General features: G+C 40.7%; 1 protein-coding gene across 1 annotated transcript; it reads right to left on the bottom strand.

Annotated features, from left to right (window-relative positions):
• Positions 1-35008: 35008 nt before the first annotated feature.
• LOC126204102 (odorant receptor Or2-like) lies at positions 35009-118094 on the bottom strand. Its single transcript, XM_049938519.1, has 5 exons — positions 117274-118094; positions 70422-70521; positions 62661-62762; positions 39769-39924; positions 35009-35122 (listed from the first exon to the last, which is right to left on the bottom strand). Exons 1-5 carry the CDS (start codon positions 118092-118094, stop codon positions 35066-35068), a joined length of 1236 nt encoding a protein of 411 aa, XP_049794476.1. The 3' UTR covers positions 35009-35065.
• Between the last annotated feature and the right edge of the window lie 26085 nt (positions 118095-144179).

Below are 144179 nucleotides of genomic sequence, written 5' to 3'. Positions count from 1 at the left end.
ATTCCACAGGTCTACGTCAGTTTGTCAGGAAGCCATTACATTTCTCACGATTCCTCAACAATACGTGTGAAAAATTTTTGATGCTTTTCTAAGGAATTAAATCCATATCTGCTCATAATATCCAATTTTTACACAAAATAGGCTTTTATGTATACTGTACAAGATGAACTAAACTGTCATCCATGAGTATGTGTGAGTTAAATAACTATATTCCAGATACAAAAGTAAAACTTGTTTGAAAGTCCCTTACAAAGGTCTATGAGTGACAGATCACATCGTGGGGGCAGCTTTCTATAGAGGCAAACTGATAGCTTATGTTTGCAGCGACACTAGGAGTCTTTTAGGGTTCGCCAGCCTTGGAAGAAGAGATGTCAGAGAACTAGTAGAGTCTTTTCTTCTTCTTTCTTCTAGATTAAATTAGATTCTGTTTTCATTCCATAAACCCAAAAATGAGATGATCATCGTGTGTGTGGAACAAGTTAGAAAGTATAACATAAAGAAACATAAAACATTTGAATATGATACTCGCTACCCTGATCTTTTGTTAGGAGATTGTCAAAATAGTTCATTACTTTACAGTAAACTGGGACTGCTAATATTTACACAATTAATACTGTCAGAATGAAAGGTGGTTATGCATCTTCAACTTTTATAGTTCTGTCTTCCTCAGTTGCGTGTAATATTACGGTATATTAATAATTTTTACTTATGGACCGTCTGACAGCAACTGAATAAAATACAATTTTAGTGCCATACACGTTTCGCCTTTATTTTCTGCAAGGCATCATCAGTGGCAGGTTGCGTGGACAATTTCCTACATATTACGCTCCTGTTGCATTTTTGGTGTTGTTCTTCTTCTTATGAACGCCAATTTGCGGTTTTTTCCCCATTCCACAACACTATGCACTGAACGCTTGTTTTAAAGCAATGTTTTGGTTTCTGTTGCTGACTGTCAAATGTTTTTGCCCAATATATTACGGTATATTAATAATTTGCACTTTTAATGAATTTATCATACACAAAATACCCTATCTTGACTGTTGTGGCCAAGCGCTGTCAAAACTGAAATCTAACTGATATTTTTACTTAATCTGGTCCAACAGTCCTTGTTAAGATATTCATCTATAGAGCAGAAGGAGCTATCAAAAAGTCTTTCAAACTCTGTTTAAACTGTGTTTTGTCTGAAAGCAAATTTTTAATGGGTGATGGTAATTTATTGAAAACGTGTGTCCCTGAATATTGGACCCCTTTTTGGACCATGGTAGATGATCTTAGGTCTTACTGTACATCGTTCTTATTCCTTGTATTGGTACTATGTATTGAGCTGCATGCTACCTACACCAACTGATAGAGTGCTTTCAACAACCAAACATAAGAATGGCTCTAAGTGTATAAACATGTTTTAGAAGCGAATGAGGATGTTTCATTTTTCTTGACCTACTGCCTTTACACTGAGCAGATAGCAGGATTATAGGCTACACACACGGTATGCGAACGCCGAAGAATGCCCACGCCCTGCAAATCTCACGGTCATAATTAGTCTTAAGTCATCACCGTCACCGGGAGGCATCAGAGGACATTTTGTCTCTAATGTAAGTTGTTCTCCATGAAATTATCTATCACCTCTTCGCGTTTATCGCAAAAGCTTTGAAACTACCCGTATATTTGTATTTTGAATGTAGTTACTTATTTCACATATAATCTCGGAAGACTGTTAGGTATCTTGCATAGTCTACTTCATTCTTTCCTCTGTTGTTAGCACAGTGAAAATATTACATCCATTGCCCTAACGAAAATATTTTTAGTTTTAACAATGGGTGTAACATTTTCACTCTGCTATCTCCAAAAGAACGATGTGCACATAATGTCCTCCTACTTCCTCCTGTGGGGCAGCGGGAAAAATTATTCGTTTAATTAGTTTATGTAAATTGGCATGTCTGATAACCTTGAACGATTTTTCGATACCACAGCCTTTAAAACGACTTGAAAATGATTTTTACGAAAAGCCAGGAGTTGATGGAGACTGTACTGTTTACCGGTATAGTCTTAAGTGCATTACTCCACAATTCAGCTTAGCGGAAATGAAATGAAATGTTCTAACCCTCTATAAATAATGCAAAGGAGTCACTAATTATGGCCATAAACTAAACAGTATATTATGATCAGGGTTCCCAGGCATAAGAATAATTAATTTTTGTAAATCACTAAAGCTTGTTCTATCAGCTCTCAACACAGTTCAGAGATGATTCCTACACCTTTTCTCCCAACTATGTTGGTTTAGTTGCTGGCCTTAAATGTGGAGTATAATTTAAGCCTCTTACCACATGGTTTGCTTTAATACAGGAGGAGGTATATGAAACATAACATCGAAAACGTGACATAGGCCTTTCAGTTAAATTACTAAAGCCATGAAAGTTCACTTTTACATATTTGCTGTAGATTAGCACGACGTCTCATTAGACCGAAAAACAGTCATGTCAGTCTTTATTAACGCCTTCTGAGGCTTAAGCGGACACAGTCACAGAAACATTCACAGCACATTATGTAGCATGGCGAGACACAGGACATACGACTCATGGAGGTAGAACTTCACAGGTGCGAACACCTCGTTCTATGTATGCATACATGCTCCGTGCGGATGGCGAACGATGCAGTCGCTCCAAAATCGCTTCCAGCTTTGGCAGTAGTGTCCTGTCAGCACCGCTTATGACTACAACATTATTTACATCGTAGTTAGTTGAAGACTAACAACGATTTCAATTTTTCTCTAAATGAATGTGTATTTTTTTTCATGTTCTATAAATTCCTTAGCCCGATAACTCGAAAATTTTGACACCAAAATATTTCAAATGGAACCGAGAGTAGATGGTGGCCTCTGAACTGTCTCTGTTTTACTTTATGTATCTTTCTATGATCACAATAGTATCCCAAAAAATCGTACAGCTTCATAATTACAAATAAAAAATACAGTGCTGTCACCTTGGATTTCGTAGCTTAATAGCCAACGTTACTTGATCTTTATCACTTAACAAATTTGAGTTACAAAAGTTGGTTTCTTCTTAAAAATTAAAACGTACACGATGCAGCATCGGGAAAAGCTCCACCTTGCGCTTTTATGATAACGTGAAGCTAATTCCAGAAGTAGAACTTTATAACTTTAATATTACTTGCTTGTTAAATTTTGGAAAAGTGGAGTAATTCAAAAAGTAAAAGAGTTAACTTCATGGAAACTCCTACCATCTGTCCTTACAATAAACTGCATCTAATTCCATAATAGGACTTCCTAATTTCAATACTATAAGCCTCTTAAAATTCTACAAATGGCTGACTTTTGTAGTAATCAATTATCGAATCACGTTGGTATTCAGAACATTTAATCTTTTCACACTCTTGCATTATTTGTCCAGATTTCGAAACAATATGTAAACATGTAATTTTACATAAGTATTTTGGCAAATCTCTTTGCTAGCGGCTCATGGCGTGCTTCGCTCTGTTGGACCTTGGCTGAGCCACTGGGAAATATCAGTACTTTCCTCACTACGCTAGCGCCTGGTTGATTTCCTATATTTTGTGACAAGATTTTTTGGAACAAAATCAACTATTTGGAAGCAAGAGCTTAGTCAAAATCTCATATCTATATTCAAATCTGTAACTAGCAATTTTCTTGCTTAAGAATGGGCACACAAAAACAGTTGATATATTCTTCAAAACAGAATCAGTATATTATTACATACAAGACATAAGCTGTGAGAAAGTTTTAGATATTCTTACAGTTTAGTAATTATTTACATTCAGAAGATATTGGTTGGGAAAAAGTTTTACTTTAATATTTATATGCTCGAAAGGGAAAACCAATAAACACTAAACAAGCAAAACTTCTGTATTCACTCATCACTTAACAGATTGTAGTCACTTTGGCCGGTGTACTACGGATTAGTCACTTACTAGTCACTGTGGGTAGAAGGGAAGGGGGTAGTCGGGGTGGTGAGCTTTCTTCTCACCACACTATTTCACTTTGGTTGTTGTCCTTCTCGTCTCTCTCTCCACGCAGCTCACATTCTGCAATTACACAATGTCTCCATGTCACTGAGAAAGAGACAACACAGCGTCAGCTCCTGTTTTCTTATTGTGGCAAGGGAGGACAAAATATAATGTAAATCTACGTTCTTTTCCTTACTGACTTAAATAACTGTAATACAAGTTAACAGAAAGAACTTTTCTGTATAAAGTAAATATTTCCGTCATCAAGATTACTAACTGACAGTACTTCTCTCTCAAAATATGCAAAGCTGTTAATGACGTCATAATTTTTTATTGCAGGGCCTGATTTATTAACTCTGCTCCTTACAAAAGTTTACTTTTATTGCAATATGTCCATATCGATATTTACTTTGTCATATTTTGGCTAGATAGCATTATTTTATTCTTATGTTAGTTGTACTGTTATTCTGTAAACATGAGTAACCCCAGCGAGCTTGTATATATACATGGCTCAATTTGCATATGGATTTGCTTACTACGAAAGTTATTTCTTTGTTGACAGAAACTTTACTTTTTCGTTTCCTTCATTAAAAGCTGAGTCTATTATATTTATGTTTCTCAGTATTCTGCATCCCCTAACCATTTTGTTTTTGTTGTTGCTGTTGCGCTCTTCAGTCCAAATATTGGTTTGATGCAGCTCTCCATGCTACTGTCTTGTGCGAGCCTCTTCATCTCTGCAACCTACATCTTTCTAAATCTGCTTACTGTACTCATCTCGTGGTCTTACTCTACGATTTTTACCACCCACACTTCACTACAATACTAAATTGGTGAACCCTTGATATCTCAGAATGTGTCCTATCAACCGAACCCTCTTTTTCTTTTTGTCAAGTTATTCCACAAATTCTTTATGTCCCCAATTCTATACAGGAACTCGTCATTAGTTACTCGATCGACACATCTAATCTTCAGCACTCTTCTGTAGCACCACATTTCTAAAGCTTCTATTCTCTTATTATCGAAACTGTTTATCGTCCATGTTTCACTTCCATACATGGCTACACTCCTGACAAATATCTTCAGAAAATATTCCCTAACACTTAAATCTATATTCGATGTTAACAAACTTCTCTTCTTCAGAAATGCTTTTCTTGCTATTGCCAGTCCACATTTTGTATCATCTCTACTTCGGCCATCATCAGTTATTTTGCTGCACAAATAGAGAAACTCATCTGCCACTTTAAGTGTCTCGTTTCCTAATCTGACTTCCTTAACATCACCTGATTTAATTCGACTACATTCCATTACCCTTGTTTTGCTTTTATGTACCCACGTTATTGTCCACGTAGCATATGCATTTTTAAAATACTTCTTAAGAAATGTAAATAAATAATAGTCGTCTCCATTTCAATTGCTCCACTAATTACGTCAGCCTACTGACCCCATTATACCTCATTTCTCTACTGACCATATTTCCATTTTCTTTACGTGAGCCGGCCCACCTTTTTATACAAATTTCTGGGAAGAACATCATTTCCTCACACAACCTTCAAATAAAAGCAAAACGCTATTACATTTCTTTATAAGGCTTATTAAGTTCCCTCACCTATTGACAATATATCAGTCAATTTAAATATAACTTAATGACGATCCCATTTCTTGAATTTTAGAAACTTCAGCTTTTTACTTCTCTTTTCATGTAAAATATTTGTATATACTAATGTGCTAATCATTACTTTCATATATTACAGCCCATACAGACCCATACTACTGTCTTATCTGCTCTCATATGAAGTCACAGTATTTCAACGAAAATCTTAAATTCTTTAATGCAAAGTCTTCTCTCATGCCTGCTGTTTCACAGTTCTGGTACCGGTATGTCAAAATTGGTAATAATACTTAAACTAGGAAGATTCTTACTCATTAATGGATTATTTACAAATACAAAGGCACGTAATTCTTACTGAGTAGATCAGACAGAAGAAGGTGTAAAATCTGAATGGAAAAAAATTACGAATGAAATTTTCACTCTACAGCGGAGTATACACTGTATGAAACTTGCTGGAAGATTAAAACTGTGTATCGGACCGAGACTCGAAGTCGGGTCCTTAGCCTTTCGCGGATAAGTGCTCTACCAACTGAGGTACCCTAGCACGGTTCATGACACCTTCTCACAGCTTTAATTCCGTAGTACGTCGTCTTCTATCTTCCAGACTTCACAGATGCTCTCCTGAAGACATTGCAAAACTAGCACTCCTGGAAGGAAGGATATTGCAAGGAAGTTTTATGTCAGCGCACACTCCGCTGCAGAGTGACAATTTCACTCTGGAATCATCCTCCAGGCTGTGGCTAGTTCATGTCTCCGCAATATACTTTCTTCTAGGAGTGGTATTTCTGCAAGGTCTGCAGGAGAGCTTCTGTTAAGTTTGGAAGGTAGGAAACGAGGTACTCGCGGAATTGTAACTGTGAGGACGGTTCGAGACTCGTACTTCGGTAGCTCAGATGGTAGAGCACGTGCTCCCAAAACGCAAACATACCTAGTTCAAGTCTCGGTCTGGTACAATGTTCTGATCCGAAAGGAAGTTTCAGATAAGATTTCATTCAGGTGGCATTGCACACCTCTCCAGACTGTGCATAAACCAAGAAGTCGCAGATTCCGTACAGACACTAATTACCGCTACCTGCAAATTTCTTCAGATACACAATGTTTCTCAGACCAGTCACTTTCTTACTTTTAGAACTTGCATTTGGCTTAATTATTACTCCATTTGGTTTTTCGTACACATGCATAAACTTCTCACTTTTTTCATCAAACCACCTCCCACTTTCAGTTACTGTCATGAGTAGCTTCCCTTTTTCATTGCCATTCATAACATCTTTTCCAATTAAAGCCACAGTAACTACATCAGAGTTTGGAAAAGTTAAATCCACTTGGCTCTGAACGGAGTAAATCTTTTCTGGGTACTTTGATAATAAATCAGTGCCAGTTAACATATCCACTCTTAAATCAATTACAATTTAACAAAGATGATCTGCAGTTACTTCTCTTATGGGTATCAATGCATCTTGGTTTACCAGTCTAGCAATGTTTCTAGCACGACTTACTGTCCATAAACCATATTCTCTCATTACAGTTAAGTTATTGTTGTTAGGAATAGAATAAAAAAAAGTTTCGTCCAACGCACTTGCTTCACAGCCACTGTCCAGAAGACACTGCCCTATTATGCCTGAAATATTTAATTCTGTAACAGGGTTGCTTATTCTACTTTGTATAGGTGTCTCATGTAATTCTCCAAGCAAATATTATTCAGTCTACCGCCTGCTGAAACGAGCTCTTGCAGTTGGAATTACATTTACACTTAAAAGGGAACTTCATCAATTCGACCTCGTATCTTCTTGATGAAAAAACTCGTGAGCTAGATATCAACCCCAGCATCTATCTCACGCAAAGATTCGGGCCATTGCGCAATACTACGCTGATACGACCCTCTCTACCCACAGCTTTAAACATTCGCGTGGTCTGATTTTTTTTTTTTTTTTTTTTTTTTTTTTTTTTTTTTTAAATACGCTCTCCGCTTCACAGTGCAATGTCCGAACGCGAAGTACTGTGCGTGGAGTTTAGTAAGAGGTTTGTCTTCGTGATGTCTGTGAACCCACAAGTTGTCGTGCGACGCCTCCAGGAGCAGTACTGAATGACGGCTAAGCTGCAACGATTAAAAGTCAAAGAAATATAACTATTGGTAGTCTTGACGGATCAGTAAGTATCATTTTTTGCGGTTACTGGACGAACTTCTACACACGGTAAACGAAAACACATGATACTTTCTGCTTGCTTTTCCTCATACCTTTTAACTTCATTGTAGATATCATACACTGTTGTACGGGTGAAGACGTGCTAGGTGTAGAACAACATGGTGGGTTGACGTTCAGCTATGTAGAAGATGATAACGACGGCGATAATGAAGCTGCCATTTCATCACTGAGATGGCGGAGGCTGCTTTGACTATGTAAAATCGTCCGATACCACATTCCCCTTGTCCGTAACAGAGGAATGTATGCAACGGGCCGTTGCCTTTCGGAAAAGCGGAAAGAAGGGGAATCTCTTTGGAGACCGCAAAGAAGAGCTTTAAATCACAAAAAAAGAAAAGGGATTTTCTGGTTCGGAATGAATGCGTTGAAAACCATGATATGCAACGCCAAAAGCATGAAAAAGTAAATACAATCTCTTTAGATAAATTTAACAATGCATACTGCTGTAAGATCAGGATCCGCGATGTTAACGTACAACAGTGGGACGCTCAAGCCGCGGTGGAGATTGGCCTAAATAATCTCTGGGCATCTGATGGGTGGCTTTACCCCTTCAAGAAGAAGTATGGTAATGTGTCACGAAAGGTAAGCCATATTACAACCAAAAAAATGCTTTGGAACGAAACAGCCGTAATTACTGCCTGTGAAAAATTGATCACCGACACCAGAGCTGTTATGGATGCGGTAGGTAAACCGAGTGTTTACGATATGGATCAGAGTGGGATCAATTTAGAAATGAAGTCAGGTCGAACTCTTTGCGGAAAAAGGGACACTCGTGCAGTCCATTAATAATTCAACTCATAGTTACACAATATGCCAACGATATCTGCAATGACATTTCCAGTCACCTCTGTCTATTGTTTCAAAAGATTCGACCGGATCTTTTGGCCCGCGTGTCAAACAAAATTTGTTTCACGCTGACAATGTTGTAGTTGTCGCCTGATCTTCTGGGAAAGTGAACAAAGAACACTTAGAGAAGTGGCGAGAATAGATGTTTTATAGCATCACCCCTAGATGATAACAGACCAGTTTTAATAGTGGACTCGTTTTCTGATCAAAAAAGTTTGTCAATGCGTGAAGGACACGAAGTAGAAGATACCGCCGTTCCGTATTGACAATACCATCACATGGCACAAGATACTGCGAAGAGTTAGACGTATTTGGCCTCCACGTGTTCAAGGGGTTTCCCCGGAGATTTACCAACTCGATACGACTTCTGGGTGTCGATGTAAACGTCGATCAGCGGAAGACCAGCGTGCAAATGCAGTCGCTTCTTCACTGGCAATTATGAGCACCAGTGTCAGGTGATTCTTCCAGTATGCGTGGTATCGAATTGGCTACATCAGTGACTCGCCAGAATATTGTGATAATCCAGTGAAATATCGGTTTGACGCTGATGAAGTGCTACGTTCACTATCTCAAAGTGCGTGATTTCTAATGTAGGTATGGCAAAGATCGATATGGTTTGAACATTTTTACATTGCGGTTCAAAACTGCAATGGAAACGAATGAGACGTTCTTTCAACATGTAATATAGCGTAATTTTATTTTCAATATCTTCACTACACTTTATTTTCTTTGATATGTAAAGCTGACTCTATTAAAGTGGAGTACACTGCAAGAGTTACACTGTTTGGGTTGCATTTCATACTATTATTCCCTTCTCCACTTCCTTAGCTCTTCACATCTAATGTTTTGGGGACTCGCTGCTGTCACTTCATTGCACAGTACTTCGCACTCGAGCATTACGCAGCCGTAGTGAAGCGGGCCGCGTGACAAACAGGGCACTCGGAAGTTTAAAAGCTGTACTCTGAGAGGGCCATACCTGCGTCGTATCTGCATAATGGCCCGAATTTTAGTGTGAGATCGATTGCTGGGGTTTTTTCTAAAGTTCGAGTTGATTAAGTTCCCTTGTTAGATTGACGCGTTCGTCAATAATCACATTCTCATCTGCCTTTTCTAAACTGCCCAAAAATTTCATATTAAAGGATCTGACGACCTCTTCCACCTTTATTTGCCGCACGTAAGCTAAACTTCCTGAGCTACTGTGTTTCTTCGCATTACTACTGTATAAATTATCGTCTGCTTCTACTTTTTTTGACAAGTTATCGCCGCTCACATACAGGGTGTTAGAAAAAGGTATGGCCAAACTTTCAGGAAACATTCCTCACACACAAATAAAGAAAAGATGTTATGTGGACATGTGTCCGGAAACGCTTAGTTTCCATGTTAGAGCTCATTTTAGTTTCGTCAGTATGTACTGTAGAGATGGGCAAAACTGTTCTTTTCAGAGATCGGATCCGAACTGTTCACTCCCTGAAATGAACTAGGTCTTTTTCATGACTCACCACTCATTCACAATAGAAAATAAATGGAAGGCACATTGCCCTTTAAACTTGGTTTATTCCAGTACTATACCTGTATTTTGATCTTATTTGATCCTATTTTGAAGTAACACAGATAATGAGTAAGAATTTTGTATTGTTTATTGAAATTTCCACGATATGACAAAGTTTTTGATTATCGATTTATTTTGCACTATCGTGGTTTTTTTGGGTGATCGGAAAATGTTGTAACTTGAGATTTACATTAACAATGTATTTGGCTATAATGTATTAAAATTTCATTAACCTCGTACAAATACATCCCAAGCCATATATTTTTAAAGTGAACATTTCCTTCCGAAGACGCCCAAAATCGCAAAATCCGTACTACAATTAGAAACAAAATATAAATTTGACTGTAAGACCAAAGTGCTGCATATAGCCTTATGCAGAATAAAACAAGGAAAATATTGGTGTATCACATTTTGCAATACGTTTATTGGTTCGCTCGTAATTAAAGTGTAAATTCGAGTGTCCATAATAAAAAATCCTATAGTAAGAGGAGTCGTCAGGAACCTCATCTGATCAGTTTAAACAAATAAAAATAAAATAAAAACAAATGATGTATACATAACATAATTATGTAATATACATATCAGTATTAGTACGAAGAACAATATCCAGAATAGACGAACTCCGATGCAGAGGCGCTGAGTCAAGCTGGTCGAGCCGCGAGCTGTATTGCTGCGTGAGCTAAGACCGCAGAGACCAGAGTGACACCTGAGTTGCTTTGCTCAACGCTCTGGCTAGAGTCGAGAACGGTGGGGTGAGCATTGAGCGGGCGAGTTCCGAGGTTGGGGGGAGCGGTGAGCGGCCACCACTCACCCGCTCCGAGACAAATCGTCCGTTCTCTTGCGAGCAGGTTGTTGCAAGTAGTTCTTATGCTCTCCGCTAGGAGGCTCTCTGTCCTGTTGCTCGCATCAACTGCCCAGAGGGCAGGACGTGCGACTGAAACGATCGCTGATGGAGTGCGGTGCTAAGATGCACCAGACACTGCACGCGGCAGAGGAAACACAGAGACGGCACGGCATATGTGAAACAAAATCCAATGGGGCACTGCACAATGCAGGCAGCCAAGGCAGAAGCAGGGCAGCGGCCGGCGCCGGCTGTGTTGTGTGGCGTGCAGTGTGCTCTGACCAGCAGAGGCCCCGCTGATATGCTCCGTCTCTCTCTCTCTCTCTCTCTCTCTCTCTCTCTCTCTGCTGTGTGAAACGTTTGGAGCTACGGTTCTTTTTTTCTGAATCACTGATCGTTCACTCGTTTGAAAGATTCAACTCTATAAAACAGTTCAGGAGCGGATCCCCCATCTCTAATGTACTGTACTTCCTCGATTCACCGCCAGTTGGCCCAATTGAAGGAAGGTAATGTTGACTTCGGTGCTTGTGTTGACATGCGACTCATTGCTCTACAGTAGTAGCATTTAGCACATCAGTACGTAGCATCAACAGGTTAGTGTTCATCACGAACGTGGTTTTGCAGTCAGTGCAATGTTTACAAATGCGGAGTTGGCAGATGCCCATTTGATGTATGGATTAGCACGGGGCAATAACCGTGGCGCGGTACGTTTGTATCAAGACAGATTTCCAGAACGAAGGTGTCCCGACAGGAAGACGTTCGAAGCAATTGGTCTGCGTCTTAGGGAGCACGGAACATTCCAGCCTATGACTCGAGACTGGGGAACACCTAGAACGACGAGGACACCTGCAATGGACGAGGCAATTCTTCGTGCAGTTGACGATAACCCTAATGTCAGCGTCAGAGAAGTTGCTGCTGTACAAGGTAACGTCGACCACGTCACTGTATGGAGAGTGCTACGGGAGCACCAGTTGTTTCCATACCACGTACAGTGTGTGCAGGCACTATCAGCAGCTGATTGGCCTCCACGGGTACACTTCTGCGAATGGTTTATCCAACAATGTGTCAATCCTCATTTCAGTGCAAATGATCTCTTTACGGAAGAGGCTTCATTCCAACGTGATCAAATTGTAAATTTTCACAATCAGCTTGTGTGGGCTGACGAGAATCCGCACGCAATTGTGCAATCACGTCATCAACACAGATTTTCTGTGTACGTTTGGGCAGGCATTGTTGGTGATGTCTTGATTGGGCCCCATGTTCTTCCACCTACGCTCAATGGAGGACGTTATCATGATTTCATACGGGATACTCTACCTGTGCTGCTAGAACATGTGCCTTTACAAGTACGACACAACATGTAGTTCATGCACGATGGAGCTCCTGCACATTTCAGTTGAAGTGTTCGTACGCTTCTCAACAACAGATTCGGTGACCGATGGATTGGTAGAGGCGGACCAATTCCATGGCCTCTACGCTCTCCTGACCCAACCCTCTTGACTTTCATTTATGGGGGCATTTGAAAGCTCTTGTCTACGCAACCCCGGTACCAAATGTAGAGACTCTTCGTGCTCGTATTGTGGACGGCTGTGATACAATACGCCATACTCTAGGGCTGCATCAGCGCATCAGGGATTCCATGCGACGGAGGGTGGATGGATGTATCCTCGCTAACGGAGGACATTTTGAACATTTCCTGTAACAAAGTGTTTGAAGTCACGCTGGTACGTTCTGTTGCTGTGTGTTTCCATTCCATGGTTAACGTGATTTGAAGAGAAGTAATAAAATGAGCTCTAAAATGGAAAGTAAGGGTTTCCGGACACATGTCCACATAAAATATTTTCTTTCTTTGTGTGTGAGGAATGTTTCCTGAAAGTTGGGCCGTACCTTTTTGTAACACCCTGTATTCTTCAACCTTACTGTTGCTACCTCTTATATCTATCAACCCCTCCGCTTCAAAACTTTACAATACTGAATGCACAGGAATCTTAACCTGCTGACTGCCATCATTATCACAAATATAAGCAATTAGATTTTCTTCCTTACTACGTGTTACAAATAAATTACTTTGCTTTTCGCTATTGTTTGGATTGTTTTCTGTTCCGGAGTAACGACAAGCGCCGCCACAAAGATGAAGAACGCAAGAGCAGAGAAGACTGTGAGACGACATCAGCCAATAATACGCTGACTAGGGCCGCACCACGACAGGCGCAGCCTCTAGCCGAAGAGAATGTAAGCGCCGCTCCTGGCAGCCTCGGCCGGACAGTAGAAGACGCGCACTAGCAGAGACACTAGTAGACCCGGACTAGAAGTGAGCACTAGAAGAGGCTTCATCCTAATACTGAGAATTGTGCCTTATATTAATTTCTTGTGTGGACATCGTACATAGAGAAGGACATTGATTATTTGCATATCGCCCATCGCGACAACTTGTTGTAAATACAAAGTTAAGTATTATCAATTCAATTACTGGCACATAAATTCCATTAATGTGATTTGCTTGTATGTTGTCTAGCTACCGGGCACTCAGTTTCCTTTAGACATCCTATAAGAGACGAGTGGGCCGGACACCACATTTTCCTTTCAGGCTTATGCCACTTTTCTAGTGTGTCCAACAGAGTTTCAGTTACAGAATTAGTATGAACAAATGATCGGCGTTCGTAGCTGCCACTGCATCATCATCGCTGTCAACGGCTTGTGTGTGTTGGTTTACTCTGGTCTGTTTGTCAGTTAGTGGCTGTGTTTGTGTCTCCACCTGATGAGCGCCAGTTTCCTCATACTTGGGAATTGGTTTCCCTCACGCGGCCTGTTACTTTCATCAATCGGAACGCATTTTGTTTTCCGTTCTTTCTCAACGGTACATTCTCTACACGTCCGTTTTCGTCTTTATTCTGAAAACGAGGTGACTGTCTTCCTCCTCTTGCTCTACCGTGTCCACGACAGAGTTCTTATTTCGAGCTTACAAGCACCATACATTCATTCTCCACTTTGATCATTTCTGTTGTTTACATTTCTATCAGGGATCCTATTATTACTGTTCACTCTCTCTACCGTTTCTAGGTATTCAATAAATCTAGTAAAATTGTGTAGATGATTCCTTTCCGTCAAGATCAAGGCAGTTTACCCTTTAACCCCTTTATAATCATTTTCGGTTTCAACTTTTCTGTCAGATGTGACAGACGCGTAACTCACTTCGTGGAGAGTCCTCCAACAAATTTTCGCCAAGGGGTGTAGTTTGTACAGCTCTAAAAGTCTCTTAAAATATCATCTGGTTTATTGGGTGATCTATAGTCAGTCAGGAAAGCAGTCATCTACAGACGAATGACTTCTAACAAAAGACAGCTTGTAATTATAGATTGTAGCGATAAGTCGTCCTTTTTAAATTTTATTGTGCAGATCTAGATTTCGGCTAGAAGTTAGCCGTTCTCAATGCACTATTATTTTCGCTCACTGCATGTAATGACTGTTGGTCGGGCTTCATCCACGGTTCATTGAATACTCAATGAACTGCGGATGAAGGCCGAATGTATGCGCTATAAGGCGGCCGCTGGGGTCGAGCGGTTCTAGGCGCTTCAGTCTGGAACAGCACTGCTGCTACGGTCGCAGGTTCGAATCCTACCTCGGGCATGGATGTGTGTGATGTCCTTAGGCTAGTTAGGTTTAAGTAGTTCTAAGTCTACAAGACTGATGACCTCAGCAGTTATATCCCATAGTGCTTAGAGCCATTTGAACTATTTTTTATGCGCTATAGAAATCTTTTGCAATGCCTCCCAGGACAGCACAGGATGCATTGTTCATGCTTTCTGTAGATCTGTGTATGTGAATGTGTCACAGATGGCTCCCAGGACCTGGTCCTCCCGCTGGTGGACACAACTTCCAACATAGAACACATCCTCGGACATAACGCGTGGTTTGTCCACCTTTGAGCCCTATCCCAGATGTGGCGTGTGGTGGATCCGCCTCTGAACATTGCTCTAGATATAATGCACGACAGATCCACACTCTAACGCTAACTCGGATGTGGTATATTGTGGATCTGCATCGCAACATCGCTCCAGACATTGCGCGGCGGATCCACCTTCGAACCCTACCCCGGACATGGCGTATTGTGGATCTACGACACAACATCGCTCCTGACATAATGCACAGTGGATCCACACTAACTGGGGTCCTCTGCAGGTCTTTGGAGCCATCCAAGACACACGCACATACACATACATACAGAAAACCGATCAAAAGCACTGCAAATGTAGAATATGTGGGTGGAGACGATTTCATGCAATTGAGCACAGAACTGTACTATGCCGCCCGACCACAAGAATAGTGCATTTGTGCTAGGTGTTGGCAGCTGTACTACGTTTACAAGCAATTTTAGAACACGGAACGAGAAGTGATATCATTATTGCATGGGCGGAAGTGACATAAAACCGATAGAATTACGAAAAATTATGGAAAATACGTATTAATTGAAGGAAAATACACCGAAATGGGTGGAAATTGAGGAAGTACTTTGCGTGTCTTCTGGTTAGCGCAGAATATTCTTGTACATAGGGACAAGTATGAAACAGCAAGAGGAATCCGAGAATACGTTGACAAGTAAATACCAGGAACCTGGGAGACAGTCACTTTTTAACTCTCAACGCAGCATTCTACTCTATGTCTATTGAGGTAACAGTGATACACGCGAGTAGACTACAATATTTGATGCTTTCCTGGACAAGCAGAGAACTATCTGCCTCTAAAATTACATTCATGTGTGTTAAAGGATGACAGAGGGTGGATGGAGTGATCTGTTGAGATGGAGTTGTAGCAAAGTACGATTTAATGGTAGACTGACGATGCATTCTACAGCGAGAAGGAGATGTTGCTGCAGGTCATTTGACCATCTTTTTCCGACATTCTGTCAGGATGCAACAGTTGTGTGGCATAGCTTGCGTTCGACGACTATACAACCTCGAGTTCTGTGTGTGACTTAGAGCACTGTCTGGGATCATTAACAGCAAACCTCTCAGTCATCACAGGACTTCCATCTCGTGTGTGATGACCATCTTGTTTTGACACATTCCTCTAACCGAACGAAGATTTATGTGTGTGCTCCATTCCCCTGTCGCATCTTTGGAATAAAATCGAGACTCGAGTTTCATAACTAAGATGATTCTAAGTTAGTGACAGGTGTTTGTAAGGCACTACAATCCCCGTGTATACACCTGCTTGAAAGATGTCCTGTTTGCAGAGTTAGTGGTGGCATGTCGTTTAATTTCACATGCCAAACACCGGAGCTATGCGTTTATCTTTTTCCTTGTAAGAGGTATTCTTTGTTAGTAACGATAATAGGACTAATACGTGCATAGTATAATTTCGAACCGTGATCGGATGTTAACAGTGGGCGCTATACATCTCTGGAAAGCAATATATTGCATTTATCACACAGGATCGATGTTTTTTCATTTTACCGTTTGTCACCATAGTTTAACGTAGAGAAACCTGTAAGAAGAACGTATGTCATGCGCTGGAAATATATTTCTTACACTGGAATATTGTATAGCATTCCACACGACTAACACATCGGAAACTGAAGCGATCTAAGATTGTAGCCTGTTTCAAGTGCAGATCCATGTAGCCTTAGGAGTGCGTGTTTTAATGTTCTCTCTTACCAGTGCCCTCTTGGTTCTGATCCCAGGCACTGGAACAATACTTTAGAATTGACAGCGTAGCTGGTTTACGTAAAATGCTTCAAATTCCATCCATCTGGAGCTCCATCATGCATAAAAAACATCCGTTTCGTGTTCTTCTTAACTGCCTGCTATTACATCACAAGACTTTCAAATCCACTACTACACACCTATATGGGGTGCTAACCTCCTCGACATGCATGCTTCTGGAGAAATCTTGTGCACTTGGATGGGTGCGGACTCAGCAAGCTCCATTCATTCACGAGGTGCAGAATGTAGTGGTCTACACCTGGTCAGCAGATTATATGGGTAACGGTGCTGGAGGGTGGGTTGGTCAAAGTCAGTGTGAGGGCGTCTTTCAGTCTCTAATTTTATCCTAAGAATGCGAGAATGTCCTGTGACTCCCATAAGCATACAGACAGGCCATAAATTACACACTATACTCCAGGTCTTAGAAAAAATGTATGACTAATTAACACTAAAGACAACACACAGACCATTGCCTGAGGGAGGACTCGAACCTCTGATGAGGGGAGCTGCAAGGACTGTGACAAGACGCCTCAGACCATGCAGCTACCCCATGTGGCAAAAGATCCACAAACTGGCTGGCACACCAGACCTCAACACTAATCCACCAGACAGATTCGTGCCTGGGACCGGCACGCCTTCCTGCCTGGAAAAGAGTGCATTCAACCACACGGCTAATCAGATGGGCTGTAAGACAGTGTACCAAGCTTGTTCCAGCAGAAGAAAGACAATGTCTCAAACAACAATACATGGAGACTATCTTGCATCTCACAGTATAGTCTGTGGGATAAGGTCATCTTCCTCCTCCTACAGTACAGGTGTTGACACTTTACACTGGTCTGTGCAAGCAATATACTGTAGATCACTGGCTGCCAGCTTCAATTGATCAATACCTTCGTATTTAACAGGATCGCCGCATGTGCTTCCTATCGGCATGCACAAGGTATTTGTTTTCGATATAGGGGAAGAGAGAGATGCGTTAAAAATCTTGTTGAGTTCTCTATTGGATGAATAACTGAAGTTCATACTGTCTTTATACTACTTCGTGTTGCAGGAGCGAGCTTTGTTTGGCACTGACCTTACATATTGTACACTATTGGTGGAGCTATGACAACATGTTCCTATTTCCATTGAATGGTCAAAACACGACCCTGTCACACTAACTCAGCTTACACTGTTTCTAAACCAGCTGCAGAATGTGGTAGATATAATTCTCTCAGACTTCTGCTCAATTTCGACTTAAACTGGAATGGTCACATGTGCAAAGCTGCAGGGATGGCAGTTTAGGGTGTTAGAAGCGGTTGCAAATTGCATAGGTGTTACCCAAATCCGTGTTGGAATTTTACTGTAGCAGATGAGTTCGAGAAAAGGTGACTCGTTTCGAGGTATGAGGGTGCCAGAAATATGATTCAGTAGTGACTGTGATCATTAAAAGAGTTTTTTTGTAGGATCCAATGCAGGTATGTGGTTGAATGGAAAAACTTGATTCCAAATCACAGACAGTATTTCTATCAGAAAGCGTAGCACTAGAGACCTGAAAAACTAGTGAACATTTTTTATGACCTCAATCAGCACACCGTCAACTGTATGTGATCATTCTCAATCAATCATCATCTGTAACTTAGTGGATACATCGCAGAACCTCTGACGTGGCATCGAGACAAACTGTGTTACAAACTCTGAAGAAATATCTAGCAGCGGCGTGAGGGAGTTGCAAATACCCGGCTTCTTACCACATTCCTGAGCTGAATTACTTTCTAAATTCGGTGATTTTATTACGAGCTCAAACCCGTCAGCGACGTGTAACCGCACTTTCGTCTGCTAATACACCGTCCAGCGATCACTGCCTGTATTCAGTGTCGCGGTATTTGTGTGCAAAAACCACTTCATTTGGAGGTCATGCCATACCTCTGTTTATAAGGCTTCTATTCTTTTTAACATGGATATCCTTAGCGATACTTAGGAGCACCTGCAAAACCAAGTCCGCTTGTGTCAGCAACATAGTCGTTGTGATCGTGTTTTTAACATCTGGCGGCTTATAAGACTGTTACGTTTCTCTTTCTAAGACAATGTGGTACCACTCACAAGCAAAACTTATGAGATATGTCCATCCATTGCTGATTTTCGCTCAGTATTGTTTCGTATCGCCAGCAATCAGTTATTGAGGATGTTTTATACGTAGTAGTAGGAGGTGCGTGATAGGTTAGCCTTGAGCACCAGCTTTCAAAGTGTGTGTGTTTGGTGTATGTTTTCCATATGTGCAAAGAAAATGATTATGTCTGGTCATAAGGAAGGTATGGATTTGATGTGGAGTACTGCGATAGCTGCAAAGGGAATGAAAGATTGTTTTTTGCTTGGAAAAGTATGTCAAGTCATAAGGTACAGATTTTTCTATTTCCAGAGTCACTACCATCTGCAGGGTGTATTTCCGATACTTCGGTCATTGTGGAATGTCATCCAATTGAGACCGTGATAGTAAAATTTAATTTTAAGTACAGTGATAAAGTATATGTGGCCGGTTTCCTTGGACGATTCTGTCTGGGGCTGCATGACACGCGATGGTGGTGGCCTGTGGCGGTAATGACACACATTTCTGGCTAATGGCAGGAGTTGTCCGAATGGAAAGGCTTGTTGTGGTACAGGAATGTCGTCCTCTAAATGTCTGATTTTTTTTTTTTTTTTTTTTTTTTGGTCATCAGTCTACTGACTGGTTCGATGCGACCCGCCACGTATTCCTTTCCTGTGCTAACCTCTTCATCTCAGAGTAGCACTTGCAACCGACATCGTCAATTATTTACTTGACATATTCCAATCTCTGTCTTCCTCTACAGTTTTTGCCCTCTACAGCTCCCTCTAGTACCATGGAAGTCATTTCCTCATGTCTCAGCAGATGTCCTATCATCTTGTCCCTTCTCTTTATCATTGTTTTCCACATATTCCTTTCCTCTCCGATTCTGCATAGAACCTCCTCATTCCTTACCTTATCAATCCACCTAATTTTCAACATTCGTCTATAGCACCACATACACTGCCTTGAATCCCCAAAATTGTTTAAATAAACAATGTTACACACATTATCTAAATTGTTTAAACAATATTCCATACACTGCAATCGAATGCCCTCCAAATGACCTATCAAATGAGTCTTTTTCCCTACAATTTTCTGGAGGGGGGCTTTACCAGAGGAAGAGGGGTTAAGTAATTGATCAATTTAATTAAATGGTCAATCAAATGTATAAGAGTGATAGGGTCAATTCCAATAACTCAGACCTGAAATTGTACCTGTAGCAGTGAGAGAGAAGCGGTGGGTTGGATATTTCCAGAGGGGAGAGGGGAGAGGAAACAATAGGTTGAAGACCTGTCACTCAAATGGAAGGATCCTTTTATCAGATAAATCGGTTTAAGAACCTGTCAATCAAAAGGGAACAATAGGTTAATGAGCTGTCAATCAAAGGAGATCAATATTTTAACCCCTGAGTGGACTAACAAAATGGACCAGCTCTCTCTTTATCCCCCTTCAGATGTATTCCAATCTCTGTCTTCCACTACAGTTTTTCCCTTATACAGCTCCCTCTAGTACCACGGAAGTCATTTTTTGATGTCTTAACAGTTATCCTATAATCCTGTCCCTTCTTGTCAGTTTCTTACCCATATTCCTTTCTTCTCCTATCTGCGCAGAACCTCCTCATTCTGTACCTTATCATTCCACCTAATTTTCACTATTCGGCTGTAGCATCACATCTCAAATGCTTCGATTCTCTTCTGCTCTGGTTTTGTCACTGTCCATGTTTCACTACCACACAATGCTTTGCTACAAACGTACGTTCTCAAAAATTTCTTCCTCATCAACGCCTATGTTTGATACTAGTAGACTTCTCTTGTCCAGGAATGCCCTTTTTACCAGTGCTAGTCTGCTTTTGATATCCTCCTTGCTCCATCTGTCATTGGTTATTTTGCTGCATAGGAAGCACAGCTGCTTAACTTCATGTACTCCGTGACCATCAATCCTGACTTTCAGTTTCTTGCTGTTCTTATTTCTGCTACTTCTCATTAGTTTCCTTTTTTTCGGTTTACTCTCAATCTATACTCTGCACTCATTAGATTGTTCATTCCATTCAGCAGATCATGTAATTCTTCTTCTCTTTCACTCAAGATAGCAATGTCATCAGCGAATCGTAACATTGATATCCTTTCACCTTGAAATTTAATTCCACTCCTGAATCTTTCTTTTATTACCGTCATTGCTTCTTTGTTGTACAGGCTGAACAGTAGAGGGGAAAGACTATATCACAGTCTTAAACAATTTTTAATCCGAGCACCTCGTTCTTGGTCGTCCAGACTCATTAATCCTCTTGGCTCTTGTACATATTGTATATTACCCGTCTCTCCCTGTAACTTACCCCTACATTTCCCAGAATTTCGAACATCGACCACCATTCTACATTGTCGAACGCTTTTTCCAGATCGACAAATTCTATGAACGTGTCCTGATTTTTGTCTTGCTTCCATTATCAACTGCAACGTCAGAATTACCTATCTAGTGCCTTTACCTTTCCTAAAGCCAAATTGATCGTCAACCAATACATCTTCAATTTTCTTTTCCATTCTTCTGTATATTACTCTTGTCCTCAACTTTGGTGCAATGGCTGTTAAGCTGATTGTGCGATAATTCTCGCTATTTTCAGCTTTTGTAGTTTTCAGAATTTTGTGAATGATATTTTTCCGAAAGTCAGATGGTATGTCGCCAGACTCATACATTCTACTCACCAAGGTGAATAGTCGTTTTGTTGTCATTTTCCCCAAAGATTTTTACAAGTTTTATGGAAGGTTGTCCTCCCTTCTGACTTATTTCATCTTAAGTCCTCTAAAGCTCTGTTATATTCTGATTCCAAAACTAGACTCCTGTTTCTTCTTCTATCACATCAGACAAATCTTCCCCCCCCCCCCGCCCCCCACCCCCCCATAGAGGCCTTCAATGTACTCTTTCCACACATCCACTCCCTCCTCTGCATTTAACAGTGAAATTACCGTTGCACTCTTAATGTTATCACCCTTGCTGTTAATGTCACCGAAAGTTATTTTTACTTTCCTATATGCTGAGTCAATCCTTCCGACAACCATTTCTTTTTTCGATTCCTTTACATTTTCATGCAGCCATTTCGTCTTCCCCCATGAACCATGGACCTTGCCGTTGGTGGGGAGGCTTGCGTGCCTCAGCGATACAGATGGCCGTACCTAGGTGCAACCACAACGGAGGGGTATCTGTTGAGAGGCCAGACAAACATGTGGTTCCTGAAGAGGGGCAGCAGCCTTTTCAGTAGTAGCAGGGGCAACAGTCTGGATGATTGACTGATCTGGCCTTGTAACATTAACCAAAACGGCCTTGCTGTGCTCGTACTGCGAACGGCTGAAAGCAAGGGGAAACTACAGCCGTAATTTTTCCCGAGGACATGCAGCTTTACTGTATGATTAAATGATGAAGGCGTCCTCTTGGGTAAAATATTCCGGAGGTAAAATAGTCCCCCATTCGGATCTCCGGGCGGGGACTACTCAAGAGGACGTCGTTATCAGGAGAAAGAAAACTGGCATTCTACGGATCGGAGCGTGGAATGTCAGATCCCTTAATCGGGCAGGTAGGTTAGAAAATTTAAAAAGGGAAATGAATAGGTTAAAGATAGATATAGTGGTAATTAGTGAAGTTCGGTGGCAGAAGGAACAAGACTTTTGGTCAGGTGATTACAGATTTATAAATACAAAATCAAATAAGGGTAATGCAGGAGTAGGTTTCATAATGAATAAAAAAATAGGAGTGCGGGTTAGCTACTACAAACAGCATAGTGAACGCATTATTGTGGCCAAGATAGACACAAAGCCCATGCCTACTACAGTAGTACAAGTTTATATGCCAACTAGCTCTGCAGATGATGAAGAAATTGATGATATGTATGACGAGATAAAATAAATTATTCAGGTAGTGAAGGGAGACGAAAATTTAATAGTCATGGGTGACTGGAATTCGTCAGTAGGAAAAGGGAGAGAAGGAAATGTAGTAGGTGAATATGGATTGGGGGGAAGAAATGAAAGAGGAAGCCGCCTTGTAGAATTTTGCACAGAGCATAACTTAATCATAACTAACACTTGGTTCAAGAATCGTAAAAGAAGGTTGTATACCTGGAAGAATCCTCGAGATACTAAAAGGTATCAGATAGATTATATAATGGTAAGACAGAGATTTAGGAACCAGGTTTTAAATTGTAAGACATTTCCAGGGGCAGATGTGGATTCTGACCACAATCTATTGGTTATGAACTGCAGATTGAAACTGAAGAAACTGCAAAAAGGTCGGAATTTAAGGAGATGGGACCTGGATAAACTGAAAGAACCAGAGGTTGTAGAGAGTTTCAGGGAGAGCATAAGGGAACAATTGACAGGAATGGGAAAAAGAAATACAGTAAAAGAAGAATGGGTAGCTCTGAGGGATGAAGTAGTGAAGGCAGCAGAGGATCACGTAGGTAAAAAGACGAGGGCTAATAGAAATCCTTGGGTAACAGAAGAAATATTGAATTTAATTGATGAAAGGAGAAAATATAAAAATGTAGTAAATGAAGCAGGAAAAAAGGAATACAAACGTCTCAAAAATGAGATCGACAGCAAGTGCAAAATGGCTAAGCAGGGATGGCTAGAGGACAAATGTAAGGATGTAGAGGCTTATCTCACTAGGGGTAAGATAGATACTGCCTACAGGAAAATTAAAGAGACCTTTGGAGAGAAGAGAACCACTTGTATGAATATCAAGAGCTCAGATGGCAACCCAGTTCTAAGCAAATAAGGGAAGGCAGAAAGGTGGAAGGAGTATATAGAGGGTTTATACAAGGGGGATGTACTTGAGGACAGTATTATGGAAATGGAAGAGGATGTAGATGAAGATGAAATGGGAGATAAGATACTGCGTGAAGAGTTTGACAGAGCACTGAAAGACCTGAGTCGAAACAAGGCCCCGGGAGTAGACAACATTCCATTAGAACTACTGATGGCCTTGGGAGAGCCAGTCATGACAAAACTCTACCATCTGGTGAGCAAGATGTATGAGACAGGCGAAATACCCTCAGACTTCAAGAAGAATATAATAATTCCAATCCCAAAGAAAGCAGGTGTTGACAGATGTGAAAATTACCGAACTATCAGTTTAATAAGTCACAGCTGCAAAATACTAACGCGAATTCTTTACAGACGAATGGAAAAACTGGTAGAAGCGGACCTCGGGGAAGATCAGTTTGGATTCCGTAGAAATGTTGGAACACGTGAGGCAATACTAACCTTACGACTTATCTTAGAAGAAAGATTAAGAAAAGGCAAACCTACGTTTCTAGCATTTGTAGACTTAGAGAAAGCTTTTGACAACGTTAACTGGAATACTCTCTTTCAAATTCTGAAGGTGGCAGGGGTAAAATACAGGGAGCGAAAGGCTATTTACAATTTGTACAGAAACCAGATGGCAGTTATAAGAGTCGAGGGGCATGAAAGGGAAGCAGTGGTTGGGAAAGGAGTGAGACAGGGTTGTAGCCTCTCCCCGATGGTATTCAATCTGTATATTGAGCAAGCAGTAAAGGAAACAAAAGAAAAATTCAGATTAGGTATTAAAATTCATGGAGAAGAAGTAAAAACTTTGAGGTTCACCGATGACATTGTAATTCTGTCAGAGACAGCAAAGGACTTCGAAGGGCAGTTGAACGGAATGGACAGTGTCTTGAAAGGAGGATATAAGGTGAACGTCAACAAAAGCAAAACGAGGATAATGGAATGTAGTCAAATTTAATCGGGTGATGCTGAGGGGATTAGATTAGGAAATGAGACACTTAAAGTAGTAAAGGAGTTTTGCTATTTAGGGAGTAAAATAACTGATGATGGTCGAAGTAGAGAGGATATAAAATGTAGACTGGCAATGGCAAGGAAATCGTTTCTGAAGAAGAGAAATTTGTTAACATCGAGTATAGATTTAAGTGTCAGGAAGTCGTTTCTGAAAGTATTTGTATGGAGTGTAGCCATGTATGGAAGTGAAACGTGGCCGATAACCAGTTTGGACAAGAAGAGAATAGAAGCTTTCGAAATGTGGTGCTACAGAAGGATGCTGAAGATAAGGTAGGTAGATCACGTAACTAATGAGGAGGTATTGAATAGGATTGGGGAGAAGAGAAGTTTGTGGCACAACTTGACTAGAAGAAGGGATCGGTTGGTAGGACATGTTTTGAGGCATCAAGGGATCACAAATTTAGCATTGGAGGGCAGCGTGAAGGGTAAAAATCGTAGAGGGAGACCAAGAGATGAATACACTAAGCAGATTCAGAAGGATGTAGGTTGCAGTAGGTACTGGGAGATGAAGAAGCTTGCACAGGATAGAGTAGCATGGAGAGCTGCATCAAACCAGTCTCAGGACTGAAGACCACAACAACAACAACATTTCGTCGTAGCTTCCCTGCACTTCCTATTTATTTCATTCGTCAGTGACTTGTTTTTCTGTATTCCCGATTTTCCCTAATATTCTTCTACTTCCTTCTCACATCGATCAACTGATGTAATTCTTCTGTTACCCATAGTTTCTTGACAGTTACCTTCTTTTTACCAATGTTTCCTTTCCAGAGTCTATGATTGTCCTTTTTAGAGATGTCCATTGCTCTTCAACTGTAATGAGTCTTCATTCTAAGACGAATATTGATGGTGTAATAGGTAATCGGCTTTAATTTAGGAGGCCCAGAGATTTCTGGAATACCTGTTTTAACATTTTCGTGATAAATGTTCGTCAAGCTAACCAACCTGCTAAGATCGATTGTTTGCTAGTATGTAAATTTCCTTTTGGCGAGGACAGATGAGAAAAAACAGAAGTACCTCAATATAAAGACTGCCCCCCTTTCGCTGTCTGCTGACGTCAATGAATATTACTCAACCAGTGTCCAGTATGGATTTTTGAAAAAAACTGTATACTCTCAAAGTCTTGTTTTCTGGTTGGTCGTTGAAGGCAGATTTCAGTTGCGATACGATAATTCAGTGCCCTTGTTACTATCAATTACGATGTGAAATTCCTCCAAAATTATCATTTGTACTGTCTTGTCATTTAAATTGAAATATTTAGTTACCAAATGTCACCTCACATTTGTGTATGTGTGTGTGTGAGAGAGAGAGAGAGAGAGAGAGAGAGGGAGAGAGAGAGAGAGAGAGAGAGAACATCTTTCTATCACTGTCACTCATTAAATGCTATCTTACAATAACTTTTCGTGGAAAAGTGAAACACTTGAACCGTCGAGTTTTTTCGTCAGTGTTAGACATACATAAAGCTAATGTCGGTGCACGTCTTCAGTTGCCTCTGCAGAGCCAAGAGAGATGACCAGTCCAGCGGGAGGCAGAGATATGTCCTCATGTCTCAGTTATCCTTATAAGACCAGCCCAGATGACAGAAAGAGACACACTCTACATTGTGTGAAAGCAAACATAAAAAATACGCTACGTGCAAGTACCACTACCAAAAAGTTATTTTTTCATCACTATTGTTTTGTTCATGTACATTATTCTTATTTTTACAATATTCGTATTACAATTTTCAGGTATTTACATCTTTAATTTTTTTGCAATATAAGCCACTCAGGTGCTTACATAACACACAAACATAATTTAAAAGTGTTAAGATGATTCACATTTTTTATTCCTTACAATTAAAACCAATCAAGTATTTACAATTTATACAATCATCATTTTAATGTGATAATGGTCCAAGTCCACTGTATTCACTTTATTGGGAAGTGTATGACATCCCCTATCCTGTACAGATAAAGAGAGTTTAAGTTGTTTAATAGTCACTATAACATGCTTTTTCCACAGGATGACTTACTGCTCAGTGCTTTTCACATCTGAGTCCAGGATACACAGGTTGTAATCATCAATGATTAGCCTATTCGCTGATGACTGTCATAACCCTTTTGCTCTTTGCATAATGCGTCGAGACTCTGTGTCAAGATTATACATTTTTGAGCACAGGCGCAATAATTCTAAGGTAGATGCAACATTGAGTTCGGTCTTCATTAATCCAGATGCATTTATTCACTAGGGGAATATCGTATTTGTTATTAGCTTTGAATCTCGAAGTATCGAACATTATATGCACACAACTCCTGATATCTTCGTACGCATTTGGAGTTCTGATGTGGTAGACGAGACCGTCAGTGGATGTGCAGCATTCTCGAAGTCTCACATAGTTCGATGGGAATTTATTCAGTGTGCAGCCATAATCGAAATCGAAAAGTCGCCATTCAAACTGCGACTGGTTTATTGAAGAACATTTAGTCTACCCATTTCGATGGCGACTAGATCTTTTTTCAAAATAACGCTGCTTTGAAAATTAGGATTTGTAATCAATGCAGTTCTTCGAGTTTTTATTATCGTGGATGGTGCTATTTTTCTGGACATACGGGTAAATCTAAATGTAAATCCTGATTACTTTTGTGGTATTCACGGTCTGTCTCAAGTACTTATCCTGTATTGAAACTGTCTGGTGTGTCCTGCACCATAAAATGTTTCATGCTCTCAGAAGGAAACCACTCCAAATTAGATATTGGAGGAAGCTGCAACATCTCCCAGCTGTATAAGCTATTTGTGTGAATATATATGATGTAACGTTTGTCGCTTTCTTAGTCATAGTCGGATATGAATCGGTTTTTGGCAACTGCATGTCCGCTAGAACAATGAACAGTTCCGCCTCGTCCAACACACTGAAGACGTTGAATATTTTTAATAAGCCTGAACTCCTTCCTACTAATTGTCAGCAAAACATCGCATGCTAAAACTAATTTGCATGATCTAATTCATATGTTCTAATGGAAAGACTGACAAATGTCCTCAAACACGTTGGCAAGGTTAACCACATCAATTTTGAAATGCAAATCAGAATATTCTCCAAGTATTTTACTCTTTAATGCGTTCCATACACTGCCGGCTCTCTGGTATGCAGTCTCTGTTACTGTTTCGCCAGTTAAAGCAGGCGATCTTGTCGTAGAATAGATTCAGTGCTTACATATTCGTATGATGAAACGCCCTTCTGGTCAACTAAATTCAGCTCATAACCATCGAGAAAATATGTTCTCATTACCTTGAGTTCAGCGGATCTGAGGTAAGATACACACTTTTCAAGGGAATATGTCAAAAAAATTAACGACTCAGTAGATCTCAAATGTATACAGGGTGTTACAAAAAGGTACGGCCAAACTTTCAGGAAACATTCCTCACACACAAAGAAAGAAAATATGTTTTGTGGACATGTGTCTGGAAACTCTTACTTTCCATGTTAGAGCTCATTTTATTACTTCTCTTCAAATCACATTGATCATGGAATGGAAACACACAGCAACAGAACGTACCAGCGTGACTTCAAACACTTTGTTACAGGAAATGTTCAAAATGTCATCCGTTAGCGAGGATACATGCATCCACCCTCCGTCGCATGGAATCCCTGATGCGCTGATGCAGCCCTGGAGAATGGCGTATTGTATCACAGCCGTCCACAATACGAGCACGAAGAGTCTCTACATTTGGCACCGGGGTGGCGTAGACAAGAACTTTCAAATGCCCCCATGAATGAAAGTCAAGACGGTTGAGGTAAGGAGATCGTGGAGGCCATGGAATTGATCCGCCTCTACCAATGCATCGGTCACCGAATCTGTTGTTGAGAAGCGTACGAACACTTGGACTGAAATGTGCAGGAGCTCCATCGTGCATGAACTACATGTTGTGTCGTACTTGTAAAGGCACATGTTCTAGCAGAACAGGTAGAGTATCCCGTATGAAATCATGATAACGTGCTCCATTGAGCGTAGGTGGAAGAACGTAACTAAAATGAGCTCTAACATGGAAATTAAGCGTTTCCGGACACATGTCCACATAACATCTTTTCTTTATTTGTGTCTGAGGAATGTTTCCTGAAAGTCTGGCCGTACCTTTTTGTAACACCCTGTATAGCAGTGGTTTTCTTCGTGTATTTCTGGAATAGTCTTTGTGAATGATTTGTACTTTTCTATGCTTGAGGATAAACGTTACCTGGGCAGCATACAACTTCTTGATCGCCGTCTGTTGTCTTTTGGTGACGTATGTTCTTAATCAAGAACACTCTTCGCAGTTGCTCAGAGTGTAGGATACGAAGGACACAGCACAGCTGTTCCTATAGTACACATTGCCGTCGGGATGCTCCGCGCTTCTGTACGCACCTGTGACACGACAATGATCTCCTAATTTCACACAATCTTCCTCAGAGGGTTCCTTGCATGTCTTACAGACTTTTGCTAGGCAAAATGCAGTTTCTTCCTCAGGAATATCATCATATAATTTTGTACCAAATAGGCATTCACAACGTCAGAGATAGCATAAGCCTGTTGAGTAAACCAATCGATTCAATCGCTCCCTTTACACAACTTAAAATGATACAGTTGCCAACACTACAGTCAGCTGTAATTTCATTATCTTGTGTAAGCAATTTCTTCGCGTGTGGCTGATTAATACTAGAGCTGATGTGGATACCGGTTATTTTCACGTGGGCCTTTCAGACCGATGTCTCTGGAGAGAATTCAGCCACTATATATTTAGAGGGCCTGATGCTGACGAAGTGTGTCATCGAACTAGTTGCAAATAAACTGATAATGAAATTGCAGCTGACGGTAGTATTGAAAATTGTAATCCCTGTGGGCTGTTGACCTCTCTTCCCACTTATCAAGAATGGATATGTTATAATTTAAAATGGGAATAGTCCTGGTTGTAGCTGCAGTGTACGTAGTAAGTTATACTGAATGGTTTATGCACACGCACATGATCAGAATACGAACCTGAGGTAACTACTATAAGAACGTAGGCTTCCGCGGCCGGTATCACAGTGATTAAAATTCTTCTGGGTATTATGCCGCGTCACTATTAAATCTAACAACAATAATAAAATAGAACCGACGTTTCGGCCGAATTGCAACGGCCTTCCTCAGGACACGATTGGTTTTGCATGGGGATAGGTGCTTCTATTCAATACAGACTATCGATGTCTGACGTCACTGTTGTAAACTTTTAATTGGCCCTCTAATAGGATTGGCTAGTCATGACGTAAGGGAAGGTGGAAGGAAAGAGGATATTCGTGGATGTTCGTCAACGATTGGTAGCGGTCCGCCAATCAGCGTTCGGCTTCTGGTCGGCAAGTTTTCCCCCTGGTGTGCGCGGAAGTGGACTGACAGTTGCTCTACAGCTGTTTGTGCAGAAACGTCCGTGTCCCGTGTAGCTTCTGCCCCGCGACCGCTCGCGGCCCGTTGGACTGGGATGGCCGGTAGCCAGGACGCCGGGAGTTTGTAGCCATCTTTTCTGTTGATGTTGTCAGGCTGCTTAATAATTTCGATCGCCTCCGGTATTTTGCGCTCTCGCATCCACGATTCTTTCGCCAGTACTCGGGTTTCCTGGAACCTGATGGGTTGTCCACAGTCACGGTGGTGTTCCGCTATCGCCGATTTATTATGTTATGGGAGATAATGAGTCTAGCAAAAAAAATACACTTCCTTAATAGACATAAGTGACCTCTTGCTTGTTTAGTGTGGCTGCATCCATTGCATTCCACAACCCTGTATTCCACCATGTCTTTTTAAAAGTGCACAATTATGTAACACATATAGAATTCTTTCGTATGCAATTGCATGATAATTATTTCACAAAGCAAGTACGGAACAAACATCTGGACACAATGAAAACAAACAGAATCCAATAAACTTTTCTGTTTATTTTTGTTCTATTTTTTTTCGTCCACCTGTAGACGTTGTTATTTCACATGTGTCTTACCTAGAGCTTTAATGAACTTCCTGAGTTCTCTAATTCCATTACTACAGGCCCCCATTACTTTCCTCAGTCCGTATGTTCAAAATTTCTTCTTTCCCGACTGATCAGAGGTTCTTTTGAACATCTGTGAATTAGGATCTTCCTTCTTGTTTTTCTCTTTTTGACCAGAAAATGAGTAAAAATTTGCTTGGTTGGTCTGTTCTGGCACATTCTCATGTCGTGGCCTTTGGAATGAAATGAAATCGAATATCCTTGCCCCGATGCTATCTGTAAGTTTCATTGACACGCTAGTGCAGTATGTTGTTATGACGCCGTTTGTATTCATCTTGCTCGCCCAATGAGCATAATTTCTTTAAATATTTGTTTCTCCGTGATTTCTAACTTCTTGTTCTAACTCGTCATACTCATCGTGACAGATTTGCCTTCATACAAGTACTTTAGTTCATTGACTGTACGATAGTGTTCGTGCTTGGCGTTGAACGACACAGATCGTCTGTCGTAAGGGCTTGTAGTCAGCATCATCTTGTCAGGAATGTGTTTAAGTGCACTCTATTCGCGAACAGCACAGAGGAAACATGAGCATTTAAATCCTTCTCCGCGAGCTCTGATTTGTCTAATTTATTTGTGAGTTGGTGGCAGTACAAGCTCTTGGTACATGAACATAAAATTTGTCTAATTTTAGTGCAAATGATGTCGCCGTAATCGAAATGTCGGTGTTGTAATGTTCTGCTTTCTACCTCGCTTGTTAATTCGCACTATTGTTTTCCCCATTATGTCATAATACAAAACGAGACGCCCCTCTTTGAACTTTTTCTACATCATATATCAGTGTGACCTATTACGAATTCCATCCAGCACAGTAATACCGTACAAAAAAACATACAAATCTGCTCTAAGCAGTTCCCTTAGTAGATGTGTTTAACATTCTAAGCCTTTTCGAATATAACTTCGTCTTTGATTCTTCTTCTCTGTTACATATCGTACCAGATCATTCTAACTTCAGTTCAAAACTGCAGTCACCAAATACCACTAAATTTGTATCGTTTATTATCTGCAAGAAAGTGAATAAATTTGTCTTAATATCTATCTGGAAGACTTGAAACTTTTTGCTGAAAATCATTGTGATCGTCTGTTGATTACACTAGACGATGACCGACAGCATCATCCGAATGCCTCACAAATCTGATAGTGGCATGTGCGGAACACCAGTAATGACATAAATCTAACACAAAGAAAGGCGACGCATTGAATAGTTAACTTTTTCAAATGTTGCCTCTATACATTAATAAATATTCCATTGGACAAAAAAAGCTTCTAATTATGAGGATTATCAGTAAGTGTCAGTATTAGAAGAAACAAGTTGTTGTGAGGCCTATGAGGGCAGTCAATAATTGTCATTATTTTAAGAAACAAGTTGTTGCTGGGCCACGTCGATGTTGCCATCATGTGCTCTCATCTGTTGGGTTAAGAAATAAGATGTTGATTTATACATGTCTTTTGATCTGGTCACCATTTCTATAACGTGTACTATATGTTCTGCAAGTGACTTCAAACAATGAGTCCTGACACATTCATATTGTTCCAAATGTGTCATTTTTTATGAGTCTAGTGATAGCAATTAAGCTTACTTTACATTGTAATCACCAGTAACCGCCAACTGTTTCAACAAATTTAAATGCTCATTATACTATTCCTGCTACAAAGTTTGATACTTGCATTAATGTAAATATCCACTTGGCAGTTTTGATGGATAGTATTATGGTAGTTGTGAGTTTGTCCTCGTATCTAGAATATTTTTGTGTCTATTTACATTCTTGATGTCAGTTCATATTGTTGTACAGAACTGACTTTTATACAGGGCAGTTTCTGTAGAATACTAGAAATGCTGAATTTCTGTAGAACGTTTGCAGGAGACTACACGAAGTTTTCCTATTGTGACATTACGATTTCATAATCTGTGGACAGATTTCATACATGGCTAACCATTACAAGACGATGTAATGACTCTTGAGGTTAGCAAATTGGGAACAGCATTAAATAGAGCTATGAAAGACAAAGAAATATTTACATCTGCAGCCGATATGCAGCCAAGCACTGTGTGGGCATAAGCATTCAGCTTTTCCAGTGAATAGTACATAGTGTAGCATGAACAATAAACCACCCCCACTCCCTCACCTCACTACTGATCACTGAATGTACAGTGCATCGCTAATTCTGTCATTCAATACTACGATTTCCTAATTGTTGAAGGTATCACTTCAAACCAAAACATCTGTGTACCCGTTGCAGACAATAGACATTGATCCCTTTGAGAGCACACTCTTATGATTAATTTATTATGGCAGGATGACAATACCAAGAACTAGATTAAATTTCAATTGCAGAGTTATGCTGATCTCTCATATTAATAACATGCTTTGCCAGATGAAAATTTGTCAATTAAAGTGAGTTAGTAGCAGGATTACAACAATATTCATATCTAATGGTTTTCACATCCATAATATATAATGCTTCTACTAAGGAATGATGTTGAATTAACTGTTAGATGGCTGATCTCACCACACATAATTACAACGTTAAGAAATATCTTAGCTTTATACTGTAGCATAATGTACATTGTGCTCATTCTTTCCGAAAATATTGTAGTAACTTTATTGGTTTGATAGTGTTACTATTTAACTTTAAATGCTTATTGAACTAAGCATAATATACTGTCTCATTTGACTGTTCAATGCACTATGCTGTTACTATTTCTAAACTTAGTGATACACATTTTATAATTATATAAGTATAATTTTATGGCTCTTTTAGGCAGGCACAATTCATAATCATACCTACAATTATGTTTTGTTGCTCTTACATAATATGCATTTCATAGGAAATTAAACAAATCTTATACTAGAAAAATTTCTTGTGAGTATATTGTCGATTTTTGTAATAATGTGATTATTGAAGTCCAGTTCCTTGATGAAGCCTACTCATCTTACTTTGTTCAGCATATTAAATACCTTAAAATATATTTGTTATTAGAACCTTTTCAGAAATGCACCATATCTGAAGGTATTTGTAGAATCAATTTGTTATGTTGTGATGTTCCTTCCAATCTGTTTAGTGTATACTGATAAGCAGGAAATGCATGCAGTTCATTATATAAGTGCTTGTATTGTAATTCTATTACCAGAAACATAATAACTGGTTTAATTCAAGGGGTTAACCACAATGTTGTCAGTAAGTAAGTCCATTTTGAGAGTAAAGTAAATCAATTTTCATACTGTAAGAAATATATACCATTCATGCCAATACAGGATAGGCTTCTTTATTTGCCCAGTTTTTGACACGGTGTGATTATGACTAGAATAGAAACAATCAGTTTCCTACAGTACCTTTACTGGTGTATTACAATCTAGTATTGATACCTTCAGTTCAGAAAGATACTGATAATTAGATAAGTAGCCAAGAATGTGATTTAGATAACATGTTTTAGTTTCCTATATTTCCCTGTTGCAACAATATGCTCTAGTTTAAAATATAGACAAATGGTGTTGTGTCAAATAATTGATCAAAAGAACACATATTAGTCACAACTGAAATTAAAATGTATCAATAATTATAATTACATATTTCATCAACTATAATAATTCAGGCTTATAATGTATAGAGATAAAAATGAAAATAAATGAAATCCATAGCTTTTCCATAGTTTCAAATAATATTACTAATTTGAAGTCAGTAAAAATTAAATTTAAGTCCAATTACAGCAATAACAACTGAGCTATTGTCACAGGAAATTCGTGATCAAATGCTTTAGGACTTTAGGACTTTTAGTTAAATGTAGTTCAATGGTCAGAACACCAGCACAAAGACATAGGCTTTACAGTTTAATGTAACTTACATTTCTATAAACTCCTACACCTTTTTAAATTAGAATTGAAATGGTGAAATCCCAGTTGATTTGGAATAATCAGATGAACTAACTGTATTATATTATCTATCAACAAGAAGAAATTATAAGCGTAATTAAAAGTTCAATAAAAACATCTTAAATAATTGATTACATCTGCAAACATTTTCTCATATCAAATTCCTTATATTGTAACATTAACAATTTCTTTCAAGACAAAAATATTTGAAATTCATATTCAGATAGTAGAAACTTAGACACAAATATTGTTTGTTACTTCCCATTAAAGCAATTATTCTTTGTTTATTTTCAGTACATGAAGATACATCCCTCATTACCAAAAATTACTAAAACTTTGGCAAATAGTTTTACATAATTTTAAGTTACTTATATCCATTGAGAAATTTTAGTATAATGTCTTCATTTAGCTTGTATCTATTCAGTTCTTATATTCATATGTAATCATCTGAAATTTGAATCATTTTACTACATTAGGTAACGCCTTTAGTGAAAGAGGTTTTGAAATATATAGGTACATTTATTAAAATCCATATGTATCATAAACCAGTGGTGATCTGATTTCAAAATAGTGACCAAGTCTATCGTCTATTCATCTGACCCAACAATGCATAGAATGAATATGATGCATTCACCACCTGAAAAAAAGAAACCAACAGAAATATGAAAGTAAATGGGGTAGTCCTCATTGAAATATATCTGTAAATGGAGGTTGTTCCTAAACTTCTGTATTGTCGTGCAACAGATGACAGGTAAGTTTAAACAGTGCTCATAAAAAACAAAATTAAAGAATTTCATTAATAAATAAAATATGGTCTCTCTCTCTCTCTCTCTCTCTCTCTCTCTCTCTCTCTCTCTCAACAAAGTAAAAAACATACAGAAACATATATCTCAAGCCATTTGGCCTCAACACAAAGACATCTCCTGCTCACAATAGTAACATGCTTGTCATTGGATCATTCAAACCAATAATAGATGTTCAAAGTACTTAATAGTAGACCAATTTGTTTGCATACAAACTCAAGGAAATAGTCTTGTGACTAATGACAGTTCCTACTAATTTTAACAGTAAGATTTTTGCCAAGTGGTAGTTGACATCCATCGTTTAAGAAGTGTAAGACAATTCTGTTCATTTAGTTTGTATCTTTTCAATTTATATTTTTGTGTTTAAATTATGGAATTTTCATGCTTATAATTACAGCAGACAGGGAAATGAAGAAACATCATTTGTGAACGAGGCTTTGAAATGTACAATTGTGAAGGATTTCACCAAATAATGTCACCCTTTGCCCATTTGCGTCTTTTGAAGTGTAGAATGTTGTTCATGCATGGAATGTAGAAAGCATTTCTGCCCCAGATACCCTCTGTGAGTAATCACATTTCGCATCTGCGTCTGTGTGTACAAAATACGATCGCTTTTTTGTTTAGTCAAGTTCTGGCTTATGTTTCTCTTGAAATATGAAGAAGTGGTTCACTTAATTCTCACATGTTCATCCTTAACTCCTACAACATTGAGGATTAGATAGAAATTTCCATGTTTCAGATTTCCACATTCAATCAGTTTTTATGGAGTCCTTTGTTTAGCTGTCTCATTTCGACTTAAGACATTAGGGACACAGTATGTGGCACATGAATTCAGAGTAGCTACAGATAACGTTCTGTTCAAGCTGGACATACAGTAACTCTCCGGTTTCGTACTGTCGCTGCGATACTTCTGCAACACTGAGCTTTGAGATTTCAATAATGTTCCTGGATACAAATTGAAGTCCTATTGCAATGTAAACAACTATCAAACATTTCGCCAAAAATACACACCAGAAGTGCAAGAGGTGATCAACTAAACGTGAGAATTAGTGACAAGTTAAAAATTTAAACCGAGATGAGACCTGTAGACTGATACTTGCCTACTGAAAGGAGTTTACTACGAAATGCACTATTCAACATTTCAGTGTGGCATGTTCTACTCACAGAGACAGATAACTTGGTTTCAGTACCCTTCTGGCACACAGTTTTACCGAATCACAAATGTTCCTAGCAAAGCATAGTCCTATAAAGAGTAAAATATCTAATTCTCTCGAAAGACATTGAGTTAAACTATTCGTATTAAGAGAGTTTAGGAAACACATAAATGTACCAGCCTATATTAAAATTCCAAAAGATCCTCTTTCCGTTAGGTATCGTCAGACAAACTGGATCAAGTTTTTTAGTGGATCAGGTTTTTTACGTGAGGAGAGAGCAGCTATCAACAAGGTACTTTTATTTTGCCGTTACATAACATAATTAATCTTTGTGGATTCTTAGTGCTCCGCAGCTTGAATGAATGTCACGATGCTTCTAAAGCAGATGCGAGGCATTGTTTGTTGTTTCATAATTTTAGTTTTTCATGCCGAGTAAGCAGAACTGTCATATAGAAACCACAAGAATTTAGAGTTATTTATTATAAGAGGTAATTAAGAATATTTTCCTCCACAGTTACATCTTATGGAGCTGTCTAGTACATACGTTATCTGTGATATCGTTGTTGTGTGTGCAAAGTTGACACTGTATTTCATTTCAAAGTTTCAGACGTGATCTTGGAGTCTTTGCCACTAATAGGAAAGGGATTAATATAACAGTGTTGCAATTTAAGATACAGCTGACAGTAATAATCAATGCAAAACAAAACTCCCTGTATACAGTATTCAAAAAACCGTAGTTCTACGAATAGGGACACTTTTCAGTACTTATATTACGGGCTTAAAATCCATAAGCAGAAGGAAAGAGAAATGGCTGAGTGTGTTTGTTCTGGCCCTGGATGAGTTTTGTTTTCTTTACCAATATTTATTAATTTTAGTTACTTGAAAAAAAAAAACACAATTTTATTTTTAAATATAGTTGAAGCATGTTGACTTCTATTCACCTACAAATCTTTCGACAAATAATATCGAGGAAACCACCGGAAGTGATTGTCAGGTTCTCATAATGGGCTTGAGCACTCTGGCATGTGTGAGTATCTGTGATACAAAAAGGAAAATTACAGTGAATCTTGGGACATTACGCCAGGAGGATTTGGGGTGGGGGGAGGGAGGGGGGAGAGGACAGTAAGGGGAAGGTCACCAAAAGTTTCCATTTGTGCCAGTTTGAGTTAAAAAATTCAAGAAGCCGAGTAGGGAAATGCTCTTCCAGCAGAACCAGCCCAGCATTCGCCCTCAACGAACTACCGAAACATAGAAAAACTTGACCTGGATGATCAGATGGGCTTTGCCACTGCCATCTTCATGAATATGAGACCTGCATGTTAACCATTGCCCCAGCTGTCGCGCTATGTTGGTTCGTGGGAAGCTAAAATTTCAGGTTGTTACCTTATGTGGAATTCACGTGTCAGGTTCTTTTTTATTTTTTGCTGTTCTAAGACAATTGAGGATCTGTTGGGTGATTATTTTGGCTTTAGGAAAGACAAAGCGTGCCACTAAAGCAGTTCTTACGTTGCACTTGATAAAAGACTCAAAACAAGAAGAATTAAGACAAGGATTTTTCAACCTAGAAAAAGTTTGACAATTTAAAAAATAGTACAAAATATCTGAAACGCTACCAAAATAAGTGTAAGCTCTAGGGAAAGACGGGTAATATAAAATACGTACAAGAAGTAACAAGGGAAACTAAGAGTGGAATACCAAGAACGAAGTGCTCGGATTAGAACGAGTAGAAGACGGGAATGTAGGCTTCCGCCGCTACTGTTCAAGCTCTACGTTGGAACATTTGAGAAGCAATGATGGAAATAAAAGAAAGGTGGAGAATGGGATTAAAACTCTGGGTGAAAGGGTATCAGTGCTAAGATACGCTGATGACATTGCCATCCTCAATGTGACAGAGAGAGAATTTGAGGACCTGTCGAAAGGAACGAACAGTATTCTAAAGGCAGGCACTATGGATGACAATGAACCTACGAACGACGGAAGTTATCAGAAGTAGCAGAAAGGAGAACATCGGTAAACTTAACATCGAAAGGGGGGACCACTCGTCAGTTGAAGTGAAGGAATTTTGTAATTTGGAAGCAAAATCCCGAATGATGAACAAAACTAGAAGAACATTAGAAGCAGACTAGCACAGGCAAAGAGAGTAGTCATAGTCAAAACAAGTCTAATACTACCAAACATCGGCCTTAATTTGTGGAAATTGAGAATGTACATCGGGAGCACAGCGTTGTGTGTAAGTGAATCATAGTCTGTAACAGAGAATGGAAAGAACAGAAACAAACTGGCTGGAATGTGGTACCATAGAAGAATGTTAGAAATTAAATGAGCTGGTAGGATCAGAAAAGAGGAGGTTCTCAGCAGAACCAGTGAGGAGAGGAGCATGTGAAAAAGTTTTGACTATACGATGGGGCAGGGTGATGGGACACGAGTCAGAATTTCAAGGAACAACTCCCATGGTTCTTGAGGAAGCTGTACACGATGAAACCCGGAAGGGAAGACCGAAACTGTAATATAGATAGCAAATAATTCAGGATACAGGGTGTAAGTGTTACCTTCAATGAAAAGTTTGGCACAGTTGAGGAATTCGTGGTGGGCCGCATCAAATCAGTCAGGAGACTTTTGACCTATAATAGAACGTTGTGGAGAGTGTCCACAGCTTCCCAAATTCCGAGATAATATTACAAATGTCTGTAGTTTAAATGAGATCTGTAACCTTTTCGCTATTGTTTTTGTTTCAATATTGGGACTGGCTCAGCTTCATGTATCCTTTCCTTTCTGGCGCCCCTCCTGTCTGCATGGAAAGCTGGAGGTGATCTTGTTTAATCTCTGTGTAACTTAAATTAATTATATCTGATTCAAACTGTAACATCTACACCAACTATTATTATTATCACTTATCCTAACCTGGATATTAGATTATTTTACGAAGTTGAGAGCTTCTAATTATGGTGTTGCTACTGATTGGCAACCATTGCTGCAGCCTCGAATGCATATTGCATGTTTCATAAAGGAAACTGCATTTACTTTCGATTAATTTCTCGAAGTCCGATACCATCCGAAGTATCATTGCATTACAGGGCAAGTACTGGTATTGAAATGCAGTATTTCTTGTCACAGTCACTGTCAGTAAGGAACCAACAATTACTGAATTACGCTGATTCTCGTCTCTGCTCCTACCATTAAAATATTTCCTCTTTCTCACTTTGTTAGCTAATGAAAGAAAACTGAATTCAGTCCTTCACTGAAGACAAGAAGCAAATATAGAAATAACATAAATGTAATATATTTGGTTGATTTCCAATACATATGGTGATATTTTATGCACTGACCGAGACGAATGCTTCCCTGCTCATGGGGTAGAGGTGCGCAGCGGTGAGAACAAGCGGCTTCTGAGCGCGACACATGAGGATTCTCAGGGCGCGCTTGAAACGTGGGCTCGCCTGCAGCCATGAACAGCTGTACGCTGCCAGCGTCACCGCCTCCGCCTGTGGGTAAAAAGTACCAGCTGAAATGTCCTTCTTTCTGTAGGGCTGTAATTAACGTCATTAGCGTAGGCACAAAGAAAAATCATCCTTCCTTTGGCGAGCTGTGCGGAGCTTCTGGAAGGAAACTGAAGTTTTGTAGAATTATTGCTTAATTTTTTATTTAAATCTTTGTAAGACGCAGTTTATCACCGGTGACCCTGAAAGCCACAAACTGCTTTTCCTCGAACTATACTGAAGACTTAAGAGACGTGACTTAAGTAAAATGTCTTGAAAGTATTACACTTTTTACACGAAATTTTGGCCCAAGATGGATTATTAACATTATGTGACCACTGTTTAATTCAAATATTCCGAAGTAAGAAGTGTATTGAATGCACAATGGAAAAAAACAGGGTAGCGTGAACGAGCATTTGGATGAACCCAAGACCACAATTAGACCTTGTCGCTTCCTACAACGATTCATAAGTGTGTTGCTTCCGTTATAAGTAGATCACTTGCAATGGAGACGTGCCATCTCAGTATGGAAGCCTAGCGCCTATCCACAAATAGGACATTAAATATAACAATGACATCGAACGAAGTCCCGAAAAGCATAAAGTCTCGAAGTCACACCAACACATACTTATCTTACTGGCTGTAAAGCCATGCAAAGTAATAAAAAATTTTTGCGGATGGCAGTTCTTTCGTATCGTCTATTAATTCCGCTGCAGACGGAATGTGCATAATAACTTCTTCACAAGTCAAACAATGACTCAAATAAAAATACAAAAAAAAAGTGCGACTGTTCAATATCACGCAGAAAAGACTGTGCAATGAAACGAAATCGAAGTGAATCAGTTAAATTCCTGATATTAACAAATTACTCAATTGGCAATAGCTACAACAAAATTACATTTGTCTTATAATCGACCATGTGGTGTTAAGTTCCACGATCCAAGAGAATCAGGACAAGAGAAAGTTCCATACACTCTAGACTACTCAAAGCAGTTATAATAAAACCGTAGGTCGTGAACCAATCCCATACTGCTGTTTCACAGATGGAGAACTGAAATACTGATACTGTCATGCAAGCATGGAAATAATCTCACTCTCTGAACGATGGAAGTTAAGTCCGGACGCCACAGACCGCACATCCGTAGCTACGAAAGTGTTGCGAACAGAATGTTACCCCAAGCTACACTATCATTGCCTGGCCGTCACCATAAATTAATGTAGCTTACAGCATGGGAATGAGCATCAGAAAGTAACCTCAGCTTACCATGCGGCGTTCACATGCCAGCCCTTGCATCCATCAAGATCCATCACGACCACCAACAGGACAACCGGGCATAAAAAAACAATACCAAGTGCAGGAAGCAGATTTCTATTCTTTAGCGTACAACACGACATGCTTCGACCAAATTCTAAGACGCAGGCATCTGACTGGCCAGCCCAGTGTACCTCCAAAGTATCGATAACAGATGTACCTTCACTTTGGCAGCCAAAGGCTGTAGTATGTTTAGCAGTCCAGAACCTGGGAACGGAATATCTTTCCAATAATTTATCGATTCACAATAAGTCCAAAAATTCGGGATAAAAATGGTTCAAATGGCTCTGAGCACTATGGGACTCAACTTCAGAGGTCATCAGTCCCCTAGAACTTAGAACTACTTAAACCTAACTAACCTAAGGACATCACACACATCCATGCCCGAGGCAGGATTCGAACCTGCGACCGTAGCGGTTTCGCGGTTCCAGACTATAGCGCCTAGAACCGCACGGCCACTCCGGCCGGCGAATTCGGGATACTTGAAAGATGACTTTTAATGGGTGGATTTCAACCGTCACAGGGAGATGAAATGAAATTAAAATTTAAAAGAGTCTTGATCGCAATCTTGTTAAAATATTTTTTATTGGAGTGAGTGACCGGTTTCAACTCTATGAAAGAGTCATCTTCAGACTCCAGCAGCGGTGGATGGACAATTCTTTGTCGTCGAGGGTCGACAGAACTCATCTAGCAGTGTCCATCCATCGCTACTGGAGTCTGAAGATAACTCGTTAATAGAGTCGAAATCGGTCACTCACTCCAATAAAGAAATATTTTAACAAGATTGCGATCAAGACTGTTTTAAATTTTAATTTTAACTACTTTTAAGATCGCTATATATATGTTTTCAAAAATTTCTAAAATGAGATGACATGAACAAAATTTTGAGAGTATACGGGTCAGTGGCATGTGCGAAGGTATGGTGAGGTAATCAAAATACATCATCGCAGGGCTTGTCTGTGCTAAAGAAATGATGAAGAGCTTGCAACTATGCAGCTTCCATGATGGATCTTCTTCTGAATGGGAGTAAATATGGACTAGCGTCCCACAGGGTTAAGTTCTGGGACCAATGCGTTCTTGATTCACTGCATGCTTCCCATCTCCTTTATAGTGCACATGTGCACTCGAGACATTCAATCTTCCTGAATGATGGTTCATAATCAACGCTAACAGAAATGCAACAGCAGAAAGAGTGATAAAAAAAATGAATGTCAGTTAATAATCTGCAGCATAACTGACAAGAAAGACAGCTTATTTAATTCTATACAAGACCAGAAATTTCATCATTAACAATAAACGTAGGGTAAAGGAAATTTACAGACTGACTGTTCAAATTTCCTTTGTGAATACTGCTCAGAACTGTTATCCAAAACGACATATCACAGGTCTTCTCAAAGGCTTATGTTTAGCAACTTTTGATCTCTGTTTAATTGCTTTGTTAGTGATGAAAGCATTTGAAAAATTATAAAATAGTTTCAGTATTCCAAACACACACGTGTACATGCATGAAGTATTCACAAACAGAAATTTTCTTTGCTGTTCACATAGGTCTTATTCTTCTTTTAGTGTTCAACCCTGAGGTTGGTTTGCAGCAGAGCGCCATTCCTCTCTTCTGTCTGCCTTTCTCTTCATTTCCACGTATGTGTTACATCCAATGTCACTCATGATCTGTTGCATGTATGATATCCTTGGTCGCCCCCGCCGATTCCTTCCCTCATTAGCTCCTTCTTCTATTGTTCCAATGATGCTGTTGTGTTGTAATATGTGCCCTACAAGTTTGTCTCTTCTTGTCTGGATGTGCCTCCACAGAGATCTGGTTTCCTGTACTCTTCTAAGCACCTCTTCATTTGTTACTTTGTCTCTCCAGCTGATCTTCATCATACTTCTATAGCACCACATCTCCAGGGCCTCTAGCCATCTTCTCTCTTCTCTTCCAATTGTCCATGTTTCACATCCGTATAGGGCCACACTCCAAACGAAACCTTTCATGATACGTTTCCTTATTTTCAGACTGATGTTGTTGCTGGTGAGTAATGTGGTGTCACCGCCAGACACCACACTTGCTAGGTGGTAGCCTTTAAATCGGCCGCGGTCCGCTAGTATACGTCGGACCCGCGTGTCGCCACTGTCAGTGATTGCAGACCGAGCGCCACCACACGGCAGGTCTAGAGAGACGTCCTGGCAATCGCCCCAGTTGTACAGCCGACGTTTCTAGCCATGGTTCACTGACAAATTACGCTCTCATTTGCCGAGACGATAGTTAGCATAGCCTTCAGCTACGTCATTTGCTACGACCTAGCAAGGTGCCATTATCAATAGATATTTCACTTGTGATGCCTGTACCATCAGACCGATGTTCTACAATTATGGATTAAAGTTAAGTATTACATCAACTACGTACTTTATTTGCTACTAAAAACTGTTCCAGACCTCACGCCAGTCTGCGTGAGCTTAACGCGTGCCTTTCGGCTTCCTCCAAACCCCATGAATTGGCTCCTGCCAATTCACAACATTGGCGACGAGCTAAATCGCGTTTGTACCAATTGATCTTGCCTACGTTTACTTGTGTCATGGCTTCGCCACAATCTACAGATGTACTGTCCGAATTTTATCGCTTGCAGAATCAGCAGACGCAGGCCTTATTGGATGCCCTTGGACAGCTCGTCCAGGGTCAACGTGCCATGAAAAACGATGCGGCGGCCACCGCTCCACCGCTACCGCAGCCACAACACGCAGTTGCACCACCTTTTCGTCCTTTTGATGCGGCACTGGAAAGCTGGACGGAGTCGTCGCGCCAGTTTGGATTCCATGTCACCGCCTACAGAATTCAAGGTAACGAGCGGCAGCCTTTTTTGTTAGCATCCGTCGGGGTGCACACGTACTGTGTGATAGTGAAATTGTTTCCCCGACGCGACGTAGCAACTCTGTCCTACGACGACATTTTGTCTGCATTAGATGCACATTTCAAAGAATCAGTCAATGTAGTTGCAAAGAGGTATACTTCCTTTCGTACCAAACGTACGGCCGGTCAAACTAATCGGGAGTGGGTTGCAACTTTGCAAGGCCTTACTAGGGATTGTGCTTTCGAGTGTGAATGTGGACTCCCTTATTCAGATACTATGGTATGTGATGCAATTGCACAGAACGTTTCTGATGTTCGTATAAGGGAACAGATTTTGAAACTAGTCAATCTCTCCCTTCAACAAGTGATAGACATATTGGATAGGCAAGACACCCTTGACTTTGCTCAGGAATCATTTGCAACTTCGCCAGCCGTGTGTCACGTTAACCAGCCCGCCGGGCGCGCTGCACGGAACAGTAAACAGCCCTCGCGCCCGTCCGCACAGCTGCCGCCAAACTCTCCGCTAGGTGAGCCGCGCAAGCAAGCAAATGCAGTGCTAAAATCATGCCCGTGGTGTGCTACTAGACATTCGCATGAGAATTTTCCTTCACGCCAGGCTATTTGCTTTTTCTGTAATAAAAAAGGACATGTTCAAAGTGTTTGCCAGAAAAAGCTTAGATCGGACACTAAAAACCATTCCACGCCCTTTGCTTCGCACTGGAATCGGAATCGAACCACGAATACTCAGGCTCATGAACCTTCGCCCATGGAAATTCATGTAGTTAATTCCACTTTGCCCAGTGCCTCTCTCTCTAACAGTGACTGTGTTCGTGCCACAAATAGTGTGCGTCGACGTCGACGGAAATCCCATCAAGTCGCAACTGATTCTGTACCAGTGTCGGTTCACGTCGCTCTTGTCATCAGCAGGACAATAAACTTTTTGTAGATTTGGACATTAATGGCAACGTGATCCCATTCCAGCTCGATACCGGAGCTGCAGTTTCATTGATCAATAAAGACACGTACAACCAACTGGGCACACCTCCGTTGCGTGCTGCACATGTTAACTAGCTGTTCCGGTCAGAATATCCCTGTGTTAGGACAGTGCAGCCTTCTTGCAACACACAAGGGACAAACAAAACTTGTGTCATTTTACGTACTTCGTTCTTCTTCTGCTGTGAACTTGTTTGGTTTGGATTTATTTCAGTTGTTTAACTTGTCTATAGTCAATCAGGTCCTATCAGTGAACCAGACTTTGCCTTCAGCCAGTGTTTCTCGTCTATGTGAAGAATTTGCAGACATTTTTGCACCGGGCCTAGGTTGCACTAAGAACTATAAAGCACATTTGGAACTGAAAGTAAACGCGCAACCGAAATTTTTCAGAGCGCGCAATGTTCCCCACGCATTGCGTGATGAGGTCGCACGAACGTTACACGATTTGGAATCACAAGGTGTAATTGAACGTGTGCAGGCTTCTCTCTGGGCATCACCCTTAGTAATTTTGCCAAAACCTTCCGGAAAATTGAGACTTTGTGTGGACTTCAAGGCAACGGTGAATCCACAACTAGTGATTGCAACTTTTCCTTTACCCCGCCCGGAAGATCTTTTTGACAAACTGTGCCCGGGTAAATATTTTTCGAAGTTGGATCTAGCAGATGCGTACTTGCAAATACCAGTGGAAGACGAATCTCAGCGCGCCTTGGTGGTTAACACGCATCTTGGTTTGTATCGATTCAAAAGACTGCCATTCGGGTGTGCATCCCCCCCTGCATTGTTTCAGCAATATCTGCAAACCGTTTGTGCCTCGGTCCCTACTGCAGCAAACTATCTGGACGATATTGTGATCTCCGGCAAGACGGAAGAAGAACATTTCGCCAATCTCAGAACATTATTTCAAGTCTTGCGACAAAATGGTCTTCGCTTGCGGAAGGACAAATGTGTGTTTTTTGCTCGTGATTTACCATACCTGGGACATGTAATCAATGCCCAGGGCATCCATCCCAGTCCAGAGCACCTCCGTGCCATACAAGACTTGCCTTCGCCGCAGAATTTGAAGCAGCTACAGAGTGTGCTGGGAAAAATTAATTATTACAACAGATATATGCGCCACGCCTCTTCCATTTCAGCTCCGCTTCATCGCTTACGCCGTAAAGGTGTTCCACTCGTCTGGACGACGGACTGCGAACGCGCCTTTCGCCAGTTGAAATCGGCGTTGCTTTCAAATACTTGCCTTACGCCATTCGATCCCCAGAAACCCCTGTTGTTGATCGTCGATGCATCGGATTTCGGGATCTGTGCTGTGCTTGCGCACAAAGATGGATCGCATGATCGCCCTATTGCATTTGCGTCCAAATTGCTCTCGTCAGCGCAAAGAAATTATTCACAGATCGAGAAAGAAGCTTTTGCTCTCGTATTTGGTGTTACAAAGTTTCATGATTTCTTGTATGGTCGTCACTTTACCATCATCACAGACCACAAGCCTTTGACATCGCTTTTTCATCCGGACAAGCCTGTACCTCCACGTACAGCGCAGAAATTTATTCGCTGGCCTATTTTCCTCTCGCAGTACCGCTACGATATCTTGTATCGGTCCCCTGCTAAGCACGGAAACGCCGATGCGTTGTCCCGTTTGCCTGTTGCTGAGGATAGAGCATTCGATTCCTCCGAACTTGCTTGCATGTTCATTGATTCGGAAACCAATGACGTGGTCGAATCGTTTCCGATTGATTTTCGTCGTGTAGCTACAGCCACCGCTGCAGACCCTGTCCTTGCTACCGTTCTGCTTTTTGTTGCTACGCAATGGCCCTTGTCAACGTCACGGTCGAGGATCCGTTGGTTCGCCGATTTTTTGCACACAAGGAGAGACATTTTGTTCGACGTGGTGCTGTTGCGTTCTGATAATGATCAGTCCAGGGTCGTGGTCCCACGTTCGTTACAGTCCTCTGTCTTACGGCTTCTCCACCAAGGACATTGATGTATAGTGCGAACGAAACAACTTGCTCGTCAGCACTGTACTTGGTTCGGAATCGATGCTGCGATTACGAATATGTGCTCTTCTTGCATGGCGTGTGCCGAACAACAATCCGCACCACCGCGGAAATTCTTTGCGTGGCCGAAAGCCACTTCCCCTTGGCAACGCTTACACATCGATTTTGCTAGTCCATTCTGGAATGCTCGATGGTTGGTTGTGGTAGATTCATTCAGTAATTTTCCTTTTGTTGTCAGGATGTCTTCCACGACGTCATCTGCCACCATCCAAGCGTTATCTGCTATCTTTTGCATTGAAGGTCTTCCACAGACTATTGTTTCCGACAATGGCCCACAATTCATGTCCGCAGAATTTCAGTCATTCTGCAAGGCCAATGGTATTCAACATCTGACATCTGCACCGTTTTCGCCTCAGTCCAACGGTGCCGCTGAACGATTGGTCCGGACTTTCAAGTCACAGATGTTGAAGTTGCAAGAGTCGCATTCTCGGGAGGACGCGTTATTGCTCTTTTTGTCCTCGTATCGCTCTCAGCCCCGAGATGGTCGCTCGCCGGCTGAGTTGCTCCACGGTCGTCCTCATCGAAACTTGATGTCTTTGCTGCATCCGCCGCATCAGGTTCCTGTGCAGCGGAAGCCACCTGCTTTTGCTCCAGGCGACGTTGTATACTATCGCAACTATCGAGGTTCACGGCGTTGGCTCGCAGGGCGCATTCTTCGCTGCCTCGGCCGCGCTATGTATCTGGTTTTGGGGGCCTCTGGTGAGGTGCGTCGGCATCTCAATCAGCTGCGCCTCTGTCGTCGCCTGGGTTCTGCCGCTCCCCGTCTGCTTTCAGCGACGGTGCCGTCCGATCAGCGCCCTGGGGACCCATCTCCTGGCTCGCCTCATCCCCAGGTGTTACCGACGCTGCCTTCCATTTTGCCCCATGGCGACGCGCCGCCGCCGCCGCCACCGCCGCCGCCGCCGCCGCCTGTTCTCCCGCTGGCGACGCCTGCAGTGGACGCTTCGCTGCAGCCGCCAAGCGCCTCCCTGGGTCACGCGCCACCGATCGCTTCCCGTGACCAGCTGTCCTCCGACATGGAACTCTTGCCCGCTCCGGACCGGATGTCTTCTTCGCCCGTTGGGTGCCCCGACGCGATGGATGTCGACCCTTCGGCCCCTCCTGTCTCTCTACGGGCGCATACTCCGCATGTTGGCGTGCACCCTGGACTAGGTTTTCAGGCGTTTCCTAGCTCCCCTCGGACCGAATGGCAGGGTGCTGGTGGCACAGCCTCGCCTGTTGTTAGGCTCCGCACCTCGTCGCATACGTCAACATGGGGTCCTCCCCACGGCGAGCGGAAGCCTTATAACACAACCGTTCGCCGATTTGCGGGGGAGCAATGTGGTGTCACCGCCAGACACCACACTTGCTAGGTGGTAGCCTTTAAATCGGCCGCGGTCCGCTAGTATACGTCGGACCCGCGTGTCGCCACTGTCAGTGATTGCAGACCGAGCGCCACCACACGGCAGGTCTAGAGAGACGTCCTGGCAATCGCCCCAGTTGTACAGCCGACGTTTCTAGCCATGGTTCACTGACAAATTACGCTCTCATTTGCCGAGACGATAGTTAGCATAGCCTTCAGCTACGTCATTTGCTACGACCTAGCAAGGCGCCATTATCAATAGATATTTCACTTGTGATGCCTGTACCGTCAGACCGATGTTCTACAATTATGGATTAAAGTTAAGAATTACATCAACTACGTACTTTATTTGCTACTAAAAATTCCCTTAACTGTTCCAGACCTCACGCCAGTCTGCGTGAGCTTAACGCGTGCCTTTCAGCTTCCTCCAAACCCCGTGAATTGGCTCCTGCTAATTCACAACAAGTAAGTTCCTTCTCCGATTAAATGCAATTTTGGCCTTTTGTATTCTGGTCGCAATTTCTTTCCGGCTTCTACCATCTCTTGTGATTTTGCTTTCCAGGTAACTAAATTCCTCTATCACTTCCAGCTCCTCTCCTCCAATTCTCATTCTCAGAGGTTCATATTCTGCTTCTGTACTGCATACCATTACTTTAGTCTTTTTCTTGTTTATTCTCATTCCATAGAATGCATAGAATTTTTTCATTGTTCTGAGGACTTCCTCTAGATCTTCTTTTGTCTCCATGACTATAGAAATATCATCTGTATAACGTAACATGTCTATTTTCTGCCCATTAATTTTGATCCCCACGTTAGTAGTTTCTCGAACTTGGTCTATAGCTTCCTGGGTGTAAGCATTGAATATAAGAGAAGAGAGAGCACATCCTTGCCTTACCACTTTTCTAATATTTGCTTCTTGTTCATGGTGACAGTTCCTAATCACTGCCACCTCATTCTTATAGAAACTGAGTATCACACGGATGTCTTTGTACTTTATTCCACTTTTCCTCAGCACTCTGAACATCTCTTGCCAGATAACGTTATCAAATGCCTTTTCCATGTATACAAAGGCAATATAAGTTGGTTTATTTTTCTGTAATTGCTTTTCGATAACAAGTCTCAGTGGCAGAATCGCCTCTCTTGTTCCCAATCCCCTTCTGAAACCAAACTGATCTTCACTCAGCATATCCTCCACCTTCTCTTCTATTCTCTTCAGAACTATTTTTATGAGAATTTTTTATGCATGTTATATTAGGCTTAGAGTTCGGTACTGTTCACATTTTGTAGCTGCTGCCTTCTTTAGTGTAAGAACAATGATACATTTCTGGAAGTCTGTCGGGATCTGTCCTGTGTTATAAATGGACCTAATAAGTTTAAGCAGCACTATTTTCATGCTGTCACCAGCATTCATTATTAGTGCTGCAGGGATGTCATCAACACCCATTGCTTTGTTGTCCCGTAGTTCTTTTAGAGCTCTGTCAAATTCTTCTTGCAGAATTTCATCTCCCTTGTCATCTTCATCTACTTTCTCTTCTCTTCACATTACTTCCTCCGAAAGAGGTGTTCCGGCCTACAACTCTTCTATGTATTCTTTCCATCTTTTCACCCTATCTTCATGAAACAGCATTTTCCCCTCTTTATTTTCTATTGTGCCTCAGAGTGTTGTTTTACGTTTGTTAATAAACTGATTTGCTGTTCTGTAGGCTAAATCAGTTCTTCTCTTTTGCATATTTTCTTCCACTTGTCTGCACATTTCTTCAAGAACATTTTCTTTTCCTTTCCTAGCTTCTCTATTAACTAAATTCCTTAGTCTTCTGTATTCAGCTTTTCCTTGTTCATCAGTTGCATTTTTGTGTAATCTCCTTTTATCTATAAGCTCAATAATAGCAGCTGTAATCCATTTCCTCTTGTTTTTGGGTTGAGTTCTTGCAACTATCTTTTCTGCTGCTTTGTATATAACAGATTTAATTAGATCCCAGTCTTCATTTACTCCACCATGTCGAAAATTCTTAGCTAGGTTGTCTGCTTCATGAACACAGCGCTCTCCCAGTCCCTCACTTTTCAGTTTTTCTAGTTCCCATTTAAGTTTTACTGGTTGCTTCTTCAAACGTTTGGATCTCAGTGAACTTTTCATCAGGACCAGGTTATCACTTCCTATGTCTGCAGATGGATAGCTCCTGCAATCTTATATGGTTCCTAAAACGTGCTTTCACTAGAATGTAATCAGTCTGTTGTCTCCGCAGGTCTCCAGGGGCCTTCCATGTGTATCTTCTTCGTTTGTGATTTTGGAAAAATGTGTTTGGAACAACTAATTAGTTCCTTGAGTAGAACTCGATAAGTAGATCTCCTCTTTCATTTCTTCTTCCAAGTCCATATTTGCCAACAATTCCTTCCTCCAGTTCTTCACCCACAATTGCGTTCCAGTCCCCCATGGCAACCTGGTTTCCATCTTCCTTAACATTTCTCATCGCATTACTTATTTCTTGGTATATTTCGTCAATGACTGCATCTTCTTCTTTGGATGTTAGCATGTATATTTGTATTATCAGAGTGTCCTTTGGTTTAGTTTCAAGTTTGATTAGTATAATTCGAGAGCTATATTGCACGTATCCCTTAACACGTGAGCCATAGTTTTTCCTCAAAATTATTCCAACTTCTCCCATTCGTGGTCTATCTTGGTCAGTTCTGGTGTGAATGACTCTGTATTCTCCAGACTAGAAATCACCTGGTTGGGGCCATCTCATCTCCGATATGCCTATGATATCGATTTCCAGTCGTTCCATTTCAAGTTTTACATTTTCTACCTTGGTACACTGAAGCAGTGTTCTCACATTCCAAGTGGCTATGTTAAAATTGGGATACTTTTCCTTCACGTTGTCTGTATCTTTTGCAGTCCCCACCCAGAGATCTGTTTGGGGGACTATTTTATCTCCAGAAAATTTTACAGAAGATAATGACATGGTTTACTGCTGATGCTTGGGATAACCGTAGATCTTTAATGTGGTGGTTTCCCGTTGCCTTCCACATCCTATGCCGTTGACCAACAGCTGGTTCTTCCGCCTTTCGAAATGATTTCGCATTTCCAGGGCAAGAGGGTGCCCTGTGCAGCAAATGCTGGGATGATGACTTATCCCGGTCACATAAGTAGATATCTAAAACCTATCCATACTGACAACGCCGGCCGCTGTGGTCGAGCGGTTCTAGGCGCTTCAGTCCGGAACCTCCCGGCTGCTACGGTCACAGGTTCGAATCCTGCATCGGGCATGGATGTGTGTGATGTCCTTAGGGGACTGCTGACCTCAGATATTAAGTCCCATAGTGCTTGGAACTATACTGACAACACTATGACAGTATGTTTACTCTCTTATGAAGTTCCTTGTGGAGAACAAGCAACATTCGGAAACATTTCTAAAACCTATCCATACTGACAACGCCGGCCGCTGTGGTCGAGCGGTTCTAGGCGCTTTAGTCCGGAACCTCCCGGCTGCTACGGCCGCAGGTTCGAATCTTGCATCGGGCATGGATGTGTGTGATGTCCTTAGGGGACTGATGACCTCAGATGTTAGGTCCCATAGCGCTTGGAACTATACTGACAACACTATGACAGTATGTTTACTCTCTTATGAAGTTTCTTGTGAAGAACAAGCAGCATTCGGAAATGTTTGTAGAATTCATAAACATTATTGTCGGAACATTTGTATTTCACCTTTTTTCACTTACCATTGGCTGCATTTGTTGCTATAGGTACACTTTTATTCATAAGTAAGGAGATTCTTCGATGAATTTTGCACAGCAACCAAACCATACTTACAGGTGAATGAAACTCTAGAATTTTCCAAATCTCTTAAAAACAGTTGTAAAAATTGAGATAATTAACTATAAAATTTGAGTTTCTTTCTAAACATGAAGTATAAAATGTAACAGAACATTCATTTTTTCATAAATTAAATAATTTCTAGAGTTTCATACACCTGTAAGTGTCGTTTGTATGCTGTGCAAAATTCATCGAAGAATCTCTCTTACTTATGAAGAAACGTGTACCTATAGCAACAAACGCAGCCAATAGAAGTGAAATAATGATGAACTTCCACATGTAAAAAAAATTTATTTTGTTATTGTTTCGAACTTCCACTGCTATGATTGTCAATCCTGAATCCTTCCGGGTCATGCTGACAAAGTTTTATGAATTTATTCGTAAAAGTATAGAGAGTGGAAATTAAAATGTCCTGTGGTGTCTCTCCTGCTCCAAGACGGCCCGTTTGACGTCCTACGCCACTTAACATATTTTTCGAAAGTCATTGCTTTACAACTGTGAATACCATAAACGTATGAAGTGATTCACTTGAAATGATGAAATTTGGTTAATCTAATCTTAAAAATCTTGTTATGAAACATTAAAAGTAGCAGATACGCAAAACTTTATTGACAAAAAACATGTCACCTGAACAACTGAAGCGTAATGTATATCCCCACATAATTACTTGGGATGCTGAATCATTTGTCCTATCTGTCCAGGAGTTCTTAATTTTTGCATACTAGTTAACTGCCACCATTAAATTAAGACACTTTGTCGCTGCATTCTTCACCTCGTTATCACTTCCAAACCATTTCTAGTCTGAGAACTCCTCCAGTTTCATGGAAATATGTCGAGCATGACTTTGTTTTCCACTTTATTTTTCAAATCATACGTGCAATGAAATTTCGTTGCAGAGATTTGTTCAACGACTGCTGAATATTTCATACCACTTCCTCACACCTATTTCGTTTACTTTCATGTTCTCATGCAACTACTGTAGCAGGCAGCAAATTTCTACGGATTTCAGATTTCCAGAATTCAAATTGAATTGATGCTTTGTAACATAGTAAGCTGTGGTAAAATCACAGAATGCACTACATCACCGTGTCTCGTTCGGCACTTACGTAACACTGACGATACAAGATGTCGAAGAACATTTTTAACTTTGCATAAGAGCATATGAATCACCACAGCGAGAATGTGCGATAGTTTGTTACTTCAATATTATTATCTTCTAAAATGAAACATAATTGTAAATAACTTTATTGGAATTCTGTTTCGATATTGTGTGTCTCTACAGGCGTCGGAGGGGGACTGAGACACGAGAAAGCGAACATCTTTCTGGACAGTGACAATCCAATGGTTCTTCACCCAGAAGGATCATTATGGGTTGAGGAGGGACTACTACATTTGTTTTGTATGTCAGTGGCAATAATGCACACTGGGTGAATCTTAGACTACGGTTGTCAAAACACACTTGACCTCTAAGCAACAAATGATCCTGAGTTAATAACGAGCATCAAAACCGATTCAGGGATTAGTGAACACACGGTTGTCGTAGCGAGACTGAATACTGTAATCCCCAAATCCTCGAAAAATAAGCGAAAAATATACCTATTCAAAAAAGCAGACAAAAATTCACTTTACACCTTCCTGAGAGACAATCTCCACTCATTTCAAATTAATAATATAAGTGTAGACCAGATGTGGCTTAAATTCAAGGAAATAGTATCGGCATCAATTGAGAGATTTATACCAAATAAATTAACAAACGACGGAGCTGATCCTCCTTGGTACACAAAACGGGTTAGAACATTGATGCAGAAACAACGGAAAAAACAAGCCAAATCCTAACAGACGCAAAATTCCGAAGATTGGCGATCTTTTACAGAAGCTTGAAATTTTGCGCGGACTTCAGTGCGAGATGCCTATAACAGTTTCCACAGCGAAACTTCGTCTCGAAATCTGGCAGAAAGTCCAAAGAGGTTCTGGTCGTATGTGAAGTATGTTAGCAGCAATAAACAATCAATGCCTTCTCTGCACGATAGCAATGGAGATACTATCGCAGACAGTGCTGTCGAAGCAGAGTTACTAAACACAGCCTTCCGAAATGCCTTCACAAAAGAAGACGAAGTAAATATTCCAGAACTCGAACGGAGAACAGCTCCCAACATGACTAACGCAGAAATAAATATCCTCGGAGTAGTGAAGCAACTTAAATCACTTAATAAAAGCAAGACTTCTGGTCCAGACTGTATACCAATTAGGTTCCTTTCGGAGTATGCTGATGCATTAGCTCCATACTTAACAATCATATACAATCGTTCGCTAGACGAAAGATCCGTATCCAAAGACTGGAAGGTTGCACAGGTCACACCAATATTCAAGAAAGGTATTAGGAGAAATCCACAAAATTACAGGCCTATATCGTTAACGTCAATATGCAACACGATTTTAGAACATATATTGTGTTCGAACATTATGAATTACCTCGAAGAAAACGGTCTATTGACACACAGTCAACATGGGTTTAGTAAACATTGTTCCTGTGAAACACAACTATCTCTTTATTCACTTGAAGTGTTGAGTACTATTGACAAGGGATTTCAGATCGATTCTGTATTTCTGGATTTCCGGGATGCTTTTGACACTGTACCACACAAGCGGCTCGTAGTGAAATTACGTGCTTATTGAATATCGTCTCAGTTATGTGACTGGATTTGTCATTTCCTGTCAGAGAGGTCACAGTTCGTAGTAACTGACGGAAAGTCAGTGATTTCTGGCGTTCCCCAAGGTAGTGTTATAGGCCCTTTGCTGTTCCTTATGAATATAAACTATTTTGGAGACAATCTGAGCCGCCGTCTTCGGTTCTTTGCGGATGTCGCTGTCGTTTATCGACTAATAAAGTCATCAGAAGATCAAAAAAAACTGCAAAACGATTTAGAAAAGATATCTGAATGGTGCGAAAAGTGGCAGTTGACCCTAAATAACGAAAAGTGTGAGGTCATCATCATTAGTGCTAAAAGGAACTCGTTAAACTTCTGTAAGACGATAAATCAGTCTAATCTAAAAGCCGTAAATTCAACTAAATACCTAGGTATTACAATAACGAACAACTTAAATTGGAAGGAACACATAGAAAATGTTGTTGGGAAGGCTAACCAAAGACTGCGTCTTATTGGCAAGACACTTAGAAAATGTAACAGACCTACTAAGGAGACTGCCTATACTACGCTTGTCCGTCCTCTTTTAGAATACTGCTGCTCGGTGTGGGATCCTTACCAGATAGGACTGACAGAGTACATCGAAAAAGTTCAAAGAAAGGCAACACGTATTATCGCGAAATATGGGAAAGAGTGTCACAGAAATGATTCAGTATTTGGGCTGGACATCATTAAAAGAAAGGCGTTTTTCGTTTGCGACTGAATCTTCTCACGAAATTCCAATCACCAACTTTCTCCTCCGAATGCGAAAATATTTTATTGACACAGACATACATAGGGAGGAACGATCACCAAGATAAAATAAGGGGAATCAGAGCCCGTACGGAAAGATACAAGTGTTCATTCTTTCCGCGTGCTATACGAGATTGGAATAATGGGGAACTGTGAAGGTGGTTCAATGAACCTCTGCCAGGAACTTAAATGTGGTTTACAGAATATCCATGTAGATGTAGATATTACGCAACAGCACGACTGGACTCGCATTAGGGAGGACGACGGTTCAACCCCGTGTCCGACCATCTTGATTTAGGTTTTCGGTGATTTCCCTAAATCGCTCCAGGAAATGCCGGGATGGTTCAAAAAATGGCTCTGAGCACTATGGGACTCAACTGCTGAGGTCATTAGTCCCCTAGAACTTAGAACTAGTTAAACCTAACTAACCTAAGGACATCACAAACAACCATGCCCGAGGCAGGATTCGAACCTGCGACCGTAGCGGTTTTGCGGTTCCAGACTGCAGCGCCTTTAACCGCACGGCCACTTCGGCCGGCTACCGGGATGGTTCCTTTGAAAGTGCACGGCCGACTTCCTTCCCCGTCCTTCCCTAATCCGGTGAGACTGATGACCTCACTGTCTGGTCTCCTCCCCCAAACAACCCAACCCAAGAGCACATCCAGTTCACTAACTGAGTAGATATGGCGAAATTGTGCTGGAATGCACGTAGATCTTTTTTTCGTAATGGGTTTTTCATGATTGACGCCACGTCTTAAAAATCACGATCTCTTCTGTTATAATGAATAAACAAACAACATCTGCATCAAAATCACTTATTACCGACTGCACTAGAGATCATCTTCAGGTACGTGTTGGACTGGAAAACTGATATCAACAATAAAAACATGCAAGTGTTGTATTACAAATTCTGCGCTCAATGGTTGTACAAATAACAACAAAATATTCTGAACTCACACACATCTGTTGCCCCAAAATGCATTTTGTCAGTAGTGTAGTAAAACAAACGCAACATGCAAGAATATCGTGGGAAACACATTTCATGTAGTAACGCGACATGTAAATAAGTCATGGTCTAATACATCAAAGCAGTGTAAAAGAGATTGCTCTATCATAAGACAAAACAAAACAATTAATAAAAATTAACAATTTAAGACTCGTCAGTGTAGCACATTTAATTGTGTATTAAGCTTTAAAAACGAAAGATAAAAAGCAAAGGTAAGAAACATCTTCACAGAATACTGTAAATCGTACATCTTTATTCGTGCTTATGTGTTCTGAAAGACAGTGCAAAATTTACAAACGTACCTTATTGCATAACTTGAATCCTCGATCTATTAAAAAGCAGCTTAAAGAATTCTCCTTCATTTAAATTGAAAATATACTTAGGACGCTTACTGTAAGTTACAAAATAGAAGAATATGGTATTGGACTCCTTTCAGCTTCATTTTCACATGTGGGAACAGAGCAAAGTCACAACGAGCAAGGTCTGGACGGTAAGCAGGGTGCTCAAGACGTTTCAGTCTTATACCATGCAAGTACTTGGTGCATGCTTTGGCGTGGTGAGCTGGAGCGTTGTCGTGTTTAAGGAATCAAGTATCCATCCTTGACTTCGCTGGAAGTTTCTTCACAGACTGGAAGACTGGGCAGGGACAGCCCAATGTACCACTTAGCTGTGACCGTCTTCTGTGTGTCCAAAACACCACGTTCCACAATTCCATTCGATTTGAAAAACAAAAAGAAAAAAGAAAATAAACAGCTTTGTTTTTCTTCTTTACTGGTCGGGATTTTCTGACAGCTCCGGGTTTGTCGTCGTCTTCAGAGACCCAAAGTTTTTCTTTAGTCTCAGTCGGCAAGTCACAATAGTACAGAAAAATCTCGTCATCTGTCACGATGTTATTCACATACTGAGATTGTCCCTCAGAAAACTTCTTTAACATCTCCCAGCACCAAGTCACACGTCGTGACATCTGCTCTTCCATCGGTCTATGCGGCACCCAGAGACAAAGTTTCTTTACTTGCAAATGATAGTGCAAAATTGAACGAATTGCTGATGCATTTAGCCCTAGCGTATCCTCTGTCTGCTTATAGGTCACTCGCGTGTCTTCCCCTAGCCGGCCGGAGTGACCGAGCGGTTCTTGGCGCTACAGTCTGGAACCGCGCGACCGCTACGGTTGCAGGTTCGAATCCTGCCTCGGGCATGGATGTGTGATATCTTTAGGTTAGTTAGGTTTAAGTAGTTCTAAGTTCTAGGGGACTGATGACCTCAGGAATTAAAGTCCCATAGTGCTCAGAGCCATTTGAACCATTTTTTTGTCTTCGCCTAACATTTTCCTCACAGCATCAATGTTTTCCTCCGTAACACATGGTCGTGGCCTTCCCGTCCTCTTCTGAAATCTCTGTACCACCTGAATATAGCAGTACGACGTGGACACACATCACAGAGTGCAAGATTCATTTCTTCAAAGCACTTACCTTTGCTTAAACCACGCGCCAAGTTGTACCGCAAAACTGCCCGAATCTCACTTCGTGACCACGATGCTTTAGCAAACACTTCAAACTAACACTGATAGTAAACGACATCGCCCACAGGTCTGGCACAGCGGCTACAGTGCAATTACGAACTATTCTCAGAACACAGCGACAATCAGCCTCCTGCGACATATTTTTGCGTGATATTGTAAAACTTTCCTAGCACCCTTCATAGCTGCCTTCTCCTTTATTTGGTACATCTATCGTCTCGGTGGTCTTCCCTGTAATCTTTTCCCTTCGACTTTGCCTTAGATGATCATCTCATCCAAATCCTCCTATCGTCGAATTATGTGCCCAAAGAACTGCAGGATTACCAATACTGGACAACATTTTCTCCGCCCTGAGTTCTTGAAGGATTGATTTCTTGATCCGTTTGTCCATCCACGATATTCTCAGCAGTCCTCTACATGTTCAAATCTCAAAAGAATCAATTGTTTTGCGGTTCCCTTCAGTTATTGTCTGTTTCAGCACCCTAACTGGAAACACCAAACATTTCAGCACTCTCAATTTAGTAAGTCTGGTTAGGGCTTAGTCTTTCCGTGTTAATGCCAGCTTCGATACAGCATATCTACCCAGAACAATCTTACGTCGTGTTCCCTGTGTAGAGCCATTGTCTTTCTCAACCACAGGATCTAGGTAGACAAAACGATCGACTTCTTCACATTCTGATAGTAGGTGGTAGTCACTCACCTCTATCAGTAATCGTCATCTTGGGCTTTTTCTTATTAACTGACAATCCAAAGTTCTTGGTTTCTCTCTTAAGTCTATCCAGTAATTTCTTCATTTCCACTTGTGACACTGTGCGCAGTGCGGTGCCACTAGAAAAATTTTAATTACTGATTCTTCATTCTCCAATTCGGATCCGACCAGTCCAGCCACGAAGACCTTCTCTCATAACATGTTCTCCGTAGATGGCAAATAGAACTGGCTATAGAATGCACCTCTGCCTAACTCCTTTACATGGTGCAAATCGATCTGAAATAGTTTTATCTAGTCTGATTACTACTTACTATCAGAAAACAGATTTCTGATAAGAATAATAAGATGATCAGGAACACCCGTTTCTGCTAGGATGCTCCAAAGTTCTTTCCATCGAACACATTCGAAGACCTTGCTCTAGTCCGAGAAACGAAGAGCTGATGGGGTACTAAATTCCCCACACTTTTCGTTTAGCTGTTTGACACCGGGAATCTGTTTTCATGTTCCTTTATTATGTATAAACCCAGCTTGCTCTGGTGATATTTAGTTAAATAAGTATGTTCTCAGGCATTCATGGATGACATTTAGAAAATTTTGTTGGCATGTGAAATTAATGGAATGGTTCTCACAAAGCTGTTCGTTTCCTTTCTTATGAAAGAGAATCATTACTCACATGGCTCAGTCCTCTATCCATGTTCTGTTATTCCATATGCTGTTATATATTTCACGCTAGATTTTCAAATCAAAATCTCCAGATATATTGATCATTTCAGCAGTAATAAGGTATTTCCACGTAGCTTGTTATTTTTTGTTTAGTTATAGCTTTTCTGACTTCTTCTTTTAAGATGTTAGATTCCTTCTCTACTGGAATGTTTTTCTCGGCCAACTTTTCCATTTTTATTCGTGTACAACTTTTTACATTCTCCACCTATCAGCAGCTAATTCTGTGTTTGTTACAGACGTGTCATCTTCGTCTTCTGCAACGTATGTTCTTGGTTGAAGCATCTTGTTACTTTGTTCATTTCATTGAACATGCATGTGGTCTCATTGCGTTCCCAGAGTTTCTCAATTCTTCCGCATGTTTCATTGATGCAATTATTTTTGTGCCTTCGGCAGCTCCTCTGTATCAACGCCGATAACTTGCGGTACTTCTGAGTTTCCTCTAATACTCTCATCCTCAATACTTTTCTGTCCTCAATGACTTGTGTAGGTTCGTTATTTTTACTCTTCACTTTTTTGTTATCTTTGACTACTTCCTCAGCTCTCCGAAATAATGTCATCTTCATCAAATTCTATTTCTCTGCAGATCTCATCTTGTTTGGCAGGTCAAAAGTATTTCTTTGACTCGGTTCCTCGAAATTTCAGTTTCAGCCTTTTTCTAATATTAATTTAATTTCATATTCCTTGTTAAAAATATGTACCACATTTGAACATGATCGTGTGCTCACGAATCCTTATGAAAAGGGGAAATTGTGAACATTGTGTCAAATCTTACATTTGTTAGGAGAATGAAAAAACATTTTATTTCTGTTTGTACATAACTGATTTGTATATCAAAAAAAGCGAAGATATCCTGATGCCCCAGATTTGTCCCGCTAACCCCTCCACTGCAAAAAAATAATGAAACACATCAGGAAATAATACGTTATTAAGAACGTTCTAAATATCATACCAGTAAAATAACAGGATCTAAGTGCCAAGAAGAAAGTTTTTGCAAGTTGATTCTTGCAAAGAAGAAAAAAAAGCATCCAGTGATCGTTAACAATGCTATTTGTTTACACGAACTATCGGTTTTTAACCAACATTTCAGATGGCAGTTAACATTCATATTTTGAATGTTGTTGTTTACATTAGTTGTAGGTTTTTTCTCAACAACTAATGTAAATAGCAACAAATGTAATATATCGAACAAACAACTTCAAACAATGGCTACCCACCCACCTTTGTGGATCCCATAATGTACACCTAGCAGAAACAAGATGTGGGCTCTTTTCTTTACCTTGTTCTCGAACCAAAACCTCAAGAATGCAATAAACTGTGCACAATTCCACGTTTAGGAAAACTTGTATCACCTGCTTAAAGGAGTCTTTAGTTACAAGGTAAAACATAAAGTATTACAGCCCTTTCACAAAGCAAGGAAGCTCAACTATTTTGAAATAATGAAAATTAATATACTTATGTTCATCAGCCTAAGTTTAGTACTGAATGACCAGACTCAGTTGCCTTACTTGCTACTTACAACTGCAGATTCGAATCATAATCCCATCACGGCCATGTTCTAAATTACCCCTCTTACTCACATGCTCCATTTTCCATTATTTCAGTTACTACAATTTCTCTCATTGTGTTAAAAAAATTACCTTGTTCAGTCAGCTTTCACTACACCACATGCTTATCTCTGTACTTGATGATTGTGTAACAGCAGAAAACCAGTTAGTGACATAAATAATAAATATTGTAGCCTATTGAATAACATTTTATTTGTGGAAATTTAAGTACTCAATCACACCATTTGTTTTTTTATTATTAGAAATGTACCCAACAAAGATCACTTCCGTTATATTTTAAGTGTTGGAGCACCAAGTCGCAAGGGCGCCCATCGGTGCTAGACCTGCGAATATGGAGTATTTTCAGTGTTTGGGGAGACTAACTACGATTTGCCGACTTGTAGATAGTCACAAAGAAATTCCAGTTGTGGCCTCTTTAAAAACCTGAGGAATACCGACTTTTAAATCATTCACTTGAAAGAAAAATAACTGAATACACCTTTTTTTTTCTTTTTCTTGAGAACTAGGGGTATCTACAGCCTCAGCTTACCCCCAGAAATGGGCGCCCTTGTGAAGAAATTAGGTTAATTTTATGTGCATTGAGTAGAAAACGTTATGCTTTAACCATTTCTTTTCACATCATCCTTATTGTAATGATTTTGTATTGTAATAAAGGGTTACTTATTATTTTCGTTTAACAAATACACATATATGCAATGGTAAATTAAAAACAAAAAAAAGGAATGTAAAATGTAAAGTCATTATTTACAATGTAAACCAGATACAAGTTAAATAAACAATTAGAAAAATAATGAATGATTAGATATTTTATCGACGTACGTTGAGAATAATCTGACATGAAATTGTGTGAAGCTTATTTTACAAAGTGGTATTGCAGAAATCAGCTTTAAGATATATGGATACATGTTCAATTTATGTTGTAACAAATGTTTTCATTTTCTGGAACTACTTAATGGTGGTGCGATATTTTGCAAAATTTAATATTATTGCAAAAGTTATTACACGGTTTTCAAGAATGTTAATTGCCTATCAACTCTTGTATGAAAATATTTTTTTATACTTTATCATTTGGAAGATATTCCATCTAAACCTAACATGCCAAATTATCATTTGGGCTGTGATTTACCCCGTGAACGTGAAACTGGGCACAAACAAGAAAAAACCGTTTTCCATTGTTTCGCCCCCTCTACAAACTCTCCGTGTTTCATCAGTAACATTTATTAACCCATGAGAGTGTCCCTATGGGAGAACTGCAGACTGCACGAACACTTCATTGAGCCACATGCTGTCCGTGGCCCGCAGTTTCACGCCTAATGTTGTAAACGGACCCCATGAAACTAGTCTACCGACAGAGGATTGTTGTTGTACTTATGAACATCTGCTGTTGAACATCATGGGCTCCCGTTTCCAAACCCCAAGATGTACCCACCTGTTCGGTAATGTTGTGTGCTCCCCAGCAATACAAGAAGATCTGACCAGTGGGTACAGGAAGAAAACAGGCGCATTTTAGCGCTGAGCTGAAATCCGTGCTCTGTAACAAATAAATTATGTAGCCACAAATATAAACGGTTAGAAGGCGAAAACGACAGTTACTGAATCAGATTAGCATGTATGTGAGACACACATAAATAAGATAAAAGTGTAATTAATTTTTTCTAAAAAAGCTCACTTGGCAAGAAAGTATAAGATGAACTTATATTAAGCACTGTACAACAGTGAATGGTTTAATGTATTTCTATAATATCTGTTTTTGCAATCCGAGTTGAGATGTGGACAATGATAAAATACAATTTTGCCTATGATCGTATTATGAGGTAAGAATCGATCTTCCAGCATTACGTAGTTAAATGCAGGGGTATTGAACTGACATCAGAATGAGCTGTCGTGGAAACAAATCATAGTTCACATTAAAAGCTATGAACCGTAATAGTATTCTTAGTATCGTCTTCAGGTCCTCAAATAACTGTTCCGTTGGTCCGCCTCTGCCCCTTCCATTTCGAATTTTGTCTTCAAAACTGTTCGTTATCCACTTATTATGCCGCTGTACATGGCGCAGACGTTTTGACTTTTTCTTTTACTTTGTTTAACTACTGTCGAGTTCTCTTTCATTATTTATACTTTCAGAACATTATTATTTCTTTCTTTCTGAAGATCCTGATTATTCAGGCGATTCTCCAGTACATCAACATTTCTGTAGATTCTAATTGTTGTATGACACTTTTACCTGTCTTATAGAACACACATTAAAAAAGTGCCATACTGGAGGCAAAAGCCTTAGTAAAAGACACTTTGATTCGATGCTAAAGTAATTCACAGTTAGCAGGTTTAACTACCTATGAGTGAACTTGTTGTCTTCAAATATCGTACTCACTAAATGATAAAATTTAATTACCTATCCAATTCTGAACCTTCCGAATGCTAGTGTTTGTGGGTTTCCAGTGAACAGTCTTATCTAACTCTAATACCTCAATTTCCGGAGTGTTTATCTTCATTTTATGTTGAGTATAACAGCTAGCAGTTTCAGCATATTGCTCGTATTCTTTCTTGAATCTGGGACTGATCAGCCTCGGGAGGCAGTAGTATGTAATGTGCTGTTTCGCAGTTCATCTTTTATGGTGTCTTTTACATCAGTCACTGCCTGAAACTAGGTTCATGAACGACAGCTTTCCTGTCCGCTATCTCTCAAGATTTTACATTCTTTTGCTTCCATCTAAGATATGTGTGAGCTGCATGTTACCTAAAATCCAGATTAACCGCTAGCCTTTTTATGCACAGAATAAAAGGTCAGTTTTTTATTTAGATGGTCATAAAATTGCCCAAACAAATTACAGCAACGAACTTCCACTATTTCTCTCCCGGATCATCCGAAACGCTAAAATTCCTTCCTTAGAATGTCTGCGGAACGTAACATCAAATTTTTCTTCTTTATGCAGATGGCACTGAGTAAGACGACGCATGGGTAGGGCTCTGGATCGCATTCGGGTAGACTGAGGTTCAAATCTCCTTCTGGTCATCCGAATTTACATTTTCCATGATACCTCCCCCCCCCCCCCCCCCCAATGAACCATGGACCTCGCCGTTGATGGGGAGGCTTGCGTGTCTCAACGATACAGATAGCCGTACCATAGGTGCAACCACAACGGAGAGGTATCTGTTGAGAGGCCAGACAAACATGTGGTTCCTGAAGAGGGGTAGCAGCCTTTTCAGTAGTTGCAGGGGCCACAGTCTGGATGATTGACTGATCTGGCCTTGTAACACTTACCAAAACGGCCTTGCTGTCGTGGTACTGTGAACGGCTGAAAGCAAGGGGAAACTAAAGCCGTAATTTTTCCCCAGGGCATACAGATTTACTGTGTGATTAAATGATGATGGCGTCCTCTTGGGTAAAATATTCCGGACGTAATACAGTCCCCCATTCGGATCTCCGGGTGGTGACTACTCAAGCGGACGACGTTATCAGGAGAAAGAAAACTGGCGTTCTACGGATCGGAGCGTGGAATGTCAGATCCCTTAATCGGGCAGGTAGGTTAGAAAATTTAAAAAGGAAATGGATAGGTTAAAGTTAGATATAGTGGGAATTAGTGAAGTTCGGTGGCAGGAGGAACAAGACTTTTGGTCAGGTGAATACAGGGTTATAAATACAAAATCAAATAGGGGTAATGCAGGAGTAGTTTTAAAGATGAATAGGAAAATAGGAGTGAGGGTAAGCTACTACAGACAGCATAGTGAACGCATTATTGTAGCCAAGATAGACACGAAGCGCACACCTACTACAGTAGAACAAGTTTATATGCCAACTAGCTCTGCAGTTGATGAATAAATTGGTGAAATGTATGATGAAATAAAAGAAATTATTCAGGTAGTGAAGGGAGACGAAAATTTAATAGTCATGGCTGACAGGAATTCGACAGTAGGAAGAGGAAGAGAAGGAAACGTAGTAGGTGGATATGGATTGGGGCTAAGAAATGAAAGACGAAGCTACCTGGTAGAATTTTGCACAGAGCATAATTTAATCATAGCTAACACTTGGTTCAAGAATCATAAAAGAAGGTTGTATACATGGAAGAATCCTGGAGATACTAGAAGGTTTCAGATAGATTATGTAATGGTAAGACAGAGATTTAGGAACCAGGGGCAGACGTGGACTCCGACCACAATCTATTGGTTATGAACTGTAGATTAAAACTGAAGAAACTACAAAAACGTGGGAATTTAAGGACATGGGACCTGGATAAACTGAAAGAGCCAGAGATTGTAAAGAGTTTCAGGGAGTGCATGAGGGAACAATTGACAGAAATGGGGGAAAGAAATACAGTAGAGGAAGAATGGGTAGCTTTGAGGGATGAAATAGTGAAGGCAGCAGAGGATCAAGTCGTAAAAAGACGAGGGCTAGTAGAAATCCTTGGGTAACAGAAGAGATATTGAATTTAATTGATGAAAGGAGAAAATACAGAATTGCAGTAAATGAAGCAGGCAAAAAGGAATACAAACGTCTCAAAAACAAGATCGACAGGTAGTGCACAGTGGGTAAGCAGGGATGGCCAGAGGACAAATGTAAGGATGTAGAGGCTTATCTAACGAAGGGTAAGACAGATACTGCCTACAGGAAAATTAAAGAGACCTTTGGAGAAAAGAGAACCACTTGTATGAATATCAAGAGCTCAGGTGGAAACCCAGTTCTAAGCAAAGAGGGGAAAGCAGAAAGGTGGAAAGAGTATATAGAGGGTCTATACAGGGGCGATGTTCTTGGGGACAATATTATGGAAATGGAAGAGGATGCAGATGAAGATGAAATGGGAGATATGATATGCGTGAGGAGTTTGACAAAACACTGAAAGACCTAAGTCAAAACAAAGTCCCGGGAGTAGACAACATTCCATTAGAACTACTGACAGCCTTGGGAGAGCCAGTCCTGACAAAACTCTACCATCTGGTGAGCAAGATGTATGAGACAGGTGAAATTCCCTCAGACTTCAAAAAGAATATAATAATTCCAATCCCAAAGTAAGCAGGTGTTGACAGATGTTAAAATTACCGAACTATCAGTTTAATAAGTCACAGTTGCAAAATGCTAACTCGAATTATTTACAGACGAATGGAAAAACTGGTAGAAGCCGACCTCGTGGAAGATCAGTTTGGGTTCCGTAGAGATGTTGGAACACGTGAGGCAATACTGACCCTACGACTTACCTTAGAAGAAAGATTAAGAAAAGGCAAACCTATGTTTCTAGCATTTGTAGACTTAGAGAAAGTTTTCGACAATGTTGACTGGAATACTCTCTTTCAAATTCTAAAGATGGCAGGGGTAAAATACAGGGAGCGAAAGGCTATTTACAATTTGTACAGAAACCAGATGGCAGTTATAAGAGTTCAGGGGCATGAAAGGGGAGCAGTGGTTGGGAAGGGAGTGAGACAGAGTTGTAGCCTCTCCCCGATGCTATTCAATCTGTATATTGACCAAGCAGTAAAGGAAACAAAAGGAAAGTTCGGAGTAGGTATTAAAATCCATGGAGAAGAAATAAGAACTTTGAGGTTGGCCGATGATATTGTAATTCTATCAGAGACGGCAAAGGACTTGGAAGAGCAGTTGAATGGAATAGACAGTGTCTTGAAAGGATGGTATAAGATGAACATCAACAAAAGCAAAACGAGGATAATGGAATGTAGTTGAATTAAGTCAGGTGATGCTGAGGGAAGTAGATTACGAAATGAGACACTTAAAGTGGTAAAGGAGTTCTGCTATTTGCGGAGCAAAATAACTGATGATGGTCAAAGTAGAGAGGATATAAAATGTAGACTGGCAATGGCAAGGAAAGCGTTTCTGAAGAAGAGAAATTTGTTAACATCGAGTATTGATTTAAGTGTCAGGAAGTCGTTTCTGAAAGTATTTGTATGGAGTGTAGCCATGTATGGAAGTGAAACATGGACGATAAATAGTTTGGACAAGAAGAGAATAGAAGCTTTCGACATGTGGTGCTACAGAAGAATGCTGATGATTAGATGGGTGGATCACATAACTAATGAGGAGGTATTGAATAGAATTGGGGAGAAGAGGAGTTTGTGGCACAACTTGACTAGAAGATGGGATCGGTTAGTAGGACATGTTCTGAGGCATCAAGGGATCACCAATTTAGTACTGGAGGGCGGCGTGGAGGGTAAAAATCGTAGAGGGAGACCACGAGATGAATACACTAGGCAGATTCAGAAGGATGTAGGCTGCGGCAGGTACTGGGAGATGAAGAAGCTTGCACAGGATAGAGTAGCATGGAGAGCTGCATCAAACCAGTCTCAAGACTGAAGATCACAACAATAACAACAACAAGATATCCTTAAATAGCTCAAGGGGAAAGGGATGGCCTATCAGCTTCAGTTTCCTAATCCGGACTTGCAATCTAAGTAGAAGGAAGATTAGGATTTAACGTTCTGTCAACATTCAGGTCATTAAAGACGGAGCACGTGCTCGGAATGTTTCAAGGATGAGTAAAGAAATCGGACGATCCTTTTCAAAAAAATGATCACTGCACTGGAGTGATTGAGGAAAATCACAGAGAATATAAATCTGGAAAAGCCGAGCGTGGATCTGTTCCATTGTCCTCGCGAATGTGTGTGCATTGCGCGACCTCGATCGGTCTTTCGCTCTGATGAGCGCGTCGCCGATCGAACGTTAAATCCTAATCTTGTTTTCTTCCTTTCCTTTTGTTTCGATCTCAGTGTTTTTTTCTTTCTATACAATTGTCACAGCCAGTTAAAAATAATCTTGCTTTGCGAGTACCGAGTGTGCGAAGACTTACAAAGGTTCAGAGGGGATAAGTATCAAAAGTGTGGAGACCATTCTCTGGGAACCAATAATTGATGGTTAACAGTACCCAAGACAGGAATTGAAGAGCGCCGTCGGTGATGCTGAAGACTATCAAATAGTTTTCAAATTAACATATATGACAGCTGTGGCATTTTCAACTTGAATGAAAGGATACTTCATTGGGATAATTTTAATAGCAACATCATTTCTGAATTAAACAGTAGGAAGTAGAGAGTTAGATGTGTGAAGTGTATTTCTGGGAAACGGTGGTGTTGGGGGCATGGGGATGGGAGACTACATCAACTAATTATCAAAGAGCCTTATATCTACCTGCATAAACTGTTCACCTTCAACAGTAGTGTAACTATGTGGCTTCTGACACGCTTTGCTCTTAAATAACCACGGAAAGTGCAAATGTTAGCGTGGTTTGCCTAGATGCAAGGGCGGAGACAAAGACCTTGAATGCTTGGCATCAACAAGATGACAGCAGACTCTCTATCAGTGGTATCCTCAAGTCATACACTCTCACTTCGCCTCCCTCTTTCTCCAGCCAAACAAAATCAAAGATGGCAGAACTAGCCCAGTTGTGCTAGTGTGCGAAATTAAAAGATCCAAGATGATGTAACGAGCCAAGTTAACAAGAAACACCTAATGAAATTCTTTTGTGCTTTATAAATTATAAGCAATTTTATCGAAGATTTTATTTTTCAGATAACGACTCTGTAATCTCCTTTGGAAATGTTACATTTCTGTCACTATAATTGATCACGTTCTGTGTGTAAACATAGTGTATGTTGTCCAGTTTAACTGATACACTGCAATAAAAAAACTTCCTCACTCCTTTGTAAAATTATTTTTGAGTTTAAGAAGTAAAAAGACTTTCTTCCTTCTTTTCTGTGTGGTGTTTTACACTCCATATATATAAACTCAAAAATAATTTTACAAAGGAGTGAGGAAGTTTTTTTATTGCTGTGTATCAGTTAAACTGATATATATATATATATATATATATATATATATATATATATATATATATATATATATATATATATATGTGTGTGTGTGTGTGTGTGTGTGTGTGTGTGTGTGTGTGTGTGTGTGTGTGAATATTACACCAAGACCAGGCAGAAAATTTATGTTGTCTAAAATACTAGACAAACACACAACAAATAGACATTCTAAATATATTTACACCCACTCTTGGTGTAAAAACCTCATATATATATATATATATATATATATATATATATATATATATATATATATTCCCTGAATATAATCAATGTACAAGTTTTTGTCACTCACTACACATAACCGTAATTTTTTTCTAAGTTTATCATTCCATTCCCTCAGTTTTCAATAAGTAAACTACAACAGAGAGTGGTGGGTATATAACTGTATTAATTAATAATGTATTTTATTCTGTATTTTTCATCAATAAAAAACTGAGATGTGAGTAATTATTCAAAATGGTGAAAGTTCATGTGAAATCCTAAAGACAATTATTTATTATTCATCACATCCTGATTACTCTGCTTATTTGTGCAACATTGGAAAATTCACTAAAAATAAATTCTTTAAGGAAATATCCTTAAAATGTGTTATGGAAACACATCAAACTCTCATACTTCTTTTATAAATTACGATTTGATTTGAAAAACAAAAGCTGTATTTTTAATATTTTAAACATAGCTGCACAACAGCAACGGTTTCACGTAATAAAATTATAAACAGTCGAAACCTAGGTAAAGAATTTCTTTATCCATTGCAACTGGTCGGCTGTTTATAATTTTATTAGCTGTATTTTTCTTAAATTTTAATTGCCAGTTTTCAACATATATAGTCTCCATAAAGTTATTGCGTTTAGTAAAGTTTTCAGTATTTTGGTAAAATTTCTGGAAGTTCATCTTCCAGAATGTTCACACATCAAACGCGACGTTAATTAAAACCAAACTGGGCACCATCAGCAAGTATAAGACACGGAGTATGTACATGAGTTGATTCTTAACTATTAAATGTAAAAAATAAATGCTAGTTGGCTGTTTGAAACGTATGTTTCAAATTTTTTTCTACATCGTCACTCCTTTTATCAGTCGCATTGAATACAGTATTCTGATGAACCAAAATCTTTGTAAACAGTCATGAAAAATGAAAGTGTCACAATCAATGAGGCAAAAAAGAATTATTTCCTCTGTCTATAATGAGGACACAGGTGCCCTTGTTAATAAACGAATCGCTGAATGAAAAGAATCATTGAACACTGCAGCTTGCTGTATAGGTAAATACTTACAAGAAACGCATTTTTTACGTGCAAAAATATTATTTACCACTAAAAGTGCATGCATAGAAATGTTACGATCTGTTTACTACAATTTACAATTAAGATCTTACATATGTTGCTTGAAATAATGTCACACATATGCTGAGAACGCTGAAGCAGAATTGCATAATCGCAGTTGAGCTCATTGTCTTCTCTAACTGTTTGACGAACCTGCAACAGCAAAATTAGTTTACCATATGAGCCAGTACATTCTACTTGGTAATCAAATGTGGTGACCTTCAAGAAGTAAAATAACAAACTACCCACTACGATAGAACATATAGCAAATCCTACCTATGTAGTAAATATATTTAATCCTTAAAATACGACCATAATTTTCTTTCGCCTTACATACATAACAACAACTCGGACTGAGAGAAGCGTTAAAACTTTTTTGTCGTGCCACCTGCCAAATTCTTCGTTTGCAGTAATAATTTTCGAGTTCCGTCTCACGTATTGTTAATGTAAGGCCTATGTTTTTCGTAATGCAGATAATCCTACAGCCAGGTGTAAAAATATTAAGTATTTGAGATGTATAAACAACAAAGTTGCAATGCAAGTTTTTACTTCATGTGGTTTATGGAAATAGTTTAGTTCTTGATTCATCTATTGATATTATAAAAATAACCCCTGTATGAATGTAATGGCTAATCCAGGAGCTACTGTAGAGGTTTTGATAGGGTTTTCACTAGGAAACAAATTGATTCACGAAGAACTGCTTATAGTGATGATAAGTGTGTAACGTATTTTGTATTACTATCTGTTCCATAATCAGTTCGCATTTGGAGTGACATGCTTCGGTAATGATGAGAGATGAGAACTGGTCATCCAGAGAGCAGGTGATGTCTGGTGGGAAAGGCAGTAACGCAACATCTGCCATATCTCCAGAGAGCTGCGAAGCTTGATCACAGTCTATAAATATTACTTGTTACAGTACCCTGGAACCCCCAATTTGTTTTTCCGTCTATATGCGAAAGATAGTCACAGCAGCTATTGTAGGGATTTTAGATACGGATTTCACTAATAGACGGATTCCCAAGGAAGGTTTTTATATATCACCACATATTAAAGATGTCTTCTAGCAGTAGATAGGTAGTGCTATCTATCCAAAGCAGGAGCTGCTCAAAAAACACAAATAAAGAAAAGATATGTACAACTTCTGAAACAATAATGGTAATAAAATTTAAGGAAACCTTTCTTCTTTGAGTGTGTAGTTGATACATAACAACTAAAACAGACGTTATGTATCAAATTAAGACTGTGTGTTGGACCAAGACTCAAGCTCGGGCTTTGCTTTTTACGGGCAAGTGCTCTACAGACTGAGCCACCCAAGCACGATTCGTCCTCGTAGCTTTACTTCCGCCAGTAACTCATCTAATACTTTTTAAACTTCACACAAGCTATCCTACGAAACTTGCAACATTAGCACATCTACAAGACAGGACATTGCGAAGGCTTGGCTTAGCCACAGATGCAGCGCAGTGTGCACCGATATCAAAATTCCTGGCAGATTAAAATCATTGTGCCGGACCGAGACTAGAACTCGGTACCTTTGCTTTTTGCGGGCAAATGGTCTACCGACTGAGTCATCAGGGAGTTTCGTATCAGTGCACACACCGTTCCAGAGTGAAAAATTTCATTCTGGTTACGTTTATTCCTTGGTTTATGCATTGCAGAATCTTGAACGAAGTGTATGGAAACGAACTTACTGAAAATCCTAAACTGGATATAAAATTTAAATGACAGTACATTCGGCATGCTTCGGCCAACCAGCTATTTGGCAAAGTTCCCTTGGACTTATATACCAACCTCTGAGCGTCGGCGCCCGCAGATATTTCTCCGGTTGGGGAGGTGTGTGTGGAAGCTGCGTATGTGTTAAAAAACAGTGAAATACTTCCAAATCTAGTGATAATAAGGCCCTGAAAGTTCAAGCTATCTAGTAAGTATAATATTTATGCCCCAGTAAATGATTCTAAAACGTAATATGACTCGTATATTTAAAGGAAGTAGTCATACACACTTATATAATCCAGCGCACCTGAAAATGAGGTTAGTATAGCTATCATCTGAATATTAAACAGCAAGTAATGATTCAGTATGTAAAGGGAAATGAAAATGTAATAACCATGGAGGACTGATCAAGCGGTTGTAGAGGAAGGAGTAGAAGATGAATTATGGGGGCTTGGCAGTCGTAATAAGAGAGGAAAAGACTGAGCTCTGCAACATATTTCAAGTGGTAGTAACGAATACTATGTTCGAGAAGCATAAAAGGAGGAAGTGTAGTTGGAAAAGACCCGAAGATATGGGAAGGCTCCAGCTGGATTACCTTGTGGTCAGACAGAGATTACGAAATAAGGTATTGCAGAGTAAGGCGTACCTAGACATACATTTAGATGACAGTTTAGTAATGATGAAGAGCAGATTGAAATTTAAAAGAATCGCCCAGAAGGAATTGGGATACTTTGGTACTGAGGAAAGATGAAGATTGAAGAGGAGTCGCCATCGCTAATAAGGGCAATCACAGTTGTTGCACATAGAAACATAGGTACAAAGAAGGTAACTCCGAGAAAGCCTTGAATAACAGAAAAATATTCGATCCACGAAGGAAGGAAGTACAAAAATGTTCAGGGAAATAACAAGAACACGGAAATCACTTAGGAATGAATTAAATAGGATGTAGAGGTTAGACCGATATGACTGCAGGAAGAAAGTGAAGAAATCGAAAAAGAAATGGTCGCACGGCGGGCTGACTCAGCACGTAGAAAAAGCAACGGTTGTAATATTAATACCGCACAAGCAATTCCAGTGTTATACACAGAGAACAGTGTAGATGGAAAGAGCACCCTGATGGTCTCTATGAGGAGGCGGACTTGTCTGATGACTTGTTAGAAGAAACTGGAGACGGAACGGAAGACATGGGACATCCTGTATTAGAATCCGAAAGCGCTCTGGTTTACTTGAGAACAAATAAGACAGTAGGGGTAGATAACATTCCATTGTAATTTCTAAAATCATGAGTGAAAGAGATAACAAAACAAATATTCACGTTAGTGTGTAGGATTATGGGACTGGCAGCATACCATCAAACTTTCGGAAATCAACTATACAATTCCAGAAATATATCATCCAATCAATTCCAAAATCGCAAGGGCAGATAAATGAGAAAACTAGCGCACAAACTGATGCATCCAAGACGCGGAGAAGAGTAATATACAGAGGAATGAAAGAAAAAACTGAGGTTCAGTTAGATGAGGATCAGTTAGGCTTAGAAAAGTTAGAATCAGCAGAGAGGCCATTCTCTGGTTATGCTTGATAACAGAGGCAAGACTGAAGAAAAATCAGGACAAGCTCGTAGGATTTGTCGATCTGGAAATAGCGTTCGACAATGTAAAATGGTGCAGGATGTTCAAAATTCTGAAAATGGTTCAAATCGCTCTGAGCACTATGGGACTCAACTGCTGTGGTCATCAGTCCCCTAGAACTTAGAACTACTTAAACCTAACTAACCTAAGGACATCACACACATCCATGCCCGAGGCAGGATTCGAACCTGCGACCGTAGCACTCGCACGGTTCCGGACTGCGCGCCTAGAACCGCGTTCAAAATTCTGATAAAAATATAAGTAAGCTATCGCGTGTAATATATAGTATGCACAAGAACCAAGAGGGAAAAAAGAAGATTAGAAGACCAAGATCGAAATGCTCACTTTCAGAGGATGTAAGACGGGGATGCAGTCTTTCACCTATAATGTTCAATCTCTGCTAGAATCATAGGCCTTAATTTGAGGAAGAAAGTTCTGAGAATGTACGTTAAGAGCACAGCATTGTACGGTAGTGACTGTGGTAAAACCAGAACGGAGGAAAATCGAAGCGTTTGAGATATGGTGCTAGACAATAATTTTGTAAATTAGACGGAATGATGAGATAAGGAATGAGGACGTTCTCCGCAAAATTGACGAAGAAATGAACATATGGAAAACACTGATAAAAAGAAGGAGCAGGACGCTAGAACAGTTATTAAGACATCAAGGAATAACTTCCGTGTTACTAGAGTGAGCTGCAGAGGGAAAAAAACTGTTGTGGAGACAGGAGACTGGAATACGTCCATAAAATAACTGATGACGTATGGTGCAAATACTACTCTGTGATGAACAAATTAGCGCAGGAGAGGAATTCGTGTCGGACTGCATCATACCCAATCAAAAGACTGATGATTAGAAAGAAAAAAAAAAGAATTCGAGTATCAGCTTTCCTCGTATAGCCTCCAGCTGTGGGAATGAGAATATTTCCTCAGTTAATCCATCATAGACTTTAAATAAGAAAAGAATAAGTAAGGCATCAGGATCAACACATCGTTTGTGAATATGTCACACCTAACATCACATTAATGTGCGAAATCACTGTGCACAATATTAAACAAGCGGTAATTGTCTAAATAGTACCCGTCGACCTACCTTGTCATCTGAAACCCGATACTATGCAAAGATAACTACTAATTATTAAGTTTTTGTATGTCCATCCTTCTGGCAGTAATTCTTTGGGATGACGGCTGTTTGCCATTGTGAGAAAATAAAACGCCTACAGCTGTCCTTATGATTTTATTTATTTTGTTGCAACCGGTTTCGGTGGTGCAGTGCGCCGTCTTCGGGCTGTAGTTGATGCGAATGGGGTTGACACAATCCCTATATATACTGCCTCACTGGCCGCCATAACTGGATATGCAGATAATCTGAAAACTTAGGCGTCAGAACTCCAACCATCACCTAGAGTGTTGACACCTAAGTTTTCAGATTATCTGCGTATCCAGTTATGCTGGCCACTGATGTGATAGTATGTAGGGATCTTATCAACCCCTTCCACGTCAGCTACAGCCTGAAGATGGCACATTAAAGCGGCGAAACTGGTAGCAACAAAATAAAATCATAAGGACGGCTGTAGGCGTTTTATTTTGTCACAAACTTATTATTAATGTTTTGTGAGTGAAGCTCAATACGCGGTCTCTGATACGTCAGAATAATGACGTACAGTAAGACGAATCCACGAGATACATCAAAATGGTGGCCATGCTACGTGACACTATATTATGAAAAAGTAACAAATAATGATCTGATCTGATTAGAAATAATTCTGGAAAAAGTTAATTACTAAGCATATATAGGGGAATATTGAACCTAGAGGATGGTGTACCTGGGAACACAAGATGATAGTAAATCGGTACTTTAGTCTAGTGACTTATTTTCGAATTACTTGAAGGAATGCACACTAGAGACCACAGTAAACAGTTTCCGCCATTGCCTACCGTTTCTGTTGTTGTTAGACATGAGGTTGTATTTTGTACAGCTTTTGTTATTATTTTGCGCTCTACGCATTTGAGTCATGTATAATATATTGAAGCAATTTGGAATATGTCGTTATTTCTTCACGTACAGATTATTATGGGGAATAAAATGTTATGTACTTTTAGAACTATTTTTTATAACACGTGGACAGTCCAGTCGTACTTCGTTGATCGGCACTGTCCTGCACATAGAAACAGAAGGTCTTTTACCACTGAACATACGATACCTGCAAATAAACACCATTTCTTTAATGTCTTAACAATATTACTTATTTCCAAAATGAAATTTCTGTTGGTTTCGAAAAGGTACCGTTCGAAAATATATTTGACTTGCAACTATACTTAATTCCTAATGTATCTAACTTGATAATACTATTCCGTAATTTTATTTCATTTACTGATCTACTTTTAAATTTAAATTTAACGTCAATCTTATTACTGAATGTGATACGTCCCGTCAATTAACATCCTGTCTTGACTCCAGAACTTACTTTACGGGAATAATCACAATGGCTCCCTTCAGAAAATGCATTGTAAGAACTGTATGCATATTATATCTATATTAGACGTTATCGCATTGTTCTAATCTGTTTTTGTTTTGTTTACGAATGAAAAATGCATAGTATTGTAAGAGGAAAGTGAAGATAAATAGGACAGTCGCTTAAAAGAAAGGAAAAATATGAATCGTAAACCACAACAACAAATTTTCTTGGAAACACGAAGAAAATCATATCAAAAGAATTGCTGACAACACTCGACGTACAGCAACAGGTAAGTACAAAATTGTCAATTACAACAGCTCGTGTGTAGACTGGTGTCAATTGCAGCCAGTTCTCATTCAATAGTTTTGCTTATCACAGTAGAATTCGTAGTTACACAATGACGTGGTCCAACATTAGCAGTTAATGAGTCGTTCAAGATGGCTGAATTCATATCATAACAGCGCATCCGTGTTGTATTTTCATACTGGGTTTGTTTTGAATTATGCTACACATAAAACGTGTGAGTTCAGTCATGTGTGGTAAAGATAGGAAAATGGAGCGAACTAGACCAGAAATGCTACCCGATACTGAATCTGTTGCTGACGAGAATGAGTATGATGTAATTGTAAAAAATACGAACGCTTCAGCGAGTGAAGATGAATGTCGAGCTAAAGGCAATGCGGATAATACTGTGGTTAATCTGCAGTTTTTAACTATAATTAATTCTATGGCTACTCCAACTATCAGTCAAGTACTAGATATAAATGCAGTTCTATTGTCTGCTGAGGAGTGATGAAACAAACTTTTACACCACAACTGTTGATTACAGTAACTAAACTAATAAGGGGAGGCCGCCAATTGTAAAATTCAGATTCGATTCATATTGCGCATAATAAAAGCTCATAACCAGAGGTGTAATGTGGCAAAGCACCAAGATGCACTTCTCAGCCGTTGTCGAGAAAATCGACAGTTAAAAGAAACCGTTAAGGTGAAATACTCTCTACGATTTGTAACTTTCTACAGCGTCGTGGCGCAGCGGTAAGCGCTCGGGTTCGTAATCCGAAGGTCGCCGGATCGAATCTCGCGCCATGCAACTTTTTTTTTTAGTATTTGTTAATTTTAATTAATATATATATATATATATATATATATATATATATATATATAAAATTCCCGGCAATCAGTTGCAACAATTATGCATATAATAAGTTGTTGAAAGTCGTTTGTCGTGGAAAAACTGGCGACTTCGAACATGATTATGTTTTCTGCAAAGAAAGTTGTATTTCACAAATGTTATTAATTGTCTTCATAATGTTTACACGTGCAGTTAACGGAAGACGTAGAAACGATATTCCGAAACGAATACGTATAGTGTAAGTCAAACGTTCGAATTAGAGACCATATATATATATATATATATATATATATATATATATATATATATATATATATATTTGAATTACAAAAAATAAATACTAAAAAAAATTGCATGGCTCGAAATTCGATCCGGCGACCTTTGACTTGCGAATCCAAGCACTTACCGCTGCGCCACGACGCTATAGGAAGTTATATCTCGTAGAGAGTATTTCACGGCAACGGTTTCTATTAACTGTCGATTTTCTCGACAACGGCTGAGAAGTGCATCTTGGTGCTTTGCCACATTACACCTCTGGCCATGAGCTTTTATTATGCGCAGTATGAATCGAATCTGAATTTCACAATTGGCGGCCTCCCCTTGTAAGTACACTTCTGGGAGAGAATATCTTCACAACGTAACTGAAAACTGTCTGTCCTGGACAATATCTTGAGGGGCTGGAAAGAGAGTTTGGCATGGTCCTTTGAGACGAGGGGCTCGGAGGCAGCTCCTGGTAACCACGCTGAAGTCATGCCTCGTCAGTGGCTGTTGTGTGCGCAGCGGCAGGTGTGGTTCTTGGCGAAGATAGCAGTCGGCGGGCAGCAGGAGTGGCAGCGGTCACAGCAGGCAGGGTCCGTTGTGGAGAATCGAAGCGGTTCTTGATCCGTTAGGGTACGGGACGTGTCTGGCCTCCTCTGGGTGGGCGAGGACCTACGTAGCCGCCTGCAGAAGGATGCAAACTGGTACCACATGAGCACGTGACAGTGCGGGCGTAAAATAGTGCTTTCCAGATCGCAGCGTTGAGAGCTGCGCCTCAGTACGTGGCATCCCTGAACCTGTAGAAGCTGCTGGCAGTTCGACTGTATACAATGCCTTGCCTCCTCTATTTATCAATAACCTTGTAGGTGCGACAGAGGCCGTAGCTGATCCGCTAAACAAAGAAGGAACTATGCAGGAGGCAGCCCTGCACACATCAGAAATGCTGTATTGTACCAAGTGTTACAGCAGATGAGTGAAATGTGAACTGAAGTATTATCTGAAATAGCCAATAAATTTAATGAACGGTCGGGTATCCACTTGTATCGTCTGAAATATCTATTATTAATAGTAATATTTCCTCCTTAAGTGTACTAAAAGTCAAAAGACAACAAAGACTTCTTATAACTTATCTGTTGATGTATCATCAAAATTTGATGAGTTGTCAGTTAAATAATTTGGTGATATTTTCGCAAAACATAATAAAACCTCAAATCAGTTAACACCTAAGATGTCAGATCAAATTACAATAATAATGGTTAAAATGGCTCTAAGCACTATGGGACTTAACATCTGAGGTCGTCAGTCCCCTGTACTTACAACTACTTAAACCTAACTAACCTATGGACATCATACACATCCATGCCCGAGGCAAGATTCGAACCTGCGACCGCAGCAGCAGCGCGGTTCCGGACTGAAGCGCCTAGAACCGTTCGGCTACAGCGGCCGCCTCAATGAAAATAAATTACGAGTTTTCAGCCAAACACAAGAAATGCCACTTACTATAACTAACATATAAACGTAGGCTTACGCGGCCATTGTCACAGTCAATAAAATTGTTCTGGGTTTGTGACCGCATTGTCAGTAAGTAAAACTGTTCCAAGTTACCTTCTTCAGGGTATTTTTGTTTACTGCTGAATGAGAAAACTTTATTACTTATATATCTGGAGACGTGGTCGTTATCTAATTCTGATAGGCTGTTAAGGATGAAGTGGAAGATGTTAGAAGTTCTTTATTGGTGTTTTCATTATTTCTTTTCATTGGTGAAGCCCTACATTTTGATTGGTGTTTGCATTGCTGCTTATGATTGGTAGAAGTCGGCGGCAGTTGTGGCGTTGTTTTCCTGTTTTCTAGCGTCGGCTGAGTCACGCCAGTACTCTATGTACCTGCGGCCGCTGCGGTCTCCTGCGCGCCTCTGTGTATTGCTTCACGTTATCTGGCGCCCCGTAACGCTGTTATTGCTAAGAGCCAGACAAATTCGTACCTTAAGGACTCCACCCACCTTGTAGAACTTTTAAAAGAAAAATGTATCTCGGCCACAGACCTGATGGTTAGCTTCTATGTGAAGTCTTTATCCACAAATGTATCAGTACAAGACACCATCAACATCTTAGAGGAACGCATAGCACCCGATATCTGCGCGCTAGTGAGCCACTGTTTAACGACCACCTGTTTCAGGGCAATTCTACGAACAGACAGATGGTGTAGCTGTGGGCTCCCCTCTCTCGCCTATTGCAGCCTTCATGGAAGTATTTGAAGAAACAGCGCTCCAATACGCGCCATTAGGCCCACAATGTTGGCTTCGAGATGTTGATGATACCTTCGTTATCTGGCCATTTGGAGAGGAAGGGCTACGAAATTTCCACCAACACCTCAACCAGCAGCACAACAGAATCCAATTCGCTATGGAGATACAGAAAAAATTAGGTGCTGCCTTTCCTCAATGTGGACGTTTACAGAAAGCCTGTTGGTAAACTGGGCCATAGAGTATACTGGAAGCCATCCAGTACTCACAGGTACCTACATGCCTACTCTCATCATCGCCCTACACAAAAAACATCTGCCCTGTACACTTTAACCCACGATGGCTCAAAGGATCAGCGATAAGGAACATCTAAGTCCATTGTTGGTGCCAGGGGTTATGGCATGAAACTAACAGATAAAACTATGGCGACAAAGAATGAACGCAGAAGAGGAGAGCAGAAGGAAGCACAGAACATCGCTCTATTACCCTGTGTTCAAGATGTTACTGAACAGGTGGGCAAAATTCTTCGTCGAGCAGGCATCAAGCCGATTATCCGAATCAGCAACAGAATAAAAGATGTTCTTCGCGTAATGAAAGATGCCGTTGACAAACTACATGCTGCTGGAGTTCACGAAATCAGGTGCTAATGTGGAATAGTGTATGTAGGCGACATGGGGCGACCCATTAGCACACGGATATCTGAATACGAAAGATATATCCGTTTAAGACAGCACACCAACTCAGCGGTGGCAGAACACCATGATTACTGCGGCAAACAAATTGATTTAGGTGAAGCTGGCGTACTGGCGAAACAGCCTCTTATTTTCAGGAGGAAGCATAACCAAGCGACCCACCAACATGAACGGAGAAGACAGGTTACGACGTCCGACGTCTTGGCTGCCAGCAATAACAGCGTTGTGGGACGACGGAACACATGAAGCGATGCACACAGGCGCGCGGGAGACCGCAGCGGCCGAAGGAGAATAGAGTACTAGCGCGCCTCAGCCGGCGCTAGAAAGCACGAAAACAACGCCACGTCACAACTGCCGCCTGGTTTTCCATTTACCGATTTCCACCAATCTCAAGCAATAATCAGTTGTTAAGTGAAAGCCGTTATCCACTGTTTTGTTTGTATTGGGAGGTAATGTCTGAAACTTGGTATTCTCGTCACACTCTTAACACTGCGCTTCTCGGAATACAGAATTCCCTTACGTTTTCCGAAATGGAATGTCCCATTCCGCTAGCTCCAATTACCATTCGGCATTCAAGGTCTGTTGATTCCCATTGTGCTGCCATCATTACGTCGGAAATCTTTTCACCTGAATCACCGGAGTACAAATGATAGCTCTCACAATGCACTTTACTGTTGTATCTTATGTACGTGCTATTACCGCCGGTAGTAGATGTGTATATCGTTATACCATGACTTTTGTCACCTTAGTGATCAGAACCCGATACTTTTTTTTAAGTCAGTCTTCTGAATGGTTTGAAGCGGCCCGCCACGAATTTCTCTCCTGTGCCAACCTCTTCATCTCAGAGTAACACTTACAACCTACTCAGTTATCTGCTCGATGTATTCAAATCTCTGTCTTCCTCTACAGTTGTACTCTACAGATGCCTCTAGTACCAAGGAAGTCATCCCCTCATGATTTAACAGACGTCCTATCAGCCTGTCCCTTCCATATATTCCTTTCCTCTCCGATTCCACGCAGACCTCCTCATTCCTTACCGTATCAGTCCATCTATTTACCAACATTAGTCTGTAGCATCACATCTCAAATGCTTCGATTCTCTTCTTTTCCAGTTTTCCCACAGTCCATGTTTCACTACCATACAATGCTGTATTCCCGAAGTACGTTCTCAGAAATTTCTTCCTCAAATTAAGGCCTATATTTGATACTAGTAGACTTCTCTTGGCCAGGAATGCCCTTAATGCCGTGTTAGTCTTCTTTGAATGTCCTCCTTTCTCCGTCCGCCATTGGTTATATTGCTGCCCAGGTAGTGGAATTCTTTAACTTCATTTGCTTCGTGACCATCAATCCTGATGTTAAGTTTCTCGCTGTTCTCATTTCTGCTACTTGTCATTACTTTAGTCTTTCTTCGATTTACTCTCGGTCCATATTCTGTACCCATTAGACTGTCCAATCCATTCAGCAGCTCATGATAGGTTTAAGTAGTTCTAAGTTCTAGGTGACTGATGACATCAGCAGTTAAGCTCCATAGTGATCAGAGCCATTTGAACCATTTTTTTAAACATCATAATGATAGAAATTCTGCTACAAAGTAAAAGGAGTAGTCAAGGAGAAACTTTTTCAGTTTTTCTTCAAATTTTAGTTTACTCTCCGCCTGATATTTGTATCACTGGGTTAAGTGATCAAAAATATTTGTAGCATATTTGTGCACCCCTTTTGGTGCTACAAATAGCATTAATGTGGAGCAATGAATGTCATTTCTTCTCCTGGTATTGTAATTACGTACAGTATGTCATTGTTTCCTTTGCACTTTTCCCTTTGAACTGCAGTGGATTGTTTACAACAAATTCATTATCGAATAAATAAAGTGTGAAACAGTACTCAGAACGCGTATCTCCTTAGAGGTCTACAAGATGGTCGTGGGTGAGCACCACATATTATTCTTACAGCACGTTTTTGAATAATGAAGGCGTGCTTTCTTGAAAATGAGTTACCTCTGAACATTATTCCATATGACATTCTTGAATGAAAATAAGCAAAATATATAACAACTTACTTGTCTCCCCCCCCCCCTCCACCCGCAGCATTGCAATGCTTGTAAGTGCAAATGTGGCTGAACTAAGTCGGTTGAGGTCGAAAATGTGCTATTTCCAGTTTGAATTCCCATCAATATGGGTTTCCACCCTACTTATTATTTCTTCAGAATATATGTTGCACTTATCATTGTTTTAGGTTACCTAGACGCACAAAAATGAATATGTTCTTTCTTTTTAAAATTGAGGGTGAGATCATTCGCAGAAAACGAGTGAAGGATCTTTCACGAACATTTTTTAACATTCCTTCTGTTGCTGTAGTGTGCTCTGGTTGATTGCATTACTAATGTCATCTGCAAAACGAACTAATTCTGCTTGTTGTATATTAGACAGAACATCGTTTACTTATGTTAGCCACAATACTGGACCTAACACTCAGCTTCGGGGAACCCCATGTGTGATTTCTCCCCAGTCATAATAATGTTCCACGGACTACATTTGTTGAATTACTCAGTACAGTTTTCTGCTTTCCTTCGGTCAAGTTTGTCATTATCTACTCGTTGGCTGTACCATCAGTCCCATAAAACTTTAATTTACCTAGGAGCATATTGTGGTTCACACGGTTAAATTCCTTAGATAGCTCGCAGAAAATACCAAACTTTGCTATTTTATTGTTTAATGCTTGTAAAAATTGGTGAGTGAACATGTGAAGAGCATTGACAGTAGAGCAACTCTTCTGAAATCCAAACTGTGGTTTAATGAGGATATTATTGTAGCTCAGGTGAGGTACTATTCTGAAATACATCACCTTCTCAACAACTTTGGAAAATTATGTCTGCATTGAAACAGATCGGTAGGTATTGACATCTCTTCTATCATCATTTTAAAACAGAACTTCGACAATGGTACATTTGAGTCTTTCTGGAAAAATGCCTTGAGTTAGTGGTACATTTCATATTTCGTACAAGGCTGGGTTTATTATATGGGAACAAATCTTTCATACTCTATTGAAAACACCAGAAAAACCAGATGAGCTTTTATTTTTCAGAGAAAGTGTAATTTTCTTAATTTCCGCAAGGAGAAGTTGGTGATACATATCCAGACTGTAAGACACTGTGCTACGTATCCTAATTAACTGTGCATCGTGATCAGATAAACAGTTATTTTCTTGCTTTGAGCTTCATCAAACAAAACATTATGAACTACGCCCATACCGGTTTTTTTTACCGCGTCGGGATTGTCATTACTGATATCAAATTATACGATCCAAATAGGGTTTCCAGATCATTTTCCCTATCGGAATCCCTTATAAAATTCAAACTGAATTACCACAGACAGCTGGCTGCTGCCAGTGTGTATGAGATAACCGCAAGAGTCCTCCTGCTGTCATGCGGAATTGCGCCCCCGACCGTACCTGCAGGTGGATGTCCAGTGTGTCTAGCACACAGACGGGTTGGCTGCAGGCCCTCAGCTGGCCTCCTCCTCCTAACCAACACACGGCCATCACTGGCACCGAGGCACAACCAAGTTTCATCAGAAAACGCAACAGTCCTCCACCCTGCCCTCCGACGAACTCTCGCTTGACTGTACTGAAGTCGCAAATGGGGGTCAGTGGAATGCAAGCTACAGCCATCTGGCTCGGAGCTGTCCTTGAAGTAACCGATTTGTAAACGTTGTGTCACTGAGGTGCTAACTGCTGCTCAGATCGCTACTGCAGATGTATTGCGATGCACCAGCTGAATATGATGGCCTTCCCTCTCAGTAATGCCTTGTGCCCATCCAGAACCTGGTCTCCTTGAGACCGTGCGTTCCGTAATCACCACTGCCAGTAATCATGTATAGTGGCTACTTTACTACCAAGTCTTCCTGTCATATCACAGAAGGAACATCCAGCTTCACATGGCCCTATTACATGACCTTGTTCAGATTCCGTGAGGTGTTAGTAATGGCGTCTTTGTCGTCTTAAGGTCATTCTTGACGAGCGTCAACTCACCACGTCCGTACGCAACATATGTTCTTGACTGTTACAGCGCGCGTTTGAAGCAAACCTGATCAGCGTCCTGATAGAGACGCTACTAGCGCCTCTCTCATAAAACTGGTGCGAAAACTGAATGTACATCGTCTACCAGATATAGAAACACGCCTACCAACTTACTTTTGTGTCACACGATTTCTTCAAGTTGCGATTTTTTTTCTGTCAGTGTCTATTTGCCTTAAAGGACTCATATTATTTCTGCAAGAATAAACGGCCAGAGAATAATCCACACACAGAAAAAAATGATGTGTTTGTGTGTGTGTGTGTGTGTGTGTGTGTGCTCCACACCTCCTCCTAAACCATTGGACTGGTTTTCAACCAAGCTGATACACGTATACCCTACTGTCAGGCGACAATCGCTGTGGGTCTAGGAACACCCTACTTATCAAAGGGGTGGAGGTGGGGTGTGGAAAAGGAGCTTAGGCAGCGACGCGTGAATTTCCAAACTTTACTCATCCAGTATTTGAGAATGAGATACTTAGCGACATGCAACAAACTTAGCACATAATTTCAAACCTTCTCGAATTTTTTTCCCGCTGACAACTCCTACAAAACGATAAAAGGAGAAAAGTCTGTCGCTTATTAGTTTTACGCTCTCCATCCAGTAGAAGCACCGAATGAGGCAAGACGTTGTAACTTATTACTTCTGTTTTACTATATTCGGGAGACAATTTACAGACAGTATGAACATATACCACTGAATGTAACTGGAAAATTATATCATTGCACGAAATCTAGTTCAGGAGATATGATGACAAAACAACGGGATAGTGAAAAACTGTCGCATCATCTACATCTACATCTACATCCATACGCCGCAAGCCACCTGACGGTGTGTGGCGGAGGGTACCTTGAGTACCTCTATCGGTTCTCCCTTCTATTCCAGTCTCGTATTGTTCGTGGAAAGAAGGATTGTCGGTATGCCTCTGTGTGGGCTCTAATCTCTCTGATTTTATCCTCATGGTCTCTTCGCGAGATATACGTAGGAGGGAGCAATATACTGCTTGACTCCTCGGTGAAGGTATGTTCTCGAAACTTCAACAAAAGCCCGTACCGAGATACTGAGCGTCTGTCCTGCAGAGTCCTCCACTGGAGTTTATCTATCATCTCCGTAACGCTTTCGCGATTACTAAATGATCCTGTAACGAAGCGCGCTGCTCTCCGTTGGATCTTCTCTATCTCTTCTATCAACCCTATCTGGTACGGATCCCACACTGCTGAGCAGTATTCAAGCAGTGGGCGAACAAGCGTACTGTAACCTACTTCCTTTGTTTGCGGATTGCATTTCCTTAGGATTCTTCCAATGAATCTCAGTCTGGCATCTGCTTTACCGACGATCAACTTTATATGATCATTTCATTTTAAATCATTCCTAATGCGTACTCCCAGATAATTTATGAAATTAACTGCTTCCATTTGCTGACCTGCTATATTGTAGCTAAATGATAAGGGATCTTTCTTTCTATGTATTCGCAGCACATTACACTTGTCTACATTGAGATTCAATTGCCATTCCCTGCACCATGCGTCAATTCGCTGCAGATCCTCCTGCTTTTCAGTACAATTTTCCATTGTTACTACCTCTCGATATACCACAGCGTCATCCGCAAAAAGCTCAGTGAACTTCCGATGTCTTCTACAAGGCCATTTATGTATATTGTGAATAGCAACGGTCCTGCGACACTCCCCTGCAGCACACCTGAAATCACTCTTACTTCGGAAGACTTCTCTCCATTGAGAATGACATGCTGCGTTCTGTTATCTAGGAACTCTTCAATCCAATCACACAATTGGTCTGATAGTCCATATGCTCTTACTTTGTTCATTAAACGACTGTGGGGAACTGTATAGAATGCCTTGCGGAAGTCAAGAAACACGGCATCTACCTGGGAACCCGTGTCTATGGCCCTCTGAGTCTCGTGGACGAATAGCGCGAGCTGGGTTTCACACGATCGTCTTTTTCGAAACCTATGCTGATTCCTACAGAGTAGATTTCTAGTCTCCAGAAAAGTCATTATACTCGAACATAATACGTGTTCCAAAATTCTACAACTGATCGACGTTAGAGATATAGGTCTATAGTTCTGCACATCTGTTCGACGTCCCATCTTGAAAACGGGGATGACCTGCGCCCTTTTCCAATCCTTTGGAACGCTACGCTCTTCTAGAGACCTACGGTACAACGCTGCGAGAAGAGGGGCAAGTTCCTTCGCGTACTCTGTGTAAAATCGAACTGGTATCCCATCAGGTCCAGCGGCCTTTCCTCTTTTGAGCGATTTTAATTGTTTCTCTATCCCTCTGTCGTCTATTTCGATCATGCATGACATTTAAATTTATTACTCCTTTGCTACTAACTCTATTCGTAATAAATTTCGCGGATAGCATCCACATATGCAGCTGAATGTACAGGGTCACAATTATTGAACTATATGAAATAAAATCGTCATAACTTCTGAACAGTTTGTGTCAGAGCGTTCAAACTGCATATTTCGTCACGGATGTTGACGGTAATTAGAATGCACATGCGCACTTTGGTTTAGCGACGAAACCCTCTTTCATTTCGATGGATTCGTCAATAATAAAAATTGCTTTTGGGGGACAAAGAATCCGCATTTCGCGATCGAGAAGACTCTTCAACGGTGACTGTGTGCTGTGCTACGTCCAGTCACGGAATAATCGGTGCGATATCCCTTGGTGGCACGATGATTAAGAAACGGTACGTGAAGGATTTGGAAGATGATTTCATCCCCATTATCAAAGTGATGCTGATTTGGACAAGATGTGGTTCATGCAAGACGGAGCTCGATCTCATCGAAGCAGGAGTGTGCTTGATGTCCTGGTGGAGCACTTTGAGGACCGCATTCTGGCTCTTGGATACCCAGAGGCGACTGGCAAGGGCCTCAATTGGCCACCATATTCTCCGGATCTGAACAAACGCAACTCCTTTTTGTGGGGCTACATTAAAGACAAGGTATACAGCAGTAAAATGAAAAGTGTTGCTGAGCTGAAAACGCCATTCAGAAGGTCATCAACAACTTCGATGTTCCGACACTTCAGCGGATCATGCAGAATTTCGCTAATCGTATGCGCCACATGATCACCAGAGATGGCAAGCATATCGAACTTGCCGTAACCTACAACCGGATGTGTGCAGTGACGTTTACACATGGAATAAAATGTGCGCACGCCGTAGTTTGTAACTAATTTGCGCTGTTTTTCGTATAGTTTAATAATTGTCATCCTGTACCTATAGTAGTTTATCATTGTATAGTACATGATTGAGGAACTATGACGTTGTAAATGGTGAGATGTGTGAGAAACTTCGGCACTGTGCATGACATTTAAATTTATTATTTCGTTGTTACTTACTCCATTTGCAACACATGCTGCAAACACTACCCAGGCATGCCGCTGAATGTACCTACAAAATTATAAGACTATACGGCTATCGTTCAGGAGACATGTCGTCATAAACATTAGCATAAGGCCAGATTATAAATAAATAAATAACTGGTCAGTGTCGGGTTTCTCCACTACCCTTGAATGTACCTTGATGGGATTTAGAATTACCACCGGTCTTTTGTACTTAAATTGAAACAAATATATCCATTACAATGCTCTACACTGTATTCCCTTAGTTGCTTTGGTAATATTTCTTCCCAAATATGAAGTACTTTAGTGCAGTTTTTCATAGTTTGGGCAGTATGGGGTTTACCCACGCTTTGATCTTGACTGTATTTCAATGTCTCACATTCAGATTTCTCTATTACTTATCGAGTCACGTGACAGCTCAAAACACTTAATAATGTACAGAATACTGACTCGTGGCAGATGCACCACCAGCTACAGCTACTCACATGACAGTCTGTACATAACAGGTAATCTGAATGAATTTCATTGTGGCTTCCGTAAAGCAGTATGGCAGTTAAGATATTTTGCTTGAAAAATATACGACGCTCTGTTTCACATACAGATGAATCAGATACTATAAACATCACTCAATCATTCTTTTATGTGTAGGCTTCCATAACTGCACCCTGCACCCCTCTAATAGCTGCACCCCATACCCCCTGTAACGAGACATCTGCGTACTGATAATGAGAGGTGCACTTGTCATGAAATATTATTGTGTCAGTTTTATTAAATATTTCTTATAAGATCTGTAGATAAACGAATTAAGCACAGAGCGCACGACAAATCACGATATTAGTGTGACTGTCAGATAGACGTTGTCAAGAGCGAGAAAGAAATAATTTTTCATTTGCAATGAACTCTGCTGGATTGTGTTAGTGTTCACATGTACACGCATAGACAGTCATCTCCCTTGATGAATGAGTGGTGGTTCGAGCCTCACACAGTCCAGTCCCATCTGAATACGTCTCCCTCCACCGGAACTGTTTTAATTTTATCGGTGACTTTCCCCCAGTCTGCCGCCAGCACTCAAGTTTCATCGGGGTCTACTACTGCTCCTACCTCATAGTCACGTCTGTCTGTAGCGAAGCTGTATAAATATATAAAGTTTCAGACAACGACGGAATCTAGCAGCATCAGTGGCACGGACCTGAAGAGAGCTGCGGCGTTCCAGTGCAATTATCTTTCCCACTGCGACGACTGTGAAACTTCAAGTAACGTAGAAATACTTCCAAAACTTGCTAGGTAAAATCTTTCCTGATGAGGGAAACTACGCAGACTTTGTAGTTTTAAACATTCCACATAACAGAAATATTTAAAACTTTATTAATTTGTCAATAGTAAGAAAATAAATAAATTTTAAATGCCTCTAATCATCTATACATAAAATCATACGTTCTTCTTAATGTGTAGCACAAAGAAGGCCAAAGAAACTGGTATAGGCATGCGTACTCAAATACGAAGATATGTAAACTGGCAGAATACGGCGCTGCGATCGGCAATGCCTATAATAAGCAACAACTGTCTGACGCAATTGTTAGATCGGCTACTCTACTGCTGCTACAATGGCAGCTTATCAAGATTTAAGTGAGTTTGAACGTGGTGTTATAGTCGCCTCACGACCGATGGGACACAGCATCTATGAGGGAGCGATGAAATGGGGACTTTGCAGTACGACCATTTCACAAGTGTACCGTGAATATCAGGAATCTGGTAAAACATCAAGTCTCCGACATCCCTGTGGCCGGAAAAAGATCCGTCAAGAGCGGAACCAACGACGACTGAAGAATTTTTTTATTTTATTTTTTGCTGCTCTCTAATCTGCGGCTTTATAAAACAACCCGACAGACATTTGTCACTAAATAGTCCGGAGAGACAATTCCTTCCCATGCGGGGCACTGATATAACACATTCTTGTACCGACACTGAGAAGTGCAACTGTCATGAAATGTTACTGTATCAATTTCATTACATATTTCTTGTAAGACCTGTACATAAACGAATTAAGAGTTGAGCTCATGGACAAAGATCACAATATTAGCGTAACTGTCACAGAAACATAACCAAATGTGAGAAAGAAGCTCTCTGCAATGTAATGTGTTTTGAGACGTTGTTGGGACGAGAAGAACAGGTCAAACGAAAATTGTAACTTTTTTTCTGCAGCTGATGGTGAGAATAGACAGCGAGGAATATTAGGAAAATTGTCCTATTCTTGAAGGGCAGTCACAGTCGTATTTTATAAAGATAGAAATTTATTTAAGCCCTTAGATGTATAAAACTCAGCTTAAATGAAATTAAATGTTAGTAACAGCTGCAAGAGAATCAAATAACTAATAGTACGTGAAAAGGTGAGCTATTGCTCATCCGCAACAAAATTTACTTTAATGTGTAAGTGTTCACATGTACGCTCATAGACAGTGATTTTCCTTGGTGACGGTCCAGTTCCATCGATAGAGGTTTCCATTCATCTGAAGTGTTTTAATTTTATCAATATCTTTCCCCCAGTCTGACGCCAGCATTCAAGAATCATCGGACTGTACTATTACACCTACCCCACAGTGACATCTTTCTATAACGAAGCTGTATAAATATAGAGCGTTTCAGAGAACACCGGAGAGTCAAACAGCATCAGCTGCGCGGAGCAAAGGAAAGTTGTAACATTGCAGCACAATTCTCTCCAGATTACGGCGACAGTGAAAATGCAAGTAACCTAGAAACCTGATGAAGGATACTTAGCCATTCAAGAGGATACACAAACCTTATAGTGTTACACATTCCATATAGCAGAAACATTTAAGACTTTATTAATTTGAGACTGGTATGTAAATATACAAACATTAAATCCCTCAAATCATCTACAAATAAAATGTTATCAGCAGATAAGACTTTTTAAAACCTCTGTACAAAGATCACTTTGCATAGTTAAATATTGTTATTGTGGTCTTCAGTCCAGAGACTGATTTGATGCAGCTCTCCATGCTACTCTATGCTGTGTAAGTTTCTTCATCTCCCAGTACCTACTGCAATCTACAGTCGTCTGAATCTGCTTAGTGTATTCATCTCTTGGTCTCCCTCTACGATTTTTACCCTCCACGCTGCCCTCCAATATTTAATTGGTGACTCCTTGATGCCTCAGAACATGTCCTACCAACCGACCCCTTCTTCTAGTCAAGTTGTGCCACAAATTTCTCTTCTCCCCAATTCTAGTCAATACCTCCTCATTAGTTACGTGATCTACCCATCTAATCTTCAGCATTCTTCTGTAGCACCACATTTCGAAAGCTTCTATTCTCTTCTCGTCCAAACTATTTATCGTCCATGTTTCACTTCCATACATGGCTACACTCCATACAAATACTTCCAGAAACGACTTCCTGACACATCTATACTCGATGTTAACAAATTTCACTTCTTCAGAAACGCTTTCCTTGCCATTGCCAGTCTACATTTTGTATCATCTCTACTTCGACCATCATCAGTTATTTTGCTCCCCAAATAGCAAAACTAATTTACTACTTTAAGTGTCTCATTTCCTAATGTAATTTCCTCAGCATTGCCCTACTTAATTCAACTTCATTCCATTATCCTCGTTTGGATTTTGTTGTTGTTCATCTTATATTCTCCTTTCAAGACACTGTCCATTCCATTCAACTGCTCTGTCAGGTCCTTTGCTGTCTCTGACAGAATTACCATGTCATCGGCGAACCTCAAAGTTTTTATTTCTTCTCCATGGATTTTAATTCTTACTCCGAATTTTTCTTTTGTTTCCTTTACTGCTTGCTCAATATACAGATTGAATAACATCGGGGAGAGGCTACAACCCTATCTTACTCCCTTCCCAACCACTGCTTCCCTTTCATGTCCCTCGACTCTTATAACTGCCTTCTGGTTTCTGTACAAATTGTAAATAGCTTTTCGCTCCCTGTATTTTACCCCTGCAACCTTTAGAATTTGAAAAAGAGTATTCCAGTCAACGTTGTCAAAAGCTTTCTCTAAGTCTACAAATGCTAGAAATGTAGGTTTGCCTTTCCTTAATCTATTTTCTAAGATGTGTCGATGGGTCAGTATTGCCTCACGTGTTCCAATATTTCTGCGGAATCCAAACTGATCTTCGCCGAAGTCGGCTTCTACCAGGTTTTCCATTCGTCTGTAAAGAATTCGCGTTAGTATTTTGCAGCCGTGGCTGATAGTTCGGCAATTATCACATCTGTCAACACCTGCTTTCTTTGGGATTGGAATTATTATATTCTTCTTGAAGTCTGAGGGTATTTCGCCTGTCTCATACATATTGCTCACCAGATGGTAGAATTTTGTCAGGACTGGCTCTCCCAAGGCTGGCAGTAGTTCTAATGGCATGTTGTGTGCTCCCAGGGCCTTGCTTCGACTTAGATCTTTCAGTGCTCTGTCAAACTCTTCAGGCACTATCATATCTCCCATTTCATCTTCATCTACATCCTCTCCCATTTCCATAATATTGTCCTCCAGTACCTCGACCTTGTATAGACCCTCTATATACTCCTTCAACCTTTCTGCTTTCCCCTCTTTGCTTAGAACTGGGTTTCCATCTGAGCTCTTGATATTCATACAAGTGGTTCTCTTTCCTCCAAAGGTCTCTTTAATTTTCTTGTAGGCAGTATCTATCTTACCCCTAGTGATATATGCCTCTAAATCCTTACATTTGTCCTCTAGTCATCCCTGCTTAGCCATTTTGCACTTCCTGTCGATTTCATTTTGAGACATTTGTATTCCTTTTTGCCTGTTTCATTTACTGCATTTTTGTATTTTCTCCTTTCATCAATTAAATTCAATATTTCTTCTGTTACCCAAGGATATCTATTAGCCCTTGTCTTTTTACCTACTTGATCCTCTGCTGCCTTCACTACTTCATCCCTCAAAGCTGCCCATTCTTCTTCTACTGTATTTCTTTCCCCCATTCCTGTCAATCGTTCCCTTATGCTCCCCCTGAAACACTGTACAACCTATGGTTTAGTCAGTTTATCCAGGTCCCATCTCCTTAAATTCCCACCTCTTTTCAGTTTCTTCAGCTGTAATCTACAGTTCGTAACCAATAGATTGTGGTCGGAGTCCACATCTGCCCCTGGAAATGACTTACAATTTAAAACCTGGTTCCCAAATCTCTGTCTTAGCATTATATAATGTATCGGATACCTTTCAGTATCTCCAGGCTTAAATTTTAAAAAGAAAATTAACAACTTTCTGTTTCCTGTTAATCTAACATTCTAGTAGTTAAGAAATTCAACTTTCTGGTTGGTAGGATCATAAAGGGAATTCCTGATATTTTAATAAATATATTTAAAATTCAGTTGGTTTTTTTTATACACTGACCAACAAAAAGAAGAAGAAGCATCTAGAAGAGGAGGCAACGAAATTAGGCGCCACCAGTTTAGTGGATGTGTGACTTCATTGCAATGATTACAAAATTAACACAGAGTTGAAAAGAACTTAACAGTATGAGCCCACTTATCAGTAAGATACTGCACCCCCTCTGGACAGGATGCAGGCATTGGTTCAGTTAGGAAGGCTATCATAAGGCCATCACATTCTCTACAGAGCCAACCTGAACCACAGCTGATGTAGTTGCTCCATATACCCTGAATATCGCCACTGGGATGGAGTTGATGTCTGAGCTGGTACCATACTTGTTGTGCTCCTGACAGATCTAGAAGCTTGTTGGCCACAGGAGTAGATCAAAATTAGGCAGATAGTTCTTACACAATGACGCCAGACGTAATGATTCAATGCTTCTCCACAATATTAGAAGAATGGGGCTCATCCCAGTCACCACCATACTCATTGATGATGGTCATCCAGTATAGTGCAGAACTGCTGTTCATCACTGAATGCGATTGACGCCATTCGTCAGTAGCCCATCACTCTCGCTCACAGCTCCACTCCAAGTGAAGCCATTTGTATTGTGGTGTAATAGCAGCCTATGCATGGTACGGTAATTCCTTAGTCTTGATACTGTTACTCTCTAATCAGTACTGCGAGATAACACAGAATGTTGGAGGGAATACATTATTTGTCCTTGGATGACAGGTGCAGATGTAAATGGGTTACAATGTGCTTGGTGCAAAGTATGGCAATCCTCTATTATGGTGTACAGATGTGGTCAACCAGATCCATAATGACGAGTATGCTTGCTCCCGCATTCCCTTGCAACCCAGGCTTTGGACTGCTGCCTCATAAACTTTGATTTTCCACGATCTGTGGAGACCCACAGTGAGGCCCCTTTCAAATTTTGTCAGGTGCTGATAAGCTGTTTCACATGACTATGCTTTATCTCTGTGTCCTTCACACTCATCCCTTAACATCTGATATGCCCCTAAGAGTCCTAACAGTCCTGGTAGAAACTCTAAACACGATCTTGACTAATGCACCCTGGTGGCCAGTCCACATGTCACAGAGAATTGCAACTCCCATCATTTACATACTCGCCAATGGTATTTTCATGTACAAAGTTACAATGACATCAGTCACGTCTGCGGGGTTTTTCACATTCTCTTACTGTTGACACTAACTTTGATATTTTTACATGAATGTTATTAATATACATCTCAAAATATCTGTCAATGAATCAACATAGCAGTCAGACCGTAAGTCCCCTATGCAGTAGAGTTCTTATCCCTAACCAAGAAGATCCCAATGATAATCCTCAAATTACAAGAAACGTAACTTCTCTTAAAGATAGGGGGATGAACAATCCTACCAGATTGGAGACAACAGCATAAAGCTGATCGTGAAGACTACCAGCATCAAGGAAACCTCAACGATGCAGTCAGTGGAAGGCAACTAGCTTTTCACAGCCGTCTGTACAGAATGAACCCCCATAGGTTGCCGTATAAGGTCTTCAAAGTGCCCACCAGGAGTAAATCCATTGGATACCTGCGGATCAAACAAATAGGTTCTTCAGAGCTTATTATTACGGAAGACTTCATAACCAACATGGGTGACTTTCATTGAGCTACTGCAACCAAACGTCTCCTAACAGACCATACAAAATTTAACCATAATGACACCACCAAATATTCTGACGAGTGGAAGACAGTTCAGTGGGAAAATGAAGTAATACTGGGCCACCAGAAAAGCTCAGAATACTAACAAGAAAACAGCTAGCAAATTTCACCAACAATACATTCAGTGGTAGACAAACCACTGCAAAATCGCGAGCACCATGGTCCACCTCACTATTTTTACTGATAAATATTTATATTGTGTTGAATCATTTGTAGTTTTTACTAAACGCTGTGGGTTCTATAATTTATTCTCTAGCTTTGTCAGAAAAATAAACAGCTGCTTCGAAAGTATCTTAATTTACATAAAATTGCAATGATTATTTTCAGTGGAGTTACAAATTTGTACTGTATCTTATTAACAGTTTTGTAGTCCCCACATTGTTATAGATCTTACAAGAAATGTTCTTCAGAATCAGCTTTTCCACCTTCAGCTTACAAAGTTTATACAGTTAATGAAATTTTCCTCCATAAGTTTATATCTGCTTCTACATTAATGATCTGTACATTTTTGTGAACAGCTTGTAATTTTTCCAGTTTCTTACTAAATTTCTCTTCTGTTTTCGTCTTTTGCACTTAGAACACATTTTTGACATTTTGCATATTAATATAAAGAAAGGCAATAAAATAAAAAATTTTCTCAGGCACAATTTATTCATATAAAAATAAAAAAGGTTGTGTTTTAAGATGACTGTATGATCAGAGAAAAAGACAAATGTCTTAAAATAAAATATACATAATAAGTAAAAAGGAATTGATTAAAGGTCTTAATATTTCTGGATGAACTGACAGCTTAGATAGACCTGAAGCTAAAGCAGTCATGGATCTGCATCCTGTTTCTGCAAATATATTAGATGATGAACATCAAGTAATACAGACACATACATTATGGTGGAGAAAGCTGTTAATTCAATACACAAATCGTAAAAATTGTTACATTCAGATTGAGTTATCACATTTGTTGACAGTTATATACCAGTCAGTTAGATAGAATCTAATAGTTATAATTGAAATAAGTTTCACACATATATGCATTGCTACTTTAGACTAAAACAAAGATGATCTAATAACATAAATATGGGAAACTGATGTATTTATCTGAGAAACAAATCCTGTCAGAGGAAGTAAATGTGTAATATCATGATGACTTAAAGGAAGTACATTTAAAACCACATGGTAAAATGCAATACAAAAAAACTAACAGTTGAGTAAAGTGAACTTCTAAACAATATTGTTGATAAAAAGTATGCAATACTCATATTCAATTATTGCATAAAGTACAGTAATGGCCAACATTAATAACCTTTAACATGTCAGGACTATAAAAAGTTTATTAACTTTGTGGCAAAAGATGTAAAAAAAATGATACAATGTAATCAGATGTGAAATAAAAGAGGTTGCTACTCTCCAGAGGCGAGATATGTCACTTTTCTTATGTAAATTCAACTAAACTCCCTTACTATTTGTTGAATTTAGTAATAAATTAGATGTAACTGTATACTGAGGATAACATTTCAGATATTCTGGATACATACTGGCACAACTTTCTGATTCAATTGACACAGAGCAGGAAATCAGTGATCTCAAGGTCATTGCTCTGCCATTGACTATCAGTGTTTCTAGAAATATAAGGAAATGAAGTAAGTTGTTACTGCTATGTAATGCTGACAATAGGAAGATTTATAATTACCTGAGCAGTGAGTATCAAATATCAGCACATCTGAAACTGTCTATTGTAAAATATTACACAGATACAAATATGCCTAGCAATGCATCAGTGGTTGGGAATGACCCTCTGTGGTTCTACAGCCATCTCAGAAGACACCTCACAAATCAAAGTGATCTTCACCATAGATTTAAATGTAACCAAATTTATAGACAAAAAAATCCCTAGTGAAGCCAAAATAAGCTCTGTATTGAAGCCCTGTTCCAAAAACTGTGGAGCATCACATCAACACTTTAACACAGCTAAAGACTCCTAGCAACTGGAACCAGTTTTTTTCAAATGATTGAAATTTTCAGACACAAAATTAGTTTCAGTGTAAACTCATGAGACTATTTGCAGATGATGCTATTGTATATGGGGACTTTGCAGTGCTGTTCAGTAGCAACACCATACACTGATCATTGCAGAGAATCGAAAAATCGTGTAGGTGTCCACAGTTGACCCTCAATAGAAGCAAGTGCAATATACTCCACATAAATAGTCAGAGAGGCATAGTATTGTTTGATTAAACAATTTATTAACAGTCACTATTAACAACTGTATTGAGAATTAATTAGAATATATGAGAAACATATTGATAATGAAGAAAATAGAAAAAATTAAGTAAAAGAAGGAGATTCTGTGTCTAGGATAGTTCTCATGAAATACAAGTAAAACCGAAAAAAAATGAAACCACAGATGAAGAAGGGGCATATATAAAGATTAAAGATCAACTTACAACAAATTCTGAATGATTAATAGAACAGATATATACATACAATGTTCACTTATAAAGATATATAGAAGAAGAGTGAAGAAAAATTTAGGACAACCAGTTCAATAAGAAATTAGAAATATAAAATTTATATGACTGAATTCAATAAAACATAGCTAAATTTACACAATAATAACAAATAGTTTTATAGGTTATAACAGATGTACTACCATGAGCGCATTCAAACCACATTTGTAGAAATCAAAAAATGTCCATTTAAATTCCATGGACATTTAATTTGAGAAAACAATGTATTGTAGTAATAATAAATGATAATACCATAGATTAAGTACAAAGAGTGTTCAATAAGTAATGTAACACTTTTTTTTCTGGAAGTAGGTTTGTTTTGTTCAGGATTCCAGTACACCAAATTATTTCCCTCTCTTTTAGCTACAAAATGCTTTTTTCTCGAACGAGTGTCCACATGTTCCAACATTGCAGGAGGCACAGCTACGTTCAGCTGGCTGGGATGCAGGAGACCAGACAGGTTTGCATGTTCTTGTTGCGATGATGAAAGAAGCCTCACACAACAACTCACTGAGTTGTTGTTCATATCAGGTCTCCATAGACATTCTGCAAGTGCATATGAATATCAGCGATGCTGTGATATTCTGCCAGAAGAAACTCAGTAACAGCTCTCTTCTTACAACACACCTCCGTTAGAGACGCTATTTTGATTGCTAGTTACAGCGCTGTGACATGTTGGAACTTCACGAAAATACAGTGACAAGCTGAAATATTCACGATATTTCATAACAAATACCGCATTTTTCCAACCGAAATTGACCGATAAAATAACGTATTTCAATTTTTACTGAATTCCCCTCCTATAATCTTTGCTGTGGGTTTCATAGTCATTGTGAAAATGATTTCTTAATCCAAACCTTATATTGATACTGAACTGATTGATTGATATTGAATTCGTCTGCCACAGAAGGCAAATATTTAAGGTTTTCTTGTTTTACCTTCTAGTTTTAGGCTGCCGAGAAATTTCAGAGTGAAAGTTCATTTTGCAAACAGTCCTCTAAGCTATGGGAAACCAATGTGTCTGTACTACTCTTTCTTTCAGGAGTTTTACTGCCACTTGGAATACAGATGAACTGTGAGGATTTGGAAGGCAGGAGATGAAGTAGTGATGGAATTACAGTTGTGAAGTGTATTGTAGCTTGTACTTGTCTAGCTCAGATCGTAGAAAACTTGTCCACAGAAAACAAAGGCTCCAAATTCGAGTCGGAATCAGGAAACAGTTATAATCTGTCAGGAATTTTCAGATCAGCACACACTTTGATGCAGGGTGAAAGTTCATGCCTAATATTGCTACATTCAAGCCTACTAATAAAAATCAATCAGCCTCACTCAAACACCAACATATAAGTTACTAACTTGTTTACTAACTTTTTTTCAAACGATATATCATTTACTTAGACAAAATTCAGTCACTTCATGTTGAGCATCATTGTACAAAATTCACAAATATATAAAACCCTCTTTATTGTCACTTGACAAGATTCGTCCAACATCCTCAAATTTATCACTTACACCCTTATAGTTTTTAATTTCTTTTTTATAGCTATATATACTAATTGTGTAAATTGCATATAGCATCTCTCATCTTTCAACAAAAGCAATGTTCATATTCCTGGAAACTGGTTTCAGTCATAGACAGACCATCTTCAGATCAGTATGTTACTCTGAGGTTAACTAAGTAGACCAGGAATAAGACAGAGATTCACCTTATATAACATTAAGGAAGCAATGTAGTTACATTGTACGTGCTAAGAGGCTCCGGTCCTCAACTTATAAATATGGCAGGGATGCTAAGAGCTATGGAAAAGGAGCTCCACCAATATTGTTACAGATAAACAGTTGGGCAACAAATAAGATTAAAATACACAAAATACAATCTGTATAATTATAAAAAATCTTATATAGTGCATGTATAGAATTACAACATTAGTTACAACTGACAAATATATTTAAAATACATTTAAATGAATTGAAAACAAGATTTAGTGTTACTGAGTTTGTAAGTTACAGATATAACGAGATAAACTGTCAGCTGTTCACAATACAAGAAACTATTATATCGTGCATGTCTTGCCAAATATTACAGTACAGTCAATGAAGACATTGAAGACATATGTAGAGTAGGACGCTGCTAGGCTTGCCATCCCAGTGATAATACGCACCTACTGACAGTAGGTAAAATGTAGTGTGTTGCATAGCATGCCCACCCCACCGCTATAAATGATGGGGTCGGAGAGATATAGTCATAGGCCACACTCTTGTCAGAACTGAGATATTCAAGATATGACACTCTTAACGATGTCCTCCTCCTCTTCGATTGAAGAGGTTCCATCTTTCTCTAATGGAAGAGGTTTGTATATTACATTTCACTATAAGGCATCCATTTTAGCCAAATGGCTCTGGCTCTGAGCACTATGGGACTCAACTGCTGAGGTCATTAGTCCCCTAGAACTTAGAACTAGTTAAACCTAACTAACCTAAGGACATCACACACATCCATGCCCGAGGCAGGATTCGAACCTGCGACCGGAGCGGTCTCGCGGTTCCAGACTGCAGCGCCAGAACCGCGCGGCCACTTCGGCCGGCTTTTAGCCAAATAAAATAATGTCGAAGTATAATAATAACACAAAGTAATGTATCAACTCACGTGGTCTTTTCATTCAGGCAAACATGGCAATCATCTACATAAGTATCAAGATGAAGCTGTGCAAGGTGTCAAAGAGTTCTGCAATGCTATACCAAAATGTAACAGTCACTACAGCAGGCAGCAGAACCCCAAAAATGGATATCTTGGATGTGGTCTCACGATTGCGTCCTTATTTCGAGACAAATACTCCGAATACTGCAAAGAAAAGGGTCTCCCTACTGTATCACAAAGCAAATTCAAGGAAATTTTTGTGTCAGTATTTAACATAGGCTTCAAACTGCCGAAAGGCGACACCTGTTAAACATGTGATGCCTTTCTAACAGCAACGAGTAACCCAGAATTATGTGCAGAAGATATCAAACAAAGGAAAAAACAACATGAGTTGCATTAAAGAAAGGCTGATAGTGGGCAATATATGATCGTCTCTTTAACTTCTTTGGCTAAAGAGAATGTGACAGAGAACCACGTAATAGCAATCGACAGGCAACAAACGTCTCCCACTCCAAAACTAACAGTTGGCCCAGCATTCTACAAGAGAAAAATATGGATGTATAACCACAGTATCCACAACTGTGTGTCAAATAAGGGATACATGTTTCTGTGGAGTGAGAAGGATGGAAGAAGGGGTTCACATTAAGTTCGGAGCTGTCTTTAAAATACTTGGAGATAACTAACATTCAAGCAAAAAATTCCACATAATCACAGATAACTGCAAGGGCCAGGCAAAGAATTGGTCTATTATTGCCCTAGAAAGAACTCTAGTTGCCACCAAAAGATTTGAATCCGTGCGGCATTATTTCCCAGTGGTAGGTCATACTAGACTTGTTATTTTGGTCGCGTTGAAATTTATGCGAGATACAGACATAAAATAGTATAAACACCAGATGAATGGGCACAAGTAGTCAAATCTGCTAGTCCAAAAATTTTATTGTGACGAAAATGCACAAACGAGACTTCATAAGATTGTGCGATTTGAAGTAATTAATCTCGGTATCCGCTCTGTTCACATCTGGAGATCCCATTCGTTTTAGTGAATTGACTCAATTTAAGTTTGAGTATAAAGATCCCTTCACGCTAAGAGTGAAGCACTGTTACTCAGATACAGGAACCTTCACGTCAGTGGATCTACATAGCAAGAAGAAAGGAAGCTCTGCTGAAGCAGATCTATTTCGGTTACCAATAAAATGTAGAAAGCAACCTCAAATTAATCAGAAAAAGATTGATGGTATACTGCTCTTATGGCAGACATATGTGTAGCCTATCAGTGTTTTTTTCGATCATGTGCTGGAAATAATGTGAACGATGATGACACAGAAGAACTTCTTGATTTCACATTTACAATGGAAAATAAAGTATTAGCCTGACTTATCTGTTATGTATATGAACATACAAAAATTCTTAAAAAATACTAGTTGTTAAATAATTTTCAAAATAAAACCTTAAAAACGTATTTTGTGTTCTAAATTATTTTCAGGGAGACACAGTCATAAACCATTTACGACCAGATCGTAATTAAAATGACCCTCAACTTAATATTACATAACAGAAAGAAGATCATGTATTTTACACAAGGTTTGCAATGTATTAAAGTATAATTAAAAGCGAAAAGGAAGTGTCTATTTTGTCTTCAACATTTTTATACTTCCATGAAACTTTAAAGTCGCTATATCTCAAAACTAGTTGAATGTGGCTGATGACTATATCTCTCCAACCCCTTCAAATCATGAATATGTGTATAACAACAACAAATCATTTAAAAATAAAGATTAATATTTGACTCTTAGCATCCCTGTGCTAGTTAGTAGCTGACAACATGTACTTCTTCACATACAATGTCTACACCCATCACCTCAGTGTGTCATGATTGGGTATAAAAATGTTGTATTTTTGTATTACAGTTGTGTTGCTTACTTAATGTTATATAAGGTAAACAGCTGTATTATTCCTTGACCGACTTGTTAATTTCCAAGTAATATACTGGTCTGAAGATGATCTGTCTATGACTCAAACAAGTTACCAGAAAAAGAAACGCCATTCGCAATATGGGCTGACTGTTTTCGTTAAATGACAATAGAAGATCGCTGTCGTTTCAGTTATCAGTTCCACAAATAGTATCCTTTTGCTTAACATTTAAGTAATTTAGCGTGATATGGACGAAAATAATGGAACAAACAATGTGTCATACTTCATTTCATTCCCAAATATGCAAATACGGAGGCTAACTCAACTGTTCCAATTTTGTTCAAGAGAAGAGCAGTTTGTATCGGATTACTTCCGATATTAGAGAGGTAACTGGTTTAGAGAACACCAGAATAACGAAATGAAACATTTTCATTTGTTTCTGAGCAATCAGCTTTCAACTTTCGTTTTCTCAGTGGCCTTGAATTCCAAATTTGACAAGAGGAACACGATGCGGATGTCATAAAACATGCACATTTGAAGAAAAGTAATTCACTCATTAATAGTAATAAGAAAACAGCACAGAATAGTATCAATAATATGCATCAATTTTATCCATGAGTAATGAACATCTTAGAAATCCAGTTCGATAATGCCAAAATGCAATTATTGCGTAAAGGAGGCATACATAACATTGTAACTAATTTAAATAAGATTAATAGTAAACCATTATTGCAGATCTGAGGGTTGCCGCTAAAACTGCTAAACATGGTAAAACAGAAGAGTCCAAGCTTTCACTCCAATCTAAGCAATTTATTGAAAGTGAGGAAAACAAAGAATATCTAGTAGTAACCTCAATACCTTAGAAGGTATAAATCCTAAATTAACAGCTGACGAACCTATAGTAACTAAAGCGGATAAAGAGAACACAATTCTCGTTATTAGAGAAGAATACATAATCAAAACCCACCAGTTCATTAATGGAAATTATACCTGTGAAGTTACTAAGGAGTCTACCACAATGTTTCCAACTAAAATCCGAAAACCAATTGATGATGGTAATCTTTGTTCTTGCCAAAGGGAAGAGGTATGTTTGAAATTGATGAAGTCACAGTAATCTGTACTGGGTGCCAACCCCAGTTGCATAAGTGGGGTATCCATCAACGTTCGATCAGTTCAGAACTACATCAGCTACCCACTTCATCAGTTAAACAAAAAGTTTAATAACATTTTAAAGACAATACACACATAGGGCTAAGGTATGAACGAGTTCAGACAACGTTTAATATTGATATTCCTGATGATGTGAGGTTTTCATCCTTAGACATGTAAAATCTTTATACTAGCATTATGGTTCAAGAAAAAAGAAATATTGTTAAGGCCAGTTTGACGAAGCGTAATGTGGTGAATTCCGGAGAACTGGTAGAATTCATTGAACTTCCTGAGAATTTACTGTATTTCAAGTATTTTTCGTTCAAAGATAAGGTATATTGCCAGGAAGATGGATTGGCTATGGACAGTTCCCTGACTGGAACGGTAGCTGATACCTTACAGTTATGTATCATACTGTTTAAACATTTTCGTCGCATCCTCAGTTACATTACACAGCTGAACATTAATGTGATAAGCAAATTAATTTTCTTGACTTAACTACTACCAATCGTAGAGTAGGGCATTATTTTGAAGGTTTAAAAAAGCCTACTAAAGATGATGCTGTTATTAATGCCAAGTCTTGCCATACTCATACCTACATATAAAAAGCATTTTTCCCTACTATGATCCACAGAACGTCAAACCCTGGACTCTAAGAAGACTCAAGAAGAAAATTCTGTATTGATGTAAACTGTAGAGCAAACGATTACGGCACTAGTTAGGTTGATGTAATTATACGTAAAGTGAAACTAGGACCTCCAAATACACCGACCATAGAAAGAACAATTTTCGTACCGGTTTTCTTTAAGTTTAATACACCCAGCATAAACAGGCACTTTATTCATCAATAATATATTCTCCTTCGCTATTTACAAGTCTGCCAACGTTAGGGTACCTTTTCGATTCAGCGACTGCAGAAGTCACGTGGTTTTGAGGCGTAGAACTCGTCGAGCTGTGTTCGGAGCGCATTTTCATCCAGAAATCAAGTTCCAGGACGTTTATTCGATAGATATCGGAAAAGATGAAAATCTGAGGGTGCAACGTAGGTGAATAAGGCGGGCGCGGAATGACTTCCCAACCCAACAGCTGTATAGCGTTCTCTGTCAGTCCAACAGAATGCGGGCAGGCACTATAGAGGAGCAGCATCGCTTCACGCGGTCTCCCTGGTCGTTGTTATGGACTGCGTCTGCAAGACCTCTGGTTTGTTGACAATAAATGTCAGCAGTGATCGTTACACCTCAAGAAAGCAATTCGTATTATACCACATAGTCGCTGTTACAAAACATGCGCCGGCCGCGGTGGTCTCGCGGTTCTAGGCGCGCAGTCCGTAACCGTGCGACTGCTGCGGTCGCAGGTTCGAATCCTGCCTCGGGCATGGATGTGTGTGATGTCCTTAGGTTAGTTAGGTTTAAGTAGTTCTAAGTTCTAGGGGACTGATGACCACAGCAGTTGAGTCCCATAGTGCTCAGAGCCATTTGAACAAAACATGCGCCGGTCGCGGTGGTCTCGCGGTTCTAGGCGCTCAGTCCGGAGCCGCGCGACCGCTACGGTCGCAGATTCGAATCCTGCCTCGGGCATGGATGTGTGTGATGTCCTTAGGTTAGTTAGGTTTAAGTAGTTCTAAGTTCTAGGGGACTGATGACCAAAGATGTTAAGTCCCATAGTGCTCAGAGCCATTTGAACCATTTGAACAAAACATGCATAACGTTATATTTCGTGGATGCACGAGGGAGTTGATGTTTTGTTAGGGCTCAATCAATACTTTCTTTTCCTTAAGTTAGTATCAAGACATCATTTCCCGTCACCAGTACGATATAGGGTGTAAATGGCCGGTGTTGGTCACGAGCCCATTGATGACGAGCAATCGTAGAACTACAAGTGGCGACCCGCTGATTTTGGTGTATTTGACTTAGAGCACGCTGTACCCACACACCCGATTATTGAACCTTCTCTATTGCAAGAAACTGTAACATGTTTATGGAATAATCACAGTTTCTCACGTCTGCCAATTCTCGAGTACACTTACGTGAGTCATTGTGGTTAATGCGTTTCAACGACCTTCATCAAATCCCAAAGGTCTTCCTGAACGTGTAGACTCACTAACGTCAAAACGATCCTCCTTAAAACGAGGAAACCATTTTCTTTGTGTGTTCTCTCCAGCGGCATTATCGCCGTACACTGCTCAAATGTTTCTGGCGTCCTCCGCTACTGTTACTCATCTACTGAACGCAAATAAATCTTTCTGTTTCTTCACTTGGCACTCCACATTCTAGCGCCCATAGCTTGTAATATTACTGGGTTTCGAATGCTCTGTATATAAAATATTTGTCATAAAAGAGAAGAACCACCATCGAGCTGTAATTGGTAAAATGTTACGCATCACAGCGCAAATGTTAGGAAAAGAAACATTTTTGTTATGTGCGTCTGCACAAAGACGCGAGTCCATCATTAACTGCTTCAAATAAACACTATGACCCGCCGAGCGCAGATATGTAAATAATTGCTGCAGCGCTCGATCCTAGTAAGATACGAAACATATGAATCATAAAAATTTTGTCTTTTGTTATGATTAGTTCTAGAGACTTGGTTACCTTTTACTGTTTCGATGCTGACGTGTTAAGAAGTGCAGTATAGCATCGCAACAAGTTTTATATAATATTTGTGTACCAGTAACGTAAATTTTCGAACGAACGCTTCGATAAACAGTACGACGCTATGAAATATTCACGCGTATGTAAGGAAAATTAATTTTGAGAAAATATTGGACATAGAAGAAAGGACGTTGTCGTAGCATGGAATGTGCGTAAGAAGTGCAAAATGTAAGTTTCGTATACCGTGGTTATTTGTTCCTACCAGTGGTATGGATTATTTCAGAATATACTGATGTCTTATGATGAAATCCCTTTCTTTATTCTTTCATTTGAGTAACCTCAGTGTTTTTCGTATGCAAACTATGCTACAGGGCAGCTCTTTACTGCGGTATCTTGGTTGTTTTCAGGAGCCTACTAATATATTCAATCGCAGATTTGATAACCCTTACCATAATCCCCTTTCCTTCATCCATTTCCCTTTCAACATTCAGTTGGGTCCCTTAGATATTTGCATCGAAAAATCAGATTGCGTGAAGGCAATTCGGGTTAAATCTCAGGTTCAAACCACCTTCGCGTAATCAAACACTATTCCTCCTGCACACAATCGAGAAGCGACGCAACGCAGTTCACAATATCTGCTCTCTCTCTCCAACCTGCACCAAAATCGGTAAAGAAATTACCGTGAGTGCAATATCTAGTATAATTACTATCACCATACCACATTATATACAACTTATAAAAATATATTTAAAAAAATAAAAATATAGAGATATAAAATTTTTTATATCATTGTAGAAGCTACACTCACTATCTTCAATACGTGGATTATTTAGCAAATAAAAACCTTATAAAAATATATTTAAAAAATAAAAATGTAGAGGTATATATATTTTTTATATTAGCTCCCTTCACATCTCCAATATGCGGATTATTTAGGAATAAAAACTTCGGCATAAGTTTGTCATTATAGATTGCCTTCACAGAAAATCATCATAACAGCAGCTTCATTCTGAAAAACTTACAAAAAATTTACGATCCAAGGTACTGGCCATTTCTGACCACTACTTTCCCTCATGTTTCAGGCAACGTACGAATCCAGAGGAGGAAGAACTGGACGTCTTTTGAGAAGATCCTTGATCCAATTTGGCACTTGTTCACACGGCGGAAGTCGTGACCAGCCAGACCGTTTTCCATTCATCGAAAAAGGTGGTAGTCAGAGGAAGCAATGTTTGGAATACACGGTGGGTGAGTTAGAACTTCCCATTTCAAGGTTTACAAGTATGTTTTGGGGGGGGGGGGGGGTTCGGCAAGAGGTAGAGCCTTCTCATACAGTGAAATCACCTTTTCATGTCTGTCGATGTGTTGTTACTGTTTATCTTTGTCACATCAATTTTTTTCGACAATCATATCCTATGATTGTTTTCGTCGGTTTCAGCAGCTTCGAAGACCTTCTCTCTTCCACCGCCATGCCGGACTTCATGTCAAAAGCACCGTTCTTGAAGCGTTGAAACCACGTGTGCACATTCTTTTCCTGCCTCATCATACGTCTTACCCAGCTGCTTAAGAGCTTCGGCCGGGCTTCCTTCATCATGGAAGCAGAAAATTAAAAACTGCTGCAGTTGATGAGAATTGGCTCGTAAGTTGAAATATTCAGTCAAAAATAACTTTATGATTAAATCAGTATTCAACTATTATTTTGATGGCGTTATGTTTGCAAATAACTAATCTTACTTTATTACACTAAAGACCTACCACTTACCGCTAATGCCATCCACTGCAAAACGGTGGAAGTGAGGTTGTGACCTAATACGTTTTATTTTTGTTCTGTAATTATGTTGCTTACTTAATATTTTATAAGGCGAATATTAACATTATTCCTTCCCTATATGGATAATTTCATAGTTAAATACTGATCTGAAGATGGTTTGTCTATGACTGAAATCAGTTCCCAGAAAAGTAAACGTCATTTGGTATCTAGAGTGATGGTTTTTGTTAGTTTACGTGAAAACATCGGTGATTCAGGACTCCCCTCGATAGGCCAGGGGTGCACTACGCAAAGTTCCTCGTTTTGCAGATATAACTGCCCACGTCGTGTTGTACCGACTCCACTGTAGCTTGAATAGATCTTTGTTTTATATGCCCGACTTCTAATTTCACCACACAAGTCTCCAGGGTTGAGCAGTTATTGCCCGATGACGACAAGTAACACAGTTTATTAAAGCGGAGTTCGCCGTTATTAATTATGTTTTTGGATTTAATTTTATTACTTGTACAGAGACTAAACATTCCTTTGTTTAACAGCACGTCGTCAAAATAAGTATTAAATGCTGATGTCTTTGCAATACATAATGTCAACTATTGAGTTAAAGTTCGTACCTATTTTGCCATTTTAGAGAACCTTAAGCGCTTCTGCTTCTATAGTCTCAGTATCAAATGTACACTAATTTCAATTTACTTCCTATCTCAGTTCAGTATTTAACACAAATTATATATCAATGTCATTTCAGAGATATTACGTCGGTTCCACACTAACGGAATAACACGTAATTGTCATTTAACATGACTTTTATTAATAATCCTTTTCTTACGACGTAAATGTTAATGAATGATCACTATCTAGGAGGAAAGAGGGATTGATCCTAATCATGAGATAATAGCTTTTAATGAGCCCGCAATCGTTAATTAAATAAAAGGTCACGTTCAAGGATGATATGCGAACAACTTTCGTTACGTCCGTTTTCACGTATCTGTCAAAACTAATCCTGTCGCCCACAATTCAAATTAACACTGGCGTTAACCCCTTTTGTCGGAACATCGAATCGTAACTACTATGTAAAAGTTTATTCTAGTCCCCGAATTAATTCCTTTCAGATACGCGCACGACCGAACAGCAGAACGGAACACAAACGACTTGTTTTAACATCCGAACAACGCAATGACGTTACATTACGACAATGTCCGCCCAATGAACATCTCTTTGACTTTATCTTCTCTACTCTGCTTAGTTAAATTATTCCTAATTACAATGTATTCAGCTACTTAACGAAAACATCTAACAAAAAATCCCAACGTAAAAGATCCGTTATACAGAGATCTTGTGAAATGCACATGAAGTTTTTTAGGCTAGGCGGTAGTCTGATGTACTCCGATGAACACTCGCAAGTCAATTCGCAGACAGCGAAATCAGACAGCGTTCAGGGTAAATTTTATCAGTAAAGTGTCGAAGTATTCGTAACAAAGTTCCTGAATCTATTGCCTTTCAGGGAAGTTCTCGCCCTCACTTTATTCTTGGGGCCGAGAGCTGGCCGAAACCCGAAGTAGAAAGCTCCGAGATATTTGGCGGGTGATGGAATGTATATCAGGAAGACAGATTATAACCCTAGAGTGGGAAGTGTTCATTACAGTTGCCAAAATTTTTGTCTATTTACTAGATTAGATTAGATTAGTACTTGTTCCATAGATCATGAATACGACACTTCGTAATGATGTGGAACGTGTCAGGTTAAGAAAAGGTGTCTATACAAGATATTACATTACACAAAATATTACACGACACTTAATATTTGATTTTTTTGTGGGGGTTGGGGAAATTACCCACTTACTGTATCCAAAAATTCATCTCATTAGTAGAAGGAGTTGCCATTAAGAAATTCTTTTAATTTCCTTTTAAATGCTATATGGCTATCTGTCAGACTTTTGATGCTATTAGGTAAGTGACCAAAGCAGGATAATTTACCCCCTTCTGAGCCAAAGTTAGATTTAACCTTGAGTAGTGAAGATCATCCTTTCTTCTGGTGTTGTAGCCATGTACACTGCTATTACTTTTCAATTCGTTTGGACTGTTAATAACAAATTTCATAAGCGAATATATATTGTGAGGCTACAGTGAAGATCTCTAGCTCTTCAGATCTCTAGCTCTTGAGGTCGAATTTGATTCGATCAGTGAAGTTATCTAGTCGCTTATAATGGGTGTAGGTGAAATCAAGATAATTGTAGGATATTTTTACCAGTCACCCGATTCCTATGTGACAGTTCTATATTGCAAATAAGCAGATCATGCAATACTAGTTTGAGGCGACTTTAACCTACCGAGCATAGACTGGAACGTACCTGTATTCACTGTATCCATGCACTGAGAAATAACTCTGACCCGTTTTCCGGAAACTGTTTTGAGCAGTTAGTTTGACAGCTTATTCGCAACAGAAAGATCTTAGATCTTGTAGCAACAAAGAGACCCGATATTACCAATGGCATCAGTATAGAGAAAGGGATTAGTCATCATGATCTCATCATTGTGACCATGGTTACGAAAGCTAACAAATCAGTCAAGAAAGCTTGGAGAGTGTTTTTGATAGATATTTCAGATGACCAGTTGTTAGCATCTGACTTGGACAATGAACTGACATCATTTTGTTCCGGTGTGATGGATGTAGAGGAATTAGGAGCAAAGTTAAAACAGATTATAAATCGTACTGTACAGAAGTATGTGCCTAGTAAGTGGGTTAATGCCAGAAGATACCATCATAGATTAACAAAAAAATGGTTCAAATGGCTCTTAGCACTATGGGACTTAACATCTGTGGTCATCAGTCCCCTAGAACTTAGAACTACTTAAAGCTAACTAACCTAAGGACATCATACACATCCATGCCCGAGGCAGGATTCGAACCTGCGACCGTAGCGGTCACGCGGTTCCAGACTGAAGCGCCATAGCTTAACAAAGAAATTCTGTTGCACTCTCGGTTCATAAGAGAAAGCGCAAGTAAAGACATGTAAAGTTTGGTAAAGATTTGTCTGTCTTTGAAAACGTGTATGTCCGAAGATTTGAAGTACTATCACCGCCATATCTTAGGAAAAGATCTAGCCGAAAAACCTAGCAAATTCCCGTCCTATCTGAAATCACCAAGCGGGTCTAAGGCTTCCATTAAATTTATTAGCAGATGCGAACATGCATAACCATCAGTTGTTTAGTGTAATGAGACAGTGAGACTTTGTAGCTCACCGGGACTCGAACTCGGATTTCTCGCTTATCGGAAGCGGTCACCTTAACATGTGGCTATCCGTGCGCCACCGACGGCCAGACCTGTACTTCAATACGTCGTCTACCATGTATCTACAACCTGTACTCGCACAACCGTTATGTACGATTCCTGTACAGATGAGACATTTAACTTGACACTCGTTTGCCCGAAGTCGGCGGATAAATAAGTTATTACAGTTCCGAAAGATCTTTGCATAGTAATTCGAAATAGCACAGGCACTTCAGTATAACATTTACCTGCCGAGTCCAGGCAAGTGACTGTCAAGTAAAATGCCTCCCCTGTAAGGGAATGTACTCAATGGATGTAGGAGTACAGGTTGTAAACACATGGTTCACGACATCTGGAAGTTTGGGTGTAGCCCTGCGTCGTGTTCGGGTAGAGAAATGGTAAGGCGACCTCTCGCGATGAGCCGGAAATCCGGGTCCGAGTCCCAGACGGGTACAAATTTTCCCTGTCATCATTCCATTATACAGCTGATGGTTATCCATTTTCACAAATAGGAATTCATTTAATGTTTTCCAAACCAGCTGCAGTCGCCGCAATGCCTGTTTCTCCAGGACACGCATGCACGTCCGAAGGAACCTCGCATCGTAATTCGAAGAAGTACAGTCACTGAAATATCTTATTTAAGATGTCCGTTAAGTCACGCGTTGACCAGTCTGTTGTGGCAGTAAAAGGTAGGAAAACGACAGCCGAAGTTTTAAACTGAAAAAGTTGCTGTCGTTCACGTTAAACAGTTTCACTAATAGCGTGCAGTCTCTCTTCTCGTTGTTGTTGGTTGGTTTGAGAGAGGGGACCAAAGAGCGAGATCACCCGTCCCATCGGTTTAGGGAAGGACGGGGAAGGAAGTCGGCCGTGTCATTCAAAGGAACCATACCGGCATTTGCCTGAAGCGATTTAGCGGAATGACGGAAAACCAAAATCAGGATGGTCGGACGCAGATTTGAACCGTCGTCCTCCCGAATGAAAGTCCAGCGTGCTACCACCGTGCCATCTCGCTCGGTCTCTCTTCTCGATAGCCAAATTGTTAATTCGCGTTGTTGCTTGTCAGATGATAGCGTAGACGTTGTACATAAAGTGCACAGCGTCCGATTTGGACCTCGTGGCCAAAATTGGAAATAAGTTTTTTCCAGCATAAATAGTTTCAACATTAACGCATTAGCGTATCTAACAAATTTCGCTGCCATACGATAATTAGTGTCAAGGTCCGGTGTGCCGGCCAGTCTGTGGATGTTTTTTAAGGCGGTTTCCCATTTGCCTCGGCGACTGCGGTCTGGTTCCCCTCATTCCATCTCAGTTACACTATATCGGCGATTGCTGCGCAAACATTGTCTCCACTTACGCTTACACCATAATTACTCTACCACGCAAACACTGGGGTTACACTCGTCTGGTGTGAGTCGTTCCCGAAGGGGGGGGGGGGGGGACTCCACTGGGAGCCGAACCGCACAATAACCCTGGGTTCGGTGTGGGGCAGCGGTGGGGTGAGTGGACTGCTGTAGCCTGTTGTGGGGTTGTGAACCACTGAGGGCTAAGGCGGGGACGAAGGCTCTCCGTCGTTTCTAGGCCCCCAGTTCAATACAACTATCAGCTATGACCTATAGTCACATCCGATGGCTCCACAGACCAAGACGCCAGGAGAAATACCACCATGCCACTCCAAAACTTTGGAAGTATGGGGCCTCTCTCCAGGTCACCGTCGTATTAGCCGACGATTAACATCTGGGATAGTGCTCATCCACGATTCTTCGCTGAGCATAATACGTCGTCATCCATCAGCAACCCATGCTTCTCGGTCACGGCAACATTCCAAACGCAACCGTTTGCATTGTGACAGTTAACAGTGAAACTTCCCCTTTGAAAATTTACGAATGACAGTGCTGGAAAAACACTTACGTTATTTGATTTTCAAACAGCTGAGCAAAATTAAACGTACTGAGACAGTTTTCTCTTTACTTATTCTGATCATTTCTGAACTGACGCTCAATATTTTAGCACAACGCATTCTGACTTTCAATAATCCCTACAAAAGAATAGCCCTGACTAACAATAACCTATACCCTTCATGAATCACTTACCTCACAAAAATCTTCATTACTTGAACTACTGCAATACAGTGAGCGCCAATAATGCCATCTAAATAAAAGATTCTAGCTATTGAAGGCACTAACTACTGATAGGCATATAGTTAGCAAATGAAAGATTTTGATAGAGAACAAATAATGTATTTGCCTTAATAGTGTTCAAAACGCATAATATATACATAATTCGTGGCATCGAGTTTTACAAATTTCCTTTTCCTGACGGACACACGTCCAGATCGTCCACTCATATTAACTTCTCAAAACTCTGGCATCTCTCTCCCCACATCCACCACTGCTGGCGGCTCACCTCCAACTGCCCACCGCTATGTGCTGTTCACATCCAACTGCCCAGCACTACACTAGCGAATAATCCAGCAATGAGTCCAACCAGCCACAGACTGCACACAGCGCAGTCAGCGATTTTCATACAGAGCGCTACGTGGTGGATTGAGTGATATTGAAATTATTGTTAACAAGTTCGGTTTAGGCAGTATATATGAATAACAAAAGATTCGTTTCTTGGCGCCCAGCGTGGTAGGTGAATCCCCAATATCTGTCAGCTGCAGTACTATATGGCTCTTGCTCGCCCGGCTGTTCTCATGCTATGTGGCCATTTCGCGCGTCGTTAGATGAGTCTGACTTGTGATCCTACCTACTCGCTAGCCTCCCGTAATAGAATCTTCCTATACTGTGCCCTAAAACAAAGCATTAAAACTGTAATAATTGTGGACAGAGATGTGGCATAAACGCCACAGTACGTCCTCCAACTATCTCCTGCCCACCAATAGTCCAACAACCTCGGCGAGGACACTCGACGTGTCTGAGATCCAGGGGCCGTTCAGTAGACGCTAAATGTGGAAACCGTTATTTAAACGAAAAGGTAGAGAGTTTAGCACTTACTTTCAGTCAGTTGAGAATAGATAGTGAAACTTCCGTATTTATTACATTTTTACAGTAAATAGGTGCTACAAACGGTTCAAATAGCTCTAAGCAATATGTGACTTAACATCTGAGGTCATCAGTCCCATAGACTTAGAACTACTTAAACCTAACTAACCTAAGGACATCACACATCCATGCCCGAGGCAGGATTCGAACCTGCGACCGTAGCAGCGGCGTGGTTCCGGACTGAAGCGCCTAGAACCGCTCGGCCAATAGGTGCTACATCGCAGCTGACTTCCATCGTTGGTTGAATGGTTTATTTTCTGCGTTAAGCAGTAAGACTATGAGTTATTTGTACTGATAAGGTATTTTTAAAATGATAACCATAACATATGTAGAGAGATGGAGAAAGTGTTAGAAAGTTGTTGCCGAGTATTTTTTTCAATTATAGTTGCGATTCAATACAGGCGATTACTATTAGCAGCTCTTTTCAGATTTTTTGCCGTCGATTCCAAAGTGAGTACTTGGTCAAACATTATTACGTGCAAAAACACACTTATTTACCGCTTATTTAAGTAATCACTTAGTGAAACACATAATAAATATGATTGTCATGTCATATTACCTACTGTGTAACCCGTCACCTTGCCCTTCATTATATTTAACTATGTACATGGTGAAATAATTAGTGAGAGCAATAATTATAACATACCACAAAGCGTAAAGCCATTATTAGCTAACTCTTATTCTCAGGCTCAATACTTTTTAACTTGAAAACAGGTAAACGGTGAAATTACGTTAGAACCGTTCTTTTCACATTGTTATTAGATCGTCGTCTTCGTATAACTCGTCGCGTTATTGCTGGAACTAAATTTACATATATCTCTGCTTACAAAACGTGTGAGAGGATGCCTTTCATATAAAGATAGACAGTATTTCATCTTGATTCTCGCACGAATGGAGAGTGGGGTCACTGAATGCTCACATACCTCTGCAGAATTTATCGGCTAACGATTTCTAAGTTTTTACGGAAGAAATATTTGAATGGCCTAACAAGATTTTGGAATTCTGTGAGATATTACGTGCCAGTTCATCCTGACATGTTTCTAGCGATGAAACATATCATAGTAAACGTCACCAGCCGTAGATCTTGCTGCTGTGATATGGTTAACGTGCCTCAGCGACACAGATAGCCGTGCCATAGGACGTAGAGGTTTTTTTGAATAGGGCAAACAAATATAGTGCACTTGAAGAGGGGCAGCAGCCTTTTCAGTATAAGTAACAGTAATAGTCTGGATGATTGATTGATGTGGACTTATAATATTAACCTATAAGAGCTTGCTGTGTGCGTACGATGAACCCCTGAAACCAAGGGGAAATTACAGGCGTTATATTTTCCGTGTCTTCGCAGCTCTATCGTGTGGTTTAGTGATGATGGCAACCTCTTGGATACGATACTCCGAAGGTTTTATAGCTCACTATTAGGATCTTCGGGCGGGGACTATTCATAAGGATGTTATTATCAGTAGAAATAAAAATAGCTTACTACGGGACGAAGTGTGAAATGTTACATCACTTAATGGGGTAGGAAGATAAGACAGTTAAAAAGGGAAGTAGATAAGCTGAAGTTCGATTTATTGTTAATTAGGGAACTGCGTTGACAGTAAGAACAAGGCTTCTTATCAGGTGAGTGTAGGGTCACTAACAAAAAATCATATACTGGTAATAGATATCTACAGCTCGTACAGATACCAGACAGCCGTTATAAGAGTTGAAGGTCATTTAAATGAAGCAGTAGTTGACGAGGGAGTGATTTGTTATTTGTCTGTACATTGATGCTGCAAAGGAAACCAAGAAGAACACGGAAAGTTCCAGGGAGAAGAAATAAATACTTCGAAGTTCAGTCTTGACATTATAATTCGGTCGGAGAATGAAAAGTATATGGAAGATCCATTGAACTGAATAGATAGTTATAAACTGAACGTGATGAAAGTAATACAAGGGTAATGGAATTTAGTTGAACTAAACTGGGTGATCCTTAGGGAATTGGAATAGGAAATGAGACTCTCAAAGTAGTAGATAAGTTTTGCTGTTTGGGCAGCAAAATAACTGATGATGGTCGAAGCAGAGTATATAATATGCGGGCTGTGATAGAAGGTAACACAAGCAGAAGCTTTAATTTTCTACAAATCCCTGTGTGTGGTGAGTGGGGCGGAGGAAGGGGGTTACATATTGTAAACTGAGATTAGGGAGTGACTTCGTAAGCAAGTTCAGTCGCACGTGGATTGCTTTAGTTTTGCACAGATGGCATCTAAGTCTTGCGTATCCTACTGCCAGCTTCACTTACCACTGACCCCCTCCTCTCTCCCCTCACCATCAACCACCCTTCCCATCATTGCAAAAAAAAAAAAAAAAAAAAAAAAATTAATGTGCGACGTGAATGTGAACCAAGGTATCGAGATCAGGTTACCCACAGGGGGAAAGAACATAGTATTCGTACCGAAGTACCAGATTTACCAGATTTAGCTACATTCATTCCGTCATTCGTCGAGCAGTCGGAGGACCGTTACACATTACCTCTTCTGCACATTCCTGATGCCACTGAGTGTTCACTACTACCAATCGTTTAAGGCACGGACGCCGTGTGGTCTGCACAGAGGCTTCGCCGTAACCTAAAGGCCTCTCGTATCCTAGTAAACCCCAGAATATCTGTGGCCCGGGAAATTAGATAACGGCCCCAATGCGCACAGCACCTGATATTCTTCCCACACACCAACCACACTGATGAAAAAAGAAAGGCACTGAACTCGCATTTGACAGAAAAGAACGGGTACACCTACGTCTAACCACAGTAATTTATGTTTACCTAAAGAAATTAAGGCTAATATCACGATGGTTTCTGGAGTCAATTTTCTCCACCATAGTTCCGCAGACCATACATTTTCTCCATCTCTGATGACACTGCTCTCCAATGTAACTTACATTCTGCCTTCATTCCGTAACAAATATCACAGAATTAACTTGTATTCTACTAGACATCATGCAACTGTTTTGTAAGGACATCTTTTGTAGAGATACAGCTGTTGCCAAGTAACTTGTCGTTTTCTTCACTTACAACAGAGCCTATATAATATTTTCGCTTTGTATGGCCTTGCATTGTTCTCCTCACTTATTTATATCAAACAACTAACACCGTTTGTTACTTACTAAGCGCTTGATTGAAATACGCAACTCTAAAGCCATCGTCAGTGTATGTTAACTTCCACATGTGACATTTTACTAGACATTACGGCATGGTTTTCTTACGATAACACCGCCTCGCTTCTGATTGTTCATCAAACTAGACACCAGGAGATTCTAAATTTTGATGCAGAGTACTGTTGACCAGTGCAGCAAGCATTATCGTGTGTGGGGTATCCAGATTCGTGCAAAGTAAATTATTCAATTTATCTAACGTACCTGAGGATTTCCTGGTGATTTCCAATGCACTGACACAATTCTTCGTACATTTTATCATCACAAGTATTCTCCGTCTGATAGGCCATGACACTGGGCCCTTTTTCTAGTTTCACTTCAGTGTATTCCGGTTTCAGACTGGCAATGCGCAGTGTAAGAATCTGCATCTGCGCAGCCGTCAGGATCATGACGGTAGCGAAGAGTAAGTCCACGCCGTTGCTGATCTGGGTTGCGAACGTCGCTAGCACGCACTGTACGACGTACGACAGCTCGTAGTAGTTGGTATTGTTGTCCCACCCGTGTTGAGCGAATGGCAGCCGCCGGTCTTCTGGTTGCGCAATGATCGGCATGGGGTACCACACAGGGTACTGCGAGAACATTAAGAACAGCAGTCCTAAGGTGAGGCGGCAGGCACACCTTTGCGAGCCCTTCCAAATGTCAGCCAAGACAGGGTCTGCAGAACAGAATTCAGTTTGCATGGACACCAGCTTCTCCACATGTCGAGCCAGCGCATAGTAATGTCGCCGATTGGGCATGAAAAAGACCATCTTGGCGGTGCCGCAGGCATTGGTGAAGGTGCTAATGAACACCATCGTCATCTCATCCATGTCTCCCCAGCAAAAGTAGAGGGACAGTAAACTCTCTACTGCGTTCCAGATGCCCAGTACGAGGATGAAAGCGCCGTACATGTTAAACATCCAGGAACCAGGGAGTGGCCACGCACCACAGAACCACAGATGGCGGATGTTCAGCTTGAGGATCGACTGCCCGCTTTCCGCCCAGGACAGTGGCTGTTCCATATCCTCTGGTAATCCTCTCACCATCTTGTTAGTCCAGAAGAGCCGCTGACTGTCGTTTCATTCGTAAGACGATTAAATCAGACAAACAAGCGACAGCTGGTAGGGGTCGCTCAGCCACTTTACATCCACTGTCATTACAGCGACCTTATATATGCATGAACGCAACTGCTACAAATAGCCGGCTTGATAATGAGTTTTAAGTAATAGAGTGATGCTGAACATTGTAAGTCTTTATTTAAAGTCTTATACAATTAGTCAAGAATTACGTAATGAAAGCAATGTAACACGACAGGGGAAATGAAAGATGAAAATGGTTTGCTCGTCTAGCCCTGCATTACAGAAACTGATCGATCAGAGCAATTAAAAGTAACGACTTCACTCTCTCTCTCTCTCTTTTCGGTGTCATTGAGCAAATCGTCCGCATTTAAAAGTAAATACAACGAGCATTTACCTGAAATACGTGCTGAAAACCAGCCTATTTCCATGTTTCCAAATGCATTTTTTATGCCTTTGAAAAACTGGTGGTGCCTAATAGAAGGTGCCGGTAAATCGCTTAAGTACTTAGGATTGAGTAAACAGTACTTAGCGCCAATCTGTACCTGTCTTGGATAGCAGGTGCGCTCGTCAATCGCACAATTTCTAAGCCTTTAGGAGACAAATTCGGCCCACACTAATCTACATGAAAGGGAAATTCTAGATAAGGTAAACAGTAGTCTTCAGTTCCATAGCAGCGTCCTAGGAAATTGCAGTTTCTAAGTAAAACATATTACTTAGAGAGTTGTTGCTTGGCTGATACTGGTATACACCTCAGTTGTACACCAGGTTTGACAATGACGGGATGTGGAGTGTTCGCCGAGACGCGTCACTAATAAAGTCTGGGTTGTTCAGTTGCCTCTAGAGAGCAACAACGATACTTAACATGTTTAATTCTTAGACCATAGATACACATACTTTGCGAAGTGGAACGACAGTTTTTTTCCAAAAACAAATAGCAGAAATCAAGCATCGATTTTAACAGCTGAAGGTCTTGTATTAGTATTGTAGTAAATCTGTAATGGGCTGTCGAATGAAACCGAGACAGATGGAAAAAAAATACGTTATCTGTAATTTTGTCGAAAACTGACATTTCGTGCCCGTTGCTGTGTAAAAAAGGCAGGTTGATCAACACAAAGAAGAAAACAGCAATTAGCCACTATTGATTACCAATAGTGGCTGGTAGCTGTTTTCTTCTTCTCAACAATCACTATCTTCATTAATTCCAAAGTAATTGCTTAACTGTTAATATTTATTCCACTGTGAGAGAAGACGGTCAACTTCTTCATAGAAAAATGTTTGCAGTTGCGTACAGAAACATGTTGCGAAGGTTGTTTCGACTATACTGCAGAAGCTTCGCGGGGAAGCCCTTACACCCCCTCCCCCATAAAGTCCCGATCCACACCCATGTGAATTTCATATTTTATGGAGCCCTGAAGAAAGACGTTCGTGGCCGTCGATTTACTTCGGACGAAGAGTTGCACGTCTTGGTACAGTCATGGTTCCGTAGGCAACCACGAACATTTTTCCGTTAAGGCACTGATCGCCTTGTCTCACAGTGGAATAAATGTGTTAATAGTTACCGCCATTACTTTTGAAATAATGAAAGGTTTACTTACTTTTGATCTGTCTCGCTTCCTTTTGACTGCTCCTTATAATTCTCCGAAATTTCCAGTATTAATGCGATAGTTTCCGATTTTAGATTTGACCAGGTGAATAGGTAACAGTTTTAAGCACTGTAACGGCAGTCCGTTCTTTTACTTACGACAAGACTACAGTTCTTCAGTGAATTCTCTCTCTGTTACAACGCTGCTACAGGACTACATCAATTTGACAGAAGGCCATTACTTTTATGACGATTCCTGAACAATAGGTGAGAAATGTCTTCCTCGAAACAACTGAAGAAAAATAAAAAACACAAAATATTGCAAAACATTGGTTACAGAGAAAATCAGTTTTTTTTATTTCTATTGTATCAAGATGTTTACCGAATTTTAGATATGAGAAGCAACGTACATTCTTGCTTTCAGCTCATATAAATATCCCTGTAATGTTTTCGAAGTATATTTGCTACTTAGATTTGTGCAGTCATTTGGCTCAAATTCTCTCTTTTCAAAATCAGCTCATTCAAAAATCCCTCCAATATTTTCGAAATATGTTTCCTGCTTAGTTTTAGTTAGTCGTTTAGCTCAAATTCGGTCTTTTCAAAGCCAGTATCCGAAGTTTCCCTCATATTTCGTCAGCGGGAAACTGGTTTTGAGATTATGTGAAAACAATGAATCTGAATGGCAAAAAGGAAGACGTTGCAGTTAAAATATTATAAAGTTACACAGATGTTTTACGAGATCGCAAACAGGATGTGACAGGTATAAATGTAGATACTTCTGTTGGTGAGTGAGGACAGGGTATTCAACAACATTACGTCAGCATTTACTTCATTTGCAGACTAATAATTATAGGTATTAGGAATAGTATGTTTTCTGGTTGGTTAGCACGTCCAAGTACATTTTCGTCTGGGCAGCAGATTAGGTGCTGAAGTGTGAACGAGTGGACACTAAACGGGTAGTCTATACTGACACCTGTAGTCCATTCACTAGTGCAAATACGATTGTGGAGAAAACATCAAGTAATAAATTATGTGATGTTTTTATAGGAAGTCTGTTCGACACAGGGAAAAAACAAGCAACACGCTGATGTGTGTACATATTAAGGTACCACACATAAAAATATCTGCACCCATATCCTATACTCTCTGTATTATGACTCTTTATTATTCAATTTGAAATATTGAGATACAAATAAGTACTCTCAAACAGAAGTTCATTTGCATCAGTTTGGTAACGATATCACTCCTTAGCTTTAGCCTCTATATTCACTGACTTAATCTAGATAAAAAAAACTGCTTTCGGAAATCTTCCGGTGCAACCAAACGCTGCAGAAGTTTTCGCCACTGTTCGAGGAGCGTTCAGTAACTAACTCAACAATTTTTTTCTGAAAGCAGACAGGTATTATTCAGAATTTCAATAGACCATATCATCCCCATTCTTTTTGCTACAAAACCCTTTTTTTTTTCAGGGTAATCTCCGTTAAATGTGACGACCGTACACCACCTTACTGGCCGGGCTTGTATGCCCGAGTGACACCACTTTACTGGGCGACGATGGAGCCAAGGTCTCGCTGCATCGATAGCCTCTCCATTATCCGCGTGCCGCTTCCTGAGGATGAATATGGGAGTCGCAAGGTGCGAGATCCTGGATGTAGAGCGGATGAGGAATAACAGTCGAATGGAGTTTTGTGAGCTGCCTGTAATGCATATATGCATTCCCTTTACGTGTTTAAGCCAAGTATTACGCACATTTATGCGATCGGGAATGCTCAGTAGCAGCCAGGCTACATGTACATTTAATAATTAAGCGTCAGCAAGGAGCATTAGATATGAAACCATAGGAGGCAATGTTGTACAACCGTAGTAAAGACAAGATCCGACTATTTGGAAGTAGGATCTTACAATCTGAGACAGTGTTCCGAGACAAACTTCCGTCACAATGTCCGCAAACGTGACGTCAGATTCGCCTCGCAACAGCGATATGAGCGCCCATTGGCTGAAGGTTTGGATGAATATTATAGGAAATGAGAGAAGTGTCATTGGCTGAGAGAGAAAGGTGGGGTGCTCTCTCTTGTCCTTCGGGAAGACAGGTTGAGTCAGTCACGAGGAGCCACTCAAACCGGGGGCGGCTCTAAAAGAACGGTCGCGAGTGCATATTTCAGATGTTAAGCAAGATATAAAGTGAAGTTATTAGTTATAATAACCCACGTGTCGTGGGCAGTGTCTAACATATGTAAAGTCAGAAAACTGTGTTAATGTGTGTAAAGGGTCGAATATAACGGCGTAGTCCAGATCCGCCATATTGCAAATGCTGATTCTGCGATGTGTGTGACAAAGCAATTTCTGTATTAAAACAAGTACGGTACAAACGTTGTTGACAATTAACAACTGGCATCCCTAAACACTCCACTTTAGCAGGATCACCACCTACATGGAACCTGGCGACTGAGCACTACTTTTGTGCTACGACGGACCTACCGAAGCAGCAAGACACCAGGTTAGTGATACCGCCTAGAGAAGCACTTCCTTCTCGCTACAATGCCAATGAGGGTGTTGTATGCTCTCGGGTGCGCAGACTTGTGAGAGGTCTTGCGCTGACGTGGAAAAGGAGAAGTTCGTTTGCATTTTTGTGACGACGAACACGCTCAAGTCCTTTCTTTAGTTTCCTGAGGGTAGCACAACACACTTCAGAGTTGATCGTTGCAACATGAGGGAGGATATTAAACAGAGTAACCCCTTCAGAGTTCCACACGGCCACCGTCATGCCTTTATCGGCTGGGGTGCAATTCTGAACTTCGGAGCGGAAGTGGTGTGGCGCCAACTCCGTGGATTATCGTTTTGTTTCCAGTTCGAAATGATGAACCCATGTTTCATCGCCAATAACGACGTTCGATGAAAAATGATCACGATAAGCTTTGTAACTCGCAAGTAATTGTGCACAGTTGGTCTTCCGTTGCTCTTTAATGTCTTCTGTTAGACGGCGAATAATCAAGCGGGCACATACCTTTGAGTACCCGAATTGGTTGACAGTGTGGCAGCTCTACGAACGGAGACGTCCACTTGAGCAGCGACGTGTTTATTTGCGATACTTCTATCACCACGAATGAGAGTGTCTTCGCACGTTCCAACATTGCAGGAGTCACAGCTGTGTGCGGCCGGCCGGCACGTGGGAGATTGGGCAGGTTTGAGCGACAACGTTGCGATAATGACGGACTCATTGCCCAATGACTCACCTTGCGTTTGTTCATTTCCTGGTCTCCATAAACATTCTGCAAGTTCCTATGAATATCTGCGATGCTCTGGTTTTCTGCCAGAACAAACACAATGACAGTTCTCAGCTTGGAACGTACGTCAACTAAGGACGCCACTTAAAAGCTGCGTATAGCTCCGCCATCTAGCAGAATTTCAGGAAACTATAAGGAATGAAGCGGAAATATTCCCCGAGGTCCCACGAGAAATTCCGCATATTTCCAACCGAAACTGGCGAGGAAAACATAACCTGCGTTACTTATTGAGCGCCCCTCTTAATAAATAAACTTAAACAAGAAATGCTACAATTAAAATAAGGATAAATTGAACAATGTTCCAGCAGTCACCTACTAATGGGTACGCCCACTAGTGACCTGATTAGTATGTTGATTTCAGTGCGGTGTATTACCTGTGACCTAAGGAGTGGTTGCTCGAGTCACTCGCGTACCGGAGATCATCGCCATCAGTGTCTAGTGTGTGTGCTTCGTTTTGTGTTTCGTGCAGTTACGACTCAACTGTTCACATGTGCCGTCGCCGTTCTCCGTGTTTTGTGCGCCGTGTCAACAAGTGTTAGTGTTTTTATCGTCCAACGTGAACGGCTTCTTGTTTTTTGTTTTTTGTAACTACTTTCTTTGCCCGCCATTTTTTTGTATTGTCTGTGTCACCTATATCATATTATTGTACTCCATAAGGCTGAAGAGCAGCGTATTAAGCTGCTGCCAGCCCGCCTTGTATGAGGTGATTAAAATTACAATAAAGAAAAAAAAACACTCGCGTACTGAGAACTGACTGGAACAGAAAAGGGAGGTCATGACAGTGGCACGTAAAGTGCCCTCCGCCAAACACCGTTGGGTGGCTTGCGGCGTATAAATGTAGATGAAGATGTAGATGTAGTTGGGATATTTTCACTGTTGATAGGCTAGAGGCGCTACATTGCCGTATGATTCCGCGTTGGGGCCGAGTATGAACCCCTGCTTGGTGCCTCCTACTTCCAAAGCGTTTCCAGCTAACTACGAAGAGCAGCTTAAGAAGGAAGTTATCAGATGTGGATGAAGTTTGGCACACTACGTCAGAGAATAGAACGATTACTTGGAGATATCACCGGGAAAGCGGCACTAAACGTTCACTTATTGCTGCTTGCCGTGGTTAATATTTAATGTGTCTGTTTATCAGTAACTTGGCATTTATCTTATCTCCCTCTGGGTGGAATGGCAATAGGCCGACACAGCGGGGGACCTTCTATAACCATTGTTTGCGTTTCTTAAGATACATGATAATCTCGGGAGTGGCAGAGCGGAATACTGTTTCTGCAACACTTAACCACAGTTACATTCTATTTATATTATGGTTTCAAAGCCATGCGTAAACTTGTATTTTATCGACTTGAATCCCCCTTTTCAACAGTTTCTCCTTCTCTGTTATACTACTGCATTATTTATCCTGACTAGTCGTTATTACCGTTCTACGGCTGCAATGAGTTTATGTCAGTACCAGTGAAACAGAAGTATCGTATCTCTCACTGTCTTGAAGTAAAAGTTGTTTGATTAATTCTGTGCGTGAGAGGCTTTTCTTATTAATCTCAAATAAATTGTTTACTGAACTGAGAAAATGTTCAAATGGCTCTGAGCACTATGGGACTTAACTTCTGAGGTCATCAGTCCCCTAGAACTTAGAACTACTTAAAACTAACTGACCTAAGGACATCACACACATCCATGCCCGAGGCAGGATTCGAACCTGCGACCGTAGCGGTCACGCGGTTCCAAACTGAAGCGCTTAGAACCGCACGGCCACACCGGCAGGCAGAAAGTGTTCATTTATGATTAAATGTTGAGATATGTTCTGCACGAAACTGTATGTTTGTTATTTTGCTAGCAACAGAGATAAATAAACTTTGTGCTAATACCCTTACCTGCCTCCAACCGTCCAACATTGTCAGATACCATCGTATTGCAGACGAAACACAGGTTTCGCCAGCTGACAGAAAGGAATGCAGAGGATCAAGAAGTAGATGTAGAGAAATGCGAGAGCTGATTACGTGGGAAGTTCTACGTATCAACACGATTGTCTCTACATGATCTCAAACTTAATATCGCACTTCTCATTGGCGTATACTGACGACAGTTATGAGTTCAACATTTATGCCAATTCTGCAAGGCAGCTTTACTGTACCACACTGACAGTTGTTATTATTGTTGTGGCTTTTCCATGTCAAAACTGGATTGATGCAGCTCTCTATGGAGTCGGCCCATGCGTAACTATCTCTGCATAGCTACTGGGATCTACATCCCTTGGACTTGCTTAATGTACTAACTCCCTGGTTTTCCTGTACATCTTTATCCCAAACACAACCATAACCTACCAAACTGACCATTCCATCATATCTCACGATGGTGGGTAACAAATTACACTGACGTTGCGCCACCCAACAGTTCTATTCCTTCAAATTCGAAGCAGCGTCTCGTCAGTAGTTACCTGCAGTTAAGGAATTGTGCAACTCCCCCTTTTTTTTGGCATCAGTCTTTTGACTGGTTCCGTGCGGGCCGCCACGAATTCCTCTCCTGTGCCAACCTCTTCATCTCACAAGGGAACCTCCCCATCGCACCCCCCTCAGATTTAGTTATAAGTTGGCGCAGTGGATATGCCTTGAAAAACTAAACACAGATCAATTGAGAAAACAGGAAGAAGTTGTGTGGAACTATGAAAAAATAACCAAAATATACAAACTGAGTAGTCCATGCGCAAGGTTGGCAACATCAAGGAGAACTTGAGCTCAGGAGCGGCGTGGACTCGTGGTTAGCGTGAGTAGCTGCGGTGCTAGAGGTTCTTGGTTCAAGTCTTCCCTCGACTGAAAATTTTACTTTCTTTATTTTAGCAAAGTTATGATCTGTCCGTTCGTTCCTTGACGTCTCTGTTCACTATGATAAGTTTAGTGTCTGTGTTTTGCGACCGCACCGAAAAACCGTGCGATTAGTAGACGAAAGGACGTGCCTCTCCAATGGGAACCGAAAACATTTGATCGCAAGGTCATAGGTCAACCGATTCCTCCACAGGAAAACACATCTGATATATTCTATACGACACCGATGACGGCATGTGCGTCACATGACAGGAATATATTGTCGACCCACCTAACTTGTATACTTAGCGAATGGGTAAAAAGATTCTTCTACCTTGCCCGATTTTGGTTTTTCCTGTGGATGTGATAATCACTCCCAAAAAAGTGATGAAAACATAAGAGTTTGTCACATAAACTGAAAATAAAAAATTAAACTTTTCACTCGAGGGAAGACTTGAACCACGAACCTCTCGTTCCGTAGCTGCTCTCGCTAACCACGGGACCACGGCGCTCCTTCAGTCCCAGTGTGGATGATATTGCCTATCTTCGCATGGACTACTGAGTTTGTATATTTTACTAATTTTTTTCATAGTTCCACACAACTTCTTCCTGTTTCCTCGATTGATCTGTGTTCAGTTTTTCAAGGTCTATCGACTGTGCCAACTTATAACTAAATCTGATGGGGGTGCACTGGGGAGGTTCCCTTGTCAGAGTAGCTCTTGCAACCTACGTCTTCAATTATTTGCTGGATGTATTCCAATCGCTGTCTTCCTCTACAGTTTTTGCCCTCTACATCTCCCTCTAGTACCATGGGAGCCATTCCCTCATATCTTAGCAGACGTCCTATTATCCTGTCCCTTCTCTTTATCAGTATTTTCCACATATTCCTTCCTTCTCCGATTCTGCGCAGAACCTCCTCATTCCATATCTCATCAGTCCACGTTATTTTCAACATTCGTCTGTAGCCCCACATCTCAAATGCTTCGATTCTCTTCTGTTTCGGTTTTCCCACAGTCCATGTTTCACTACCATACAACGCTCTGCTCCAAACATATACTCTCAAAAATTTCTTCCTCAAATTAAGGCCTATGTTTGATGCTAGCAGAATTATCTCGGAGAGGAACGCCCTTTTTACCATTGCTAGTCTCCTTTTGAAGTCCTCCTTGTTACGTCCGTCATTGGTTATTTTACTGCCTAGCTGGCAAAATTCCTTAACTTCATCTATTTCGTGATCATCAATCCTGATGTTAAGTTTCTCGCTGTTCTCATTTCTACCACTTCTCATTACCTTCGTCTTTCATCGATTTAGTCTTAATCCATACTGTGTACTCATTAGACTGTTCATTCCGTTCAGCAGATCATGTAATCACTGATATCCTTTCACATTGAATTTTAATTCCACTCCTGAACCTTTCCTTTTTTGCATCATTGCTTCCTCGACGTACAGATTGAACAGTGGGAGCTGAAACGCCTCTTGGCTGTTGTTCGCATTGTATATGGCGCATCTCTCCCTATAGCTTACCCCTACTTTTTACAGAATTTCGAACATCTTGCACCATTTTACACTGTCGAACGCTTTTCCCAGGTCGACAAATCCAATGAATGTGTCTTGATTTTTCTGTAGTCTTGCTTCCATTATTAACCGTAACGTCAGAATTGCCTCACTCGTGCCTTTACTTTTCCTAAAGTCAAACTGATCGTCATCTAGCACATCCTCAGTTTTCTTTTCCTTTCTTCTGTATGTTATTCTTATAAGCAACTTGGATGCATGAGCTGTTAAGCTGATAGTGCGATAAGTTTCGCACTTGTCAGACCTTTCCGCCTTCGGAGTTGTGTGGATGATGCTTTTCGGAAAGTCAGATGGTATGTCGCCAGACTCATGCATTCTACACATAAACGTGAATAGTAGTTTTATTGCCACTTCTTCCTTTTATTTTAGAAATTCTGATGGAATTTTATCTATACATTCTGCCTTATTTTACCTTAAGTCCTCCAAAGCTCTTTTAAATTCTGATTCTAATACTGGATCCCATATCTCTTCTAAATCGACTCCTATTTCTTCTTCTATCACATCAGACAAATCTTCCCCCTCGTAGAGGCTTTCAATGTATCCTTTCCACCTATCCGCTCTCTCCTCTGCATTTAGCGGTGGAATTCCCGTTGCACTCTTAAAGTTACCGCGCTTGCTTTCAGTGTCCCCGAAGGTTGTTTTGACTTTCCTGTATGCTGAGTCTGTCCTTCCGACAATCATTTCTTTTTCGAATTCTTCACATTTTGCGTGCAGCCATTTCGTCTTAGCTTCCCTGCACTTCACTCCTGAGCGACTTGTATTTCTGTATTCCTGAGTTTCCTGGAACATTTTTGTACTTCCTCCCATCTGGGTCGCTATCGTGTGCCATCACAGCGTACGCAAATCAGTTGCCCGTTATATGCGTGAATTACTCGACCTGTGAGCAGACTTCTAATGACACCTCCACAAACCTATTAACAAACTGTCGGATCCATGATACGCAGAATCAGTAATGTTTTTCGTGGATGCGTTGCCCACCTTCAGACGTCATGTAGATACCACTCCGAGAGACAATTCGACATAGAGTCCATCATCATTTTAAAAGAACAGTGATGTCAATACCTACAAAACTAGAGAGAAAAGGGACCTTTATTACCCATTGTTAAAGACACCAGTGGCTTAGAAACGAGATCAATATTCAGTAACAAAAATCTTTGATCATTTGCCCAACAAGATAAACCGTCTGACAGGTACCAAATCAAGTTTTAAATCCAGCTTAATTAGTTCTCCTGCACAAATACTTCCATTCCATAGACGAATTTCTTCTTAAAAACTGGTAGCCACGTAAATAGATAATTAAAAAGGCTATTTTTATTTTAAGGGTGGTTGCTTAAGCAGGAATCCTATAAACTGACTCGTTCCACATCATTTCGATAACAGAATAGTAAACAACTTAGTAATTAATTTCTCTTGAATAGGAATGCCCTCTTTGCCTGCACCAGTTAGCCTTTTTATATGTCTTCCGTGTTGCTGGAGTTTCCACAGCGAAAATATCATATTCGTTTTTATAGACAAACTATCTTTGGTCCTAGTAAGGGATGTGTAGCGGCAGACGCAGAGCCGAGAGGACAAGCAGCAGGGCAACAGCAGCACTTGTGTGATAAATTGTAAATTAATTTAGCCTTTGTTTTTTGTTCACGTCCTTCTGCAGAGAAGTTAACTATACGTACGTATTTTACTGTGTAGACTAGTGGTTAGAAAATTAATCGTAGTTTTTGTTTTTGCGTAAGTCTTGTGAATATCCTCGCGTAGGGCGGCTTCCTAGTATAAATTTTCCGTTTGGAGAAATTTATTTCTGTTTAATAGCTTACGGTCTCCGAGAGAAATCTGCACACCAACTTTTAGTGTTACTGTGTTCTCCTTTGCTATATTGTCAAACTCAGTAGCGCCATTTGAGACCATATATCTATTTTATACACAATACGATATGGCTAGGGATTGTGCTTGTTGTGAGTGGACACAAGGAGAGTTGGCTGCTGTCCGTAAACAGCTGGAAGCTGCATTGGCTACCGTCGACAAGCTTCTAGCTAATGCTCGAAGTTGGGGTGACGTCGGGGCCCCAGTGACGAGACTTGCAACACCTTTGGTGCCACTTGAATCCTCTGTTGGTTCGAACGTGGCTGCGGCTTCCGATACTCAACATCTGAACGTATCGTCCTCACTCCAGAGTGTGTGGCAGACAGTGGTGTGTTCGCATGTCACTGGGCGGGCGGCGATAGAGGGAGCAGGCCGTGCGGCTGGCTCCCTACATCATAGCAACAGGTACGAGGTGCTTTCCAGTGTTGACTCTGAGCCAGCATGGGATGCCTATCCTGTTGGGCCAGCAGTCGATTTTCCTGCCCAGTCCGGACAAGTACAGAGGGTGGGTATGCTAATCATTGGGAGCTCCAATGTTAGGCGAGTGAAGGAACCCCTCAGATAGATAGCAGGTAACGCGGGAAACAATTCCAGTGTGGAGAACAAATGGAAAAAATTCAAATGCATCGTTCAATATGCCCTAGACAAGTATTTTTCGGTTAAGGTTTTAAGCGATGGGAAAGATCCACCAAGGTTTAATAGCCGTGTTAGGAGAGCTCTACGTAAACAAAGAGCACTTCATCTCAGATTCAAGAGAAGTAAAAACCTACCTGACAAACAAAAGCTTAACGAAGCGAAAATGAGCTTAAGGTGAACCATGAGAGAAGTGTTCAATGATTTTGAAAGTAAGACGTTGTCAACCGACCTGAGTAAAAACCCTGAGAGATTTTGGCCGTGTGTAAAATCAATAAGTGGGTCAAAATCATCTATTCATTTTCTCAGCGACCACACCGGCACCGAAACGGAAGATAACAGAGAGAAGGCCGAAATACTGAATTCGGTCTTCCGAAGTTCTTTCACCGCTGATGGTGGTAACACTGTCCCTTCTTTCAATCGTCTTGCGAACGTCGAAATGGCAGATATTGGGATTACCGATCGCGGAATTGGAAAGCAACTACAATCGCTTAGTAGTGGAAAGGCTTCACGAACAGATGAGATACCTACGACATTCTATAAAGATTATGCGAAAGAACTTGCTGCCCTTCTAGCGGTAATTTATAGTAGATCGCTTGAGCAACGAAAGGTACTTAATTACTGAAAAAAGCGCAGGTCGTTCCCGTTTTTAAGAAAGGCCGTAAGACAGATCCACACAACTGACGTCAATTTGTTGTGGTATTGCCGGCCGGACTCGCCGTGCGGTTCTAGGCGCTACAGTCTGGAGCCGAGCCACCGCTACGGTCGCAGGTTCGAATCCTGCCTCGGGCATGGATGTGTGTGATGTCCTTAGGTTAGTTAGGTTTAATTAGTTCTAAGTTCTAGGCGACTGATGACCTCAGACGTTAAGTCGCATAGTGCTCAGAGCCATTTTGTTGTGGTATTATGGAACGTGTTTTATGTTCACGAATTATCACTTTCTTGGAAAATGAACAGTTCCTCTATAAAAATCAACATGGATTCCAGAAACAGACATCCTGGGAAACTCAGCTCACTCTGTTCCTCCATGAGATCCACAGCGCAGTGGACAACGGCGCTCAGGTTGATGTGTTCGTTGATTTCAGTAACGCATTTGACAACGTCCCGCATTGCCTTTTAATAAAAAAAATAACGCGCTTAGGGAGTATCGGAGCAGACCTGCGATTGGATTCGAGACTTTCTTTCAGACAGAACTCAAGACGTCGCTCTTAACGGAACTAATTCGATAAATGTAAAGATAATATCTGTTGAAACACAGGGAAGTGGTTTATAAGGTGCTTGTTCGCCCGACTCTTGAGTATTGTTCATCTATCTGGGATCCCTATCAGGTAGAACTGATAGAGGAGATAGAGAAGATCCAACGAAGAGCGGCATGTTTCGTCTCGTGGTCGTTCAGCTGAGGATAAAGCGTTACGAATATGCTAAGCAAGCACCACTGGCACATGTTACAAGAGTGACGTTGTGCATCAGGGAGAGATTTACTACTGAAATTTCGTGACGGCACTTTTCAGGAACAGTCAGACACTATATTACTTCCCCCCCCCCATACATCTCGCGTATTGACCACGAGGGGAAAATTCGAGAAATTAGAGCCAATACAGAGGCTTACCGACAATCTTTCTTCCCACGCACTAATCGCGAGTGGAACAGGGTTGGAAGGACCAGATACTGGTACCGAAAGTACCCTCCATCACACACCATTAGGTGGAGTGCGGAATACATAAACTGTCCTCCTACTTCTCAAATGACAGATCACTGCAATCAGTCACCCTTTTTTGCAAGCTTTATTTGGCAAATACAGATTAACAACGCATTATTTTATAGTATTAATGCACGTCAGTTCCCTGTTGTTCGGATGTGTATCACTCATATTTGGCAAATGAAACCTGCAAAAAAGGACGGCTGGAGTGATTGCTGTGCTCTAACATTTGTGAATCATACGACAGTCTCTGAGTGCACCTGCGTTCCTAGTGGAAGGTAACCTGATGCCCTCCTACTTATTCTGATGACGTCGGCGGCGCAGAGCGGGCTTTTCTTTTGATACAGGTTTCCTCCTTACCGTACTTAGATGCAGAAGTTTGGTTGATAATTACCGGCTCTCTGGTTTCCTTGCCTGCATGTTGAATCCAGAAATATTTAAAGTTTCCCAAATAACAAGAGGAGAAATTTGATAACTGTGATATCATTTTAGGTTGAAATGTAAGGAGAAACTTCCGCTCCAGGAACAGAACACAGGTAACTCACTCAAAGAACTTTACCACCCTCTACTCCGTTAACTGTAGCTTCAAAGAAAGTCAAAATATAATGTTTTAGGTTATTTTATAACCAGAATTGTGACACAGTAATCTTTCGTTATGTTGTATCATTTATGTATATTAACTAAAATGACATGAAACATACAACTCTCAATTTTTCCCACCACCAGACAGCTCCTAATGTAGTGTAAAAGCTGCTGTGCGTATTTGCTGCTAGCTGTGCTGTTTATTTCGGCTCTGAAAAACACATCAGTCTTAGAAACAATGACCTAATGTAAATGGTTTCTGCTAGTCTCGATGAGCCTCACCTTTTCACGAATTGGTTTCTTTATTATTTGAGTGCTACACTGCACAGTTAAGTGGTTACTTCCTTCAAAACCCGGAATTTTCTCTCATTGCGACACAGAAGTTAAAAATTTGTGTCAAAGGTGCCAACAATCTAAATCTGTAATGGTGCAGAAGTGTGGCACCCTGAACGCCCAGCTCGAGCTCGGCGACGCCTCAAGCAGCAAGGTGTCGACACGTGTGAAAAATAAGCAAAAGCAGAAAAGGTCATATGAAGCGTGTGTTCATAATGTCGCACTGGCACAAAATTTTACCACAATTCTGCCCAACGCCATCGTGCTCGTGTCATGTGTTGGGACGACACACCTCCCCTTGTCCACATTTCACCCATTATTTTGACGCCACTGCGATAGAGGTCAGAACAGCGAAGCCCGGCGTTGAAATAACGCGTTCTTTTTTTCAGGAGGTGACATAAAGGAGATCAACAAAACCACCCCGTCCCTAGAGGCGTTGATCCCACACGTATCGCGTTCGAAACCGACGCGCGGTGAGCAACTGGACGATGTTCTTGGCAACATTCGACGCAGCTGGTACCCCAGAATAATTGAACCTTTCTCTAACATGATCTGCGCCTTTGGAGTATAGCGCGACCGCAGTTTTTACTCTGGTATACAGGATGGAATCACTAGTGAGGGGGGGGAGGGGGGGGAGGAACAGTTCAAAATCGACGAAATTTGAACGTGATGCGAAGCAGCAAAGGGTATTTCACTTTTTTAACCCTTCTGTTTCGTAATGTCCTGTGGCGTGATGACCAGGAGGGGGGAAGGGTCAAAAGATCCCTCTCAAGACCTAAGACCACCGGATTGGCAACACTATCATTGCCACCTGTGCACCTTCGTTGGGCTCTGAGGGCTGTCAAAGGGGTTTCCTGCCCTCAGGTGCCAGAACAGCAGCAGAATTTCATTTTTAAAGCGCTCAACAAATGCGTGCGGGTGGCACCAATGATGCTTCCAGAGGATCTTAGAGGGACGCATTGCCATTTTAAAACCTGTGTAGATGTTGTACTCAGCCAGGATCATGCCACAGGCTGAAAAGACATTAACACCCTTTGCTCTTTAGGTCGTGTTCATATTTCGTCGAGGTGTTTTGAACTATCCCTAGTGGTTGCACTTTGTATCCCAGAGAAAATAAATTACAGTTGCTCCACGTTCCAAATGGGTTCGATCACGTTCAGTGGGGATGTAGCCCCACGATGCCCTTAGAGATGGACTGAGTAGTTCGAAGGGGGAGAGCGAAGGAGTGTTGGGGGGAGGGGGCGGAGACGGGAGGGCGTCCGTAGTGCCAAAATTTGTCAAGAACGTCGTCCTGTCGTCCATCGTACCGCGAACTATCGATTGTGACCACGAACTGCATAAGAATAAACATGCAAATGGAAGCGGTAGCCCTTTATGCCACTTCCCGAAACCATTTCGCGGCGATTCTGAGCACCGGGGTGCCTCGGCCAGCCATAAGAAAAACGCATTATTTCAATACTGACGTCAAAAGAAGGGGTGAAACATGGGTAAGAGGATATGTGACGAGTTTCACATTGTGCGACAAGTCGGCGGCGGCATTGGGCAGACTTTTTGCGAGATTGGTGCCAATGTGACATCGTTAACCCACCACAACACCTCACATGAACTTCTGAGCTCTGGCCTTTTTATCACATGTGTCAACAACTTGCTGTTTGAAGTGCCGCCGAGCCCGAGAGTAATTTCGCTGGGAGACACGCTTTGAAGAGACTTGTAGGCACCTTTAAGCCCAATTTCAAACTTCTGCTTCGCAATGGGAGACAATTACGGGGTTTCAAAAAGGTGATTCTTGAATTGTATTGCGCAGCATATATTTGCGTTTCTTTCGTTTAGAGGCTGTTCGTTTTCAAGATGTAAATAAATTAAATTGGCCATCAAGGTTCCATTCGAAACTAGTGCTTTCCATCACAGTTTTTTTTCCGATCACTCTCTATAATAAGAAACTAGTTCCAATTCTTGGTACTTAAAGTCCTCGTCTCTGAAGGCGGAGATCTAAAGACGGCAAATAAACTACAGTTTAATGATGCCTCAAAAAATGTATTGTAGCGTTACTCTTCACATCTCCATACAGTCAAGGATTTCCCCCCAACCCCACCTAATGAGAAGATTGCCCCTCGTAAACCGATAGTTCACTTATTGATACGTTGTTCGTGTTAGACTAATCATAAGAGAACCTCACAACTAGGAATTGCCTGTGCAAAAACGTCTCGAACGTGTTTTCAGCAGCCTGAAATATGTGCTCATATCGCAACATATTTTCAAGAAACCGACATCATATACTTCACGACGGCAAGACACCAATCGACAAGAATGTTGTTATTTGACTTCAGGATATGTGCATTCCTGTCAACTTTAGTCAAAATACAAAACTATCTGCAGCCATTCACTCATTTTTTTCAGTGTGTTCATCTCCAGCACACAGGGCGATTCAAAAGTAAAGAACAGATTTCAGTTGTTTATCACAGACAAACTAGAACAGGTAGAAACACATTGCGCATTTCGCTGGGTCGAGGAAGGTTCAAAGTCTTGACACAACTGCGCTATTGTTTGTTTGTAGCAACATGGTGACAATACCACTACAGAAATCACTTTATGTGTTGCGATTGACGCGAAGTCAATCCATTGTTCAAGTGCAACGTGCATTCTGCCGTCAATTCAGCAAGAAACCGCCTCTGCAAAAGCAGATTTACGACTGACGTACAAAATTCTTGGAAGTTGGTTGCATATGCAGAGAGAAGAGCACTGGTCGGCCACGCACATCTGATGAAAATGTCAAGTGCATCAGAGGTGCGTTCATACGGAGCCCTCGGAAGTCCACAAGACAGGAAGACAGCCAGTGCAGGAATTTCAACTTGCTTATAAGTAGCAGTTACAAATTTTCCATTATAGTTCTCCAGAATATGGTGGAGGGCACATTTTTCCGAACGACTCATCTTTTCGTACAAATCTGTAGGGTAAGGTAAACCGCCATAATGTAAGAATTGGAGGTTCACAAAATTCTGACGTCGTCGTCGAACATGAAAGAGATTTCCCGAAACTGAATGTGTTTTCTGCTGTTTCTGTTCACAAAGTGTATGGACCTTTCTTTCTTGCAGAGAAAACTGTGACAGGAATGTCATACCTGGAGTTAATGCAAAATTGGTTGTTTCCTCAACTTCACGAAGAGTCCAATGATTTCATTTTAATGCGTGACGACGCCCGCCTTTCCTTCAGCTTGAGTTGCGGCGTTAACAACAGCGTTCTCCAACGTTGGACTGGAAGAGGTGGATAACAAGACCTTGTTCATTGTTTTGGCCTCCCTGGTGCAACAGACCTCACAGAATGGTTCAAATGGCTCTGAGCACTATGGAACTTAACGTCTCAGGTCATCAGTCCCCTAGAACTTAGAACTACTTAAACCTAACCAACCTAAGGAGATCACACACATTCATGTCCGAGGCAGGATTCGAACCTGCGACCGTAGCGGTCTCGCGGTTCCAGACTGAAGCGCCTAGAACCGCTCGGCCACACCGACCGGCCAACAGATCTCACACCCTGCAGTTTTTTTCTGTGGGGGTTCATAAAAGACAGAGTCTTTGTTCCACCTATGGCAGCTACTCTTCGAGATCTGAGAAATCGAGTTGTTGAAACTATCGATTAAGTAAATAGGGATCTGTTGATTTCAGTGTGGAATGAAATGGACTACTATTTTTAAGTTTCTCCAGCAAAGAATGGTGCTCGTACTGACTTTTTGGTATCGTGTCTGTGCGAACATAAATTTTTGAACCTTCCTCTACCCAGTGACATGTGCAATGTATTTCCATTTTCACAGTTTGTCTGTAATAAACAACTGAATCGTGTTCTTTATTTTTGAATCACCATATATATTATTTGTTGACCTACAGTGACGTATTCTCCATAAAATTACTCGTAAGTTAAAGTTATAATAAGAATTTTTATACGTTTATATACTTTGGAGCGACAGTACGTAAAAAAACAATACATGGAGTGAAGTGTCGAAACACATTTCACCGTGAAGCATGCCAAAGAATTATGCGGTTTGTAAAAGTATCAACAAATTGAGCTGTGCACTAGAGAGCTGGGTAGGTGACGGCTATGCAGTAAATAAAACGTTAATGCATCATTACAGTGTACTTAGCGTCAAGAGGCATTGAAGAAAATGAATGAAAATCTCAGCAAAGCAGCTTCCGAGTAAATCACAACAGGTGCTATACAGGAATTCTCTTGAGGAGAACTCCAGATTCGAGGTGTACTAACATGAAGCAATGCCCTCAGTTTTCATTACCATCGACATGTGATCCAAAACATTCATACTCCATTTGTGACAGTAATTGTACACTATGGAGTACGTTTATTAATTAGTAGAACGTTTAACATTTCCCTACAGGTGGAACTAGTAATCATTATATGAATAAGGGTAATGTCTTGCCGAAATAAGGCTGAATATTACGAGAGATTATCAGCTACTTCTCCGTCGTGGATAACGGCTTTATCTGCAAGTAGTCCAGCGTTACAGCTAACTTCATGCATTACGTCAGCAGTACACTTTGACGGAAATGCAAAGTGTCAGTGTTTCTGGTCATGATTAAATATTCATTTCCTTCGGAACTGATGTCCGTCGTCAACATCAGCAAGGTATGTAGCCCCACTGGCTTGAGTACACTATTATATTTGTTGTGGCACGGAAACAGACATCTGAATGTCGACAAATCTGCTGCGGCAGTTTATGAAGATCTATGAGTCCTCTCATTACTTTCTAGATATGCCCTATGGATGACAAGTTATGGAGACAGGCAAGCCAGTCAAGTCATTTGTGGTGTAAACTTCGGTCTGGGGATCTTGCTTTATCCAGCTGGACTGTGCCGTTTGGTATCGTGGTCGTGAAGGAAATGACAACAAAGTTTCCCATTGTTGCCTTATACTGACGAGCGTCCAGCAGCCCTTTCAACAATTATCATATCAGTGCGTCGTCATGCCCAATAGCTTTGTGCACTGTTACGTCAGGACAGACGTGGGTCATGAGATTTCCCGACTCCTGTGACGTTTTACCAGTTCCTCTACAGACATATTGCAGCTGATACGAGCGGAAAAAACAGAAGCATACTGCTCTAAGTCCATCTCGTCTCCACTCACTCTGCAGCGATTGCACCTACAGCAACTGTGTTTCTGATTTATCGGAGTGACACTCCCATATCTCTCATACCAATGATTCGACTTTTCTCAAAGTCCGAAAGATGGGGGGGGGGGGGGTGGCAAATTGCACGTGCACGTCCTGTGAACATTTTGAGAGCTCCACCTGAAACTTCCATTATCGTTAGACGCATCCACCCTACCCACTGTGTACATACTCCATTCTTCAACTGGAAGAATGGGTTTTCTATACAGAAAATATCTCGCGTAAGGATGGGATTTTAATCAACATATCCCAGATGCATGGAAATACTGGAGTGTCAGTTTGGTGGCGTCCACGGTGTACACTACCCAATTCCGTCAGTGTGTGAAGTGAACAACCGTGGACGTAATAAATAGAGCGGCAGAAGTGCCTCGCATGGGGCCTCCCGGCCAACAATGCCATACGCTCTTTTTTTTTCTAGGCGAAAACCAAATTTTCTGATGTTTCTCTGTGTATCTCTCTGGTGGAACAAATGATCTGCATCCACTTTGCCTAGAAATTCTCACTCTGCCATCAAACTTGGCTGTGTTATGTTTCAAATTTAGGCGTGCAGCGATGGAGTGCTTTTGCAATGGCAAGTATTCCAATGATCGACAACTAGTGTGCCCCACCAGGAGGCGAGAGAAATTTGTCAGATATCGCTGTGAAACGGGAGCTCCAAATGAGTTGTAATTTTATTCTGGAACATCTATACAGTCGTTCGATATGAGGTGGCATCAGTCACACTCTTCTGAGTCTGTGAAATCTGTCAGCTACTAATACATTCTAGTCGGAAGATACTTACTCACAGCCTACAGCCTCGACCACATTCAGTCCGGTTTCCATTTCTTTATGGCTTCATTACAAGCAGATTTTAAATTTTGTAAACAATCCGTGGCATTTGGTTATCTATATAGGTAGCATCATCGTTTAGTAAGGATATTTCATCGTGACATATGTTTCAACACGGATGGTAATTGCACTGACGGGCAATTGGGTGAGTGATAGATACTGATTTGCGGAGATGGCCAACAGAATATTTCAGCGTGTCACGCTGCAAGACCCTCTACAGTCACCAGCTTCACAGTCAAGCGGAAGGCAGTAAGATGTGTGATATCTGAGAGAGTGAGAGGCTCCCACTACCAAGGCATTGTAGATAATGAGTTTTTCACGGATCATGGTGATTAACAACAACCTGTTGATGACGTGAGTCGCCTTCGATCACAGAGGACAATAAATTTGGATACGCGAGCAACAGTACAAATCACTTGCCGATTAATTGATGGGACCAGCAAGCGGTGGCAAAAAAAAATGTTCAAATTTGTGTGAAATCTTAAGGGACTTAACTGCTAAGGTCATCAGCCCCTAAGCTTACACACTACTTAACCTAAATTATCCTAAGGACAAACACACACACCCATGCCCGAGGGAGGACTCGAACCTCAGTCGGGACCGGCCGCACAGCCCATGACTGTAGCGCCCCAGACCGCTCGGCTAGTCCCGCGCGGCCAAGCGGTGACGCGCTACTCCTCCCAATCAAATCTGCTTCTAAAGGGACGCAGAATAACTTCTCTTCATGTGTACCTCTATTTGTAGCTCGTCACATGACTGCGCTGTACGCCACTGCAGATTCGCGTAGCTTCTGTATGGTTGTCACTCGATTCTCGCCGAGATACGGCGAATACACTTCTAACAGCTTGTCGGGAATTATCGAAGATGAGAGATACCACTTCGCCCAGAGACACAGCCGCCGTCTGTGACAAAGGAGCACTCATTTGGCAGTGCCCACTTGCACACCGAGTGCGAAGATTATATCTTTCCGTAACTTACTACCACACGTTGCGTAACATTGTGACGTAGCTAAGTGATATATTTCCTAAATGTGTGACACTGCCACGCGTCTGTTGGTTCACAGTCAGCGACAGTTAGTCCTCGTGAAGGCAATACAGGGCGCTGCTTGTGGCGTAGCACCAACGTTGCCCGTTAGACATCTTAGGGTGCAGTTACGTGGCTACCTCGCTGCTACTTGCTGATTATGAAACAAGCCCACGGAGTCTTACCGAGATATCCTGAAACCAGAGCCGTGATTGGCTGCTTCGAGGTCACCCTAGTAGTGCCGTGATTGGCTGTTCCTCGTTGCACGGTTTCTCGCACAGTATACGTCTAATTCTACAGCTCAGTCTATGTCCACACTCTGAAAACTACTGTGAAGTGCATGGAAAATGGTACTTCCCACTCTATCATATACAGGGTGTAACAAAAAGGTACGGCAAAAATTACAGGGCACATTCCTGGCAAGTAGACGAAGAAATTATGCTATATGAATATGGTTGTGGAATCGTCTTGTTCCCATGATATAGCTCATTTTCTCCAAGTTTCAACGAGATCATATTGTCAATTTTCAGTCGGCATGTATCAACGGACGTCAATGCTCACGCAACCGTTGAAGCAAGTCATCAACAAAGATTTCCTGGCAATCTTTGGGCCGACATTGTAGGTGACTGTTTGGTAGGGCCTCACTTTCTTCCACCCAGGCTTAAAGGACAAAGTTATCACAATTTCGTAGAGAATGTTCTACCTGATCTATTAGCATATGTGCCTTTAGCTGTGCAACAAAACGTGTGCTTCATGCACGGAGGAGCACCTCTTCATTTTAGTGTTAATGTCCGTCGGCATATAAATAACAGATTCGGTGATAGATGGGTAGGTAACGACGGACCCATTGCCTGGCCTCCACGATCTCCTGACCTAAATCCACTGGACTTTTATTTGTATGTGAGAAAGAGTTGCATGCGGTATGCTGGTGTGTTGTTTTCCATGATAAATGAGTTGCAGAAAATGAGTAGGGATACGGAAACAGAGCGTTTCCAGACCCATGTTCATATGGCACAATTTCTTCTTCGTCTACGTGTGAGAAATGTGTCCTGCAATTTGTGCCGTAGATTTTTGTTACACACTTTATAAAGGTTTAAGCTCAGGAAAATGACTTCTTAGATACCAATGTGCAAGCTGTAATTAGATTAATCTTGTCTTCGTGACCACTAAAAGATCGATATGTAGGGAACTGTAGTATATTCTTAGGTTCCTCACTTAATACTGGCACTTAAAAATTGTATTGTATTGTATTGTATTGTATGTTAACCGGGGATCTAGAAACAACGGAGAGACTTCGTCCCCGCCGCAGCCGCAGTGGCCCACAGCCCCACGACGACTACCGCAGTCACTTCACCCCTTCGCCGCCCCACACCGAACCCAGGGTTATTGTGAGGTTCGGCCCCCGGTGGACCCCCCAGGGATCGTTTCAAACCAGACGAGTGTAACCCCTATGTCTACGTGGTAGAGTAATGGTGGCGTACGCGTACGTGGACAACTTGTTTGCGCAGCAATTGCCGACATAGTGTAGCTGAGGCGAAATAAGGGGAACCAGCCCGCATTCGCCGAGGCAGATGGAAAACCGCCTAAAAACCATCCACAGACTGGCCGGTTCACCGGACCACGACACAAATCCGCCGGGCGGATTGGTGCCGGGGACCAGGCGCTCCTTCCCGCCCGGAAAGCAGTGCGTTAGAGCGCACGGCCAACCGGGAGGGCACTTAAAACTTTGTAAGCACTCTTTCAAGAGGTAGTTCGCGTCTAACTTCAAGCATCTTCCAGCTCAGGACTTTTTCCATTTCCATGCCTTTCTTATGATCAGACAACCATGTACCGATTGCATACTTTCAATTTCTGCTAATAGTTTTATTTGATATGGATTTCGAACAGTTGAATTACATTCTAAGGTGGGTGACGTAGCTTTTGAACAGTCTCCTTTGCAGACTGACTGTATTTTCCCAGCATCCTTCCAATGAAACCATCATACTCAGACGTAATGTTGTGAGAATTATAAGTGTCGGTTTTAAACATTTTCTTATTTCAATCGCTTTTATGCACAAAACATGACGGCTTCATGATGGATAACATTAGGAGTAATAATTTTTGGACATTAATTCCTCTGTTTTACGTAATTTATCATTTTCTTTTTTCGCCATAACATCAGCATGAAAATGTACAAGAGCCAGATTTAGTATATAAAGTAGATGCGAACAAATACTGGAGAAATATTGCCATCCAATAGAAATTACAGTAATAATTTTGGATTGAATCTTCATATCTCATACTATTCTGGTTCAATAATACTGGAAATAAACTTGAAAAATTGTTACAGTATTCGTATCTGTTGGAAAAAGTGCTCTGGATAATTTTTCAGCCGTTGTTAGAACTGGTGAAAGTATAGTGTGGATGGTCTACATTAAAAGGATGCGTCCTTACATCTTCTTTTTCCTCATTGTCAGTAAACAGATTTTTAATATAGTAAGTAATCCTCTCAACTACCGATGTGAACAGCCACAGCGAGAAACGAGACACCCGTGCGACCAGCGAGCAGTGATACGACAGCGAGTCTGTCACGTAAATGCAACAAAACTGTCAGAGCAGCGAGGTGCGAGGTATGACAGCTGTGAGTACTGAACTGCCGGCAGCGCGGCTGCGGCATAAACACAACCTTGGGTTCGTTTATGGTGCCATCTAGCCGCTCGCCGCTCGCTGGCATGGCCTGGCGATGATGGAAAAAGCCCACTGACAAGGGGAGGCCACGACGTTGGAATCACAGATTTACTTCAAAATTTTGTACACCTTTACTAGGCCGGTAGAACAACATAATTGTAAGTAGTAAGATGCACTACTCTCACAATTCCGAGAAAATCGCAAGAGAAGTTTTACGCGTCTATTATTTCGCTTATGTATGCGTGCATACATTGCTACCGGACGTCAGATTTTATGGTGGTCAAGTGATACAGTTTAGGTCTGTATCACATGCCTTACAGAGCGGCAGCCCTCTTCATTGGCTCTCACGTGACGTTGTGGCGTCGTTGTACTACGTGCCTTACCAGCCTATTGCTGGAGCCCTTGCACCACACTCTCTCTCAGCACCTATCCAACTTTCGCAAGTCCCGCCGCCTTTCTTTTACGTCCGCCACTTTTTCCTTGAACTGAGCTACGTCCGTCCTGTGATACTACCGGTGCAACTGGCATCCACGAAGGCGATCTATGGTTTCCTCCAGCAGCACAGGTTGAAGGGAAACTTCCCCACGTCGACTGGAGTGCCGTTTGGCGATCGGTGTGTGCTCCTTATCTTTACACTGACGTCCAGTCTGCATGGTACGTGACTATCAATGGGAAGCAAGTATGCTGGTCGCACCTTCACAGGATTCACCTTGCAAATGCCCCATTTTGTGTCGACTGTGATCTTATGGACACAGACGAACACCGTCCGGTGTGCATACCGGCGAGATATGTCTGGTTCTTGGTGCGACAGATGTTGTCCCTAATTACCCGTAACACTCTTCATCAGATGCCTACTGAAGTACTCCACTTTCCGTCCGCAGGGTGCTTCACGCGAGCGAAGACGAACTCTGTGAAGTGGATATGTGGACATACAGCACGCTGCTTGTTTGCTGATGGCGAGAAAATTATCCTTGACTTTTGGCAGTTCCTTAATGAACGCCATTGTGCAGTTGTTTGCAATAGAAAATACAATTTTTCTAAAATTTCCTCTGTAGTGTGTCGCTTAACCCACCCCATAGGTGAGGTGTTCCTGTCATGAAGAGTTGATCCCCGCCTCATCCACACTTAAAACCGATATACGAGTATTCATTGGTAATTGGAGTGTTCTTCATGGAAAAACTATACGTTGACAGTCTCAATTAGTCTGACGTCTTGCTGCGTCCTACTACTCGAATGACGCCGGTTTCCTGATATTCTCGGTGTTATTAATGAACACAATAAAGAAATAAACGATGTTCATTGTACCTCTACTCCATGTTTCCTACACTTTCCTTGGTTCCTGGGAATGGGACATGGTGGCCAGGCCTCGGGTTGCGACCGCTGCCCACTTTACCCCCACCCTCCATTTCGGCGCCGGGAAGGTTCTTTTCAAAAACAAAAAAAGTTGGTAGAGCACCTGCCTGTGAGAAGCAAAGGTTACAAACAATTGGTTAGCTTTCGCGCTTTGCATCAGTGGCGTGGACGAGGCGACGGTTCGAATCACCGTGACATTAATTACCGGCAGTAGTTGAAGAACAAGTATTCACCTTCATTAAAGAAAAAAAAAGAAGTGATAAGTGTTCGAGCTTCATAAGACGAACGTGCGTGAGGCGACGGTTAGACTCCCGCTCAAACTGAATAGTTAATCTATTTTTTTAATCACTGGTCAATTTACTTAATTTATATGACATTTGAGAGGTAATATAATGAACAAAACCATGTATATTTGCATGAAGTTTCAGTTTATATTTCCATGTCTGTAGGACGAATACCATCCTGCAATGTGTGCTGTTGGGAGCACATCAGACAAGTAATTGTCCATTTCTCTTGTGGCCTGGCACGTTGTGACTTACTATATTCGTTATTTATCGAGGTTAGACTTGGGCTTTCCAAGCCTGTCCCTCTTCCTTGAAAATTTAATTACAAATACTTGATAGCGAAATAAGATATGAAATTCACTACAGCTTCATGAAAATGC

This window comes from Schistocerca nitens, chromosome 9 (genome assembly GCF_023898315.1).
Source record: "Schistocerca nitens isolate TAMUIC-IGC-003100 chromosome 9, iqSchNite1.1, whole genome shotgun sequence".
NCBI lineage: Eukaryota > Metazoa > Arthropoda > Insecta > Orthoptera > Acrididae > Schistocerca > Schistocerca nitens.
The sequence above is the reverse complement of the archived record's forward strand: the minus strand, read 5'-3'. Positions and strand labels throughout refer to the sequence as shown.

Excerpts from the sequence above, each read along its gene's own strand:
- LOC126204102 (XM_049938519.1), bottom strand. The coding sequence starts at position 118,094 with ATGGTGAGAGGATTACCAGAGGATATGGAACAGCCACTGTCCTGGGCG. Across the intron at positions 62,763-70,421 it reads CATTATTTCAAGCAACATAT|AGCACGGATTTCAGCTCAGC; the intron begins GTAAGATCTTAA and ends TATTTGTTACAG. Across the intron at positions 35,123-39,768 it reads GCAGGGAAGCATTCGTCTCG|GTGGTGAATGCATCATATTC; the intron begins GTCAGTGCATAA and ends TCTTTTTTTCAG.